The sequence below is a fragment of the Lepidochelys kempii genome, chromosome 9 (genome assembly GCF_965140265.1).
Source record: "Lepidochelys kempii isolate rLepKem1 chromosome 9, rLepKem1.hap2, whole genome shotgun sequence".
In the NCBI taxonomy this organism is placed as follows: Eukaryota; Metazoa; Chordata; order Testudines; family Cheloniidae; genus Lepidochelys; species Lepidochelys kempii.
In genome coordinates, this window is record NC_133264.1 from 53,894,167 (window position 1) to 54,038,345 (window position 144,179).

General features: G+C 48.2%; 1 protein-coding gene across 1 annotated transcript; it reads right to left on the reverse strand.

Annotated features, from left to right (window-relative positions):
• Positions 1-771: 771 nt before the first annotated feature.
• LOC140916805 (ovotransferrin-like) lies at positions 772-75,413 on the reverse strand. Its single transcript, XM_073358691.1, has 25 exons — positions 75,237-75,413; positions 70,849-71,012; positions 70,481-70,589; positions 62,278-62,463; positions 61,549-61,678; positions 59,336-59,391; positions 58,072-58,244; positions 57,757-57,928; positions 55,359-55,519; positions 54,860-54,953; positions 53,966-54,004; positions 51,659-51,817; positions 50,473-50,623; positions 48,816-48,880; positions 47,494-47,678; positions 45,101-45,287; positions 44,087-44,110; positions 42,132-42,199; positions 37,798-37,957; positions 36,657-36,751; positions 35,203-35,280; positions 34,187-34,269; positions 23,368-23,504; positions 21,918-21,972; positions 772-10,976 (listed from the first exon to the last, which is right to left on the reverse strand). Exons 1-25 carry the CDS (start codon positions 75,277-75,279, stop codon positions 10,760-10,762), a joined length of 2,991 nt encoding a protein of 996 aa, XP_073214792.1. The 5' UTR covers positions 75,280-75,413; the 3' UTR covers positions 772-10,759.
• Between the last annotated feature and the right edge of the window lie 68,766 nt (positions 75,414-144,179).

Here is a 144,179-nt window from a genome sequence, read left to right on the forward strand (position 1 = left end):
ATCCAGAAGGGTAAAATCAGAAGGAGAAGTGTGTTCCATCATCCCAGGGTAAGAGGTGCCTGTAACAAGTAGCTGCTCTATCACTTTCTCTCTGCTCCGAACTGGCTCCAGGTTAGAACCCACAGTGTGCAGCCTTTTAGATGAAAAGGTGTAAGAAACGCACAAAGGCCTTTGTCTGGAATAGCCGTAGGTCTACAATCAGTGTAGCTGCACCAGTGTTGACTCCTACCTGTAGACGTGTGCAAGAGGGGTTTGAGCTAGGAGTAGTCACAGCTCTTTCAGACACTCTAGGATGGTATCTACCTGTGTGTTCCCATGCAGGACAGAGAAGTAACTATTACTCATGCTGGATACCAGGGTGCTCTCCACTAAGAACTCAATTCCTAGACCAAGTAAAGAAACAGCCAGCCCTCAAAACATCTCTGAGAGCAGGGGACCTTGTAGTTTACCCAGTTTCTCAGCATTTGTAAAATACTGCTGGGCTCCACAGAGACAGGGAAAGCCCCCAGGGCATACTGCATGACATCCCACTAGCTGCACAAATGCATGCCCAGCCCAGGCAGTAACGAAGCAGTACAACTGACACCACTAACAGTGCTGAAGACTTAGTAGCTAGTTAAATACTTGAGCATGAAACATTTGTCTGGAACCAATGGTCAAGCCAAGAGGAGATGGCTCTTGGACAGCCACTAGTCCCCAGTCTGGTCTTCACCAGAGGACAGATTGGAGGGCTCAGATGTGGGCTGTGAGCTTAGCTGAATGGGTGGGGTGTTGAATATTACTAATGATTTATTTCTGTTCAGGCATTTGAATTACATAAGTTGTAACAAACACAACCGAGACACTTTAAGACAGATCTTCAGCCATTTCTAATTGGCGCAGCTCCATTTACAGTCAAACTCATTTACACCAGCTGAGGATCTGGCCCAAAATGTTTTAAAGTCTAAATAAAAAATCAGTCCCTGTCTCCGTTAATAAAATCGTACTAACACAGCTTTGGAACATCACATTTGTGCCAAGTTCAGCTCTGGGCCTGATCCCACCCACGCCTACACACAGGAGTAACTTTATGCACATGAGCAGGTCCACTGAACTCAGAACCTGCCCTTTCAGTTAAAGATTGAGCCAGTTCACCAGCCACATCTCTAAGACCTCCAACCAAACACCCAGCAGAATACACCAATGTGTGTGGAACTCAAAGCATTTGCAAGCCGGGGGTCTTTGCACATGCTCAGTCTTAGTCATGGGCCCCTCATCTGCCTTGTGGCAGAAGGTGCCGCCCAGCCAAACCACTGTCATTTGGTAGTGATTTATTGCCATCACCGCAGAGCACATTCTCCTTTATCCCTCAGCACTTGGCCTTCTGGGAGAACTGGATGTTGCTTTCTTGGGCAGCGTTGCAGGAGCATAGCTAAGCTGTCAAGAGAGTCCATTTCCCCACCTTCTGACCACACAAGGTGGCTTTCATTCCACTCCCAACCTTCCAGACACATTTGGTGTCTCCTTACATTCATAGATGCTGATTATTTACATCAGATAGATTCAGGGGAGAGTTATTTCCATGAATAGAAAGGATCCCACCGCATTTTAAGGCTCTGGTATGAATATCTGTGTCCCATCCCGTCCCCCCACCATTTGGGTCATTGTCACACACTAAGAGTATGTCTGCACGACGAAATTAGGTCAATTTTATAGAAGTTGATTTTTAGAAATCATAGAATCATAGAATATCAGGGTTGGAAGGGACCGCAGGAGGTCATCTAGTCCAACCCCCTGCTCAAAGCAGGACCAATCCCCAATTAAATCATCCCAGCCAGGGCTTTGTCAAGCCTAGCCTTAAAAACTTCTAAGGAAGGAGATTCTACCACCTCCCTAGGTAACGCATTCCAGTGTTTCACCACCCTCCTAGTGAAAAAGTTTTTCCTAATATCCAACCTAAACCTCCCCCACTGCAACTTGAGACCATTACTCCTTGTCCTGTCATCTTCTACCACTGAGAATAGTCTAGAACCATCCTCTTTGGAACCACCCCTCAGGTAGTTGAAAGCAGCTATCAAATCCCCCTTCATTCTTCTCTTCTGCAGACTAAACAATCCCAGTTCCCTCAATCCCTAAATCCCTAAATCGATTTTATACAGTCGATTGCATATGTCCACACTAAGTGCATTAAGTTGGTGGAGTACGTCCTCACTACCATGGCTAGCATCGACTTATGGAGCGGTGCACTGTGGGTAGCTATCCCACAGTTACGGCAGTCTCCGCCACCCATTGGAATTCTAGGTTAAGCTCCCAATGCCTGATGGGGCAAAAACATTGTCGCGGGTGGTTTTGGGTACATGTTCTCAGTCGCCCCTCCCTCCGTGAAAGCAACGGCAGACAATCATTTCGTGCCTTTTTTCCGCACAGATGCCATACCACAGCAAGCGTGCAGCCCACTCAGCTCAGCTCACCGACACCGCCGCTGTTGTGTCCTGGGTGCTGCTGGCAGCAGACGGTGCAGTAGGACTGCTAACCATTGTCATACAACGCTTCTGCTGCAACTCTGCTCTGCTGCTATTGTCTCAATAGCGAATTTCTCCATGTTGTCTGTCATGGGCTCCCGGGTACATGTGTTCTTCCTTGGGAAATGTGTGCGGTGCTAGACATCCTCCTCCTCCGCTTCCGCTGCAACTCTGCTGTCCTGCTGTCATGAATCCACCTCGCAGGTCCTCTCGTCATTCTCTATAAATATCTATTCTCATGGCATGCGTCGTCAGCCACCACTTCCGCTGCAACTCTGCTCTCCTGCTGTCCTGCAGATGCCATACCACGGCAAGCATGGAGCCCACTCAGATCACTGCGGCAGTTATGAGCATTGTAAACACCTCATGTATTATCCTGCAGTATGTGCAGAACCAGAACCTGCAAAAGCAGGTGAGGAGGCAACGGCAGCACAATGACAAGAGTGATGAGGACATGGACACAGACTTCTCTCAAAGTACGGGCCCCGGCAATTTGGCCATCCTGGTGGCAATGGGGCAGGCTCATGCCGTGGAACGCCAATTCTGGGCCTGGGAAACAAGCACAGACTGGTGGGACCACATAGTGTTGCAGGTCTGGGATGATTCCCAGTGGCTCCAAAACTTTCACATGCGTAAGGGCACTTTCATGGAACTTTGTAACTTGCTTTCCCCTGCCCTAAAGCACAAGAATACCAAGATGAGAGCGCCCTCAGTGTTCACAAGCAAGTGGCAATAGCCTTCTGGAAGCTTGCAATGCCAGACAGCTACCAGTCAGTCGGGAATCAATTTGGAGTGGGCAAATCTACTGTGGGGGCTGCTGTGATCCAAGCAGCCAATGCGATCACTGAGCTGCTGCTATCAAGGGTAGTGACTCTGGGAAATGTGCAGGTTATAGTGGATGGCTTTGCTGCAATGGGATTCCCTAATTGTGGTGAGGTGATAGTCTGACCGCATATCCCTATCTTGGGACCAGACCACCAAACAGCCAGTACATAAACCGCAAGGAGTACTTTTCAATGGTGCTGCAAGCACTGATGGATCACAAGTGACATTTCACCGACATCAGCATGGGATGGCCGGGAAAGGTACATGATGCTCACATCTTCAGGAACTCTGGTCTGTTTGAACAGCTGCAGGAAGAGCCTTACTTCCCAGACCAGAAAATAACTGTTGGGGATGTTGAAATGCCGATAGTTATCCTTGGGGACCCAGCTTACCCCTTAATGCCATGGCTCATGAAGTCATACGCAGGCACCCTGGACAGTAGTCAGGAGCTGTTCAATTATAGGCTGAGCAAATGCAGAATGGTGGTAGAATGTGCATTTGGACATTTAAAAGTGCACTGGTGCAGTTTACTGACTTGGTTAGACCTCAGCAAAACCAATATTCTCATTGTTATTGCTGTTTGCTGTGTGCTCCACAATATCTGTGAGAGTAAGGGGGAGACATTTATGGCAGGGTGGGAGGTTGAGGCAAATTGCCTGGTCACTGATTGCATGCAGCCAGACACCAGGACGGTTAGAAGAGCACAGCAGGGCGCGCTGCGCATCAGAGAAGCTTTGAAAACCAGTTTCATGACTTGCCAGGCTACGGTGTGATAGTTCTGTTTGTTTCTCCTTGCTGAAAACCCGCCCCCTTGGTTCACTCTACTTCCCTGTAAGCCAACCGCCCTCCCGCCTTTGATCACCGCTTGCAGAGCCAATAAAGTCACTGTTGTTTCAAAATCATGCATTCTTTATTAATTCGTCACACAAATAGGGGGATAACTGCCAAGGTAGCCCGGGAGGGGTGGGAGAGAAGGGAAGCACCGGGTGGGGTGGTGGATGAGGGGAGGAGGGAAGGACAAGGCCCCACTGCACTTCAAAACTTGTTGAATGCCAGCCTTCTGTTGCTTGGGCAGTCCTCTGGGAGTGGTTGGGTGCCCAGAGGGCCCCCCCCACACACGTTCTTGGGCATCTGGGTGAGGAGGCTATGGGATTTGGGGAGGAGGACGGGTGGTTAAACAGGGGCTGCAGCACCTGCTGCCTTTCCTGCAACTCCACCAGACACCGGAGAATCATAGAATCATAGAATATCAGGGTTGGAAGGGACCCCAGAAGGTCATCTAGTCCAACCCCCTGCTCGAAGCAGGACCAATTCCGAGTTAAATCATCCCAGCCAGGGCTTTGTCAAGCCTGACCTTAAAAACCTCTAACGAAGGAGATTCTACCACCTCCCTAGGTAACGCATTCCAGTGTTTCACCAACCTCTTAGTGAAAAAGTTTTTCCTAATATCCAATCTAAACCTCCCCCACTGCAACTTGAGACCATTACTCCTCGTTCTGTCATCTGCTACCATTGAGAACAGTCTAGAGCCATCCTCTTTGGAACCCCCTTTCAGGTAGTTGAAAGCAGCTATCAAATCCCCCCTCATTCTTCTCTTCTGCAGGCTAAACAATCCCAGCTCCCTCAGCCTCTCCTCATAAGTCATGTGTTCCAGTCCCCTAATCATTTTTGTTGCCCTTCGCTGGACTCTCTCCAATTTATCCACATCCTTCTTGAAGTGTGGGGCCCAAAACTGGACACAGTACTCCAGATGAGGCCTCACCAATGTCAAATAGAGGGGAACGATCACGTCCCTCGATCTGCTCGCTATGCCCCTACTTATACAGTATACAATATCAGTTTGATCCTCCAGTTGCCTCAGCATTGCATCCTGCTTCCTCTCATCTTGCTCCCACCACCTCTCGTCTCGCTCATCCCTCCTGTCCTCGTGTTCATTTTCTGTTTTCCTGGACTCTGCCATTGTTCACCTCCACACATTCTGCTGAGCTCTTTCAGTGCGGGAGGCCTGCATGAGCTCAGAGAACACTTTATAGAGAGTGCATTTTTTTCGCCTTCTTATCTGCGCTAGCCTCTGGGACGGAGATGATAGGGTGAGCGTTAAAACATTTGCAGCTACGGGAGGAAAAAAAGGGAGGGTAGTATTTTAAAAGACACATTTTAGAGAACAATGGGTAGACTCTTTCACGGTGAACCGAGCTGTTAACATTACGTATCACATGTGCTTTCGGTACAAGATCGCATTTTGCCTCTTATATTGAGGGCCTGGCGGTTTGGTGTGAGAGATCACACACACAGGGCAGGGCAACAGAATTCAGCTTGCAGGCAGCCATGGTAAGCCACAGTCTTTCGGTTTCTTCAACCTTCATAACATGTGGGAATGGTTTCAAACAGCAGTGCCCTCCTTTACCATACCAAACACCCGTTGAGTTGGCCATTTAAAAGGAGGGGCTGTGGTTTTCGGGTTAAACACAGCAAACCCCCCCCCCCCAATTCTCTGGGATGCTCGCTCTCGTGAGGATAACACAGAGAGATAAAAACGGATGTTGCTTGAATGCCAGCACACACCGGGATCATACGCTGCCGAGCATTGTTATGCAATGATTCCAGACTACATGCTGCTGACGTGCTGTGGTAAAGTGTCCTACCATGGAGGATGGAATAAGGCTGCCCTCCCCAGAAACCTTTTGCAAAGGCTTTGGGAGTACCTCCAGGAGAGCTTCACAGAGATGTCCCTGGAGGATTTCCATTCTATCCCCAGACATGTTAACAGACTTTTCCAGTAGCTGTACTAGCCGCAAATGCATCCCAAGTCTTCAGGGCAAATTCCATCATTAAACACGGTTGCTTTTAAACCATGTATTATATTTACAAAAGTACACTCACCAGAGGTGCCTTTTCCATCTTCATGGTCCAGGAGCCTGCCTTGGGAGAGTTGGGACGGTATTGGCTCCAGGGTGATAAACAGTTCCTGGCTGTCGGGGAGAACGGTTTCTCCACTTGCCTGCTGTGTGCTATCCTCCTCCTCCTCATCTTCCTCGTCCCCAAAATCCTCATCCTTATTGCATGAGACTCCCCCCTTGCAGGTGACCACAGACAGGGATGGGGTAGTGGTAGGGGCCACTTCCCAGAATTGCATGCAGCTCATCATAGAAGTATATCCGGGGCTGTGACCCAGAGTAGCTGTTTGCCTCTGGTTTTTTGGTAGGCTTGCCTGAGCTCCTTAATTTTCACACAGCACTGCTGCAGGTCCCAGTTGTAGCCTCTGTCCATCATGCCCTTGGAGATTTTTGCAAATATTTTGGCATTTTGTCTTTTGGAACGGAGTTCTGATAGCATGGATTTGTCTCCCCATACAGCAATCAGATCCAGTACCTCCTGTTCGGTTTGCGATTCTGGGACTGCATGGTCACCTGTGCTGCTGAGCTTGCCACACTGACCAAACAGGAAATGAAATTCAAAATTTTCCCGGGGCTTTTCCTGTGTACCTGGCTAGTGCATCGGAGTTGAAAGTGCTGTCCAGAGCAGTCACATTGGAGCACTCTGGGATAGCTCCCGCAGGCCAATTCTGTCGACTTGTGTCCACACTACCCCAAATTCGACCTGGCGATGTCGATTTCAGCGCTAATCCCCTCGTACAGAAATCGATTTTAAGAGCCCTTTAAGTCGACAAAAATGGCTTCGTCGTTTGGATGGGTGCAGGGTTAAATCGATCTAACGCTGCTAAATTCCACCTAAACTCGTAGTGTAGACCAGAGCTAGGCACGACTTCACAGGCAACATTAAAGCGCTGCCCACCTCCACGAGGGGCGTAGCTACCAGTGCTAGGAGCATGGGTCACTGCGCTGGTGCACTGTCTATATTGGCACGTTACTGCACTGAAACTTGCAGCGTTCAGGGGGGTGTTTTTTCACACCCCCGAGCAAGAAAGTTGCAGTGCTGTAAAGGGCCAGTGTAGACAAGCCCCATGTCCTGTGTAGAACCTTAGCACATGGAGGAATATGTTCATTTATTGCTCAGATAGCTCTTTTAGAAGAGGCTTCCTTTTAGAAACCCGCACGTGAGCACCTGTGTAGCTGATAGACAAGCATGGCTCCATTCAGAGCTTTTCCACTTGCTTGGATAAAAGATTTGCTTTGTAATCTTCTATAAAAGTGTCTTTGCCTAAAGGAATGTGCTGTCAGATGGATAAATATTACTCCACTTTATTCCTTTTAAAAAAAGTTGTTACTGCAAACAGAAAGCAAAGAATGGAGGTTATCATTTTCCAATTCAGGTGCCTGTCTGGAAGATGCTTTAGTTAAACACAACTTATTGGGCTCAGTGCAGGAGGAACTGGGTTACATTCTATGACCTTTGTTATATAGGAGGTCTGACTAGATGATCTAAAACTGTCCCTTTTGGACCAAAAATCTCTGATTCTAACACTAGGCACCTGAATAAGAATGGCCTGATGCTTTAGTATACGCTATCTTCTAGCTAGCTACAGCATTCAGAAGAATCCTTCTTGATGGGCAAGTTATTCCACAAGTTTCATTTGCATTTTCTTTTTTAAAACAAGTTCCTTGATCTTCTGTAGCTTAAACTGGTCTGAAAATGATCATTCTCCCCCACATGCAAAATTCAAAAGAAATTAAACCCTTTTGTCTTTGAAATATTTTTTCCCACTTAAATGGAAAATATCTAAAGAAACCTTTTCCCTGGGGAAAAAAAAGTTTGAATGAAACTTGTTAACTGGTTTCTCCTATTGCTGTATAAAAGACTCATACAAACAACCGAGGAAATTGACTGTTCGTGGGAGGCAGCAGCATGCTCTGTGCCAACTGCTCTCAAATTCAACAGTAACTATTCCTTCTCTCATCTCTTTCATGTCTAGGACTTTAAGAGGAGACTTGTAACCATAGTAAGGAAGGGGGAGGGGGGAAATCAGACAGCAGCGTGATTATTAAGTTCTGTCCCTTTAACTGTAGTTCTGTCATCATCAGTTTCACATTTTCCAACGGAGACAGTTCCACCAGGAAGTTTCGGCTCTTGGCACTGAAGAATTAACATTGAAGTTCCTGGCTTTTGTCAGTTTGTGTAACATTATTTAGCCATCCATTTAGCATCTCCCTCCATTCCCTGCCTCCCACCATAACCCTCAATGCAGATGACAGCCTGGGTGTTGTAATTGATATATAGCTATGGCATTTTGTAGATTTCCATGCTGTCTAGGTATGTGCAGTTATCCTCCTGTGCTGCTGCAGTTGTTTTTTACAATGGATGTTAATGTTGGGGAAAGGTTTGACTTCCTGTGGAGCAGCCTCAACACAACCTAAGAGGCTTGGGGCAGTGGAGGGGGTGGGGTGGGGTGGGGAGAAAGGGAGCGCTGGAGGCATTTGGAAGAAAACTCATTGTCCAAAATGAGTAATAAACAGTCTTGTACTGGCCTGCTGGGTGACTTCGGGCTGGTCACTTGACCTCCCTGGGCTCCTATTTCTCCTCCCATTTTTTGTCTGTTTCAGTTGTAAGATCAACGGGCTGGTCCACACTGAAAACTTACATCAGCATGGCTGTGTCTCTCGGGGATGTGAAAGATCCGCACCTCAAGAGACCAAAGTAAGGTGCCCTAACCCCACTGGAAGATTTCTTCCATCACCCTAGCTAGATTACAACACACATATGATTGTCAACCCCTACCTCTCTCTTTTTATGGCCTTGTCCAACTGAAGTGACAACACAATTCATTCTAGGACAATCCTGATGTCAAACTCTGCTTACGACATCACTGAGTCAGAGGGGCATGTAGATCCCACATAGGGACAGTTCTGTTCTTCAGACCTCTTACTAATGTGCTGAACTGAGTGAGCCCACTCGGGCACGTTTGCAAGAAGAGGGCCTAACCGAAAGACTGGGAGACAAAACACAGGCGAAACATGCACCTGAATGGGGTTTTAATACATATTCGTTGTGCGAGACCGCTGCAATTCTAGACCCTGCCCCAGTTAAAGATCAAGGGTGAACTCCTGGCCCATGAAGTCAATGGCAAAGCTCCCACTGACTTCAAAAGGAGCCAGGATTTCACCAGGAGATTAGGGCACCATCACATAAGATAGGCAGCCAAGGCTCTATATGAGACACACCATCTAGCTAGTCAGGTTCACTTCCAATTGCTCTGGTTTCCGTTCCCTCAGTATGGGTGCTGCACTCCTGATGCTAAAGGCACAGGTGGCTCCAGAGCACAACCTAAGCACCAGCAAGCTGCTGTTCTGTCTCAAGAAAAAACAGAGCTGAAGCTGGGGCATGTCTACGTGGAGAGAGGTGAATCCAGCACTCAGGCTGGAGCCCCACGGGGGAAGGAGAACTGGGTTATATTCAGACCCAGGCATACAGGCCTCCCAGAAGTTTAACCTCGACTGACCATTTGTGTTACAAATACTATTGTGTGCATTTATGAAGATCACATTATAGAACGGTACACCACTGAGAAGTCATGTACAGGAATGCATGAGTTTTCTTAGCATTGTGCACTCTGCAGAAGCGAATCAGCACCAAAGACTGGGCGAGAGCCAAACAGAACAGCAGCCCCCATTTACACAACGATCATCAACCACCTTTACTATCCGGGCCAGATTTTCCAAGAGTTCAGCACCCACTTAGGCATCCAGATGAAAGTGGCCAGATCATGAGACGTGCTCAGCACCCTCCAGCCCCTACTATGCATATCTGACAATCTGGTCACTTCCATATCGGTGCTTAGGGATGCTGAGCACATCTGACAATCTGGCTGTGTGTTCCTTTTGAAAAGGAGGTGGGAAGGGGGGAAATAGCGGGATGCTGGCCAACACCCATGAAAGCAGCTTTAGTACATTCCATAGCAGGCAGGGATTTCCCAGTAGCATGTGCAATTGGACATTTTAGCTGTGGCAGCACAAAGATCACAAACTCACTGTGCCCAAATCACAGAGGACAGGAATGGGAGAAGAAATCAGATGCCATGAGTAGGGAGGTTAGTAACGACCATGGGCACGAGGGCCGAGATGCCAAGGTAAAGCAGGAGCAGCTGCACAGTCCAATCTTGAAATAATTTCTGCTATCCAAACATAACCTTCCCATCTTTTGGAGGCTGCCTGGGACAACCAGAGGCTCCTTACCCCAACTCTCTGCAGCTCAAGCACTAGGGGCAGCCTCCCAGAAGGGGAGCATGGGATAGGAATAGGAAGGACTGCAACTGACTGAAATCACAGTGGCAAATATGTTCATAGGTTGATTAAAACCCAGCCCAGTGCAGGTAACAGTGGATTTACTGCCAGCGCATACCTGAAGTTCTTTCCACAGCAAGATTACATTTTGGGCCCCACCCCTTCCCATTGGTACTTTCCCATCAGATGCTAAGTGCCTTTACCATTAGTTTCCCCTTTGCTAGTTTCTGCGTCCACCCCTAACACCCCCTGCTTTCAGGCAATCCTGGCCAGCCATTTCTCCAAGTCATCAATGTCAGCACCGCCTTCCTCTGCCTTGCTGCCCCTGGCGCTGCATTCCACCAGCTCCACCTTCATGGGCAGCTGTGAGAAGTCAAACTCCTTGCCCTTCTTCCCCAGCTGAGCAGTCCCACTGGAGGTCGAGCCGTCCAAGGTGCTGGGGGCAGCTGAGCGAGTCACTCGCAAGGTGTTGCTGTTTTGCAGGAGAGAAAATAGAAAACATTATAAACTGGGGAGAGACCGAGCCTCCTTCATGCAACGGGTCTACCAGTGGAACAGTAAACACCAGCGCTGACAAACCTTCCTCACCCAACAATGCAGCTTGGGGAGTGGTGCATTTAGTACTGAGCTACCAGCTAGTCTGGTGAACAAGAAAACCCCCACATGTGCACGGGTTTAACAAGAAGTCAAAAGGAGCAGGTAGGCAGGGAGACTGTGTGTCTAGCATCCAGCTACTCTGCCCACCTGTTATGATGCTCATGCCACAGAATAGTCTCTTCAGGGCACTGGGGGTCTACAGGGGTGTGAAAATGGGACATGGAGCTTTTAAGCTGATGCTACTGGCTAACCTCCAGCCTAGGCTGGCAGGGACCAAAAGGTCCCGTTTAATGGCTGTTCAGCAAGTGCAATGAACTATTGGGCTCTAGCTAGTTCCTAGCTGGCCTGATGAGGCCTGAGAAATGGCCTGCCCATTGATTGGCAGAGGGGATCCCTCCAAAGCAGCGTGGAGCTTCATGGAGGAGCACTGCCGGGGAGCTTGCCATACCCGCCGTGTGGACTGATTCCCTTCACACGACTATCACATTGCATGAACATTATGGTTCCTTTTAAAGCCAGTGACAAAGTCGGGGAAAGTAATCTCTCAGGCAGCACATACTAGTGAACAGTAGGCCATTCACACGCCAGCTGCCCCCATCAGGGATTCTGGGTGAAACTTGTACAGTTTCAATTTGCAAAGTCCCCAATTCCTGAAATTACCTCCCTCTCTTCTGTGCAAATCTGCCCTTCAGCAGAGTATGTCTTGCTGCACCCTTCCCAGTCTGTGTACAGAGCATTATTCTGATGTGGGAGTCCTTCGCCTGCAGCCGAGGAGAAAGCCTGGCCCCTTGTTATAATTATCAAATTCAAAATTTACCGCAGCCAGTATTTGGCAACCTTTGTTTGAAAGCGTGAGATTCAAAAGGAAGCTGAATTTAAACTTCCCCCCATAAACTGGGATTCTCCTACAGGAGATGGGGAGTGAACAAGAAAAAGCCTGATGCGATTTCACATTTAGACAGCCCCGGGCAAAGTGTCGAGAATGGACAGGGGTTAATAATTTATGTGCCCGTAGACTTCGGCTCCGACAGCATCAGCCAGGTTCATACTATTTCCCTTCCCCCTCACGCTACAAGCGCCTGGAGAAAACGAAGGTTTTTAAAGTATATTTGAACAAAGGAATTGCACTTAGCTCCCCAGATCCTGCCTGGCCCAAGAATTCAGCGGCCTTGGCAAAAACCCTGACACCTGCTGACACCAGTGTGCTTCGGGGCCACAGGCAACGCTGCCTTTAGAACACAGCAATAGCACCAGGCTGGATCTAAATGACCTACCCGTTCCAACTCCAGAAACTGGCAACACCTTCTAAAGCACCTTCTCCTGGGAAGCCATGATTTCCTCACTAGCCTTGCTCCATGCTTCAGTGCACCTCCCCATCCTTCTGGTAGAAGCGATATCGCTTTAAAAAGCCCCGCTGCCAGCCCCGTGTAACACAAATCTCGTTATCCAGCAATGCAATTAGCCTGCCAAGAGCAGAGCCTGATACTAACTAAGAAGATTACCAAGGGATAATTAGGGGAGTGGAATTACCCCTGCCCTTATTCAGATGTGGATTAGCAGAGTCAGCCATTCAGAGGTCTGATCATTCCTCAGCAAAAATATGCTAATCTAATGCAAATAAGGAACCTAGTGAGTTCTGCAGATGGCGCTGGATTTAATTCCAGCGCTAAAAAAAATAAAATCCAGAGACTCACATGAAAAGCTGGAGAGAGGGGAAGGATGGACAGAGAGAGAAATACAAAGACGACACCAGAGTAGGGCAGAAAGACAGTGCACCTGGCCAAAACAGAGTAGAGCACCACAACCACACTGCTTGACATGCTGGATATCTGGGACTCTCTGAAAAATTACTGCAGCAACACTGTAAAAAAAATGGATGAGCTAAGGGCTGGAGGGTGTTGTTCCTGGCTCTGACACAGTCTGCCTGGGTGACCTTGGGCTATCACTTAACCACCCCATGCCTCAGTTCCCCACCTGTAACACTGAGAGGACAATCCTTCTTTCCTCTGACCTGGTGTGCCTGCATTGCCTACTTAGGCTATAATCTCTTTGGAGCAGGGACTGTCTCTTGCTTCATGCGGGTACGGCACCTGGCACAAAAGACCTTTTCCGTAACTGGTGTTCGAGATGCGTTGTTCATGTCTATTCCACAATAGGTGTGCGTGCTCGCCACGTGCACCGGTGCCAGAAGTTTTCCCCCTAGCAGTACCTGTGCGGGGGGGGTGTGGGGGGGGGGAGCGCCTCCCACAACCCCTGGAGTGATGCCTGCCTGGCGCAGTATAAGGGGAGCTGCCCGCTCCCCCCACCCTCAGTTCCTTCTTGCCGGACAACTCCGACAGAGGCGACGAAGGGTGGGATGTGGAATAGACATGAGCAACATATCTCAAAGAACACCAGTTATGGAAAAGGTAATTGTCTTTTCTACGAGTGATTGCTCACGTGTATTCCACAATAGGTGATTCCAAGCTATATCTGTTGGAGGTGGGTTGGCATCACAAGTTCCCAGGATGGAGGACAGCCCTGCCAAACCCGGCATCATCCCTGGTTTGGGGGATGATAGCATAGTGCGAGGTAAACGTGCGAACCGAAGACCATGTGGTGGCCCTACAAATGTCCTAGATGGGGATGTGGGCCACGAAGGCAGCCGACGAGGCCTGCGCCCAAGTCAAGTGTGCCCTCACAATCGGTGGCGGGTGTCTCCCCCGCCAGCTCATAACAGGAACGGATGCACAAAGTGATCCGATTGGAAAGCCGTTAAGTGGAAATCGGCTGGCCCCTTGCGCACTCAGCCAAGGCAACGAACAGCTGCAAGAACCTTCTGAATGGCTTGGTCTGCTCGAGGTAGAAAACCAGAGCCCACCGCACACAGAGCGTGTGGAGATGGCGCTCCTCACTGGGCGCGTGAGGCTTGGGGCAGAGGATGGGTAGAAAAAATGTCCCGACCCATGTGGTAGGTGGAGACCACCTTCGGGAGGAACGCAGGGTGTGGGCGGAGCTGGACCTTGTCCTCATAGAAGACAGTGTACGGTGGCTTGGAGGTCAGGGCCCTGAGCTCCGAGACTCGCTTGACCGACGTGATTGCAACCAGGAAGGCCACCTTCCATGAGAGGTGAGACCAGGAGCACGTGGCCAGTGGTTCAAATGGGGGCCCCCGTGAGACGAGCCAATGCCAGGTTTAGGTCCCACTGTGGGACCGGGGGGGCAGGGGGGGTCTAGAATATGGAAAAAGACAGTCCAAACCCTTAAGGAACCGGCCAGTCATCGCATGGGAAAATACCGTGTGCCTTTGCACCGGCGGATGGAAGGAAGATATGGCTGCCAGGTGCACCTTGACTGACGAGGGCACCAGGCCCTGGGCCCTCAGGAGGAGAAGGTAATCAAGGATAAACTGGATCGGGGCGGCCACAGGGGAGGCACCCTGGTCCGCCACCCACCTAGAAAACCGGGACTACTTCGCCAAATAAGCGCAGCGAGGAGAGCCGTCTACTTTCGAGGAGGACGCGCTGAACCTGTTCTGAGCATGACCTTTCCTCTCCACCTAACCAGTGAGCAGCCACAGCCATGAGGTGAAGAGCTGCTAGGTTGGGATGGAGGAGGCAGCCCTGGTCCTGAGAGAGCAGGCAAGCGGCAACGGCCACGGCGGAGCTACCGCCAGGGCCTTGAGGGTCCCATACCAATGCTGCCTGGGTCATGCCGGGGCAATCAGAAGGACCCGGGCCTTGTCCGTCTTTATCTTCTCCAGGACTCTGCTGACTGGAGGGAATGGGGGAAAGGTGCAGAGAAGCCAGCCTGACAAGGACAGGATAAAGGCATTGGAGATAGCACCCCTCCCCAGGCACCCCCTGGAGCAGAACTGGGGGCATCACTGGTTCTGCCGAGTCACAAATAGGTCCACCTGGGGAGTTCCCCACCTTCGGCAGAGCCGGTGAGCCATTTCCGGGTGGAGGGACCACTTGTGCTGAGAGCAAAAGTCCCTGCTCAAGCGATTCGCCCTCTTGTTCTGGGCGCCTGGTAGGTGGAAGACCTTCAGGTGGATGTCGTGGGCTACACAGAAGTCCCATAGCTTGAGGTCTTCGTGGCAGAGGATTGGGCCCCGCCTCGCCTGTTGATATAGAACATAGAGGCCGTGCTGTCCGTGAGGACCCTGACTATCTTGACCTCTAGGTGCAAGCGGAAGGCCTTGCATGCCAGCCGTACTGCCCTGAGCTCCTCAACGTTTATATGTAGGGTCAGATCTTGAGCCGACCACAGGCATTCAGTCTGAAAGTTCCCCACATGGGCCCTCCAACCCAGGTCTGATGCATCGGACACCAGCTCCAATGACGGGGCCCTGTCCCTGAACGGGACCCCTTGGAGCATGTTGTTTGGGGCAGATCACGACCGTAGGGAGGTGATCACAGAGTCTGGCATGGTGAGGACCCTGTCCATCCTGTCTGTGGCCTGGGAGAACTTTGAGGCCAACCAGAGCTGGAGGGGCCTCATCCTGAGTCTGGCATGACGGACCACATGCGTGCATGCCAACATGTGACCCAAGAGCTGCAGGCAAACCCTGGCTGTCGTCACCAGGAACCTTGTGACCGAGTTGATGAGACCTTTCAGGGTCTCTAATCTGTCTGGCAGGAGAGAGGCCCTGGCCAACGCTGCATCCAGGAGTGCCTGATAAACTCTATGCGTTGGACCAGAACTAACGTGGACTTGGTGTTGTTTATCAACAGGCCCAAGGCGGTGCATGTGGACAGGAGGAGTGCCATGTGATCCCTCACCTGCGACAGGAAGGTGCCTTTAACAAGCCTATCGTCCAAATAGGGAAATATCTGGACTCCCCGCCGTCTGAGGTAGGCTGCTACCACCGACAAACATTTTGTAAACACCCTGGGGGCAGTGGACAGACCAAACGGGAGGACTGTGAATTGGTAGTGATTCTGTTCCACCATGAAACGGAGGAAGCGCCTGTGCCCCTCGAATATGTGGATGTGGAAGTATGCGTCCTGTAGATCGAGGGCAGCGTACCAGTCCCCGGGATCCAGGGAGCAGGTCAGGGAGACCATACGGAACTTGAGTTTCACCATGTACTGGTTCAGACCTCGCAGGTCCAGGATGGGCCTGAGCCCCCTTTGGCCTTTGGAATAAGGGGAGTAATACCCCTTGCCCATGAACTCCTCAGGCACCACCTCTATCGCTCCTAGTCCTAGGAGCTGCCCCACCTCCTGCTCGAGCAGAGCTTCGTGCGAGGGGTCCCCCAAGAGGGAGAGGGGTGGTTGGGCAGGGAGGAAGTAAACTGGAGGGTCTAACCCAGGGAGATGGTGTTGAGGACCCATCGGTCCGAGGTTAGCTGCGACCATTCTGGGAGGAAAGCACACAAATCGGTTGGAGAAGGGGAGCTTTATTTGGGGTGGATCCCTGATAAGGACTGGCGGGGTGCCCCCGAGCATCCCATCAAAAATGCCTTTTCCCTGCCTGCTTGCCCTTGGAGGACCCAGGCTGGGGGGCAGGCCGAGACTGCCTCTGAAGGCATCTTTTATAGTCCCGGTGCTTCTTATGGGCAGCCTCATACTACGGGAGGGCGGCCTGGGTGGGAGTCCGCTGCGGCTTGAACTTAGGTTTTGCCGGAGACAGGACATAGAGGCCCAGAGTCTGTAGGGTAGTGCAGGAGTCTTTCACGCCATGCAGCCTTGTGTCTGTTTCCTCCGCAAACAGAGCTTTCTGGTCAAACGGGAGATCCTGCGTGGAAGACTGTGCCTTGCTGGACAGCCCAGAGAGCAGGAGCCATGACGCCTGTCTCATGGACACCGCGGAGGCCATGGATCATTTGGCCGTGTCCAAAGCATCCAAGGCTGCCTGCAAGGATGCCTGAGCAGCTGCTGCCCCTTCCTCCACTAGCGCCTTGAACTCCTTATTGTGCTCCTGGGGGGAGTCCTCAAACTTGGGCAGGGAGCCCCACAGACTGAATTTGTACCAGCCCAGGAGAGCCTGATGGTTTGCCACTCGTGACTGGAAGCTCAAAGACTAATAAATTTTCCTTCCGAAAGAGCCAGTCTCTGAGAGTCTTTGTTCTTTGGGGTCCGGGTGGGCTGACTCTACCGTTCCCTGTGGTTGACCAACCCGACCACCAGGGAGTTGGGCGCCGGGTGGGCATACAAGTACTCATGCCCCTTAGTGGGTATAAAGTACTTGCATTCTGCAACTTAGAGATGGAGGCCGAGGCCGGTGTTTGCCACAGGGCATTTGAAATCTTAGCCACCCCTTCATGGAGGGGCAAGGCCACCCTACCTGGTGCCAACAGGGACAGCATGTTTCACAGGGAGTTAGAGGGTTCCTCCTTCTCCTCTGCCTGGAGGTGGAGGCTTGCTGCCACCCTCTTTAAGAGTTTCTGATGGACCCTGAAGTCCTCCTGTGGGGCGGAGGGGGCAGGGCCGCAATTGCCTCCTTCAGGGAGGAGTGGGGGCGAAGAGGCCAGTGCGGTGCTCTGGGTATCGGCCGGCACCGGCGGGTCCACCACCTGGTTGGACTCCGGGCATGGTTCCGAGGATGTACGTCCCACCGACTCCTTTCTTGGGGCGTCTGGAGAGGGAGGCCGACTGTGTTTCTGAAGCTCTGGCCACCGAGCGAGCTCCCACTGGGGGCTGCGCGGGAGGCCACGGTGCCCACTGGTACCATAGGGCCAGCCGCAACCCTCGGTGCCACTGCACCTGCTGTGGTACCGGCAGGGCCGGCTGTTCGGGTGGACTGGCCTAGCTCATCGAAGGATGGCTACGAATGGAGGCCAGGCTGGGGTAAGATCTGCTGCTGTCTCTGGACCGGGAGGAGTGGCGGTGCCGAGATCTAAGTCAGCCACAGGACCGCGATCTCAATGTGGAGGACCGGTACCAATGGTAACAGCTGCTCCTCAACGGGCAGACCCACGACAGCGAGACGCCAGCGATCGACGCCTGGGACTGCAATGTCTTGGCAGAGACTTGGAGCTGGAGTCCAAGTGGGAACGGCGTCGACGACCATGCCGTGACCAACTGCAGTACCGCCTCCGAGATGAGGACCATTGGCGATGCCTGCTGCGGTCCCGTCGATATTCGCTCCTTGAGGACGAGCGGTGCCAAGAGTCCTGGCCGGACAGAACCCAGCCAGACAGTCTGGTCGGTGTCGAGGACGATCCACATGGACTCTGCCCTGAACGGTGGCTGGGCAGCGAACGGTGTCGGGAATGTTCCCTCGACCGAGACCGGTACTGGGCTGGAGGTGACTGTGGAGATCCCAGCGGAGGCTTGCCTCTGGAGCATGGGGCCATCGGCGGCGCTCCGGGCACCAGCATGGACATAACGTCCCGGGCCGCCTGGAGGGTTTCAGGTGTGGACGGCCTCCAGACATCCAGAGAGGCCTGTTCCGAAGGGGCTGGGCTCATCCGCTCAACATGAGTTGGAGGCCTGGGGCCCAGTGGGGATCGAGGACTGCCCGACATGGGCCTAGCCTCTGTCCCAGACTTGCCTCGGTGCCACTGTGAAGAGAGAGACTTTCTGGATGGGGAGCGGTGCCGACTGGTCGATGGAACCGGAGGGTTGCCACGTACTGACGCTGCGGTGCCGGGTACCGGTTCGGAGCAGTGTGCCCGAGTCAGGGTCAGCATTCATCAGGATGGCCCGGAGCCTAATGTCCCTTTCTCTTTTGGTCCGAGGCTTAAATGACTTGCAAATCTTGCACCTTTTGCTGATATGGGTATTTCCCAAACAGCACAAACATTCTGCACGAGGGTCACTTCTTGGCATAGAACGCCTAGAAGAGCCGCATGACTTAAACCCCGGGGCGCGGGGCATGCCCCGGCCTGGGATCACTGACTAACGAAACAGCTAACTACAGGTACTAACGGTGACCGAACGAACAGTTCTGGGGACGAGCTACAGCAAAGCTGGAGCAGAGCAGTTCCAACGCACCTTCACTGGCGGCAAGAAGGAACTGAGGGTGGGGGAGTGGGCAGCTCCCCACATACTGCACCAGGCAGGCGCCACTCCAGGGGTCACAGGGGGCGCTCCCCCCCCCCATGGGTGCTGCTAGGGGAAATACTTCCGGCACCGGTGCACGTGATGAGCAAAAACACCTATTGTGGAATACACATGAGCAATCACTTGCAAAAGAACAGGGCTTTACCTCATTGGGGATGCTAGGTGCTGTGGTTTAAAGCAAAATGAGGGAACTTGGAGCAGCCAGCCAAGATTTCTGAAGCACTGTGGTCTGGTCCCTGAGGTATACCTGCCCATGGCATACTGGGATCTCCACCTGCAGACACTTCTGAAGCAGAAGAAAACTCAGACCAACAATGGAGTCGATTAATTCTAAACTGGACAGTTGCCACATTACTTTTTCATCGATGGAATCCGAATGTGTCAGTAGAGAACATTACTTAGCACCTACACTGCACTTGTCACCTACAGAGCACAAGGTATTCTACATTCTGCAGAGGAAAGACTGACACAGAAAGGGTAAGTGACTTGCCCAAGACCATAGAGTATGGGTCAGTGGCAGAGCTGAGAAGAAAACCCTCCATCGCCCAACTCCTGGCCCTAGACTCTATCTGCGGGAAGATGCTTCTGCTCACTTCCTAAGGGAGGCGAGACTTCAGAAATCGGGTAACAGTTTGCAAGTGAAAGTGAAAATTTTCAAGGACATTCCCTCCCAACAATCTGCACTGCTTGGAAAATTAATGAAAAGCAATAAAGGTGCAGAACGCCATCTGGAAAGAGTCAGGCCTGGTGCAGGAAAGTGCGGGCATGAGGAGTCCTGGCTAATACAGGGACAAACTGAACGTTTATGGTTAGGATATCCCATCATAGAGCTCAAATTAGAGGGGAAACCTGACCTAGCATACATCAAACCATACAGAATTCCACATTACAAAAGCAGCTAGACCAGTGTCAGGGTTCCCTCCCCACTCTGAACTCTAGGGTACAGATGTGGAGACCCGCATGGAAGACCCCCTAAGCTTATTTCTACCAGCTTAGGTTAAAAGCTTCCCCAAGGTACAAATCCTTCCTTGTCCTTGAATGAGTATTGCTGCCACCACCAAGTGAGTTAGACAAAGATTCAGGAAAAGGACCACTTGGAGTTCCTGTTTCCCCAAAATATTCCAAGCCCCTTCACCAGCCCGCGCTGCTTCCCGCAGCCCCCATTGGCCTGGAGCGGCGAACCGCAGCCAGTGGGAGCCGCAATCGGCCGAACCTGTGGACGCGGCAGGTAAACAAACTGGTCCAGCGCGCCAGGGGCTTTCCCCGCACAAGCGGCGGACTGGCTTTGAGAACCACTGCTCTAGGGGACACACACATGAATGAAATCAATGTGTCAGAGATTTCTGTTGCCCTGTTTCTCCCCCTTAATCACAGTCCCCCGTCTCTCCGCACTGCCCTGGAGTGAGGGGAACCCTCCTTGTTAGACTTTGATTTTGTTTATCCCCCTTCTCCTTCCTCTGCCACACCAGGGGGCCTGAAGTTAACAGAAAGGGGGACAGGTGGGAGGGAAGCGCTCCAAGAAAGCCTACACTGTGTGCTTGAGTTGCCTCTGAAAGGCCGAAGAGGAGAGCAGAGCTGGTCCTAAGGGAGTTTAGGCTGTCAGGCCCAAGCCGGGCTCTGATGCAAATAGTAACTGAGGCCTCTGGGCATCTAGAAAGCCGGCAGGATGAGACTGTTGAATCATTTCATTCCATTATTGTTACAAATCCACAGCCCTTCTTATGCCTGAACTATTTGCCCAAGTCCTCTCTCTCTCAGCCAGGCCTAGCAGCTTTTGTTATTTGAACCCACCAACGCAGCAGAGACCTCGTTTTATGGACAACATAGTGGATCCGTTGCCGGTCAGGCTTGGCTGGAAAAGAACCTGCCATGCCAAGAAGAGCCAGTGTAGTGTTTTGAGGGGACTGTATAGCAGGAGGCAAACACCATGGGAATCGCAAGGCCCTGTTCAGTGCTGGCACGCTAGCCAGTGAGTTCTAAGCAGAAACCCAGTCTCAGGACACAAACAACTTGCAAACACCTAACATTAGAACAGCAGAAAATTACCCTTCAGCCTCTTTCCCCTCTGAGCTCCATAATGCGGATCTAATTCTGTTTATTAAAGGGAGGGGCATGCATTCAGGCTGGAACAGGCTCCATTTAAATAACACCACCGCCATCTACTGGACAAAGTGCAGAAGTGATTTAATGGGCCGACCAGAGCAGACTCAGTCTGGTGACAATCATGGGGAGCAAGACCAACTGTATCGAATAGGTTCCGATTTTCATTTCTCCTAGAAATCAGGTGCCACACTGACTGTCCCAGGAAGGGTTAATGAGCTGATGACTTCATGATTGATTAAATCCTCATCACTTTAATCTGAATGTGGTCTTAGCAGACAAGTAGAGAGGTTCCCTCTCCTCTGCCCTCCCACTTTCTATTTTTTTAAACACTTAAAGGGCAGAATTGGATAATACAATCAATAGCAGCTGCATCACCTTCCTTGTAAGTGAACTCTACAGCGTGTTGTGAACACGTAACCCGCTGGAACACAGGAGAGCTCTGTCACTGCTCCTGCCATGTAGTTAAGGTCCGACATTCCCTCCCCAGTAGATTAGGAGCCTGTGTGCACGCCCACTTTTTACATCAGTGTTTTCCTTCAGAAAATCCCCACCTGACAGGGCTGCTATGATTTTACGTATTTATGTATTGGCTCCTTTCTTCACTGTGAAATGGCCACACACATGCACAAAAGGGGACTTTTGCTTGACAAGAGAGGAGATCAGTGAGGGTAAAATAGGGAGAGGGGCACTGAGATGTCTAACAAAATCCACTCCACACTTACAGTTCTTTCTCCAGCTGCTGCTGAATAAGCTTGGCCGATTTTGCCATTGTGATATCTAGAAAAAAAGTGGTTTAAAAAAATTACACTTGGATCATCATCATTTTCTTTCCAAGACATGGAAAAGTGGGCTCCGTGTGGGGATGAACGCTCAGTGACGAGACCCCATCGCTATATTATCATCACCTGGTATTTTAACCAGGGCCCCACGTGAATTAAGGCTGGCTGGAGTTACAGTCAACAGCAAGACCCCCTACTTTCTGTGGCAGTCCAGTGTGGCAAACTGGGAATTCTGCAGCTGCCTCAGGTAGATTACAGAATGGAAGTGTTTGTCTGAATTACATATGAAAGTGAACACCACAGCCAGGACAGATTCCCTTGTGTTATTTTGATATTAAATTACACTGACTTCACATTGCCTGAGCTTTCAGTGTGCTGCAGGCGTCTGTCTATTGGAGACATAACTTTGCAGCATAGCTAATGCTGACATTCAAATTGCTTCTCGGTTTCAGAGGCAACACTGCAAAATGCACACAGGCAGCTGACCCTGTTCTCGGGGCTACTGTATTATGCTGATTGCAGATTCAGGAAGACAACTCTGCAGGGTGCACTCTGTTCACTTTTGGAAAATTATCTTCTCTACCTCAATGGCTCACTAATAAGCTGCCTCTCCCCGGGTAACTCCTGTGCAGCTGGAATCATCGAAGCACCAGAGCCCCTACATAACCTGGAGAAGCAGGGCTGGTGGTAGCGTTCTTGCCTAGAGCTCTTTGACTCTGGAATTAGTTTCCCCCCTTACTTTGGTGGGGCCCAGACTTGGACAGGACACACCAGGTTTTTCTATGTGGTCCTGTCAAAGGGCATGCCTGCCCTTTCACGCTCCCACTGAGGCCTGCCTCAGTTTCCCCTTCACTCAAGGCTCCTTAAAACATCCACACAAGGCAGATATTCAAAACATTCCTGTCCTAGGTTCCAATTTATTAAGTCCGGCACAAAGGTCTTTCAATAAAGAACTCAAACTTACACAGCCTTTGCCCTAGTCCAAAGTTGGGCCCAGCCTCCCCTCCCTGAGGGTCTGTCTTCCTGCTCTCCCAGCACCTCTTGCCTGGAGTTTGGCCTTTTCCAGAAGCCTTCTGTTCTAACTCAGGAGCCTTCTTACTCCCTGCACTGTTTGCAGACACCTGCCAACCCATCTGCTGCTATTTCCCCCTTTATAAGGCCCAGGTGCCTTCTCTTAGCTCAACTGGGCAGCAGAGGCAGTGGACCCAGTCCCACTTAAAGAGCCAGTCGTCTTTTGACAGGTCCCCTAACCTCTTTTTGCCCACCCAACACCCATGTCAGCCAAGAAAAGAGGTTGCAGAACACCACAGACTCTGTGAGCTAACCCAGAAAGACCTGGCCTATTCAACATCCAGCCCCCAGGGGCTGTAGTTTCCCGATCAATGAACAGTACCTTGCTTGTTGCAGGCTATCACCAGTGGCAGAGCGTTTTTCAGCACGGTGCAGTCAGTCAGGACCTGGTACAGGAACTCTGCCACGTCCTTCACCTCCCGCTGGAACGCTACGCTGTCCACGACAAACACGATCGCTCTGTGCAAAAGGGAGTGAACACAACATAGCCAAGTGGCTGGCAGGCTCAGATTGCCATGCAGCCCACACCTCAAGTCCTCATCCCCAGGGGGGTTTTCCCCCAGTGGATTGTCACATGATCACTCAGCACGCTTTTATTTTGGAGTCGTTCAGAGCGCTCCTGACGAAGGAAGGGGCCAGCACAGGCCAAGCCTTCCCACGCAGTTCTGTCAATTCACTCGAGCCCTGACCAGGGCTGGGTGATCAACGGACTTTTCTGTTCACTGGCAATGCAGGAAAAGTTTTTAAAAAAATCACTTCAGCTGGAACAAAGCCTCTCAGCTGGCTCAGTTCACATTATGAGGTTCTAAACATAAAGTGAAAGAAAACTGCAAACTGGAACAAAACCAGAATAGTTTTTTTAGTTCAAATCACATGATTTCATTTAGATCCCCCACCTCCTGATTGAAACAATTGGGCGCACTGGACCCAGACTGTCACCGCACCCCGGGGCTGCTGAATCTGCAATTTTTGCCAGAAAAATTTCCATCAAAAAGTTGCGCCCAGCTCTAGTCCTGACCTGCAGCATCGTCACTGTGATGGGTTTGGTCACAGAGACCCACTTGGGTCTGTTACCTGATGTGCTGAAACTATCTCTGAGCCCATTTTCCCTGTCAGCTTGGGACTCCAGAACCCTGTCTTGTTGAGCCAGACACACTAGTCTGTTGCAACACAGACCCAGGTCTGGTCCATGCCTCCAAAGCTGCAGACTTTCACCAAAAACTGCTCAGCAAGTTACCTATCTCCAGCACCCAAAGGCATCCAAGCCCCAAATAAATCCATTTTACTCTGTATAAAGCTTATAAAGGGTAAACTCAAATTGTCAGGCCTCTATAACACTGATAGAGAGATATGCACAGCTGTTTGCTCCCTCAAGTATTAATCACTTACTCTGGGTTAATTAAAAAACAAAAGTATAAAAAGTAGGATTTAAGTGGTTTCAAGTAATAGACAGAACAAAGTAAGTTACCAAGCAAAATAAAACACACACAAGTCTAAGCCTAATACATTAAGAAACTGATTACAGATAAAATCTTACCCTTAGAGATGTTCCAATAAGCTTCTTTTACAGACTTGACTCCTTCCTAGTCTGGGCCCAATCCTTTCCCTGGTTCAGCTCTTGGCAGCCCCCTTTGTTCTATTCCACCCCCTTTTATAGCTTTGGCACAAGACGGGAATCCTTTGTCTCTCTCTGAGTTCCCATCCCTCCTTCTAAGTGGAAAAGCACCAGATTTAAGATGGATTCCAATAACAGGTGACATGGTCACATGTCCTGTGAGTCCCCAAGCCTCTATTCTTCCTGGCCTGACTCACAGGAAGGCTTACAAGTAAACAGAGCTGTTTACAACCAATTGTCCTAGTTAATGGAAGCCATCAAGATTCTAAATCACCATTAATGGCCCACATTTTGCATAATTACCGTCCCGATCCCCCCTGCAGCCCTTGTCCCAAAACTCTTTCCCTTGTGCCCCCATGTCCCCTCCAACCCACTTTCCCCACCATCTGGGTTCTTACCGCCACCAGCTACCTCCAACACCTGTAGTTTCACCACCTAGCCCTGAAAACTATGACCCTTACCCACTGCACTCAACCCCCATTACCATGCAGTACAGCCATCCTGAAGTGCAGCACTCATTGCACAGCACTCCAGACACGAAGGCTGAGTATGATAACAGGACATACGCAAATCTGTGATTGTACGTTCCCCACCCCACCCCCTTGCCCTGTTTCCCAAGCAGTTGTGTTTCTTTTCAATAAATGAATTTTTTGGCTTTGAAAAAATTCTTTATTATTACATAAAGTAAAAGATACCTTAGCCCAGGAAAGAAACAGGCACTGCAAGTGAGCTTAGCAAACACAGATTCCTACTAACATTGGAACCACTGCACTTTACTCCCGTGCAGGGCACCAGACATTACTGGTGGCTTTCAGCCTCAAATTGCTCCCTCAAGGCATCCCTAATTCTTGCAGCCCCACGCTGGGCCCCTCTAATAGCTCTGCTCTCTGGCTGTTCAAATTCAGCCTCCAGGTGTTGAGCCTCCGAGTTCCATACCTGAGTGGATCATTCAGCCTTCCCTTCACAAATGATATGGATGGTACAGCACGCGGATATAACTGCTGAAATGCTGTTACCGGCCAGGTCCAGCTTCCCATACAGAGAGCGCCAGTAGCCCTTTGAACGGCCAAAAGCACACTCCACAGTCATTCTGCACTGGCTCAGCCTGTTGTTGAACTGCTCCTTACTGCTGTCAAGGCTCCCTTTGTAGGGTTTCATGAGCAATGGCATTAAAGGGTAAGAGGAGTATCCAAGGATCACAATGGGTATTTCCACTTCCCATATGGTGATCTTCTGGTCTGGGAAAAAAGTTCCGGCTTGCAGCTTCCTGAACAGGCCAGTGTTCCAAAAGATGCGTGCATCATGCACCTTTCTGGACCAGCCTGAGTTAATATCAATGAAATGCCCATGGTGATCCACAAGCGCCTGGAGAACCATCAAGAAATACCCCTTCCGATTAATGTACTCGGAGGCTAGGTGGGCTGGTGCCAGAATTGGAATATGCGTCCCATCTATCACCCCTCTGCAGTTAGGAAAACCCATTTGTGCAAAGCCATCCACAATGTCATGCACGTTACCCGGAGTCACGGTTCTTCTGAGCAGGATGAGATTAATGGCCCTGCAAACTTCCATCAACACGATTCCAACGATCGACTTCCCCACTCCAAACTGCTTAGCGACCTATTGATAGCTGTCTGGAGTTCCCAGCTTTCAGATTGCAATAGCCACCCACTTCTCCACACAGTCAGGGCAGCTCTCAAGCTTGTGTCTTTGCGCCGCAGGTGGGGGCGAGCTCCTCACATAGTCCCATGGAAGTGGCTTTTCTCATCCGAAAGTTCTGCAGCCACTGCTCGTCATCCCAGACTTGCATGATGATGTGATCCCACCACTCGGTACTTGTGTCCTGAGCCCAAAAGCGGCATTCCACGGTGGTGAGCATGTCCATGAATGCCACAAGCAAACTCATGTCATATGCATTACTCGAGTCAATATCATCGTCAGAACCCTCACTGTCACTTTGGATCATAAGGAATAACTCGACTGCCAAATGTGACGTGCTGGCAAGACTCGTCAGCATACTCCTCAGCAGTTCGGACTCCATTCCCGCAGACTGAAAGGGAAGACAGAACACGCAGTACAAAAAAAATGTTGAAAGACGGCGCCAAATATGGATGGAAGCACAGGGATTGCTGGGATGCGAGCACGGGGCATTGGGACAGGACCCAGAATACCCCACCCCCTTCCCACAAGCCACAGCGCCAGAATGGGAAGAGGTGCTCTGTGGGATAGCTGCCCATAATGCACCGCTCCCAATGCCGCTGCAAGTGCTGCAAATGTGGCCATGCCAGTACACTTGTTCCTGTCAGTGTGGACAGACTGCAGCACTTCCCCTACTGCACGCTCCAAAGGCGGGTTTAACTCAAAACGCTCTACATCTGCAAGTGTGGCCATGCCCTTAGTCTCTCTCCGAGTTCCCATCCCTCATTCTAAATGGAAAAGCACCAGATTTAAGATGGATTCCAGTACCAGGTGACATGGTTACATGCCCTGTGGGTCCCCAAGCCTTCATTCTTCCAGACCTGACTCACAGGAACATAGGAAGGCTTATAAGTAAACAGAGCCATTTACAACCAATTGTCCTTGTTAATGGGAGCCATCAAGATTCCAAACCACCATTAATGGCCCACACTTTGCATAGTTACAATAGGACTTCAGAGTAATACTTCATATTTCTAGCTTCAGATACCAGAATGATACATTCATACAAATAGGATGAACACACTCAGTAGATTATAAGCTTTGTAATGATACCTTACAAGAGACCTTTTGCAAAAGGCATATTCCAGTTACATTATATTTATACTCATAAGCATATTTCCATAAACATATGGAGTGCAATGTCACAGTCACTTCCATGGGGGCCCACACAGGATGCACCCAAATCCGGACTGAGGCGTCCTTCTTGAGCTGTGCTGGATGCTCTCCTGGAAAAGTCCTCAAGCCAGAGATGGAGAGAGGCACCAAGGTAAATTCACCTCCCTTACTCTCCAGAATAGTCCCCTGTAATACTTTCCGACCATTCGATCTAGCCCACTTCGCAGCAGAAGCTGCCTACTGTGCTAGCAGGTACGAGAATAAGATTATCAAATGTGTTTTCACTCCTGACCATGCCACAGTTGAACCCAGGACCAGGTGAAAGGCTGCTGCATCAACTGACCACCCCATCTTCCCCCTCAGGCTGGAGCCAGGCCCATACAGCTGGGCAGACATGAGCGCATTCCTGTTACCACCCGCAGAAAGTTGCTGCAAACAGAGAGCATGACAGGGCCTCTCTGACTGGGCCTCTCTGCACCACAAGGGCAATGATGGGGTTCAGGAGAGCCTGTGGATCCACTGGACTTCACCCCGCTCTACCTGCGGCCAATGTCAGATGGGGAGAGGGGAATTAAAATGGGGAAACCCAGCCCAACTCGGGGCTCTGCTTCTTCCTGGACGAGGGATGCCTGACTCCAGCCAAAAGCATAAGGCAGCTTGCTGCCTGGACGAGCCATGCGGTGGGTGGGACTGACAAGGGGACTAGCCCCCCCCGAGACAAGCCCAGAGCAGAAAAGCAGGATGCTCCCAACACACCCATTCTGAAGTCTTATGTTTTCCTTTTTGTTCTGAACACTGACACCCCCGAAAGGGGATAGAACTTGAACATGTCATAGCCTGAGGGCTAAGGCACCATGACCCCATAGCTGCGAGGACCTGAAGTATGGCAAGCTTTGCCCAGAGAGTCCACAAGGGGGCACCATCCAGACAACCTAGTTACAGAGAGCAACCATCTAATTTGCATTTCAGTACATGCAAGTTAGCTCTTCGCCTTGCTGAGCTGTGGGGCTCTGTGGCTAAAGGTTATCCTGAGTGCTGACATCACCACGTCCCCTTCACTGAATAAGAAGGGTCAAATGAGAAAACAACTTCCTTTTTGGACTTGTGACCTTCCTGAGTCATTAAGGTCTTGAGTTCTTGGTATCTTTCTCCATCAGAATCTACAAGGGTGGTTTCAGAAGATAAAACTGCAACAAGTGGTCTATGGGTTTCCCAGTCTCACAGTCCCAGCAAAAGCTTGTATTTCTCTAAATAAGCATTATCCCACTCTTGACCACAAACTCAGACTTGGATAACTAAAACACATCCCACCCAGCAAGAAGCCATTAGCCGTTAACTCAGTATCTTGTCTTTGAGAGCAGGTTTCCCAGAGGATTGATAGAAAAAAAATGCTCCCTTACTAGGACAGTCTCTGTACTATGCACAATGGGAAACACGAGCCCCTCATAGAAGAGGAGGTAGGAGGCCTGGACACTTTAATAAAAATTTTAACCAAAGTTACAAACAAGCAACTATGCCATTCACGTCAGCCACAGAACTAGTAATATACATTCATTAAGGGCTTCTCCTAGCTACTGCTGGGGATCAGGGCTCGAGAAGAAGTGGGCCTGCAGGCTGGCTGTGGAGCACCAGAAAGAATGAGATTTCTTTCTTGGTAGCACTGTTTAGGATTACAATTACCCCCACCACCACGTCTCATGTCTGAGCAAGCTTGCATTTAACACCAGGGAGCCAAGAGGGTAAGAATACATTTTGACAGGCTGAGGTGACAGACTAGTAGAATTCCTTATCTGAATGGCTGCAACAGACAGTACTGTTAGAATATAGATATTCAGGCCTGCCTGCAAAGGCCTATACTTTAAGAACTTAGGTGTACGTTTATCCCTTAGCTAGTTACAGGGATATAAAAACAAAGGATCAAAATCACAGTCCTCCTATGTAAGGGCCTTCTCTCACTAGGCTAGTCTGAGGCCTTGCTCTCAGGCTAAGGCCTTTGGCTAAGCAGCAGGGGCAACCTTAAAAGCTGGGAAGCATACAGTCACATCCCAAACCTTTCACATTGAATAAGGTGGTATCGGGCTATTAGGAAGACGATCCTGTCCTGACAGTGCCCATCACCACCAGATGAAGAAACAGTAAAGAAAACTGTTTGATAGCATCCTGTCTCGCAATAAATCATATATCAATGGCTGTGGCTGTGAAACAATCATTTCCGTAGGGTTTTCTCTTTATGGCCCCCTCTTTTCTATTGTTAATCTGTCTGGTTCTCTAATTGTTTCTGTCTGCTGTATAATTAATTTTGCTAGGTGTAAGTTAATTAGGGTAGTGGGATATATTTGGTAAGAGAATTATGTTACAATATGTTAGGATTGGTTAGTTAAATTTCAGTAAAATGATTGGTTAAGGTATAGCTGAGAATATTACTATATAAACTGGGGTCAAACAGGAAGTGGAGGGGAAATTGGAATCATGTTTGCTAAGGTGGGGGAATGGGAACAGGGACACAGGAAAGGCTCTGCAGCGTCCGAGCTGGGAAGGAGGACATAGAATATCAGGGTTGGAAGGGACCTCAGGAGGTCATCTAGTCCAGCCCCCTGCTCAAAAGCAGGACCAATCCCCAATTAAATCATCCCAGCCAGGGCTTTGTCAAGCCTGACCTTAAAAACTTCTAAGGAAGGAGATTCCACCACCTCCTTAGGCAACGCATTCCAGTGTTTCACCACCCTCCTAGTGAAAAAGTTTTTCCTAATATCCAACCTAAACCTCCCCCACTGCAACTTGAGACCATTACTCCTTGTCCTGTCCTCTTCTACCACTGAGAATAGTCTAGAACCATCCTCTCTGGAACCACCTCTCAGGTAGTTGAAAGCAGCTATCAAATCCCCCTTCATTCTTCTCTTCTGCAGACTAAACAATCCCAGTTCCCTCAGCCTCTCCTCATAAGTCATGTGTTCCAGACCCCTAATCATTTTTGTTGCCCTTTGCTGGACTCTCTCCAATTTATCCACATCCTTCTTGTAGTGTGGGGCCCAAAACTGGACACAGTACTCCAGATGAGGCCTCACCAATGTCGAATAGAGGGGAACGATCACGTCCCTCGATCTGCTCGCTATGCCCCTACTTATACATCCCAAAACGCCATTGGCCTTCTTGGCAACAAGGGCACACTGCTGACTCGTATCCAGCTTCTCGTCCACTGTCACCCCTAGGTCCTTTTCCGCAGAGCTGCTGCCTAGCCATTCGGTGCCTAGGCTGTAGCTGTGTATTGGGTTCTTCCGTCCTAAGTGCAGGACCCTGCACTTATCCTTATTGAACCTCATCAGATTTCTTTTGGCCCAATCCTCCAATTTGTCTAGGTCCCTCTGTATCCTATCCCTGCCCTCCAGCGTATCTACCACTCCTCCCAGTTTAGTATCATCCACAAATTTGCTGAGAGTGCAATCCACACCATCCTCCAGATCATTTATGAAGATATTGAACAAAACCGGCCCCAGGACCGACCCCTGGGGCACTCCACTTGACACCGGCTGCCAACTAGACATGGAGCCATTGATCACTATCCGTTGAGCCCGACAATCTAGCCAACTTTCTACCCACCTTATAGTGCATTCATCCAGCCCACGCTTCTTTAACCTGCTGACAAGAATACTGTGGGAGACAGTGTCAAAAGCTTTGCTAAAGTCAAGAAACAATACATCCACTGCTTTCCCTTCATCCACAGAACCAGTAATCTCATCATAGAAGGCGATTAGTCAGGCATGACCTTCTCTTGGTGAATCCATGCTGACTGTTCCTGATCACTTTCCTCTCATGTAAGTGCTTCAGGATTGATTCTTTGAGGACCTGCTCCATGATTTTTCCGGGGAATGAAGTGAGGCTGACTGGCCTGTAGTTCCCAGGATCCTCCTTCTTCCCTTTTTTAAAGATTGGCACTACATTAGCCTTTTTCCAGTCATCCGGGACTTCCCCCGTTCGCCATGAGTTTTCAAAGATAATGGCCAATGGCTCTGCAATCACAGCCGCCAATTCCTTTAGCACTCTCGGATGCAACTCGTCCGGCTCCATGGACTTGTGTACGACCAGCTTTTCTAAATAGTCCCTAACCACCTCTTTCTCCAGAGGGCTGGCCATCTATTCCCCATGTTATGATGCCCAGCGCAGCAGTCTGGGAGCTGACCTTGTTAGTGAAGACAGAGGCAAAAAAAGCATTGAGTACATTAGCTTTTTCCACATCCTCTGTCACTAGGTTGCCTCCCTCATTCATTAAGGGGCCCACACTTTCCTTGGCTTTCTTCTTGTTGCCAACATACCTGAAGAAACTCTTCTTGTTACTCTTAACATCTCTCGCTAGCTGCAGCTCCAGGTGCGATTTGGCCCTCCTGATTTCATTCCTACATGCCCGAGCAATATTTTTATACTCTTCCCTGGTCATATGTCCAGCCTTCCACTTCTTGTAAGCTTCTTTTTTATGTTTAAGATCCGCTATGTTTAAGATTTACATGGGGTAAATGCTCTGTGGCATCAGTGCTGGGAATGGAACACTGGGGAACAGACTATCAGAGACACACCCGACTGGTGTGAAGGGCTTTGGAATATGCTTGCTTGGAAACTAACCCCACTAAACATTGTATTGTCTGCATTTCAGACTTCTGGTCTTTTGCTGCTTGCCATCTGTCATGGAGCGTGGGGGAGTTGGGGCCCGGCACCCCCCACTTCCTGCGATTCACTGTGACTCTCAGCCAGCCAGTAAAACAGAAGGTTTATTAGATGACAGGAGCACAGTCCAAAACAGAGCTTGTAGGTACAGAAAACAGGACCCCTCCGTCAGGTCCATCTTGGGAGGGTAGGGAGCCCAGACCCCAGTGCTGGGCCTCCCTCCATTTCCACAGCCAGCTCCAAACTGAGACTCCCTCCAGCCCCTTCTCTGGCCTTGGTCTCTTTCCCAGGGCCAGGAGGCCACCTGATCTCTTTGTTCTCCAACACCTTTAGTTGGCACCTTGCAGGGGAGGGGCCCAGGCCATCAGTTGCCAGGAGACAGGGTGTTGGCCATTCTCTGTGCAGACCGCATCACCCCTGCCCTCTAGGGCTCTGCAACAATCACACACCCTTATCCCACCACCTAGATCCTTAAGAAATGCATAGGGGAAACTGAGGTACCTACACAGTATTCAGAGAAAACATTAAGAACAGTCCCACTTCGTCACACCGTCTGCATGACAAGAACCAGGGAAGTGGGAGGGTGAAGGGAAAGCCCTCTAAGAAATACCATCAAGGGCAGAGGGTTTAATGCATCAGCAATTGGTTCTTGTGTTCCGAACACATCCCAAGTCAAAGCCACTTTTTGGCCTGACCTCTGGAGGCCCTTTGTTTACAACAGCAAACCACTTCCTACATCTGATGATCTGCAACTTTCCAGTTCTGGTTAATTTCTGAGCAGATCATGATTGAGGGGCACTGGCAGAAGCTCAGGTCTGGAACACCTGGGGCAGATTAGCAACGTGAATGCAGCATAGGCAAGCTCTCTTCCCCTGTGCATAGCCAACCTCCTGCTAACACTATGGTATGGATGGCTCAGCAACTCCCACCAGTTATCAGCTGATATCAACCCCACCAAAGAGAACCCGACAACCCTCCCAGTGACTGACATTAATTCTGAAATGTAAAAGAGTAAGTCATTTCCCAACGCACCCTTAGTCTGAACCCAGGCCACTACCTGAGGCTGTGGAGCAGGACACAGGGAGAAGTACAGGATTTAACTAGCATGGAAAAGATTTTAAAAAAGGAGAGAAGTCCCAAGGAGCACGGATTGTACTAACTTGGGGTGCTGAAGATCCACTCTTAAAGCTCAATTGTGCCCCCTCCCCTAAAAAGAAAAAAGAAAAAAAAAAAACACATCTTGATGGGTTCACTTTCCTGGTGCTATTTCAGAAAGCTGGTATCAAAAATCCAGCAAAAAACTGCCTTCAGCTCTCTCTATGCTGCCCTCTGGGGCAAGTCCCCTGAACTATGATTTGCTCCATTACATAGAAGCTTGGACTATATTGAATAAAATGTTGGGAATGCAATTCTGCTAAATGCTACCTGCATGCTCTGCCTGTACAATGGGGGCCAGGCAGCTATGCTATCCTGGCTGCCACATTGTAAGCTTTGCAGGGTTTGACACGAACAGCACTGTGGGAGGCCTCCAAGGAAAGTCTAGGCGCTGCACAAGCAACCTTGTTGATTTAGTATCAAAGATGACTTTCTGCTCAAAGGCAGCACTGAACCCCTGTCCAAATCAGCATGGGTCAGTGTGCTGGACAGGTGGGGGTGCTGTCTTACCAGGGATGCCAGTATGATGTTTGCGTATCATGGTATGAAGCAACACCTGCCACGTGCAGAGTTGAGAGAAACCTCCTGCTACTCTCTCCAGAAATGCACACACCAGTTCCATGCACATTTCCTACTGCCTACTATCACCCTCTTCCTGTGCCCTACCCCCACCCTGACATGGCAGAGCAGTTCCGGGAGATGGAAGGGCGGAGGAAACGAAGGAGGCTGCACGTTGTTTTTTGACCTTATAACACAGGGCACAAGAGAACAGCTTTATAGGGGCTCTAGATTTGCTCGAATCTCTCTGAACTCACGCCTCAACCCAGCCTTCGTATCATAATTTTGCCTCTCTCCATTTACAGACTGAAGCATCCATCTCCTCCATTCTTCAACCACTTACCTAGCTGCAGCTTTGAACTTCTCCAAGAACTGAAGTCGCAAGCTCTCATGGCCTGGGAGGTCAATCAGCGTCACACTAGAGCCCTGTAAATGGACCAGAAGCAGTAACAGTTCCATCAATATTTAATCCACAAATATGCATGATCATGCAGGCCTGGGTAATAAAATATGTAAACACAAGACACACGACAGTTCATCTTCTACAGCCAGACATGGCCTGCATGGCAAACAAGACTGCTTTGTAGTTCCCCAGCCCCTTTTGGTATCATCATTTCTCCTACAGCATATGTGTCCCAAATCTCCCACTTATTTGCTGTTGATAGGCAGCCTCTATACATGAGTGTAAGAGGCCCCCATACCACCATCACAACTATCTCTCTCCTAGGCCAAGCTCCAGGCTGATTTAAACTGCTAGTTGAACCTTTCCCCACACACTTCATACGTTCTCAAGCATGGTCATGTTTTGTGTTGCTACAACTAGTTACAAGTAAGGCTAAGAGTACGCAAAAAGAAAAGGAGGACTTGTGGCACCTTAGAGACTAACAAATTTATTTGAGCATGAGCTTTCGTGAGCTACAGCTCACTTCATCGGATGCCACAAGTACTCCTTTTCTTTTTGCGAATACAGACTAACACGGCTGCTACTCTGAAGATACGATGAGCCAAAGAAACTAAAAATATAAACTGACAATGGAATGAAACCCACTTGAGCTTCTCACACCTCCATTCCCTCTTTGCCCTTCCATCACGGATTTGTCCCAGCCCCTCTAGAAAGATTCTACTCCAGGTTAAGACCAACCGAGTGAAATTTTCGGCAGACTGGTTCCAGTTTTGGCAAAACTTGGAGGAGGAGATACCAAATCAGATTGATAGCTTCCGCTTAACTACTGCGGAGACTAGTGCCTCTCTCTGCAGAATCTGACTGTAATCAGCTGTAAATTCTAAGGCCACCAACTCACAACCAAACTCATCACATCCCAAGACTTTTATGCAAAATCCAAACCAGTGTCTGCTTACCTTGTCATTACTGACTCTGTAAACAGCAGAGCTATCAGTTATGGAGGTCTGGGTGTTTCGGTAAGTGCCTGTTAACAGCTATTAAAAATAAAACAAGACAGAGGAAAATCAATCCTATTTCCAGGCTTCAGAGAAAATGGTTTTTCTACTCAGTGAAATTTCAGCAAAATGATGGAATTGTCTGTTTTAGGAAATGTTACACTGATTGTTTCCTATCATTCCAGGAACCGCCCAATCAATTAACATTGGCTGGCTTCATCTCCATGGAACACTTCCATCCCCCCAAATGAATGGCTCCAACACCAAGCCTAATTCAAAGCTGCCATTAATGCTTAATCACAGTCCAGAATGACATGCAATTACAATGCTGTAGGCAGTTTCTTCTCAAGAAAACACTAAACATTCTTTGCTCTGTATCCCAGCAGCCTTACTGGAAACAGAATAGGGACACTGAAGACTACCCAAGCAAACAAAAAGCAGCGTGTTGAGCTATAATTAACTTTTACTTATGTATGAACCAGTTGTTTAATCAGCCTGATTTCTAAAATCAGGGATGAAACAACATTTAGAACAAGGTAATGGAAATACAGGAATATATAAAGAGATTAACTTAGTTTTGAAACTTCTTTTAACAAAAGAATAAAATATCATAGGTCTGATATTTGGCCCACTTTATAATCAAACTGATTGGGAAAGTGTGACAGATTTAAATACATGTTTTAAAAAGGCATTTACAAAGTCATCATCATTTCCAGTTCTTTTCAAAACTGAATAAATAATGTACCAATTAGATAAAAAATAGGTTTTCTAATCTTCATGTTTCAAGGAGCATTTTGCAAACAAGAGGGAATAAAACAAAGTGCACCAGATCCTGCTTATTAGCAACCCCTCAGTAGCATGCAAAAAGTTGCCATTATACAGCAGTTGCCAGTAAGTGGAAGGCACGTTTGCAGGGCTGCAACCAGGGTAGGAAACGCTGGCCTGCGACTTGTAGGGCTGCAGCCAAGGAAATGTACCTGCAGGCAGCAGGGCTGCAGCCCAGATGCTGGGACTTCTACAGTGAGTAGAGGCAGTGGGAATCCACAGAGCAGCACAGTACCTCAACTCTCCAGGGATTGCCAGTGCTTTCTTCCCTGAAGCCTTCCTCCTAAAAAACTGTCCTTAATAAATGGCATGCCATTGCCAATATCTGAATCCCAGTAACCTTAAAGTCAATGCAACAGGGCTGATTCCCAACAAAATGATGTTATTAACTGGAAGTTAACATCCAGGTTTCTATTAAGCAGAATCTACTATACTTGCAAGTTTTAATTTAAAGAGAATTCTCCCCTTCCACAAATGCACCCAAACAGCCCATTAAAGGTTTGAAATGAAGAGAACGAGCCACTCAGCTTTCATTCGCCTTGAAAATCTCAGTGGCAGAAGTACTATAAAACACACAAGACCTTACTTACTCGGACAAACAGCAGTGTTTTTCCTGAATCACAAAGGCCTACCAGAAGCACCGTCCTCCGGCTGCTCTTCCTGCCCTGAATAAGTTTCCAAACCACTGTGGAAAGAGAAAAAATTATAGGATACCAGCATATGGCCAAGCATGCATCCGTACAAACAAATTTTGGATCTGTAATTCATCATTGGTGGAAGTACTAGTCTAGATACAGCTCAGATATCTTACCCCTTTTCATCTAACCTTGCTCTGAGCATTATGGAGGTGCCATAGCATCTTCACAGGTAAGCTGGCTTTGAATTTCTTACTGACGAGGTTTAATACTACCTGTTATAGATGAACAATTAATTAGCTAGAGTTAAAATTAAATAATACTCCCTTTAATTTCGCAAGTCCCACCATTTTTTCTCTAAATCTCTCTAGCTAACAAATGGTTCATACTAGCTTTTCTAAATTTTCCATATAGCCAAACTTCACTGAAAACTCATGGACCACATCCGAGAATATTCAGCTGCAACAGAGCAAAGTTGACCAGGGATCCTAGTTTTCCATGATACAAAACCCCAAATTCTCCAATAATAAAAACAACAAAAATCTGCGTTTTTCCACAATTAAAATGAAACGCTGAACTTTAGTTTCCTGAGCCGATATATATACACGTATCAGTTTGAACACGTTTTATTGATATACAATAGAACCCCTTTTATCCACGCCTCCTTTATCTGGCTCTTCATATTAAGCGAGCCATCACTCACCAGGGGCTGACTGCCTGAACTCCCACCTCATCTTAAAATAAGGGATAGAAAGCTCTTTGCCAATTCTCCCGATTAGCCCAATTTCTGATTATCTGATCTGGCCCCAGTCCTAATTAGATCGGATAAATGGGGTTCCGCTGTAAATTAAAAGCGCATTCAAAAACAAACCACAGGAGGGGGTGGTTGTGCGCACTGAATTTGTGACGCTGGTACTTTCAGTAAGTTAGGGGGCTGGGGTACCGGGCCGGGGAGGTAGGCCGGCCAGGCGGCCTGTCGGGGCGGCAGGGGGAAGGCAGGCCGGGCCGCGCAGGACGTCCGGGGTACCGGCAGGGGAAGGCGGGCCGGGTAGGGAGTCGGGGAACCGGGCCGGGGTATCAGGCCGCGGTCACTCACGCAGGGTCAGGGCCACGGCCAGCAGCGCCAGTAGCACCGAGAGCAGGGTCGCGTCCGGCCCCCGCAGCTCCCGCCGCAGCGAGTCCAGGTAGGGCTGCAGCCCGCTTCGCTGGTCGCCCTCCAGCGCCATCCCCTGCCCCGCGCTGAGAGCCACGTGTCCCTAGTCATGGCCTGCGCCGTGCAGATGCATCATGGAAAACGTAGTTTCCGGGTCGCAACCGCCGACAGTCTCGCCACAAGGGCTCTCGGGAATTGTGGTCCTTTAGGGCCTTCTCTGGAGAGCCTCCGGGGAGTTCTCTTTTTAGCCCTCTCCTGGCCTGGAGGGCGGTGCCCTGAGCCGGGGCCCCACAGAGTGTTGGTCCCTTCTACGGTTGCCTGGCCTGACCCAGTTTACCTCCCCACATTCCCCTGTGCAGGTCACAGGCAGAGAGGGTATCTTTCCAGGCCACTTCCACTCCTCTGAGCAGCCCAGGGCCCGTGTCGGGAGCCTCACTGTAGCGCCCATGGTGCCAGGGTTACCAGACGTCCGGGTTTCCCTGCACACGGCCTCTCCTCTGATCTCTGTCCTAGTGGATTTTTGAAATATACACGTCTGTGATTTTTCCTTTCTCCTCCTTTTTCCAACCTCAGTACTGGTAGAACTGCAAATCCCAGCATGCGTGTTTACCGGAGGCCGCCCTTACTTCTGCGCTGCTGCTGGCGGCAGCACTGCCTTCAGAACTGGGCGGCTGGAGAGCAGCGGCTGTGGGCCGGGATTGACTGCCTGAGAAAAGGTACATTTAAATTTGATTTTCATTTGTTTTTGAGGTCATCACACTTGTTATTTATAAATATTCGATATTCAAATTAGAAAGGAACTACTGTAGAAACTATACTCCCCCTCCACCCAGCAGTGTCCTCTATTTGGGAACTTAAAATATGGTAATCCTACATGGCGTGAGGGCCCAGCCCTCCTCCCATGGAGCTCGTTGCACTGTGGGCCGTAGTCCGACTCTGCCAGGAGCCCAGCGCCATAGGTGGCTTTGCTAAGTGCAGTCACTCAGCAGTCTGCAAGCAATTGCTGCCAGACAGTCTGTAAAACTTTTAACAGCGACTTCTCTTTTTGTACCAGGGTCACTGGCAGTCATGCCTACCTCCTGCTCCCATGTAGGACAACCAGCATCGCCACCACATCAGGATTTTTCAATTTATAACGCCAAATAGTTCCAGACCATAGTGGGCCATTTCCCAAAGGCTTGACAAGATAGCAGTTCATGGATCACCACCAGAGTGACGTGCATGAGTTCCACAGCTAAACAGGCAGTTATATGGAGCACCATGGGAGAAAGGAATCCGCCTGCTGCTGTGTTCTTGAATTCTACATATTACATAGTATATTCCGTACAAAAAATGGCATTAAGAGAAAATTATTAGCGTTGCAAAGTCAAGTACTCAAAGGTTAGGAAAGGTCAGGATTAAGGCTGCTTGGCAACTTGAATTGTGCCCCCTTGCGTATGTACATTATATTGTCTCTAATTACATGAGTATATACAGTAATATATTTTCCACAGGGCCACTACTAAATTGCCAGATATGTAATGAATTTTTGGATATAAATAATCCATTTGAAATTACTCACATTTGATGGTACTGTTTTTTACACATAGGGCTTGCTCCTCTAAAAATAACAACTCAGCAAGCTGCTGCTAATAGAAGCTAAAATCATTAAGTACGGCTAAGATGTAAATTAGCAAAGCAGAGGCTACTCCCCATGTTTGCTCTCCAGCTCACTAACCCCTGTTCTCTCCATATTCAAACCAATAGTTTTCTTAATAAATATGTACATGGAGAGCTACAGCAAACAAGGGGTCCAAGTTACAAGCCTACTTCTGTTTCCAGTCAAGCAACTGCTGTACTCGAGTCAAGTGAGAGAGGTCCACGCAGTTAAAGCAGGGGTGGGCAAACTTTTTGGCCCGAGGGCCACAATGGGGTGCGAAACTGTGTGGAGGGCTGGGTAGGGAAGGCTGTGCCTCCCCAAACAGCCTGGCCCCCACCCACTTCCCGCCTCCTGACTGCCCCCCTCAGAATCCCCGACCCATCCAACCCCCGCTACTCCCTGTCCCCTGACTGCCCCGACCTCTATCCACACCACTGCCCACTGACAGGCCCCCCGGGACTCCCACGCCCTATCCAACGCCTATTCCCCATCCCGTGACCGCCCCCACCCCGAACCTCTGCCCCATCCAACCACCCCCTGCTCCCTGTCCCCTGACTGTTCCCCAGGACTCTCTGCTCCTTATCCAACCCCCCTCCTCCCCGTTCCCTTACCAGGCCACTCAGAGCAGCAGGAGCTCACAGCCCCGCCGCCCAGACGGAGCCAGCCACACTCCCCGCACAGCGGCGTAGCTACAGGGGACAGCAGGGGAGGGGCCGGGGGCTAGCCTCCCCAGCCAGGAGCTCAAGGGCCAGGCAGGACGGTCCCTTGGACCAGATGTGGCCCGCGGGCTGTAGTTTGCCCACCTCTGAGTTAAAGCATCACGCGCTACTAATAAGATAAAAAGTGCCTGTCTGAGAATACACAGAGGCCTGAAAACATGCTGTCACTCTGCAAAGTAAAAACTGGCCACTTATGGTCTGATTTCAGTATTACTGACCTCAAAGCTTTCAAAAATGATGAGGCAGGGCCCTCCAAAAATCATGGAATGGGCTTAAAAATCTTGAGGTTTTTTTAAATAATAAATTATGGATTCTTTTTCTATGCCTTCTTTTGCACAGGCTTTAAAAGGCACACCTAAGCTTTTTCAAGTTTTTCTCTGCAAACATCAGACCTATACATTTTCTTTTTTTGTTAATGAAAGTTGAGGTTACTCTTCACACAGTCTCTTGACTGCAGCGGTTTGGGCTTTGGGGAAAACTCCAGCCAATCACAAGCGTTAGCAACACTGGCCCAGATCAGTGGAGACAACCAGGACATAAGATCCCTAAAAAAATCCCAAACTAGTGTTTAAATAATCCAAAGGGAACTCTGAAACTGAAGCCCCTGAATCAAATATCCTGTACTTTAAGAGCACTGCTATAAATTACAGATCAGCATCCTTGCTCAGCAAGTTAGCTTAACCTGACTGCACTTTGTAAGCCCCTTCAGGATTCAGCCTGAAGCAAGCTGGGCTGCACTAGAAATAACAAGTGTGCCACCCAGGGCAGGTGGAGGGTCCAGGGCTCCCCACAGTGGCCCAGTCTCCCTGGGTGGCTCTTACCATGGCCCCACTCTAGCTTCTGGCCTGGCCAGTGGGTGGGGCCTATGGGGAAGAGGAGGAGCAGGGGTGAGACTGGTGCTGCCTCTGAGCCTTAGACAGGTGCAGAGCTGGGACAAATACTGTCCTGGAGTCATTCAGACCAGGACTTGAACTCTGGATTTTGAGACTGTCCCACCCAATTCGGGTCACCCTAAGCAGGTATGACCCTTAAATTTAATGGCTGTAAGCTGACTGGCCAATAGATATGCTAAGCAGGTTGGCTGGAGCTGGGAGAAGATACTTCCTCCTACTTGTCTGCAGTGTTACTACCTCACACAACTTTTCACAAGTGAACCAGATTTTGGGAGGGCTTGGGCCCAGTCTGATGCTAAGAAGCCACAGCACCCTAGCAAATCTTAGCCCTGTGATTGGTGCCTGCCCCACTTGCCCATGCATCAGAACAACCAATCAGAGCTGCTGCAAGAAGGGGTTGGCTAATGTTCTCCTAGATTGGGGTGGGCAAACTTTTTGGCCCTAGGGCCACATTGGGTACAGAAATTGTGTGGAGGGCTGGGTAGAGAAGCCTGGGGGAGGCTATGCCTCCCTAAACAGTGAGGCATAGCCTGGCCCCTGCCCCCTATCCAGCCCCCCGGAACCCCCCCCATCCAGCCCCCCCGACTGCTCCCCGGGACTCCCACATCCTATCCAAACAGCCCTGCTCTCTGCCTCCTGACCATCCCCCCAGGACACCCATCCCCTATCCAATCCCCCCTGCTCCCTACCCCCTGACCACCCCGTGGGCCCTCCCTGTCCCCTATCCAACCCTCCCTGCTCTCTCCACCACACGTTACCTGTGGGGTGGCGGAACAGGGGGCTCAGTCCTTTCCCCATGTGTTTCCCCTGTTCGTTCGGCTGCTCTCCCTGGCAGTTCAGCAGGCCTCGCTCCCTGTCTGGGCTTGGCTGCTGGGGACAGGGGCCAAGAATGCTGGGGGTGGAGGGGGGCCCTGGCTTGCTCTGACCCTGTCCCCGGCAGCGGGGCCCAGGCCCCTTGACCGCCCCCCTGCAACCGCCCCTGCTCCCCTCCCCTTGACCACGCCACCCAGGAGCACCATGTCTGACGGCGCGATAGCCATGCCGTGCAGCTGGAGCTGCAGCCACACTGCCCAGGCGCTGGGGCAACTGTGACTCTGAGGGAGGCAGGGAGGGAGGGAGCAGCAGGGGAGGGGCCAGAGGGAAGGGTCCTGTGGGCCGGATCGCGGGCTGTAGTTTGCCCCCCTCTTTCCTAGATGGAGCCTTCTCCCCACAGCTCGACTCTGACTTGGGTCAGTTTATCCCCTTGCTCTCTCCTCTGTGTCTCCCCCACTCTTCCTCCACTGTGAGTCCTTTTAAAACTCCTGCTTTGCATCTCTGTCATAGTCTGGTTGGGGAATTTTCCACTCTCTCCACTTCGCTGCCACCCTGTAAGCACAGTTCTGCCAGTGCCAACCTCAAGAGATCAAAAATCATGTCAGACCCTCCTCCCCAAAGTCACCAGACTGGCCCCCAAATCATGAGATTTCTTTTACAAGATGATTTTGGGTTTTGGTCTGTCTTTTGGTTTGTGAATTTCTCCCACCCATCCCCAGGGTGGGCTGCCCCATCTCCTATCTGCATTGGGTGAAGGGAGTCTGGGCTCTGCTGCAGATGCTCTCGCCCCACATCTGCCCAACAATTAACCTTGCCCACAACCTCCAAATCAATCTTGTCCTCCAAGTCCCCCAGGGGGTAGGGAGGAGGGAGTGGCCCTAACGGGCTGGGTTCTTTCTGTTCCCTTCTTCCCCCCTACCCCCGAGAATAGTGTCAGCTCCTGGGGTGGAGAAGTGCACTGCAGCAGAAGGATCCTGGACGGCCGTGGTGGGCTCTGATTCTAGCTCCCAGCTCTGGAGTGATGAGAAAACTGAGGTAGGGAAATGTGTGTAGGCTTTACTTTGTATAGATCTCTGTATTTCTTGTATGATTGAGTAAGGAGCAAAGAGTCCTGTCTGTGTGTTTCATGCATTGCACTATTCACGTAGCCCCTTGAAGAAGTAAACTGTAATCCAGAAGGCTCATACCATTGGATGGAGTTCTGGGAGAGAGCGGGTTGAAGCTGTTGAGGAGCCTGAGGGGTCAGTACCCACCGGGCAGTTGGACTGTGCAGTCTCAGCCCTCAGGAGGGGGTGCTAGATAGAGGATCGGCATCTCAAGAGTGTGCCTAGGGACCTGAAGATAGGGGCAGTGCCTGGGCTCTGTTCCAACTCTGGAGGCTGAAAGCACTCAGGGATTCGGTTGCTAGATCCCCACACAGCAGTCTGGGAGTAGCCAAGAGGGGCACTTGACTGGAGCTATGAGAGGCTGGTCAGACCATGCATTCTCTGAGAGAGTTGGTATGTCAATACTTTGGAGATTTTAGCTGGTTGGATACAATTGACCTTCTGGAAAAGCACACAATCAAAATTTTCCATGCAGTGAACTATGTTTATTTGCTGCTTACAGGTGCCAACCTATTGCATCAGAAATGCTGGTCATGAAGCATTAATGGAAATTGCAGCTCAACATTTCTGACTGGTTCCACTTGGTATCTAAGGTTTAGTGCTGAATAAGCTCTATTGGTTTGGGTTATTCTGGGTATGTATTATTTGTTACCAGAGCAGCTGTATAGATGCCTTGTTCATGCTATCAAAGAAATATGATAGCACACCACACACTCTGAAAAATAAATATGTACATTTCTGTGAGGCCGTGTTTGTATTTGAAAGCATTCTGTAATAGTTGAGATTCTGCAAATGCAAAGAAGAACTTCAAACTAAATCACAGCAAGCCCAATGTTAGACTCTGAGATTTTATTTCTTGCTCTGGTGACATCAGGGAGTCATAAATGTCATGAAAACAGGCTAGACACCTCTTTGGTGGTGAGTTAAAAGGGGGGAAAGAAACAGCAGCAGTGGGACCCCAGCTAGCTAGAGGTCAGTGCTGAGAATGCTGCAAGGAATGAAGCTTCCAGATTTTTCCTCCCATGGTGAGGAGCTCCCGTTAATCTGATCAGTTCAAGTCACTGAAGCTGCAGACCTGGAGGAGTTCTGTAAGGGGAAGAGAACAGGCAGATTCAGATATTGCTGGCAGCTTGCTTAAACAGAAAATAAATACATCTCACATCCTACCAGCACAGATAACACTACAGTAACAATCTCTCATGTGGAAAACATACCCTAGGTTTACATGCACAAAGTGCTACAAAGAGCTCTCCCAACCCAGTCCCGACAGGAGTTCACTGTTGGGAATGGATCAGGGGCAGGCTGCTCAGAGCTACTCTGGCCATGTGTTCTCCAAGCACGAAGCACCATAGGAAATGGGGCAGGAGCACTGGCTGGCTGGAGAGCTCACAGCAATATATTGTTTCCAGCTCTCTCTGGAAAACCGTTCCAGTTGGGGAATAAACTTTTTCATAATAAGTGGCCAGTGGACTGGACGGGCTCAAGGGACTTGTAAGAGGATTCTTGGGCACTGGTTCAAATCTGTGCCAGGTCAGCAGGGGCCAAGAGTCGCTACCATTCACTGAGCGGACAGTGGACTGTGTGAAACGAACTGGTGATCTCAGGCTAGATTCTTAGTGGACACGAGTCCACATCACAAAAGCTACCTTCCTTTCTTGGCTTCTCCTCTAATTTCCCTTTTTGTTGGCAATCTCAGAGGAGAGGCCAAGTACTGAATGGACGTGAAAAAGGAACTCGTCCTCTCTTCTCCTAAGACATAGTTTCTACAGAACAGGATTGAGCACATTGGCAGGGCAGGGAAGGTTGCATCACCACTTCTCATACTGTACCTATACTAGAGATAAATAACAGACCTTGGTGTCTGGTGATACCAATCCAGCATGGTTCAACTAAACATTTTTACACGAAAAAAGATCTATTGATATCTTCATAAGTTGTTGCTTTCATTTTGCTTGGAAAACTGGACTGGGCAGTGACAGACATAACTCCCTCGAGCCCCAACTCCCCATGATCTTCATGTCTGTGTAGCAGAGAGATGCAGTTCATCTATTTCTCATCTGAGTTTGTTACAGTTACCTGATGGTGAGCACTGATTGAGACTAGAGACAGAATCAAAGTATTCTTTTCCCAGGTACTGCTCATAGGTTATTCCACTGGGGAGTTGAATCAGGCACGTGGTGGAATCCTTGAATAAAAGGTCCTTGGTTTCAGACTGAAACATCTGGAAGATATCTGTCTGAGATCCATTGCTTCCATACAATGCCTGAAATACAGGAGTGAATGGGTAAATGGACATAGATGAAAGCAAAGACTCAGCCTCATGCAAAGTCAGATCATCTGTAGGGTGCAAAGCTGGAGAAAAAGTTCTCTCACCATCAACAGAACAATGTAAAAAAAAAATGTTTGCATACACTCCCAAAAGAACTTCCTTCTACAAGGATGGGAGGAGAGCAGAAGAATCCACAAAATCCAGTAGGGGCTTCACCATGCAGATTTACCTGGAAAGAGCTCAGATACCACAGTGTTGGGCAAGGTAGAAAACCCGAATACAGAGAGCAGGGACTGCAGTATGAAGCAGTGTACCACTACATGACTGATCTTAATCAGTTTTGGTCCTATAGAAATAGTGAAAGATCTCAAAATACATATTTTCCTCATGCAGAGGGTTGGATTCTCCGGTCTCACAAGTTCACTTTGAGGCTCAGCTTAAGGTGGCCAGAGCTTCCCATAGGACAATTTCTCTTGTATACCAGGTGTGACGTTGCACCCCATAATGCTTTATAGAAATATGCTTATGAGTGTAAATATGACATAACAGGAATATGTTTTATGCTAGATATGCCATGTAACATATCTTTGCAAAGGTTATGTTCTACTGAATGTATTCATCCTATTTGTATGCATGTATCATTTTTATATCTGAAGTTATAAGTGTTGGCTCTGTGCTTGTATTTAAAGTGTTTGCTGTAGGACGCACATAAGGCAGATTTGGTCAACATAGTGTGAAGGGGTTGCTCAAGTAATTGGGAGTACTTAGCTAACAATGGACCTGGAGAGACATCAGTCCACATCTGAGCTTTCCTGGGAATGTTCAAATTAACGTGTAAACAATGGCGTCGGCCTGTAAAGAACTGAGTTGTGCATGGACATGTGACTTGCCCATGTGACTCCAAAACGCCATCTTGTAGCTGTGATTCTTCACAGGAGAACACTAGGGGTTTCCATCCACAAGAGAGAGACTATATAAGGCCCTGGGAAACCCCTCCATTTTGTCTTCAGCTGGCTCAATGGATAGCCTCTCCACCCCAAAGAGATGCCTAAAAGAAACTGGAACATAGGACAGTAACTACAGGGTTGTGAGTGATTGCTGGACCCAGACTAGGAGCAAGTCTGTTAAAGAAGCTTATTGGAACATCTCTGAGGATGAGATTTACCTGCATTTATTTTCCTACCGTATTAGGCTTAGACTTGCATGTTTTTGTTTTATTTTGCTTGGTAATTTACTTCGTTCTGTCTGTTATTACTTGGAACCACGTAAATCCTACTTTTTATATTTAATAAAATCACATTTTACTTATTAATTAACCCAGAGCAAGTATTAATACCTGGGGGAGCAAACAGCTGTGCATATCTCTCTATCAGTGTTATAGAGGGCGAGCAATTTAGTAGTTTACCCTCTATAAGCTTTATACAGAGTAAAATGGATTTATTTGGGGTTTGGACCCCATTGAGAGCTGGGTATCTGGATGCTGGAGACAGGAGCACTTCTTAAGCTGTTTTCAGTTAAGCCTGCAGTTTTTAGGGGACGTGGTTCAGACCTGGGTCTGTGTTTGTAGCAGGCTAGCGTGTACCGAAGCCGGGCAGTGTACCGAAACTAGGCAGTGTACCGAAGTCCCAAGCTGCCAGGGGAAATAGGCTCGGGGTAGTCTCAACACATCAGGTGGCAGTCCTAAGGTGGTTTCTATGACCCAACCCGTCACAGCAGGAATCTCTGCCAGCAAAAGAGGAAGGTCCTGATCGCCTCTACTTTTCTTGCAATGGTATGAAAACTATTTGTGCATTTAGATTTCCAGTAGATGAGACAGAATATGGAAACAAGCTGCAACTGCGTGAAAAGTTTATATGGTTTGTGATGCCATAAAATATCTGACTTATGGCATCCTATGGGACTGGCACCAATGCCCACCAAAGTCAATGGGAGACCTTTCATTAAATGCAGTGGGCTGTTTGGATGAAAAAATTCAGTGTGATAGACTGCCCCTCTTCTATTTAATTTGTAGCAGGACGGTCATCCACTCTCATGAATCCAAACACTGATACAGCCAACTGTCTGGATTTGAACAGGGAGTTGGACGTGCTGATAAGAGTTTCTAACACTGGTTTGTGTCACTTAGAGTGAACCAATAACAGGTCATGCATAAGAGTGGAATATAAAAACAAGCTAAATAGATTTCTGCCCCAGTACTGACCTGTTGGGTTATCAGCATCTGACGGACAGCAGCTGCTCTGTCTGGCCGTGTGACCACAGCATGGGCAGGAACTAAAGCCAGGTGGCATTTCTTGTATTCAGTAGGAGAGGCGCGACTTCCATCCAGGCACAGCAACTCGAATTGATTGCTTTTCAGCCCCTTTGCCCACTCAGCAGCATTATGTCCTTGAAAGAGAATTAGATGGAGGCTCTAGAGCTGTTTGACAGCACCAGGCTTTACTCTGAGTGTGGCTGCCCACGGGGGGTATCACTGGGAATGTCTGTGTGTGCTTGTACTTGGATACATGCACGTGTCTAGGAGATGTACTGACTAGAGCTCAGCAGGGAGCGGCTGGTGTGGGGGAGACTGTCAGGGAAATCTGGAGGATTTATTCAGACGTCTTCTATTAATATTCATTCTACTAGAGGATGTGTCTAAATCCCCTAGGCTGGCTTGAAGACCATAGCCAGGACTTGTGAAAATGGGTATTGAACTCTCAGGTGTAGAGACAGTGACTGGCAGACTCTTTGACAGGCTGGCAGGAGCAAGAACCCTGCATGAAGCTGTTGAGTGGGAGTTGAGCTGACTGGGGCAGGGGTGGCTTTTTAATTCCACAAGGAACGAAGAGAAGGGGGATGAGCCTGTGGTCAGAGAACTAGGGACAGAGACAGCCTGTCCCTGCAGGAAGCCCTGGGACCAAACACTCTTGGGGAGAAAGCCTGGACTGGGGTTTCTGTTCTATGGTTGTTGTTTGAGTTACCAGTAAAGTCATACCCCAGGAAAGGGGTAAGACTGAACTCAGACAGAACAGGCAGGCTTTATCTGGAGCAGGGTGAGCATGCCATCTGCTCCCTGACACCAGAGTAAGGTGAGCAGGACTTGGGCCATAGACTGCAGTGACCAGCCACTGGAGTCTGAAGCTAGCACTAGTGTGCGTGCCCACCCAAATCTGCAAATTTCTATCCCGGAGCAGATAATGAGGCTTTGCCCTTCTATGACCTGATCCGAAGCCCATTGAAGGTGATGGAAAGACTCCTATTGACTTCAGCTGGCTTTGGCACAAGCCCTGAGAGCACAGTGGGATGGCGATGAGGGGAAGCAACGCTACTAGACCATGTGCTTCAGCAGCAGCTAAGTCAGCATGGGGTATTCCCATCAGCATGATGAAATGCTCCCCTTCTCCACAGCCCTTTCTATTCTCTGTGCTTACTGACAGATCTAGTGCCTAGACCTTTACAGCCATCCTGCCTGTACCATAGGTTTCATGAATATCCAGTCTAGTCATTTATGGAGTTTAATGTCAAGGTGAAATAATTGCATACCATCGGTGTTCTCACTGACAGTTGTGTGCTTAACAAAGGCCACGTCTCCCTTCTCAACCAGACACCTAACAAATACCGAGAGAGAAGACAATCAGGAGTTACAGGTGTTTGTGAATCGTTGCCTTCCCTGCACATCTGCTGTTGATACTTGTCATCTTTTGTAACCTGAATCTGTGAGCATTTTTAGCTCTGTTAGAACTGACACAGAATTGACAAGGACAGTTAAAATGTAACCTTTTACCACCAGCAATGTGCAGAGTCCAGTGTGCATTTCACCACTGACCCTTTTTAATTTAACAGAAAATGTAAGCTTATTCAATGAATAAGAAGCTTGTGTGCTGTTGTCATGGGCGGCGAGTTCTATGGGCCTATGGTGCCTGGGCCCCAGGCATATTCCTCCTTCCCAGGCACCACAGGCCCAGCTCCAGCACTGGTCTCTCCCTCGGCCCTGCCTTCTGCCCCTGGGCCCCCCCCCCCGCCCCAGCGCATCCCCCAGGTGATTTAAAACAGCCCGGGGCCCCCACTCACCATTGGCAGCGCAGCGGAGCTGAGCAGCTTCCTACCTGCTCGCTCCATGTGGCTGCTGGCCCCTCCCTGCGGCCCCTGGGCAGGGTGGGTCTGTGTTCTGCCCCAAGCACCACTGCAGCCAAACTCCCTCCCAGAGCCTGCACCCCCACCCCCAGCCCAGAGGCTGCACCCAAACTCCGTCCCAGAGCCTGCACCCCCACCCCCTTCCCACACACCCCTCCTGCCCCCAAACTCCCTCCCAGAACCTGCACCCCAGACCCCCTCCCCCACCCAAACTCACTCCCAGAGCTCAACCTCTCACCCGTCCTGCACCCCAATCCTCTGCTCCAGCCCAGGGCCTGCACCCCAGACCTCCTCCCCCCCATCCAAACTCCCTCCCAGAGCCTTAGGCAGATGGGGGGCAGAGTTTGGGAGGGGCGGGCTCTGGGCATTCTGGGCACCACCAAAATTTCTACAAACCTGCTGTCCCTGGCTGTTGTTAATTATTATTATTTATTTTATTTATTTTCTTGTTGCATGACTCAATTTGCTACCCTCAAAATCCTTGTAATTTCTGTCAGCGAGGATCCTGGCTGTACATTTCAATAGCGATAGCCTGTGAAAGGTGGATCTTACACCAAAACTACTGCGAGCCGTGAAGCACTGCTGCATTGGGTCATTTCTTTACCAGTAGGGAGTGAAACACCATTAATTGCCCAGCAAGGCTCATATCAGCACAAGCTACTTAGTCCTGAGCTGTTGGAGGGGTCAAGGAGCTGTTGGAGGGCCAAGGAGCTGGCCCCCTAGGTTCTCCTTTGGGATCATTCAACAGAGTTCAAGGGAAGATTTTACAGATGCGTTCCTGTTCTCCCTTTCAGTTAAAGGGTAAGATCTAGTGACCCTGCCCTGTGGGAAGTCTAAAGTTCCAGCCCCATCCATTATCGCTCCTCCTGCTCCTGAAGGAGCAGCACTGATGGGCTTTGCAGAGAGTTATGAGGAGAAAGATGGTGTCTGCATTGAGGGGCCTGGAGGGAAGAGGAAATTAGAGTGAGGGGAAAGAGGTAGGATTCTCAGGGCTCTGTCAGCAGGGGCAGGGCTCTCAGTCCATCACCGCCCAAGGAGCACCTAGTATTATATTGGAGTCACCTACCGGAAGGCCCCGCTGTATCCATAGTATCTCTCATTGCTGTTGGCGGCACACTTGTAATTTGGTGGGAGGCTGCTGCCTGAGCCCGCACACAAGTTGCAGAGTGGTGAGGTAAGTGGAGATCCAGGAGCACAGCCTTCACTGAAGAACTTATCTGCCAGGAGAAATACAGAACACCTGTTGTATATTTCCTCTCTGGCTCTTGCTTTTCTCTATCCCTCAGTGAGAATCTTCATATGATTCATCATTATTAGGCCTTGAAGTAATTTAAATTAGTTGAAAAGAAAACTAAAACCTCTTTAAAAGACTGAGGAGGCATTTCCTTAGAAACCATCAGTTCCTGTGCTGCACGTGTACAAAGTGAAGTTATGGACAGAGAAACTCACAATAAGAAACAGGCACATCTCTGCTGTGGGCAGCAAATCGTGTGCACCAGTTTTTCAGCATGAGACTCAAAGCCAATGACAGGAAATTTGGAAATAAGTATTATTTGTTTTGCAGTCGTGGCCCAGGACCCCACTGATCTAGGTGCTGTACAGACACTGAGCAAAAAGACAGTCCCTGCCCCCAAAGAGTTTACAATATAGGCAATATCTTCAACCTAAGAAATGGCAGAGGCTGCATAAGGGAAACATTGTGAACTGGGATCACTGTCAATATGGGTCAGGGTTTGATCCAACAACCTTCACAGCAGGAAGACAGATTTTGCTACTTTGGTCCAGACCGGGGCTCTATCTAGTCCAGCAGCCTGTCTCCAACCATAGCTGGTACCAGCTGTTCTAGAAGAAAGTGCAAGAAACCCAATTTCTGCCCAAGCCCTTGTCTTTTTCATCCTGGCTATTAGAACTCTAGATGGGCTTGTTATCCCTACAAATGACCATTGCTTGTTTCATGTTCAATAACATCTGCTAAAGAAACAGACTGACATGCCACGTCCAACTGCTGCTCCATCAGGGTAAGAAATACTCAAGTCCATCTCAGGGAAATGTGGCTCCTTGAAACCTTTAACAAAGCAGCATTTCCCATGTGCTAGTGGCCAGCCAGCATCTGGGAGCCACCAGAGACTCGAAGGCCAGACAAGAGCTGTGGGATGAGGCTCTTGCTCTCCAGCACTGGCCTACCTGATGTCTGTACTGGGGACATGGATACACACAGTCGCTGTGAGAAGTTGATACACAAGTTGACTCACCAAAGTCACAGCTCCCGGTTTTACTGTGAATCAAGCCCATGGGGACGTTCCAGCCGGCAGTTCTCCCAACAGCTGTATGACAGGACTTCTTACCACGCAGGGTCTTCCAGGTGATATTGGAGTTGGATTTCTTCACCACAGCCACGGCGTAATATGTTACTGTCACAGAGCAGAAGGAAAAGGAAGTGAATCAGGAGAGTCAAACCTGAACCAGAATGGACATCCAAGGTTCCAGAATTCTTTTCATCCTTCCTATTCATAGAGAGGATCTACAAATGGGAACAACAAGAATACTGTGTCCTCCTACAGCCTATCCACCCCAGGATACAGAGGGCTTTGCATGTGTGATGCATTTAGCCCCACAATTCCCCTCTGGTAGTATCCCCATTATTTTTCTTCCCACAGAAATTGAGGCACTAGGTCATTAAATGATTTGCCCACAGTCACACAGGAAGTCTGTGTCAGGGCCAGGGATATAGCATATGCCTTCTGATTTCCAATCCTGCCCCTTGACTACAAGACCATCCTGCCTCTCTGTTTGGGGGAATATTTCGACTAAACCTATTTTCTAGTACTGTATCCCAGGCCTTCTGTCCCTGTGGTAGATCCTGGTGTAATGTGTTGGCATATTGGTGCTTCACATAGACTGTCTCTCTGACACTCTTCCACACTTTGCAGTGGGATCAGCTGGTGGATCCATGTAGTCACAGATCCAGCTGGCCACACATCCACCATTCTGCTAACAATGAAGATCCAGCTGAGTACAACTCAGCAATATACTGGAGCAGACAGACTCCAATAGGGTGACCAGACAGCAAGTGTGAAAAATCGGGATGGGGTGGGGGGTAATAGGAGCCTATATAAGAAAAAGACCCCAAAATCGGGACTGTCCCTATAAAATTGGGACATCTCGTCACCCTAGACTCCAATACCTGAGCTCTCCGAGGGCTGAACACCCCAATTTCCCACTACAGAGCCTTCTATTTCTGATCCCTTTCAGGCCACCTGCTCCCATGGGGGGAAGGGTTCAGGAACTGGCCGTGATGTGTCTGTGTTGAGGAGACCCCAGAAACTGGTATTTGAGTGGGGGCTCCCCTCCCTTTCCAGGTTCGAAGCCTGTGGAAAAGGTTTTTCCTCTCCTGCTCCCTTAAGGACAAATGGCCCATGGTCCACAATAAGACAGAGGAAAGGTTGATGTGTTCCTTAAAAGCCAACATCATGTTTATTCAGTGCTCCTGACAGCTCTGGATCTAAAGTCCCTGCTTATCCTGAGAAATGGCACCGCACAAGCTGCTGTGGTGAATGCTTCCCTGCCAGGCCACTAGGAACTGGTCTGAACCTGGCAAACCCATGTCATGTAGGTCAGTGAACAGGCAGCAGACATAACACCATCTGTGCTACTGATGTGATTTGATCAGTGACCTAGTGGTAGCAAGCACTATATCCCATTAGCAATTCCTGGAGATATTCAGTTCCCCTAGAGGGGTTTTTGTTGAATAACATGAAATCAGACTTTCTAGATATCATAAGAGAACTTGGGTTGCTTTCTGTACATGAGGCTCCTCTAAAGATTTCCCCCTCATTCACCCCTCCTTGGGCCAGCAGCAAGGTTTGAACCCAAGACCTTCAGTGTTAAAAGTCTGAACCTCTACAACTCGAGCTAATGGACTACCCAGATGTAGATTCAAAACCCCCTATGGATCAGCCAGTGTGGGGAGGGGGGTGCGGGGATGTGTAATACACTCTGAACAGTGGTTACCACAAATGTTCATTTGAACACAGGAATTGCCATCCTAGAACAGATCATCTAGTCTGCTCTAGTCTGTGATCCAGGCTAGTACAAGATGTTTCAGAGGAAGACAACAAAAATCCTGCATAATCCACCTGGCCAGATTGGGCAATATTATATCAAGGGGTAAATCTCTTCCTGACCCCATTTCTTTACATTCTTTGGATAATTTAATTTGTTCCCTTCAGTATGTACTACCTTGACCTTGCTTTTCTTTTGTATTTTATCTGAGATCATGTTGTCAAATTGATTAGTTTGGGTAGGTCCTTATGTCGTTCCTCTCTGTGCTCCTTAATCTAAATAATTGAGGGCCATTAGCAAACTTTCCCCTTTACTACTGGATCTGCATACCAGATCATTACTAAATACACTGGACACAAAGGTCCCCATAGCCATCTTTGTGGTGAACGTTGGCCATTTATTCCTAACCCTTAGCTTTCTGTTTCTTGACCAATTTATTTTTCCAGTTTACTCTAGGTCAGGATTTTATCTTCTGCCCCTCTGTTACCAGTAGTTACCTCTGGGTGTTCCTTCTTTCTGGCATTGTTTAATGTCACCTGAAATGGGAAAGAGGAGGAGATTTCAGATAGAGAGCTCTTGAAAAGCAAGTGTGCACTTAATGCTAAAAATAGGTTGTCCTGGCACTGTGTATATACCTAGCTCTGTAAGGATTCTGTTCACAGCAGTGGTTTCTCTGTGGGGCTGCTGGCAAGTTACTTTCTGAAGAAGCCTTAATACAGAAGGGGACAGGAGTAGCTGGTCTAACATCTAGCACATTAGCAGAACAAAGCATTGCCCTACTCCCCTTCTGGGGCAACAACTCAGTAGACGAGACTGGAGCTGGAGGCTAGAAGACAATAACTTAATGACTGTTAGGAATTCTGTGAATAAGGGTTGTTCAAGACAGGCAAAACCAGCTGTCATTGACCTTTCTTGTAGATCCCAGACAGCCTCTCCACATTTGGATTGCTGGCAGGGAGGGACCCTGCGTCATCTGGAACTGGCCACCTAGGAATACCTTGATACAGGGCGGATGTTCCCTGAGGGATAGAGCCAATGGAGCAGCCCCATGCCATCCCCTCCGCACAGCCCCCAAGGCTGGGGTTTTCCAGGGGATGGAGGGGCGTGTCAGAAGCAGGAAGGGTGCGGCTAGAGAACCCTGCTCCAGCCATTAAGGGAATGCTCTAGCTTATGCCCAGAACCACTCCTGTCCAAATCTGCCTTCGGCATCCAAGTGGTGCAGTGATTTAAAGCCCTTTTGCCCCCACACCTCCACTCGTTTCCTGGATCAAGCTAATTGTGACCAGAATCAGGACCACTGACTTATCATAGTTCAATGTAAAATAAAGTCTTCTGTTATCAATTAATTCCCCATCAAGAACAAGCTAAAAGGCAGATTGCACCTCACTCACCCTCGTAGTATTCTCCCATGACTGGCACCAAACCACATTTACCAGCCGTGTAGACGTAACCTCCATCCAAGCTTATGGCATCAGCATCACCTTTCTGCAATGAAAGTAACTCATCAAATATGAAGTGAAGCTACTTCTCATGCAGCCTCCCCCTGCCAGAGATGAAGCCTTTAAAAAAATTGCTGTCACGAAAGAGACGGGTAGTATAAGTAGCTTACATTTTACAATGAAGATTGACGTTGACTCGGAAAATGAAAAGTTAGAAAATATCAAAATGTTCTGACAATTTGTAAACTTTAAAAAAAAATCAAGTTCAGAAATTCGTCAGAACTGACCCTTTCCAGGAAAAGGTTTCAGTTTCAACAAATTGGCCTTTTCCAATGAAAAATTGTTTCATTGAAACATTCCTGACCAGTGCAGCTCAAAGACAGAGAGAGGAAATTGTTCTCTGAGCTGGCAGGGGCATGGAGAGAACAGTGGGAAAACGAAAAGCCCATACTGTTATCTTGGCAATGCAGTCCTCTGTGGTTTCTCCCACCGCACAGTCCAGGCTGCCTTCGCTCACTGCACTCCATTCATCACACTTGGCCTTCTCATCCTTACTTATTGTGCACCACTTCACCTTTTTCGAAGGGGCTTCAGGAGTTTCTAGGGAAGAAACTGACGTAGAAAGAATAAGCCAAAAGCTTATCTAAAATGTAAAGCCACCAACTGACTGACTGCAGGAAGAGCAGGGCTGCTGACAGCAGGTCATTGTGCACACAAGCTCCCTACAGCTCCATTCAAAATAGTCTTGTTGTTTGACAAATGCTGGACTAGTGGAGTGCAGAATATGCAGGAAAGGGAGGTCAGTTGGCTGGGTCTGGTTCTCACTGGACAGGGGATGCTTCAAAATCAACAGAGAGGCTTAGATTTTAAGGCCAGAAGGGACCATTAGGTCATCTCGTCTGACCTCCTGTGTAGCTGTGGCCAGAGAATTTCACCCAGTTACCCCTGTCTTGAGGCCAATAATGTGTGTTGGACCAAAGCATCTTCCAGAGAGGCCACCAGTCTTGGTCTGAAGACAGCAAGAGATGGACACTCCACCACTTGCCTTAGCTTCACTTAGCTCTACTGATTTGTGCCAGCTCAGAATCTGGTCCCAGGCTTCATGACCTCAGGGTCACTTAGCATTGGTGGTGCTGTGCATTGCTATGTGAGAGACCAATGTTCTTCTCAGCACAGCCCCAGCCTCTCACTCCCCAGCCCAGCCAGGTTGGGAGTTGAGCTGGGCGAAGTTTCTTGGCTGAGTAGTTTATTTGCTTTAAAAAAAAAAAAAAAACAGTTTTGGGTGGACAGAAAGCATTTGTGAACATGGGTCGAATTTGGTTAATTGTTTTACCTCCTGCACCAAAATAATATAAATAAGTGTCAGAGAAGTCTAAATATTTTGTTTGGCATTTTTAAAACTAAATGTTCAAAGACTACATTTAATTTGAATTGAAATGGTTTGTTTCAATCTGAAATGATTTCTTTTGGTTTGATTTTTGATTTTCCCTAAAAAAATGTTAGCCCCATGTGATCCAGACATCCAGTCAAAATGGCCCAATATTTTACTATGAGATATTCCCCATGAGCTGTCCCTGAACGAACAACAGAGCAGGAACAATTGACAGCAAACATCTGACAAATAATTCTGGATTGCAAATAAATGTGAGAAAATTGCCTCATTCCCCCAAACAGATTTACTCTTCGACTCTCCAAATGTTTCCGTGACTGATTCTTGGTGTGTCCCTAGTTCAGGAGCAGGTCATGGGAACCATCACCTGCCCATTGCACAAAGTGCCCCAGAGGTGACGCTCCTGAATCTGTGCAGAATGGTTCTCCCAGCCGCGGTGCAGAGGCAGGGTGGCCAGCCCCAGGGAGATCTCATGTCACTCTACGGCAGCCCCACTGACTGGTGAGGGAGCGTCGTTAACAGGGGCGGAAGGGAGACCCAGTGTGGTGGGAAAGGTGATGTAGGCAAAGCAAAGCCAAAGGGCAGTGGGTGTCCCCACGATACAGGTGACCCCAGGAACAAATGGCTGGGCTGGTAGTTAGGACATTGATCCCCACCACCCTCACCCCATTGCTGGAGCGTCAGGGATCCCTGTGCTCAGTGTGCCCTGTGTTACACGGCACTTATGGCCCAGCGCACACAGCAGCACAGGAGCCTGAGGGGGAGAACCCCCCACCCCCATGTTGCTGAGCAGCATCCTGCCCCTTCGGGAGACAAAGGGCTGTGTTCCTGGACCCCATTGCTGGGCTGCTAGCAGGAGAGGGATGAGAAATGGGCGACGCCAAGGCTCCCCCCTGTCCCCACCCCACCCCACCAAGTCGCGCAGCTGAGCTGCCCGGGGAAGGGGGTTGGGAGGTGCCTGCTTGGTCAGGGCCCATAGCCAGTGAATAGCCCCTGGAACAAGCGGGAGAGGACAGAGAAAGAAATGTGTCTCCCTGCTGCCTGATTCTTCCTCTTGGTGTTTCTGGGGCTGTGTGCTATATTCCGAGTGGGGCGTTTTGTGCTGGACCCAGAATGCTGCGAGAGCAGAGAGACACCAAACTACTGCTCGTTAATGACAATGCAGCTCAATGGCACCTGGGAGTCTGATCCCTGGGCCACAAGAATTTGCATTCAAACAGATCCAGTCGTGGCAATGCCAATTGTATATTGAACTCGCACTGCAGAGCACAACCCATGCAGCTCGATCCAGCTCTCATTTACACCCTGATACAGCTCAGAGCTGTGTTAATTTCAAAGTGAATGAAGTCAATGTAGTTGCTTTGCTTTATGAGCAGGATCTAGGCCATGGCTTCCTTATGGACCCTCCCGCAGCTTAAAATTTCATGACCACCTGCCATGGAGCCCAATCTCTGCTTACCTGGCCTGAGACTCTGAATAGCAGCCCAGTACTGGTAGCCCAGGTAGAACTGGGAATCCATCAGTCGAGGGACACGCTTAAAATTGGAAGCAGTGTCCTTAAAAAGCAGATCCTTCCCATGAGGAGAGCTGAAGAGTTTGAAGCTCTCTTTTGTGTTCTTGCCATACTTTGCCTGTCACAGAGGAGAAATGATCAGGTGTATACCAAGAGCAGGAGATAGTTCTGAAAAAGTGGAGAGAACAAACAAAAGAGGGATAATAGCAAAAGAAAGGCTGGAACAGAGAGAAAGATAGAGAATGGGAAGGAAAGCAATACCTCCGCCTGAGAGAGGAAGCTCCAGATCTCATCAGCCCGGCCATCAACACTTCGAGCCACAACAGCATGAGCAGCAACTCTGGCCCAGTGACACTCATGATACTTATCTACAGGCTTCCGGGAACCATCTTCACACAGCAGCTCATACTTGTCTTTCCCACTTGGGTCATTTTCTGGGAGGAATGGAAGTCCACAGGTTACAGCAACACCAATATTTAAAAGGGCTTTGAATACCCCACTTCAGGAAACTCCCCAATGATTTTTGACCCTGAATGAGAACCAGAAGCATGACAACTTCCATGAGACAAACTTCCCTCCCTGCAGGAAGTATTATTATCATCCCAATTTCACAGCTAGAGATCTGAAGCCAAGAGAGATGAAGGTCCAGATCCACAAAGGGACTTAGACATCTAGAAATCCACAAAGCCTGAGAGCCGTGGCTAGGCTCCCTGTACAGTGTGTGGGGAGACACAGGCACCTAAGAATGGGATTCACAAAGCCAGCATGCTGAGCGGGGAGACAGCTAAGCTAGCCAATTGGAGAAGTCGACAAGACACGTGTGCCCTAAGCTAGCCAATGGCAGATACCGACAAGAGGGATGTGTCCTAAACTCTGCCCCTCTCCTGAAATTGGGGGCAGGCCTCTGCTTGCGATCCACCACCAGGCCCCCTGCTTCTGGAGTCAGAGGCCTTAGGCATCGAATCCATTCTTGCAATTCCACACAAAACAGTGGGGGAAGGGAAAGGGCGCCCAAGACCTTTTGTGAATGTGGCACAAAATGACTTGCCTAAGTAGTCAGTGGTAAAGCTGGAAACAGAATCCAGGTCTCCTGAGTCCCAGTGCTTTACCACAGGACCATCCTTTCTCTTATGCTGGCGTCATGTTAGTAGATTCCAGTCATGATGTTGGTGGAGGTGAAGCCCATTCCCAAATTTAATCTTTCAGAGAACAATGTGCTGGTGTGATTTCACTGTGCACATCAAAGAAGCAACATACAAACTGGTCCCCACTCTGGTAGCCTTGTTCAGCCACAAGGAAGAGCCATTAGACTAAGAGGTGAAATCTAATCTCTCTCTGCTGATTATTTAGCAGTCAGGAACACAGCATACAAATCATATTTCCTCCCAGAGACAAAGAGAAAAGAGGCTTAGGATAAACGGGGAGAGAAATGAAGGCAGGTGCAATATAGACAGAATTCAAGGATAGAGTCCCAGTGAAAGGCCTGACCAGAAAGTGGTGAAATGGAATGATCCCCCATGCCTACCTAGAACAGTTGTGTGTTTGACAAAAGCTACATCTCCACCTCCATCTTTCAGACACCTGGAGGGGGAAAGAAAGCAGAAAGAAAAGGAGGACACTGAAATACTGTGTTTGTTGCTAATCTCATACCATCCCTCTACATTTCAGACAACTACCTTTGAAACAAGCCTTAGATACGTGACAGTTTGTCTTCACAAAAAGCCATGCGGGCTGCAGAAAGAAATGCAATGGCAGGGAAGAATTTTATAATGCAAATCATCAGGAGTAGCCCAATGATAATGCTCTGTACTGCCATGTGCAATTTATAGCTCAATTTCCGGTCACTCACTAACTGCTTGTAGAGGCTAGGAGCTATCGTAGGCCACATACTCAACCCTGGAGTAGGGGTGCTTCTTCCATAAGAACATAAAAATGGCCCTACTGGGTCAGAGCAAAGGTCCATCTAGCCCAATATCCTGTCTTCTGACAGTGGCCAGTGCCAGGTGCCCCAGAGGGAATGAACAGAACAGGTAATCATCAAGTGATACATTCCCTGTCGCTCATTCCCAGCTTCTGGCAAACAGAAGCTAGGGACACCATTCCTGCCCATCTTGGCTAATAGCCATTGATGGACCTATCCTTCATGAATTTATCTAGTTCTTTTCTTAACCCTGTTATGGTCTTGGCCTTCACAACATCCTCTGGCAAGGAGTTCCACAGGTTGACTGTGCATTGTGGGAAGAAATACTTCCTTTTATTTGTTTTAAACCTGCTGCCTATTGATTTATTTGGTAACCCTGAGTTCTTGTGTTATGAGAAGTAGTAAACAACACTTCCTTATCTACTTTCTCTACACCAGTCATGATTTTATGGACCTAAATCATATCTCCCCTTAGCCATCTCTTTTCCAAGCTGAAAAGTCCCAGTCTTATTAATAAAAAGAAAAGGAGTACTTGTGGCACCTTAGAGACTAACAAATTTATATGAGCATAAGCTTTCGTGAGCTACAGCTGTAAAGGTGCCACAAGTACTCCTTTTCTTTTTGCGAATACAGACTAACACGGCTGCTACTCTGAAACCAGTCTTATTAATCTCTCCTCATACGTAAGCCATTCCATACCCCTAATCATTTTTGTTGCCCTTTTCTGAACCTTTTCCAATTCCAATATATATTTTTTGAGATGGGGCGACCACATCTGCACACAGTATTCAAGATGTGGGCATACCATAGATTTATATAGAGGCAACATGATATTTTCTATCCTATTATCTATCCCTTTCTTAATTATTCCCTGCATTCTGTTCATTTTTTTGACTGCCACGGCACACTGAGTGGATGTTTTCAGAGAACTATCCACAATGACTCCAAGATCTCTTTCTTGAGTGATAACAGCCAATTTAGACCCCAACATTTTATATGTATAGTTGGGATTATGCTTTCCAATGTGCATTACTTTGCATTTATCAACATTAAATTTCATCTGCCATTTTGTTGCCCAGTCACCCAGTTTTGAGAGGTCCTTTTGTAGCTCTTCGCAGTCTGCCTGGGTCTTAACTATCTTTAGTAATTTTGTACCATTGGCAAATTTTGCCACCTCACTGTTTATCCCTTTTTCCAGATCATTTATGAATATGTTGAATAGGACTGGTTCCAGAACAGACCCCTGGGGAACACTATTGTTTACCTCTCTCCATTCTGAAAACTGACCATTTATACCTACCCTTTGTTTCCTATCTTTTAACCAGTTACCAGTCCATGAGAGCACCTTCCTCTTATCCCATGGCAGCTTACTTTGCATAAGAGCCTTTGGTGAGGGCCCTTGTCAAAGGCTTTCTGAAAATCTAAGTACACTATATCCACTGGATGCCCTTGGTCCACATGCTCATTGACCCCTCAAAGAATTCTAGTAGATTGGTGAGGCATGATTTCCCTTTACTAAAACCATGTTGACTTCCTCAACAAATTATGTTCCTCTACATGTCTGACAATATTGTTCTTTATTATAGTTTCAACCAGTTTGCCCAGTACTGAAGTCAGGCTTACAGGTCTGTAATTGCTGGGATCACCTCTGGAGCCCTTTTTAATTCCATTGAGGCCCATTACTCAACAGAAACCAATGAGACAATTAGGTCCCAACTACTCTACAAGTGTAGCCATGTCAGGAGACCCAGTTATAGTGCAGCTGAAAACATGTGTGTGGAACAGATAGTTACCAGATAAAAATAACTTTCACTTACTTAAAGGCTCCAGAATAGCCAGAATAAGGCCCAGTACGGGAACATTTCGGATCAAGGCATAAGCGGCACAGATTTGGTTCATTTGCGGGGGCACCAGGGACGCAGCTGGCTGAGAAAAACTGAGCCACAGCTATGGAAAAACACATGCAGTAGTTAATAGCAAACTCACCCTTTAGCAAACTGTCTTCTCCCAGCTGTGGATGCTTGGTATAGTAGTATGGGGTGTTTGGAGGAGGTAGTGGGGGGAGAGTGTCTGTAACCTGATGCCTTTGGAAGGGGTGGTTTGGTAAAGGGGATGCTGGAAGGATGGCATCTCCAGCTGGGCAGAGTGAAGGTTCTGGCATGTGGTCTGCTGTGCGTGGCAGTGGTGCATGGTGTTTGTGTGTGGAGGAGTAGAGGTGCCTTAAACTTTCCAGTTCCTTGGGTTTGTGTCAGGATGGCGTATTACATCGGTAGCAACTTTAACCATTGCACAACAGAGTTTTTGGAGTGTGACTGAGTAGAAGATAATGGATTCCAAAGCAAGGAAGCTGTTGCTGTCATGGAAATGCCCTGATTGATGGAAGAAGAGAAATTTAGGAAATGTGGATGGTTCCGTTGGTTTGCTGGTTTCCCCAAAAGTTCCTCAGAAAATCTACTTCCTTCTCCCTAACACTGATCAATCCCAGTTCTCCTCAACCCCAGCTTAATGTTAGCACTCCCTACTCACCTAGCTCTTTCCCAGCTTACCGTGGGTTATGGGAGTGGCTCTATCCCAGGTTAGGATTTTATGGTACAAGAGGGTCCCAATGGGAGTGAACCAGCCAGCAGACCTGTCCAACCCGGTGTGGCAGGATTTCTTCCTTTCAAGTTCCGTTATTGTGAAGTCAGTTCCTTTCTTCACCACAGCCACAGCATAGTAGCTGGTGACCGAATCTGTAAGGGAGGGAGGAGGGAAAGCAAGCAAGCATTGGAACAAAGGAACACAAAAACAGAAATGGAAGTCGCTTACCATCCCTTCCAGTTCACACAATTGTTTTCTCCCATGTCACACAAATCCTGGGCACAGGAAGCAAAGTGCAACATTTTCAACCCCATAATAATGTAGCAAGACACCCTACCCCTTTCTCCTGTTTAGTATTAGTGGGTTGCCATGCCAATATCAATCTGATTATAATCGTTGTAATAGACATAATGTTAAATGTTCTACTAATTAGTAAAAAGAAACTGAGTACTTGTGGCACCTTAGAGACTAACAAATTTATTTGAGCATAAGCTTTCGTGAGCTACAGCTCACTTGCATCCGATGAAGTGAGCTGTAGCTCACGAAAGCTTATGCTCAAATAAATTTGTTAGTCTCTAAGGTGCCACAAGTACTCCATTTCTTTTTGCGGATACAGACTAACACGGCTGCTACTCTGAAACCTACTAATTAGTATTACTAGCATTTGTTAAACGGTCTTGTCTTTGCATTTATTTGATATGTGTGCTGTTGTTAATAGCTCTTACCCTCGTGATAAGTCTTTTTGAGGGCAGTAGAGCTTCTCACATGAGTAAAGATGATTTGTGTAAGTAACGCTTGCAGGACTGGACTCTAAACTGGGTCTGTTAAAATTCTCTCCATAGACTGTCTGGCAAATATTACATCTATGCAAACGGACTGAGTTCTGGAGGCAGCAGAAACCCACTACTTTGAATTTCCTGACTTTGGTACCTTTTAATTCTCAGCCATAACACTGAGAATTACTCTGTAATGTTGCCTTCAGCCCAAACTCTCTACACAGTATCAGACAGCTGTAGCAGCACAGGAGCCAGCAAAGAGAGCTGTAAACGGGAGTTTCAGTGGGAGTTTGAAAGCGGAGTTTGGTTTGTGGTGCTTGTTTGGGGTTTGTGTTTGCTGTGGGTGGTGGTGTTTTGGTGTGGTTTGTGTTTCCCAGATGAACAGGATTTAGGTGGGAAGGCTATGACAGATACAGAGGCAGCAGTGGGGGTGACCCATGTAGTGGAAGACACAATGAAGATGACTGGATGTGGAAGCTGCGGTATGTACATGATCCTGGAGGGGGCACCTGGTAAGAGTTTTGTCTGCATGAAATGCCATCTGATAGAGCTGATGGAGGAAAAGATCGGAGGTTTGGAGATGCAGGTGGAAAGTCTGGTTGAGTTTAGAAAGGGGTTCGAGCAGATTATGGAGCAAAGACATGAGGTATCTGAAGGGAAAAGCTCAGACTTGCAGATGGAAGCAGGACTGAGGAATTCTGAGGGGAGACTGCTGGGTGAGGAAAGTGATCAGTGGAAGCATATGACTAAAAGAACTAGGCAGAGGAAAAGACGGGCTAGTGAAGGAGAAATAGAGCTCAAGAATAGGTTTGAGGAGTTGGAAAATGAAGAAGGGGCTCAGCCGCTAGTCACTGAAGGTGAAAGGGCAAGGAAGAAGAGAAGAGCGGCTAGTCCTATAGGAAAAGGGGAAGAGTCAATGGAGACTACACCAAATATGAGCCCCAGGAGGATACAGGATGGGTTGAAGAGAATTACAAGGGAGAATAGGAATGGAAACAACTTGCAGCCAGAGGGAACAGGGGATAGACTGGAGAATAGCACAGTCACCAGGAAAAGGCAGGTCTATGTGATCAGGGACTCTTTATTGAGAAGAATAGACAGGCCTGTAACCAGAGCTGATCCAGAGAATAGAAGGGTGTGCTGTCTTCCAGGTGCTAAGATATGGGATGTAGACCTGAGGTTGAAAAGGATCTGAAAGGGAGCGGGAAAGAATCCCCTAATTATCCTTCATGTGGGAACAAATGATACGGCTAGGTTCTCTCTGGAAAGTATTAAGGGAGACTATGCTAGGCTTGGGAAGACGCTTAAGGAAATCGAGGCTCAGGTGATCTTTAGTGGGATTCTGCCTCTTCCTAGAGAAGGGCAACAAAGGTGTGACAAGATTATGACTATCAACAGATGGCTTAGGCAGTGGTGCTATAAGGAGGGCTTTGGGATGTATGGCCACTGGGAGGCATTCATGGACAGAGGACAGTTCTCTCGGGATGGACTTCATCTGAGTAGGGAAGGAAATAGACTTCTAGAATGGAGGCTGGCACAACTGATTAAGAGAGCTTTAAACTAGGAATTTGGGGGAGATGGTTGGGAGATGTCCAGGTAATCTCCACACCAGATTTTAGCAGGATTTGAGACAGAAGAAAACAACATAAGAAAGGATACAGCCGTGGGTAGGAGAATGGATATAAGGAGGAAGGGCAGTGTGGATACCAGTCTAATAGGTCATACTGGCTGTAGAATGACGGTGCCTAATCAGGTAAAGAATGTGAGCGAGGCCAAACAGCAAAAATTAAGATGTTTCTACACCAATGTGAGGAGCCTCGGTAACAAAATGGAGGAACTAGAGCTACTGGTGCAGGAAGTGAAACCAGATATTATAGGGATAACAGAAACCTGGTAGAATATTAGTCATGACTGGAGTACGGGTATTGAAGGGTACGTGCTGTTTAGAAAAGACAGAAATAAAGGTAAAGGTGGTGGAGTAACGTATATCAATGATGAGATGGAATGTAAAGAAATAAGAAGCGATGAAATGGATAAGACAGAGTCCGTCTGGGCAAAAATTACATCGGGGAAGAAAACTACTAGAGCCTCCCCTGGGATAGTGTTTGGGGTGTGCTATAGACCGCCGGGATCTAATCTGGATATGAATAGAGCCCTTTTTAAATGTTTTTAATGAAGTAAATACTAATGGAAACTGCGTGATCATGGGAGACTTTAACTTCCCAGGTATAGACTGGACGACAAGTGTTAGTAATAATAATGACAGGTTTCAGAGTAACAGCCGAGTTAGTCTGTATTCGCAAAAAGAAAAGGAGTACTTGTGAGCATGAGCTTTCGTGTCACGAAAGCTCATGCTCAAATAAATTGGTTAGTCTCTATGGTGCCACAAGTACTCCTTTTCTTTTTAGTAATAATAATAGGGCTCAGATTTTCCTAGATGCGATAGCTGATGGATTCTTTCAACAAGTAGTTGCTGAACTGACTAGAGGGGATGCCATTTTAGATTTGGTTTTGGTGAGTAGTGTGGACTTCATAGAAGAAATGGTTGTAGGGCACAATCTTGGTTCAAGTGATCATGAGCTAATTCAGTTCAAACTGAATGGAAGGATTAACAAAAATAAATCTGCAACTAGGGTTTTTGATGTCAAAAGGGCTGACTTTCAAAATTAAGGAAATTAGTTAGGGAAGTGGATTGGACTAAAGAACTTATGGATCTAAAGGCAGAGGAGGCCTGGGATTACTTTTAAATCAAAGCTGCAGAAGCTATCGGAAGCCTGCATCCCAAGAAAGGGGAAAAAATTCATAGGCAGGAGTTGTAGACCAAGCTGGATGAGCAAGCATCTCAGAGAGGTGATTAAGAAAAAGCAGAAAGCATACAGGGAGTGAAAGATGGGAGGGATCAGCAAGGAAAGCTACCTTATCGAGGTCAGAACATGTAGGGATAAAGTGAGACAGGCTAAAAGTCAAGTAGAGTTGGACCTTGCAAAGGGAATTAAAACCAATAGTAAAAGGGTCTATAGCCGTATAAAGAAGAAGAAAACAAAGAAAGAAAGAAGTGGGACTGTTAAACACTGAGGATGGAATGGAGGTCAAGGATAATCTAGGCATGGCCCAATATTTAAACAAATACTTTGCCTCAGTCTTTAATAAGGCTAATGAGGATCTTAGGGATAATAGTAGCATGACAAATGGGAATGAGGATATGGAGGTAGATATTACCATATCTGAGGTAGAAGCGAAACTCGAACAGCTTAATGGGACTAAATCTGGGGGCCCAGATAATCTTCATCCAAGAATATTAAAGGAATTGGCACATGAAATTGCAAGCCCATTAGCAAGAATTTTTAATGAATCTGTAAACTCGGGGGTTGTACCATATGACGGGAGAATTGCTAACATAGTTCCTATTTTTAAGAAAAGGGGGAAAAAGTAACTACAGACCTGTTAGTTTGACATCTGTAATATGCAAGGTCTTGGAAAAAATGTTGAAGGAGAAAGTAGTTAAGGACACTGAGGTCAATGGTAAATGGGACAAAATACAACATGGTTTTACAAAAGGTAGATCGTGCCAAACCAACCTGATCTCCTTCTTTGGGAAAGTAACAAATTTTTTAGACAAAGGAAACGCAGTGGATCTAATTTACCTAGATTTCAGTAAGGCGTTTGATACCGTGCCACATGGGGAATTATTAGTTAAATTAGAAAAGATGGGAATCAATATGAAAAGTGAAAGGTGGATAAGGAAATGGTTAACAGGGAGACTACAAAAAGAAAAGGAGTACTTGTGGCACCTTAGAGACTAACAAATTTATTTGAGCATAAGCTTTCGTGAGCTACAGCTCACTTCATCAGCTGCATTCAGGGAGACTACAGCGGGTCCTACTGAAAGGTGAACTGTCAAGCTGGAGGGAAGTTACCAGTGGAGTTCCTCAAGGATCAGTTTTGGGACCAATCTTATTTAATCTTTTTATTACTGACCTCGGCACAAAAAGTGGGAGACTAATAAAGTCTGCGGATGATACAAAGCTGGGAGGTATTGCCAATTTAGAGAGAGACCGGGATATCATACAGGAAGATTTGGATGACCTTGTAAACTGGAGTAATAGTAATAGGATGAAATTTAATAGTGAGAAGTGTAAGGTCATGTATTTAGGGATTAATAACAAGAATTTTATTTATAAGCTGGGGATGCATCAATTAGAAGTAATGGAGGAGGAGAAGGACCTTGGAGTATTGGTTGACCATAGGATGACTATGAGCCGCCAATGTGATATGGCCGTGAGAAAAGCTAATGCGGTCTTGGGATGCATCAAGTGAGGTATTTCCAGTAGAGATAAGGAGGTTTTAGTACTGTTATACAAGGCACTGGTGAGACCTCACCTGGAATATTGTGTGCAGTTTGGCCTCCCATGTTTAAGAAGGATGAATTCAAAGTGGAACAGGTACAGAGAAGGGCTACTAGGATGATCCGAGGAATGGAAAACCTGTCTTTTGAAAGGAGACTCAAGGAGCTTGGCTTGTTTAGCCTAACTAAAAGAAGGTTGAGGGGAGATATGATTGCTCTCTATAAATGTATCAGAGGGATAAATACCGGAGAGGTAGAGGAATTATTTAAGCTCAGTACCAATGTGGACACAAGAACAAATGGATATAAACTAGTCATTGGAAAGTTTAGACTTGAAATTAGACAAAGGTTTCTAACGATCAGAGGACTGAAGTTTTGGAATAGCCTTCCAAGGGAAGCAGTGGGGGCAAAAGACCTATCTGGCTTTAAGATTAAACTCAATAAGTTTATGGAGGAGATGGTATGATGGGATAATGTGATTTTGGCAATTAATTGATCTTTAACTATTCATGGTAAATAGGTGCAATGGCCTGTGATGGGATGTTAGATGGGGTGGGATCTGAGTTACTACAGATATTTCTTTCCTGGGTATCTGGCTGGTGAATCTTGCCCATATACTCAGGGTTCAGCTGATCGCCATATTTGGGTTCGGGAAGGAATTTTCTTCCAGGGCAGATTGGAAGAGGCCCTGGGTTTTTTTTGCCTTCCTCTGTAGCATGGGGCATGGGTCACTTGCTTGAGGATTCTCTGCTCCTTTAAGTCTTTAAACCACGATTTAAGGACTTCAATAGCTCAGACATAGGTGAGAGGTTTTTTCGCAGGAGTGGGTGGGTGAGATTCTGTGGCTTGCATTGTGCAGGAGGTCAGACTAGATGATCATAATGGTCCCTTCTGACCTTAATATCTATGGAAAAAAAAACAAACAGCCTGACTTTCCGAACAGAGACCTGTATTATAATAGAAAGAGAAGGCTGGGAGTTTGGGTGGGATCTGGAAAGCAGGAGCCGATGGAGACAGGAATGGAGAAGTACTGTCATTTTCCTTCAAGAATCATCAGTAATGCAGTAGACAGAACTACAGACTGGGGATGCAGACTGAGCGATAGACTTCATTCTGAACAGAATGGGTTTGTATCACAGCTTCCACTGAGGCCCAGCAACTCTGATAGCAGCAGCTTTAATGTTTAGCTTTCTTTTCTGTTTCTTTCCCTCTTCACTGGGCTTGTTCATCCACTGCCCCATCTGTGTGCTCAGTTCAGCCTGGTCCTCCAAGAAACAATTGACCCTCATGTTGCTAGAGAGACAAGGCAGGTGAGGTAATATCTTTTATTGGACCAACTTCTGTTGGGGGAAGGGACAAGCTTTTGAGCTACACACACCTGAAGAATAGCTCTGCGTAGCTCGAAAGCTTGTCTCTCTCACCAACAGAAATTGGTCCAATAAAAGATATTCCCTCACTCACCTTGGGTGTCTAATATCTTTGGACCACCATGACTACTCCAACACTACAAAGTTTGTGTTGTTGCCATTCTTTAACCTCTGTTACTGCAGCTGACTCGTAGCTTGGGTCTCACGTGCCTGGATTAGCCCAGTTATTTTCCAGTTTTGTACAAGGTCCCTGAAAGCGGAAAACCTTTGAGGTTTGCTCAGCTTAGTCCCCCTGCTGTGTTTTGTCAGGGGCCGTTAGTTACTGAGGCAAATTAACCTTACAAAACTCTTCAGACACTCTATTGCATTAGCCTTCCCCAGCCATTGCAACACCACTGTAGTGAGCAGTAAACTTCCACTGAGGGAACAGCAATAGCAGCACACTGGATTTACTCCAGTTCTGTTGAGAAAGAGTTACTGCCCTTGTGATCATAGAATATCCAGGTTGGAAGGGACCTCAGGAGGTCATCTAGTCCAACCCCCTGCTCAAAGCAGGATCAATCCCCAACTAAATCACCCCAGCCAGGGCTTTGGCAAGCCTGACCTTAAAAACTTTAAAGGAAGGAAATTCAATCACCTCCCTAGATACTGCCACATGCAGTGGGAGTAAGAACTGTTTCTATAGACTGGTCTGCTCCTCCTCTGTGATCCGGCAGGGAGCCAAATTTCAGCTGCCCAATGTAAATGATATAGAGGAGCTGTGTGGAGAGGAAAGGTTGCTCCGGGATAGAAACCCCACCACTACCTCCTGTAGCCTGCTCTATCCCCTTCAGGGTAGCAACGCACGAGCTAAGCTCTGCATGAACAGCCATGGAGAGAGACGTCAGGGAAAAGCTACTGTTCACAGCACACTTCCCGCATACAGCCAAGTGCATCATAGGTTGCTGCTGCTCAGAGCTTTCAGGTACCACAAAGGGGGCTTGTGAGTATGGCTGGTGAGGGGAAATGCCATGCCGGCTCAGCAGCGATAGTCACCTCACTTGCTGGTGGTGTGGAGGACATGTGAAAATGACAATGTCACCTGTAATAACATGTAACTGGTTGCTTTAGCATTGCTCCCCAGTCTGCAGGTAAAATTACCCTAGCACCTTGGGTCACTGGGAAGGAATGAAGCAAGAACCAGAAGGTTCATGGAAGTGGAAAAACCCCTCAAACCAATCAGAAATCAAGAGGATTAGGAAAGGCCTGGTCTGGTTGTGGGGGAAGGGGAGGAGATCAGGGTGAGTGGAGTGATAGAACTAAAGCTGATGGCTCCAAAGGAGAGTTTGATCACCTGGACAGCTAGGAAAATAAGGCAGGGAGCAGGAGTACAGATCATTGCTGCTTTCCACCAGGACACTTTGGTCCCGATTCTCAGCTTGTGTAAATGGGCACAGCTGTGTTGAGGTCACTGGCTGTGGATCAGTCCTCATGCATACCAGCTAAGGCCCTGGTCCTTGGTCTGTGGCCAGCTCTGAAGAAGTACATAATCTCAGAGTTAGCACACTGACTTGCCCAGGGGTTTGTGCCTTCCCAGTTTGCCTTAGTAGTATGGTGTTACTAATGTGCTGACAGCTAGCACCGGGGTGGTCAAAGTTCCACAACTTTTTGGTCAATAACAGTGTCCTCCATGCAAATGTACCGTTTCCTGTGCCATAGACCTCAGCCACAACAGGCTTCAGATTATATGGGGCAAGGTGTGCTTCGAAAATGTGTCCACCATCCAGACTAATGGCATCTGCTTCATTCACCTGAAACACAAAAGGGTTACATCAGATGTGGGCACATGCATCAGCAGGGCTAGAAAACACTGAGCGTTAATTAACAGAGCCTCTCTTTGGGGTCCTTCCTGGCTGGGGTGCTGCTGTAGCAATGGAGCCAGGCAATGACGGAAGGAAATCAATGACTTAAAGAGGATAGTGAAGCTTTCATCCCAGATTAGGCAAATGGAACCCATCAGGGCAAGTTGTTTCTCCCAGCCCCAGGCCTGATACATTGCTGGCAACCTACCGCAATGGCTTTTATGCAGTCAAGGTGAGTTGTTTTCTTCACACAGTCTAATGAAGGGGTTGAGGACATTTTCGTCTTCAGTTCCATACATTTTCTCTGCTCTGCATCAGATATTGTGCACCATCGGATGGGACTTTGGGCTGGGCGGTCAGCAAGACAGAGCACTGTGGAGAGAGCAAAAGAGGACTAAGAGGTTGTTTCATGAACCTCAGACCTAGATGAAAGAACTAGCATCCCTCCCTACAGACATAGGTCTCCCATGAGACCCATGGGTCTCTCCTTCCCTGCCCGCTCCCAATAGCGGGACCCCAGTGCCTAGGGGCACTGTTTACTGGTTTCTTAGATCTAGATTCAAGTGGATACAAAGGGCTAAATTCACCCCTGGTGTAACCACAGTGACCTTAGTGGAGTTACTGCACAGATGGATTTGGCCCAAAGTGTAGGGGGTGTGATATTTTTATATTCCAGCTCTCACTAATTGGCCGCCTGAGATTCAAATCACCAGGAGATTTCTACTAAAGCTCCTTGCCCTAGTCCAAATGCAGGATGATTCCTAGGGTTTGTGCTCCTAGGGGACAGTCATTCCTCTTTCGAGGAAGATGAAGAAATAAGAGCAAATGCAACCTTCTGTTACGCTGTTGTAATTCCAGCGTAACTGACCTCTGTGGAGTCACTCCAGATTTGTGGTGTAACTGAGAGCAGGACTTGGCCCACAAACTGAAATCAGGGTGAGCAGGGTAAACGTCAGGGCTTGAATAAACACCTTATTCCAGGTTCCTCCTCTATGTCAGAGAGCTCTCCAAATTTACATGTGTTTCTCTGCCAGGGAACTACTCTCCCACTTTTCCTTCATTCCTTAGGAGACATGCTCTACCCTAATGTCCTGAGGTCACTCCTGAAGAGATGTGCAGAAGGGGAGCTCCTACCATGCAGACTTTAAGGTATATAGCCGGGCAGCTCCACTGTCATGGACTTCCTGGTCTGCGGGGTGGGAGCTGCTCTCCTGCACAGGCTCTCCAGTCTGCCTGTCCTGTGCACCTTAGGGAGTGTCCAGGAGGAGGATTCCTACCCTGCAGACCCCAAAGAAGTGCGCACAATGAGAGCTCTGCAGCTGCAGGCCTCTCATGCTGCAAGGGCAAACTGCAGTGGAAGGCTGACCAACTTGAGTTCCTGACAGTGTCAATGGAAGTGGAAACACAGCATGTTCTCTGTTACAGACTCACCACAAACCTGCAAGTTCCCAGACAAAACAGTTTGTGAGAGGGAAGTGAAGGCTGTTGCCATCACTTCTCTGGAACGCCCCCAGAAGACACCCTCACAAAAGACAACACACAGGAACACATTCTCTGACCTGGCCAAACTGCACTCAGTACAGGACCGGACATGGGGGTGAGAAAAGGTGACTTGATGTCTCTTTTCCCCAGCTGATCCTGGGGCTGACCAGGGTCCAGTCCTTGGTGTAAGCTAGAGAAGCCCAAAGGGCTATTCCCACGGGTGGGGATTGCTGGAGCTCAGACACACCCTAGTTACACCCATGTCCCTTGGCATGCCCCTTGCCCCAGATATGGGGAGAGGTGGAATCACCCAAAGCATCTCCTCACATCAGGAGGATTCTCTGGTGGCCAGCTAAGTCAGCTTTCCTCTGCTGTGTGTGTCACTGGAGCTAAACCAAGCAGCTGTAGTGAGGCTCAAGATCTGCCCAGCACTTCCACCAGCCTACACACTGGAGAATTTGGAAATTGGCTGTTAAGATATGCAGCCAGTCTCCCTCTGCCATCCCTCCCTACGCAATCACTCACAAGCCCACCAGCCCACATCACCCACCTATTGGTAACTCTGTCCACCCTTGGGAATCAGTGGTAAATACAAATCTGCTGTGTAAAGTTTAGTTCCAATTTCACGGGCCAGGTAGGATTTTTGTGCCATTGGAGAAGGAAGACAGGTTGAAGATACAGCAGTGCACTGAATAGTTTAACTGTTAGTAAAGATTGAATTGTTGGGAAAAGCCAAGAAAGCGGTTACATGCAGGGTGACATTACAGGCTTGTGTAGGATAATGGAATATGCTGAGCCTGTGCATTGTGGAATCTAAGGTAATGTTTGAAAGCACGTGGCTATTACTTACTGAATAGTTGTGTATTAGGTACCATCATCACCATGTAGGAATGCAGGGCTCTGAATGCAGGTGTTGGTGTGTAGTCATGCTTTTCTGCTTGTTTACATTATCATGGGCAAAAATGAGGTTGAATGAGGGTGGAAGCTGGTTGGGGTATAAAAGGGGCTCATCTAAACCTCATTAAAGCCAATGGAAAGAATCCCTCTGACTTCACAGAGCTTTGCATTAGGTCCCACATGAAGAGTATTGAACTGCTAAAGTCTAGGCTTTCTGTTTCGGAAAATGCATGTGGTTTCTTTTCCACAAGGTTTCTTTCAGTGGCTTGTTACAGAGGGGTAAAAATACCTTTGCACTCTTATCTCTTATTCACCATGTTTTTTGTTTGGGAATATATGAATAGATATAAGATATAAGGATAGATAACTTAAGCCCCAGTACTGCAAACGTGTCCTTGCTTCACTGCATGCACGAGTTGTTCCATTGACAACTATTCATATACATAAAGTTACACATGCACTTAAGCATTTGTAGGATCAGGGCCTTAAGAAGGGCGGACAGAACATTATAAACAGATGCTCTTCTTCTGCTGATGGAGAGTTTGGATCAGTCGCAGTGTTGTGGGTGGTGATTATTTAGCTAACATTAGTGTCCAGAGGCCCGAATTGGGATTGGGGGGTCCCAATTATGATAGATTCATAGGAGAAGAGGACACTTCATTTAAGACGAGAAGCATTAAGGGAACGTAACAAACACCAGGTGGGAAGAGGACAAGGGTAACAGTAATAAGATTATGTGGTCACACAGGCCAGCAATGTGTGCACAACTTGCCTGTGCCAAATTACTGCAAAATAGAATGTTTGTATAAATAATCAGTGCCTGCTTCCATTTGTTTTACCTGTAAAACTCTGCCATTGTCTGTGTGCTTTTTCTGTTTGTTTCTAATTGTTGTCCCGCTCCCAGCTTCTATTTTCAAATCTCTACTTTTACTGATTGGTTTAAAAAAATCTCTGCCTGTTTTTCTTTTTATAGTTCTATTTCTAAAATGTCTTCCCCCTGCTGCCTCCCATTTAAGTCAAGGGTCCCACGATCAGGCTAAGAGAGTAATGCTGCCAGGGAGGTGGCCTCATTATCAGCACATAGAGGGGTCTGGGCAGGAGAGGAGAGAGACAGAGAGACTGATTTGTCATGAGCGCAGCCAGCCTTTTGCACAAAGGAATCCAGGAGCCTGAAAGAGCAGGGGCTCCAAAGGCAGAGTACAGACACATCTAGTGGAAGGAGACTTGTGGGCCTTTCTGGGCCCAGGAGAAGAAAGAGAGGTGCTCCTCACAGCCTCATCTTGCTGAGCAGGGCTGGGGTAGAAGAGAAGGGGTACAGTCATTGGTGGCACTAGACCATTGGGGAAGCTTCTTTGAGATAATCCCAAGCAATGCAGGGTATTGTGGGGAGAGCCAAGCCCTGGACTCTCAGGCAAGGTCGGGGGTGGGGGGGGTTGAAGGGGCATGTCCCTTTACAAGAAGGGCGTCCAAAGTTGAGCTGCAGGGACCACCCCCCCCCGCCCCCAGAGAAGAATATGGGACAGGTTAGAAAGACAGTGAGCTGTAGCTCACGAAAGCTTATGCTCTAATAAATTGGTTAGTCTCTAAGTGCCACAAGTACTCCTTTTCTTTTTGTGAATACAGACTAACACGGCTGTTACTCTGAAACCAGTAATTTTTTTGTAACTTTCACCTTAAAGATTCTTTGCTTAATATTATTTTAAGAAGCTTCTCTAAATACATGTACATCCTCTGTAGGGAAGGCTTTCAGTGACTCTCTCCTACACCAGTGCTCCACCGGGGGGACATACCTCCACCCATACCTGCAGCAGGAGCTCCGTATAAGGAGCAAACCTGAAACCGCAGCCTGTCCCTTCAGACTGTTTTAGGGCCTGATCCAAAGCTCATTGAAGTCAATGGAAAAACTCCTGTGGTTGTCACTGGGCTTTGGATCAGGCCCTTAGCAAAATAGGAATGGTGGTAGTTACTGTAATTAGTATTAAATTGCTATCTCCGGGCTGCAAGATCCGTGGCAAACGAGTGACACAGTCCAGCACCCAGCAGCTGTTTTCCCTTTGGTTTCTGTCCTGCACAGTTCAGTGACTGTTGGCGTTTACTGTGCACTGCAATTAAACTGGCTCCCTTATGCAACGTCCTCTCAGTCTCTGGCTAGTGCGGGGGCTGCTGAGAATGTCAGTGACACCCACACCTCGAAACTGCTGCTCTGAAGGCACTTACCCAATATCCCCAAGGACAGCGTGGCATGGAGAGCGAACTTCATCCTTCCCTCCTGGGCTTGGCAGCCAGGTCTTGCAGGAGCTTTACTCAGAGACTGTCCCCTCTGAGTCTGTGATGGCTCCTAGGCTACTCTTTGCCTTTTTATAGAGGGACAGGGCTCGCTGTGTTAGCAGAAGCAATGACTGGCAGTGTTTGTCCTTGTTTCCCAATAGCTCCTCAATTTCCTCACCCCGCCCCCCTGCCCCATTCCAGTCAGACCATTTTCAGGCAGCATTTCACTTTGGCACTGAATCACATGCAGGCATGAGTGAGAGCAAGGCAGGTGCATGTTGTTCACTCAAGGGATTTAAAATGGGAAAGTCCCACTTTGTGTCATTTCAATTTCTGCTTGGCTGAAATACAGTGGGAAGGGCTATTTTTTTTGTTCCAGCCACCCCCTGCCTTACAAAGGCTAATCTCAGAGAGCCACTGTGAGAATCAAATCCAATCTAGACTATTTAGTCTTCTTTCCCATTAACTATTGCCTTTCCTTCTCACCGAGGAGTCTTTGCCCGTCCTGTATGCCAGGCCTTGGCAATTGGGACATTAGTCAATGGCTCCCAGAACACCTGATACCATAACTGTAATGCAGGGAGAGGAGTCAGTAAGAGGAACCTTGCAATCACAGAGCATGTTCCATCCAGAAGGAATGAATCCAAAATGCTTTACTATCCCGCTGAGTGACTCACTTCCTTTGGGACATCCCTGAGCTTTCCTCGCTACACCCCTCCCTCATCAGGGCCACCTGCTCTGGTGGCAATGCTGGCTCTGCGTTCTCCTGAAAGCCCCTTGTGCCTTTTAAAAGGACTTTTGCTCTGCAGTTGGGATTCTCCAGCGGGAAGCTGACAGAGCGCGGAGTGAACTGACCAGAGTATATCGAGGAACACAGCCTCTGGAGCGAAGCGTTGGAGCTAACAGTGCACAGCCACAGTGGTCTCACCACATCCTCTCCCTGCTCCCTCTAACAACTGCTCCTTCCTGTGCCTCCTCTGCCGGGCCACCGGTTCAGGTGGTTGAGACCACTCATAGCTCTTACAGTCACTGAGTCTCCTCTCCGGCCCACCTGGCTCTCACCTCTCCAAACTACACAAGCGGCAGCTAAAGTGTTCTTCCCCCACCACCCCTCCAGTGGTGCCAGCTCCACCACCCCCACCCTCAGATTCCTCCATGGGCTGCCTGGGTCTTTCCGCGTTAAGGCCCAGATTCAGCACAGCACTTAAGCACATCCTTGACTTTAAGGATGTTCTTGACACCCATTGAAATCAGCTCATTCTTCTCCTGGAGGAGCTATTCCATTGCCCAGAGCCCTCTGCCTAGGCCACGGGATTCAATCTAGCAATAGCCACAGGTTCCAGAAGTTGGGAACATTCCATTCTGAGCAGGTGGTTTTGGCAAATTTTAATCTACAGCCTCTCGACTCTCCCAAAAGAACCCGCCATCCTCTATACACAGCGTTCCTTCCCCAGCCCAATGCACCAGATAGCCACTTTCTCCATCCAAATCCCTCCTGCTCACTCCATTCTTCCACGAGGCCCACAGACACTAACCCACTTCAGTATACTGCCGTCCCACCCTAATGCATAGAAAACAAGAGCAAGGACTGGAGCATAACTATGCTGAGGTATCACTGTTCTTTAGGCCTCCCAGTACATTCCTGTCCAGTCTTCGATTGGCCCTTGGATGCTCACGCATTTCTTTATTTGTGTATCAAGCAGCACCCAGCACTCGGTCTGGGATTAAAAAATAAGGATGAAATTCTCCCCTGTGCTAAACCAGGCCTAGCCACCACTAGAACCCCTCAGTGATGCTTTGTGCTGGCCTTCTGTACAGGGGTGAATTTCACCCTAAGGGAATTAGTAAAGTACAGTGAAAATTCAGTCAGGGACCGCCAAGAGGGAGGGGTTCAGGAGCTGCCACAATCTGCAGCAACCACCATTCTCCCCAGGCCAGCCCAGTTCCCCAGAGGTTACTGTCCAAGATGCTGGCATTCCAAGCCTGGAGTTCCTAACACCGCCAATATCTGGCTACATCAGAAATTACTTTAAATTCTCCCACTTGTAGGCATGGCATGGGACAAGGACGTGTATTTCAGAGGGGTTCCCCCATCACCCCACCAGCATGGGATTGTTACATTGCATGGCCTTTAACAACTTCTTTTGGAACAGGCATCTGAACATAGACTAAAGGGGCTGGTTGAGCAAATAAAGGGTGGAAGTATGTGGACTTGTTACATTCCAGAAGGTGAGAGGTTTAGCATGAGAGGATAACCACTGCAGACGAGTTATTTACCACTTACTGGCTGAATCAGAAGAAGCTGGTGAGAAGCTCCTGTCTGGAAATAATCAGGGGCTATTGAGATCCCATGACCTAGCAAAACTGGTGATTGTGCCATCTCTCATTCCACAGGTTTCAGAGTAACAGCCGTGTTAGTCTGTATTCGCAAAAAGAAAAGGAGTACTTGTGGCACCTTAGAGACTAACCAATTTATTTGAGCATGAGCTTTCGTGAGCTACAGCTCACTTCATCGGATGCACTCATTCCACAGTGACCGTATCCTAATGTGCTCAAATGGGACCTTATATATTCCTCATTTAAAGAACTCCAGATCCTCAAGGCTCGCTTTTTCATAATGCTTTAAAGCAACGAGAGACGTTCATCCAGTCATTTCCTCTGGCTTCACATCAACAGTTGCCAAGTGTCTTATTGCAGTTAGATTGTGGGGGTTGCAAATATCCTTTCTGCTGCAACTGATTTCTTCTTCTTTCCACTGAGCAAGTATTGCTTTCTCGCTCTGTAGTTCTGATGAACCTTGAGATGAACATGGCATTGTGTGCTCCAGACTTGGAGACAATGTCAGCACAGATCAGGAAAGCAGTGTTTGTTGTTCCCTGGTAGAGGGAGAACAAAACTTTTGCTCCTATAAAAATAATGCCCCTGGAATTCTTGGTGATGAGATAGTTGATTTAAAAAGAGACCCAGATGTTCAGATTCTGGAGAACTTTCCCCACCAAATGGAAAAAACATTTTACAGTGGGCCACATTTGAAGTGTTAAGAATGCCCTAGTCAATGGAGCTGACAGAACCCAAGGGAAAAGCCCTAGATGCTGGGGCAGGGTATTGCCGATTGCGGGGCGTTCACCTGGGAAACATCTTCCCCTGGAACTCAGGATGAGCATGTGTCTTGCCTCTTTTGCAGGTCAGTGCAAGCCATACCATGCTGCAGAGGCCTTGCCCAAATGAAGATACATACAGAGGGGCTTAGCTAGGGTGACCAAATGTCCTGATTTTATAGGGACAGTCCCAATTTGGGGGGCTTTTTCTTATATAGACACCTATTACCCCCCACCCCCTGTCCCGATTTTTCATACTTGCCCTCTGGTGAGCCTAGACTTAGCATCTCCCAAATCCCCTTGAGATCTCCCACCTCACATGCTCCTGAGAAATACAACCCTGTGGAAGTAGAGATGGGCCATACTCACTGACAGGATATCTTTTAATGTGTGATACTACAGCAACAAGCACCTTAGGCCTGGGGGAGGGGAAGAAGGTGTAGGCTAAATTAAATGGACAGAGATAGCTAGATTAGATGAAAGACAGAAAGAAGTAGTGACTGAGCAAGGAAAGGGTTAGCTAGCTGATGCCAACCTCTTTTTAAAAAACAATTGATAAAGGGACTACTCTCTTCAAACAGTTTCATCCAACTGAACATCTATGCTTCTCAAGTGGATTAAGGCATCTGGTGTTCTTCTTCATGCCATACAATGTGCTAGAGTGTGTGAGAACCTGATGTAAGCTATGCATTTTCTGTGGTGGTTGTTTTTGTTTTACATACAGCATCCGCACTACTCCAAAAGGAACCCTGAAGCAGGGATTTGTCTTGATGACTGCTGGGCAGTCAGCAGGGCTGTAAATCTACTTTGCACTAGCCATATGGACCCTCCTAATTCCCTAGTAGTGCACTTTGATCTATTCCCATTTCAAAGTGGAGTAGATCAAAGTACACTAATGAACTTGTAGTGTGCCATTTTCCTTTTTTTTTTTTTAATTTCCCAGGAATTTATCAATATTTCTCAAAAAAATTAAAAATGGGTGAAAATCAGTGTAAAAAATTAACTTCACAGCTTCCCAGGTATACATCAGGATTAATAGGGGGAATGGGACAGAAAAAAAGCAACAAATAGAGAAAAAAGAAAGCTTGTTGAAATCATTATCTCTAATCCCCATTACAAAACAAACAAAAATCAGTTTCCTCTTGGCGACTTGGGCAGTTGCGCTTCCTATCACGGGGTTCAGTGTGAATTCCCAAAGGCCTGTGCAGCACAAGCTCACAGCGGTCCTTGAAAAGTGTCTTTTCTATGCTGGCTCAGAAAAGGCTTCCTCCAGCAACCAGAAAATGGGTTTCTAGCCCCTGAAGGATGCCAAAGAGTAAACAAGAACCAGCACTTCAACAGTACCCCCCATCCTAAAATCATCATGTCTCCTGTCACAGAGAGGGGACACAGGGACTGGTGCCAGGAGAGAGCAGATCCGGTCACAGAGATGCAGACCCGCCAGCAGCAGGTCCTGTTCCTGGCCTGGGGGCAGGAAGGGGCTCTGTCTGGTGGGAGAAGCAGATGGAGCTCAGTGCCATGGGACGCTGCTCCAGACAGTGACAGAAGCCCTGGCCCAGCTACTCACAGGGGGAGGGGTACATGGCACTCATGGCAGGGGCAGGAAGAGGAGGTGCCCCATGGGGGGAAAGGGGCAGGGGGTACCTGGCACTGGAGAGGACAGTGGGAAGCAGATGGGCTTGCATGCCCCAAGGCAGAGCTGAAGGGATGGAGTTGGGGGGGGCCCAGTGCCCCTGCTCCCTGCATTCTGTCACTGCAGTGGTCTCAGCAGGTTCCTTGCCCAGCTCACTCCCCCACTGCACAGCTGCAGCAACCAGGGCCAATCAGAGCTGGGGCCAGGAGGGCCATTCGGCCTGGGCCTCAAGCTCAAAGGGGGCCTCAGATTTAGACACTTGTTAAATTTTTTGGCTTTTGATAAGTTTCACAATTTGTTTTTATGCGCATCCCTATCAGACCAAAATGAGACACACTCTTTCAGCTTAGAGCTGCAAATTTAAGCAAGTAAGAGATGTGATTTGGCAAAAGACATAATTTTTTTGTAAACTGATATAGATTTTGTCATATTAAAGAGTTAAAAATGTTCCAAAAATATTAATTAAAATATATTGGTTCTGATGGCACAAGATTAGACCGTGATGAACATGTCCTCTCAGATCAGCTGATTATATAAACAAACCACTGCTAGTGGCTGGTGCTGGATCAAGTGCATGTTGAAAGGTAGAGAATTTTTACATTTTAGTGTCTTCGTAGTTTTACGTCTAGTTGACTAAGAAATTATTTGTGTGTGATAATTCATCATTATTATCTTTATATGGTCGCTAAAAGAGGTGAGTGGTTGGTTGGTTGAGCCCTAGCTTGGTAGCTTAGCCATCATCATAGGCTTTCATAGTCTATAGGCCCAGATTCAAGGTGAAAATTTGTGACGACCATCTTGTACAGTGAATGTCGCGTGATCACACGTTTGAAATTTTTGGACATTATCCCTCTGTCTGTATCAGTGTCTGTGTTTACTATATATATGTCATCCCTTTGTCTTCAGCTCAGCCTGTTATATTATACCTTGCGTGCTTGAGTTTTGATTCAGTGATAAGGATAATAACCTGTCTGACTATTTCATTTTGTGTTCTTAATTAGTATTCCTTTGTTTTAAGTCTTTTCAGCATTTGTGTACATGTTTATAGTAGAAGATTTCAAGTGTAGATAAGCTACTTATTTACAGCAGAATATTTCAAGTGTGGATAGGCTACATATTTACTTTAGAACATTTCAGGTGTAAATAGGCTACTTATTAATAGTAGAGCATTTCAAGTGTGGATAAGTTACTTATTTATAGCAGAACAGTTCAAGTTGTAAAGGCTACTTATTAACACTAGAACATTTGAAACATTTAAAATTTCCGACAAAGGTGGGAAATTCTGAAGCAATATCTTCCTGTTTCACTGCATGGGATGTCCAAAACTAGATGGTCTGCATGTATTGATGATGTTCAACCAGTTGCGCAGCATTTAAATTCAGTGAGAAAGGCTTTAAATGAGCTTGAATCTCTCAGTCTCACTGCACAGGCTCAAACTGAACTTCAATCTATTCAGAAGCATATGTCCAAATTTGAATGCATTCTGATGTCATCTTTGTGGGTGACACTACTTACAATGATCCACCAAACTAATCTGGTCATTGAAGCACGCAATGCTACACTTGATGTTGAGAGAAATAACACTGAAAGTCTTATCAATGATATTCAACAGATTCGTGAACAATGGGACACAATCCTGACTGAGTCCAAATTAGTAGCACAGAATAGAATCATAGAATCATAGAATATCAGGGTTGGAAGGGACCTCAGGAGGTCATCTAGTCCAACCCCCTGCTCAAAAGCAGGACCAATCCCCAATTAAATCATCCCAGCCAGGGCTTTGTCAAGCCTGACCTTAAAAACTTCTAAGGAAGGAGATTCCACCACCTCCCTAGGCAACACATTCCAGTGTTTCACCACCCTCCTAGTGAAAAAGTTTTTCCTAATATCCAACCTAAACCTCCCCCACTGCAACTTGAGACCATTACTCCTTGTCCTGTCCTCTTCTACCACTGAGAATAGTCTAGAACCATCCTCTCTGGAACCACCTCTCAGGTAGTTGAAAGCAGCTATCAAATCCCCCCTCATTCTTCTCTTCTGCAGACTAAACAATCCCAGTTTCCTCAGCCTCTCCTCATAAGTCATGTGTTCCAGACCCCTAATCATTTTTGTTGCCAAATACTGGCATTTCATCTGAGTTCTCCACCAATCACAATTTACCTACTGAATCCGATGCCAAGCAGCATTACAGGGTCAATGTCTTCCTTCTCATCATTGACTCTATTCAATCAGGTCTTACACATCGATTTGAGTCACCAACTAATTTGTACCCTTTTTTGGGTTTCTTTGGCAGTTCAACAGACTGAGTAATGAAGATCTACTTTCTGCAGCCTGAATAATTTCAGCAACAGTACAACAAAGAAATCTCAAAAGATCTGTGATGAGGTTATCTTCCTCAAATGAATATATTCCATGAACTTTCAATTGGATTGCAAGCCAAAGGAATTGCTCAAGAAATACTCACACTTGGACTCTCTGGGGTGTTTCCTAATATCACAATGGCATTGAGTATTTTTGTCAGTTTGCCTGCATCAATGGCTTCAGCTGAATGCACCGTCAATATGTTGAAGCAGGTAAAGAACTATCACTGTTCAACTATGGGACAAGAGAGTTTGAATGGGCTCACCATGCTTAATATCAACAGTGACATTGCACAAAAGCTAGATTTTTCCTCAATAATTAGTGCATTTGCACAGAAAAAGGCTAGAAAAGCATTTGTTAAATATAAACGTATTCAAATTATGTCTCAACTCTTTTTTTGGTGCCTTATTTTGTTTTCATGTGTCATCATTTTTTATTTTCATTATGGCTAAGGGCTTCAAAAGGTGGAAGTGGCCTGGGCTTCTCTGGACCTCTGAGAGGGCTTGGCAGCAGCCCCCAACTGACAGTCACCCACCCCTACACAAGCACACTGTGCCATCGCCAGAGTGTCTCTGAGCAGGGAGCTGGGTCAGGGAGTTCAAGCCAGTACAAAACCCAGGTAGAAATCAGACACAATCCGAATACTGGATTTTTCAAAACTTGGGAATTTTTCAGAGGTTTTCGATAAAAATGCTGAAGCCAGAAGGCTGTAAATATGGCTCATTAATCAAGAAGCAGAATCAATTTTTCAGCTGCTAGTTTAGTTAGGACTGAGCTTTTAAACTTTACCTGCAAAAATGCATGTATGTTGGTGCACCTAATTTGCACACACACAGTTACCGAGGTTGCATGTGCAAGTCAAGTAACTGTGCACAAGTAGCTAGTTAGACACATAACTCACTATTTGCATGCACAAAAATGAAGGCTACAAAGGTGCTTACATGTTCGCACATGCATTGGAGTGGCTTCACTTTATACAGGAAGGGGCTGATTACCTAAACATGAGAGTTCTTTTGATTGTTTTTTAAAACATTGGGCCAGATTTTCAGGTGATGTAAATAGAAATTAATGGATCTCTGCCAATGTAAACCAGCTGAGAATTGGGCCTTCTCCTTGTACTGCAACTGAGCATGACTCAGTAAGTCGGTCATAAATAAGATGAAATATTACACATCATGAGTTCGTTGCATTACACCACCTTGCTGGTAGGTGTTCAGAAAGAGGATGGGACTGCAAAATTACAGAAATCATGAGGAAATACAAATTAACAAATCTTCCTGACCAACCACAGGCCATCAGCACAGCATAAACATTTCTGGCCCCAAAAAAGGAACACGACTTGCCTTCAGAATGAAGAAGTCAGTCAACAACCTGTTTCTTCATTTGCGAGTGGGAATAGTTTATTAACTATGTGTGTGTTTGGGGCTGGGGGAGAAGATTACGGGGGGGAGGAAGTTAGTGTCCATGTGATGATTCAGTGTTATTCAAATGTTAGCACTCACTGAGAGGGAATTCATGCTCTGCAGAGAACTAGCTCAAGGCCTATGCAACAGTTAAGTCCTATGGGCTGAATTGACGCTGAATTGGAGCTTTGTTCTTGTGCTAGTTATTTGCACAGAGATGAATTGTACCCTGTGAGAGACGACTCCGAATAGAGATACCGAAACAGCGACGGGTATTTCAACCAAACCTTTGGAGCATTGATTTCAATAGTGATATTCTTATTAGGAAATACTTATCTAACCAAAGAATTATGACAGATTGTGACCATTTCCTTGACATCAAGTAAAATGCTCCTCACCAGCCCAAGCTATCATCTTCATGAGTGCCAGCAAAAGCTGGGCGAAGTTTCTTCTGCTAATTGGAAATTCAGAGAAAAAAAGTGCAGTTTCTGGGACACCAAAGCTATTCATGGGTTTGGAACAACTTCAGCAAATGGGAGGGGGGAGAGGGGGAAAAATAAATTCTGAAAAGTCTAAATATTTCACTGCTGCCTTTTCTAAACAGAAAGTTTCGCCTGTCTTTGAAATGGCATTTTTGTTATGAAAATTTCCCCCCCCCCATTGTAAAAGGTTAAAAAAATGTTTTTTTTCATTTTCTCTCAAACAAAATATTTAAATTTGACCCCAATGTATTGGGGGGAAGGAGTTAATCTGACTGAAAAAACTGAAACAGTTCATTTAAGGTTGACCTGAAATGAACTTTTTGTTTGGTCTGGTTCAGGCATGGAACCAAAAAATCAAGAATTCGCCCTGCTCTAATCCCAAGTTCACCTATAAGATCTTAGGGGGAAAAAATAGAAAAAAAATCACCCCAAACAGAAGCAAAAAGCCAAAACAGGCCAGATCCTCATTGTAAATCAGCAAAGTTCTATTGACTTCATTGCTTAATTTACATAGAATCATAGGCTATCAGGGTTGGAAGGGACCTCAGGAGATCATCTAGTCCTACCCCCTGCTCAAAGCAGGACCAATCCCCAATTAAATCATCCCAGCTAGGGCTTTATCAAGCCTGACCTTAAAAACCTCTAAGGAAGGAGATTCCACCACCTCCCTAGGCAGCCCATTCCAGTGCTTCCCCACCCGCCTAGTGAAAAAAGTTTTTTCTAATATCCAATCTAAACCTCCCCCACTGTAACTTGAGACCATTACTCCTTGTTCTGTCATCTGCTACTACTGAGAAAGTCTAGATCCATCCTCTTTGGAACCTCCTTTCAGGTAGTTGAAAGCAGCTATCAAATCCCCCCTCATTCTTCTTTTCTGCAGACTAAATAATCCCAGTTCTCTCAGCCTCTCCTCATAAGTCATGAGCTCTAGCCCCCTAATCATTTTTATTGCCCTCCACTGGATTCTTTCCAATTTTTGGCATCCTTCTTGTAGTGTGGGGCCCAAAACTGGACACAGTACTCCAGATGAGGCCTCACCAATGTCGAATACAGGTGAATGATCATGTCCCTCAATCTGCTGGCAATGCCCCTACTTATACAGCCCAACATGCCGTTAGCCTTCTTGGCAACAAGGGCACACTGTTGGCTCATATCCAGCTTCTCGTCCACTGTAACCCCTAGGTCCTTTTCTGCAGAACTGCTTCCTAGCCGCTTGGTCCCTATTCTGTAGTAGTGCATGGGATTCTTCCGTCCTAAGTGCAGGACTCTGCAGTTGTCCTTGTTGAACCTCATCAGATTTCTTTTGGCCCAATCCTCTAATTTGTCTAGGTCCATCTGTATCCTATCCTTACCCTGCACATATCTACCACTCCTCCCAGTTTAGTGTCATCTGCAAACTTGCTGAGGGTGCAATCCACGCCATCCTCCAAATCATTAATGAAGATATTGAACAAAACTGGCCACAGGACCAACCCTTGGGGCACTCCGCTTGATACCTGCTGCCAACTAGACATGGAACCATTGATCACTACCCGTTGAGCCCAATGATCTAGACAGCTTTCTGTCCACCTTATAGTTCATTCATCCAGCCCATACTTCTTTAACTTGCTGGCAAGAATACTGTAGGAGACTGTATCAAAAGCTTTGCTAAAATCAAGGAATAACATGTCCACTGCTTTACCCTCATCCACAGAGCTAGTTATCTCATCACAGAAGGCAATTAGGTTAGTCAGCCATGACTTGCCCTTGGTGAATCCATGCTGTCTGTTCCTGATCACTTTCCTCTCCTCTAAATGCTTCAAAATTGATTCCTTGAGGACCTGCTCCATGATTTTTCCAGGGACTGAGGTGAGGGTGGCTGGCCTGTGGTTCCCTGGATCCTCCTCCTTCCCTTTTTTAAAGATGGGCACTACATTAGCCTTTTTCCAGTCATCAGGGACTTCCCCCAATCGCCATGAGTTTTCAAAGATAATGGCCAATGGCTTTGCAATCACATCTTCCAACTCCTTTAGCACCCTTGGGTGCAGTGCATCCAGTCCAATGGACTTGTGCTCATCCAGCTTTTCTAAATAGTCCTGAACCACTTCTTTCTCCACAGAGGGCTGGTCACCTCCTCCCCATGCTGTGCTGCCCAGTGCAGTAGTCTGGGAGCTGACCTTGTTCGTGAAGACAGAGGCAAAAAAAGCATTGTGTACATTAGCTTTTTCCACATCCTCTGTCACTAGGTTGCCTCCCCCATTCAGTAAGGGGCCCACACTTTCCCTGAGCTTCTTCTTGTTGCTAACATACCTATAGAAACCCTTCTTGTTACTCTTAACATCCCTTGCTAGCTGCAACTCCAAGTGTGATTTGGCCTTCCTGATTTCACTCCTGCATGCCTGAGCAATATTTTTATACTCCTCCCTGGTCATTTGTCCAATTTTCCACTTCTTGTAAGTTTCTTTTTTGTGTTTAAGATCAGCAAGGATTTCACTGTTAAGCCAAGCTGGTCGCCTGCCATATTTACTATTCTTTCTACACATTGGGATGGTTTGTTCCTGCAACCTCAATAAAGCTTCTTTAAAACACAGCCAGCTCTCCTGGACTCCTTTTCCCCCTCATGGTATTCTCCCAGGAGATCCTGCCCACTGGGGATCTGTCCTGTGGACTTGAAAGGTGCGCTGGTGATTAACACAACCCGGCAGTCTGATCTGCCGTCTGTCTCTAGATTCCCAGCACCGCCCAGCTTGTTGTTCTGAGCAGAACCAGTATCTGTCGAGGGCTGAAGATTTTATGCAAGATTCAGCCAGGTACAAAGCAGAGCGAGATTAACAAAGCAAAGAGAGTGGTTACCTTTATACCAGGGGAAACAAGACTCAGCCCGCGAGGTGACTTAGTGCATGCTCATGGCATTATCCCGCACACCTGTGAGTCTCATGACGGTAGAATGGAGTCCCAGTGAGAAGGCCAACTGCCAGCAGATCGAGGGACGTGATCATTCGACATTGGTGAGGCCTCATCTGGAGTACTGTGTCCAGTTTTGGGCCCCACACTACAAGAAGGATGTGGATAAATTGGAAAGAGTCCAGCGAAGGGTGACAAAAATGATTAGGGGCCTGGAACACATGACTTATGAGGAGAGGCTGAGGGAGCTGGGATTGTTTAGTCTGCAGAAGAGAAGAATGAGGGGGGATTTGATAGCTGCTTTCAACTACCTGAAAGGGGGTTCCAAAGAGGATGGATCTGGACTGTTCTCAGTGGTAGCAGATGGCAGAACAAGGAGCAATGGTCTCAAGTTGCAGTGGGGGAGGTTTAGGTTGGATATTAGGAAAAACTTTTTCATTAGGATGGTGGTGAAGCACTGGAATGAGTTACCTAGGGAGGTGGTGGAATCTCCTTCCTTAGAGGTTTTTAAGGTCAGGCTTGACAAAGCCCTGGCTGGGATAATTTAGTTAGGGACTGGTCCTGCTTTGAGCAGGGGATTGGACTAGATGACCTCCTGAGGTCCCTTCCAACCCTGATATTCTATGATTCTCTGCTTCTATGCCCTCCATTTTATTTGCTCGCTTGCTCTCTGGAGGCCAGTTCAGGGAACAAGCTTGGAAAGTGCCTCCCTCTCCTACACTCCTAGGAGAAAATATCCGTAAGGAGAGGTAGGTAGGACAGTGTCCAGGTAACGGATGCAGAGAAAGAGGGAGCACTGGTGGCCCCAGAATGGGGCGGTCTGTGGACTTCATCAGGACTGACCTTTGCTTGGATCCCATGTGCAGAGGGGACAGTGGGAGCATGGTGAGGGATCCCCTGGACATGGAACTGGTTTGCTTTCTCTGCACACAGGCAGGTCAGGATCTGGGAGCAGGCTCTGCACCCCTGCACAGAGGGGAGCCCAGTGCCACCACACTGGTCAGGAGGGGAAAAGTGCACGGCTGGTGGATCCATAGCTACACGGCCACTCAGGCATTTTACATGCACGGTGCAAGAGGCACATTAGAGCTATGGGGCCCACTCCGTGGCTCTCTCCGGCTACTCAGAGCTTTGGTGCGCTGTGGGAACATTTCCAGAAAGGTGCTTGAGGTCTACACGGTTTGGGGGACCTCACTTAAGCTCCTGATTTGTGGCTTGCGGTTATTTGATTTGAAAGCAATGCCATCAGCTGATTCCCCAACCCGATCTGAGTAACACTCTGTGACAAATTATTCAAGTGTTGCAATACATTGTTTGCTCCTTGACGGAATGAGTCAAACTGGCTGGCCGAGTGGGAGGAGCTAGTGGTCTCTGAATCAATATTTGTTGCTAAATATTGCCCAATTGATAAATCGCATACAGCAAACAAAGGAGCCTGTGTCTGAATCAGCTCCTTCCTGCACTCAGCACTAACCCCTGCTACAGGCTGTGGCCTTGTCTGAAGTTGCTTAATCTGTTGGATCTGGCATGTTGCTGGAACTGACATCTGAAGCTTTGGATTGTCTGGTACCTGGGACCCACTATTTAGCCTGATACCAATAATTCAACTGTCCTGCGTACCCTCTGCAGCTGTGAAAAAATGGCCATTTCCCCTACTTCCGAGATGTACACTGTACCTTTACCAGCTGGTAATATGCAAGTGGAGTGAGCGAGATTGTTGTGAATGAGAAACAGTGCTGTCTTTCATTTCATCTTGTGTGTGGCTCTGAACATCCCTGCTAAATTTCCAGTCCCACAGCTAAAGTCAGTGATTCACAGAATCATAGAATATCAGGGTTGGAAGGAACCTCAGGAGGTCATCTAGTCCAACCCCCCCTGCTCAAAGATTCATTTCTGCTTGGTCACAGTCAGAGGTTAATGTGAAATTCCCTAACTCCTCTGGATATTTAATTAGTGAAATGCCTTTTAATGATGTATACAGGTTGGATAATTAACACAAAATTAACAGGATTATTGGGTAAACGTAACCCCAGCTAGTACAGGATTTCTATATTCTCAAAGGGTGCAATGGATATTTCTGGAGGAGAGCACTGAAAAATATTTTCAGTGCTGAGGAAAGGTATTTACGAACACAACCACTAAATCTGACTCCAGATTCCATGTAGCTGCAGCTGGACTTTGTTTTGCTGCATTTCCCAAGCACCTCTTTTCATTTGCACAGATGTCTGGGGAGCTGTTTGTGAGCATATCGGCGAATAGGAGTTGTTTTGTGAGCACCAGTGTACTTGCATATGAATAATAAGAATATTCACCACAAAATGCTCACCCACCTGGCCATGCTAAACTGTGTTTGGAGCAAGGCAGTCCGGGGAAAAGGAGATCAGGGGCTTGAGGAAATGACCGATTTTCAAATGAACAATTGAGTGCTGACTCCCAATAGGCAGAGGGGAGGTGTCCACACAGCCACAGGACCCTTGCCGGTCAGAGCTGTATTTACCCCAGTCCTTGGAGCCAGGTGTGTAAGTATCCAAAGGTGGAGGATCCTCTTGACCTGCTGCTTACAAACAGGGAAGAATTGGTAGGGGAAGCAGAAGTGGGTGGTAACCTGGGCAGCAGTGACCATGGGTTCGTTGAGTTCAGGATCCTCACAAAAGGAAGAAAAGAGAGTAGCAAAATATGGACCCTGAACTTCAGAAAAGCAGACTTTGACTCCCTTAGGGAACTGATGAGCGATTCCCTGGGAGGCTAATATGAGGGGGAAAGGAGTCCAGGAAAGCTGGCTGTATTTTAAAGGAGCCTTATTGAGGGCGCAGGAACAAACCATCCTGATGTGCAGAAAGAATAGCAAATATGGCAGGTGACCCAGCTTGGCTTAACAGTGAAATCTTCGGTGAGCTTAAACTCAAAAAGGAACTTCCTAACTGTCAGAGTGATTAAGCACTGGAATAAATTGCCTAGAGAGGTAGTGGAATCTCCATCATTGGGGATTTTTAAGAGCAGGTTGGACAAATACCTGTCAGGGATGGTCTCGCTAATACTTAGTCCTGCCTTGAATGCAGTGGACTGGACTAGATGACCTCTCGAGGTCCCTTCCAGTTCTATGATTCTATGATTCACTACATTGATATTTGATTTGATATGTTAAAGTTTGGTTGATTGAAATAAAAAAGCATTGCCAGGAATCTTATTTTATTTCAGATAAAGGTCATTGCGCACAATATTTATAGGACAGAGTAAGTATAAAGAACTGCCGGGTGTTTAGGACCTGGATGTGTGTGTTAAAATCTGATTGCTACACACAAACAGACACACACAATGCCAGTGACACTGTTATAACAGGGACAACATCATACCATTATGACAAGTGACAACATATTGTGTTAGAAAAATCAACCCAAATTCTGTGTGTTTCATTAATTGCCCATAGGAAATTAAGGTGCACAGTTCACCATGGAGCAGCCTGGATACTGCTGGTTGCAGATATATCCCACAATTTGGCACAGACAGTGGGAAAGGTCTCAACTATTTGCCTAATCCGTGGAATTATCTGAAAATATCAGTAGCATTTAAATAATTTCAAAGTGAAATTTCCTGTGCCCTTCCGAGGGAGCAGAAGAGGGCATTAGAGCAGCAGGGGCTGTCAGGGTAAGAAATGTACCTTATCCTTGCTGGAGCAATTATCAGCATTTAGGAAGAAGGATCCAACAGAGTAAGGCTGAGCCTGTTAGAGTTTGAAAGAAAAGAACTGGCAGTTCTTAAAGCCCACCTGTTGGCGTTGAAGCGCAAGGCTCTTTACCAGCTATGAGAGATGACAGCTATGGTCAGTCAGTTATAGGACAACAAGTAGTAATCACCATCCCCCCAAGGATTTGATCTGAAACCTAATAAGGGTGGGGAAGGCTGTCCCAATCTCTCTGTTTATACACTGAACATCAAACTGCTTTATTTCAGCAAGGGGATCTGCCTTTGCTGTCAATTTGAGTGAGGCCCCAGTGAGGCTGAGTCTCATCTCTAGCTATTTTCCACTAGCTGTACCATGTATAAGGCACCTGTCACCTTGGTACCCAAGGGCTTGTCTTCTCTGCAGAATTAATTCGAGTGTTGTCCCTAAATCAAGTCCCATCAAAACACAAAAACCCTAAATGGGAGTGTAACGATGCTTTTAACTCAAGATGGCTGGCCCAAGAGAGGGTATGCACTAAAACTCAAGTGAGCACAACTCATCAGCTGCTAGTGTGATCACTCTGAAGAGCAGATGCAGGTTAGCTCCACTCAAACGCAGTCAGTCCTCCAGTGCCTCCCTACAGCTCCCTGCTTGTGCCCAGAAAAGACAGACAAGTTCTTCTACAATTCACTGGGAAAGAATTCATGTGGTTCAACTCTCTGCACTGCTAAGAACTTGGGATCTGCTCCCAGAAGCCTTACCGCCACACACAAGTGGAATGCAGCACCCATGTGGACCAGGAACTCGAGTGTTATGGTAATTTCACAAAGTGGCCACTCTCACTTGAGCTAGTCTAACTTGAGAGGAGTAACCAGAGTGTAGACAATTCGAGTTAACTCTGCAGTGAAGACAGACCCAAAGCACCATAGGGTTCAGAGAAGGGAGTGTTTTAACAGGGATTTTAACTCTCAAAAACAGCTTTACAGTTGCATTCAAAGAAAAGATGCCACTAGAAGTACCTTCTCTGCTTGCTGTTCGGTGGGCAGATAGAGAATGCAATGTTCAAAGATACGTCATTGACTTATGACATACTGGCATTGACAAATCCAGAAGCCTGGGGTTCTGCCTTGAAGAAGTTAAAAACATAGACAGTACCTGTGATTAGTGACTGTTTTACACCTATAATGACCAAAGTAATGGATACCAAACTAGTCCATGGCTCACTTGCTCCTGTGAAGGCCCCTTCCACCTTTCTGCCCCAGGCAATCATATCTCTTGAGTACTCAAAGACAGGGAGTCCTGGTCCCCAGTGAAATGAATCAGTATTTGAATAGTCATTCATTCATAGAAGAAAAAATGAGAGAACCAAAAAGGATGTTTACAAAGAGAGACATAATGGGTACATGCCAGGAGTAGCAATATAACCCTGCCATACCAGGGACAGAAAGAAGAGAAACAATTCTCCATCCTCAGCAGAATGGTCCAAATGACAGGCACCTGCTGATAAGTTAATGGGGCACATTTCCTGGAACTCACAGCCAGCTTTAGCGAAAAGGTCTGCCTTTGGGACAACCAAAGCACCAGTCAGCTAATAACTCCTAGCTGTCTTAGGCCAGCTGATCCTGCAGCATAGAGTGACCCTCAAAGATGTTGCATGGAGAAGTACCAAATAGCACAGACACTTATAAATGGAGGAGCTTTGACTTCCTCCTTGGACACTGACTCCTAGAGCTCTTACTATTTCCAGTATAATTGCTGGGCTGGTTGACTCTTCTCTTCTCTTCCCAAAGCCTGCCAGTGGTCATGTTGTGCCAGGGAGCCCTCTTTTGGAGGCAATCTCTGGATTCTTTTCCCCTGAATATGGTAGTCAACTGATGGATAGTCTCCAAGATGTCCAATTAATATCAAACATCCCTGGTCCTAGTGTAGAACCTTGTGGCATCTGTCTGTTAAGCTACAGTAGAATCTCAGAGTTATGAACACCAGAGTTAAGAATTTACCAGTCAACCACACACCTCATTTGGAACGGGAAGTATGCAGTCAGACAGCAGCAGAGACACACACACACAAAAAATATAGAACAATACTGAGTTAAACATAAATTACTAAAACAATAGAGGGAAAGCAGCATTTTTCTTCTGCATAGTAAAGTTTCAAAGCTGTATTAAGTCAATGTTCAGTTGTAAACTTTCGAAAGAACAACCATAATATTTTTTTCAGAGTTACGAACATTTCAGAGTTACGAACAACTTCCATTTCCAAAGTGTCTGTAATTCTGAGGTTCTACTGTATTGCTATGACAAAAAATTGGCTAGATATTTTAACTCTTTGTTTTCCATCTTTTAGACACTTTCTGATCCATGAGAGCACTTCACCTCTGGCCCCACAACTATGTAATTTCCTTTGTGATGGATAAAGTCTTTATGATAGTTCAAATCAGTTATCTCAATTGGGCCTCTTTTATCCAGGATTTTTGTCACACTCAGAATATTGAGAAAATAGAATCATTCTAGCATATTAGTAGAAAATGACCTTCATAGAATACCAGGGTTGGAAGGGACCTCAGGAGGTCATCTAGTCCAACCCCCTGCTCAAAGCAGGACCAATCCCCAATTTTTGTCCCAGATCCCAAATGGCTCCCTCAAGGATTGAACTCACAATGGGTCACAGGATCTAAAAAACATCCATCTTATTTTTTTATATCCACAGATGAATTGTTGGGTCATGTGTGGCATTATTTAGTTTATATAAAATGCCTCAATTCACTGAACACACACTGTAGAACATTATGAAAAGGGAGTTTAGAGTTTTTCTAGGACTCTGACATATAACAGCAGCCCTTGAGGGAACTCATTGTACAATTAAAACTGTCTACCACCCAAGACGTCCTGAAAATCGAGGCATGTGAGCAAATGCCTAGTTATTATTATAATTGGTTACGGGAATTGGCATGGACAGACACAGATTATAGTATGGCATTCCATAGAGTCATAGAATCATAGAATAACAGAGTTGGAAGGGACCTCTGGAGGCCATCTAGTCCAATCCCCTGCCCAGAGCAGGACCAATCCCAACTAAATCATCCCAGCCAGGGCTTTGTCAAGCCTGACCTTAAAAACTTCTAAGGAAGGGGATTCCACCACCTCACTAGGTAACGCATTCCAGTGTTTCACCACCCTCCTAGTGAAAAAGCTTTTCCTAATATCCAACCTAAACCTCTCCCACTGTAACTTGAGACCATTACTCCTTGTCCTGTCATCTGCTATCACTGAGAATAGTCTAGATCCATCCTCTTTGGATCCACCTTTCAGGTAGTTAAAAGCAGCTATCAAATCCCCTCTCATTCTTCTCTTCCGTAGACTAAACAATCCCAGTTCCCTCAGCCTCTCCTCATAACTCATGTGTTCCAGTCCCCTAATCATTTTTGTTGCCCTTCGCTGGACTCTCTCCAATTTATCCACATCCTTCTTGTAGTGTGGGGCCCAAAACTGGACAGAGTACTCCAGATGAGGCCTCACCAATGTCGAACAGAGGGGAACGATCACATCCCTCGATTTGCTGGCAATGCCCCTACTTATACACCCCAAAATGCCATTGGCTTTCTTGGCAACAAGGGCACACTGTCGACTCATATCCAGCTTCTCGTCCACTGTCACCCCTAGGTCTTTCTCTGCCTAGCCATTCGGTCCCTAGTCTGTAGCGGTGCATTGGATTCTTCCATCCTAAGTGCAGGACTCTGCAGTTGTCCTGTTGAACCTCATCAGATTTCTTTTGGCCCAATCCTCCAATTTGTCTAGGTCCCTCTGTATCCCAGTGTATCTACCACTCCTCCCAGTTTAGTGTCATCTGCAAACTTGCTGAGGGTGCAATCCACACCATCCTCCAGATCATTAATGAAGATATTGAACAAAACTGGCCCAAGGACCAACCCTTGGGGCACTCTGCTAGATACCGGCTGCCAACTAGACATGGCGCCATTGATCACTACCCGTTGAGCGCGACAATCTAGCCAACTTTCTACCCACCTTGTAGTGCATCCATCCAGCCCATACTTCTTTAACTTGCTGACAAGAATACTGTGGGAGATGTGTCAAAAGCTTTGCTAAAGTTGAGGAATAACACGTCCAATGCTTTCCCTTCATCCACAGAACCAATTATCTCATCATAGAAGGCAATTAGATTAGTCAGGCATGACTTTCCCTTGGTGAATCCATGCTGACTGTTCCTGATCACTTTCCTCTCATCTAAGTGCTTCAAAATTGATTCCTTGAGGACATGCTCCATGATTTTTCAGGGGACTGAGGTGAGGCTGACCGGCCTGTAGTTCCCAGGATCATCCTTCTTCCCTTTTTTAAAGATGGGCACCACATTAGCCTTTTTCCAGTCTTCTGGGACTTCCCCCGATCGCCATGAGTTTTCAAAGATAATGGCCAATGGCTCTGCAATCACATCCGCCAATTCCTTTAGCACTCTCGGATACAACGCATCCGGCCCCATGGACTTGTGTATGTCCAGTTTTTCTAAATAGTCCCGAACCACTTCTTCCTTCACAGAGGGCTGGCCATCTCCTCCCCATGCTGTGCTGCCCAGTGCAGTAGTCTGGGAGCTGACCTTGTTCGTGAAGACAGAGGCAAAAAAAGCATTGAGTACATTAGCTTTTTCCACATCCTCTGTCACTAGGTTGCCTCCCTCATTTAGTAAGGGGCCCACACTTTCCTTGGCTTTCTTCTTATTGCCAACATACCTATAGAAACCCTTCTTGTTACTCTTAACATCCCTCGCTAGCTGCAACTCCAGGTGTGATTTAGCCTTCCTGATTCCATTCCTACATGCCCGAGCAATATTTATATACTCATCCGTGGTCATTTGTCCAATCTTCCACTTCTTGTAAGCCTCTTTTTTGTGTTTAAGATCAGCAAGGATTTCACTGTTAAGCCAAGCTGGTCGCCTGCCATATTTACTATTCTTTCTACACATCGGGATGGCTTATCCCTGTAACCTCAATAAGGATTCTTTAAAATACAGCCAGCTCTCCTGGACTCCTTTCCCCCTCATGTTATTCTCCCAGGGGATCTTGCCCATCAGTTCGCTGAGGGAGTCAAATGATCTTTTACATTATTTGCAAACAATGCATGTATTCATCAGCCAAAAATATCTTTTGCACACACCTCCATGGAGGTCTTCCTCTCTCACAGTGGCCTGATTCCAGTTACAACACGTGAAGCCATGGTGGAAAGCCAGCAGCCATTTGCTATTTGGCTGTACACTTTTCCAACAAATCGGCATGTTACTCACCATTGCCACTAATCAATCCAAATTGCAACCCCTCCTGCTTTGTGAAGAGAAAGAAGAGCAGAGGAGAGAATTTAGTTTTCCTTGGCACCATTGTATACACATTTCCAAATGAATGAGCTAGAATATCCTGGGGCAGTGACTGTGCAGGTAAACATGGCAGCTACATTCAGTCATAGCTGAAACATAGCTGTGGCCATTAATTATATTGTGACAGGGAATGTTGGCCGGTCACCATGTTCCCCTGAATTCTATTGAAAGAGTGCCAGGAGAGTTTTAGGTTTCAGAGTAACAGCCGTGTTAGTCTGTATTCGCAAAAAGAAAAGGAGTACTTGTGGCACCTTAGAGACTAACCAATTTATTTGAGCATGAGCTTTCGTGAGGTACAGCTCACTTCATCGGATGCATACGATGAAGTGAGCTGTAGCTCACGAAAGCTCATGCTCAAATAAATTGGTTAGTCTCTACGGTGCCACAAGTACTCCTTTTCTTTTCAGGAGAGTTTTACCGTCCACTCAGCCAGCAGTCTCTGGGCGTTCAGCAGGAGAAACTGTGTTTTAATATCTCAGCTGAAGGAGAGAGATTGGTGTCTCACTGTTTTGTCCATGTGCTGAGGGCTGGATTCCACCACTCTTACTCCCATTGAGTTGGACCCATTGGAATGAAATTGCTTAGTAGAGTACTCATCCAACGGAAGCAAAGGTGGCAAAACTGAGCCCAGGGCAACTGAGAAACAGCATGTGCTGCACCTTGTGGACCATCTTCTGCCTCCCTCTCTCATGCTGAGCAGTGCCTTACTCTGTGAATGGTCCCACCTATCTCCCATGGATCAGAGCAACTTCCCTATGAGTTAGCATTAATTAATATTCTTTTGTTGAAGTGGCTGCTTGCAGACAAGATTGATGCGAAGGGATTGAAGAGGGGGGTGCCTAGATAGTCCACCTGACCTACAGGAAAGGGGTGAATGGGTGAAATCCTGACCCCACTGAAGTCATTGGCAAAACTCCTGCTGCACTAAATGGGGCAGGATTGCACCCAGTGCTTTTCACAGGAGCTCGGTGTGATATGCAGTGGGACCCTGTGGAACAGGAAACACGTTCAGTTGGCAGGACTTCCTGTGCAGTGGCACTGGTACCATAAAGTACGCTGCATTACCTAGCACAGGCTCACAGACTTTAAGGCCAGAAGGGACCGTCATGATCACCTAGTCTGACCTCCTGCACATCCCAGGCCACAAAACCTCCCACCCACTCCTGTGATAGACCCCTAACCTCTGGCTGGAGTCCTCAAATCTTGATTTAAAGACTTCAAGTTACAGAGAATCCACCATTTACACTAACTTAAACCTGCAAGTGAACCATGCCCCAGGCGCAGAGGAAGGCGAAAAACCCCTAGGGTCTCTGCGAATCTGACCTGGGGAGAAATTCTCCTTCCCAACCCCAAATATGGTGATCACCTAGACCCTGAGCATGTGGGTGAGACCCACCAGCCAGACACCAGGGAAAGAATTCTCTGTAGTAAGTCAGAGTCCTCCCCATCTACTGTCCCATCACCACCCGTTGGAGCTATTTGCTGCTAGCAGTCACAGATCAGCGACATGCCATGGTAGGCATTCCCATCTTACCATCCCCTTCATAAACTTATCAGGCTCAGTCTTGAAGCCAGTTTGGGTTTTTACCCCCATTGCTCCCCTCGGACTTCCAAAACTTCACTCCTCTGATGATTAGAAACCTTCACCTAATTTTGAGCCTAAACTTGTTGCTGGCCAGTTTATAGCCATTTGTTCTTGTGTCCACATTGGCTCTTAACTTAAATAATCCATCTCCCTCCCTGGTATTTATCTCTCCGATGTGAGTATAGAGTGCAGTCATATCTCCCCTCAGCCTTTGTTTCGTTAGGCTAAACAAGCCAAACTCTGAGGTAGGTTTTCCATTCCTCAGACTATCCTAATAGCCTTTCTCTGCACTTGTTCCAGTTTGAATTCATCTTTCTTAAACATGGGAGAGCAGAATTGCACACAGTATTCCATATGAGGTCTCACCAGTACCTTGTACAATGGTACTAACAGTTCCCTGTCTGCTGGAAATACCTCACCGGATGCATCCTAAGACTGCATTAGCCTTTTTTGCAGCTGCATCACATTGGTGGTTCATAGTCATCCTTTGATCAACCAATACACCGAGGTCTTTCACCTCTTTTGTTACTTCCAACTGATAAGTCCCCAGTTTATAGCAAAAATTCTTCTGGTTAGTCCCTGAATGCATGACCTTGCACTTTGCGCTATTTGATTTCATCCCATTTCTGTTACTCCAGTTTACAAGGTCCTGGTGAGTGTGTGTTACAGGTCCCCCTCTATGCCCAGCCTGCAGAGGATGAGACTGTTACAGTTTTAGCTACAGAAGCTGGCCCTTTAGCTGTACCAGCTCACGCATTTCACTGGTGTGTCAGCCCAGATGGCAACTCTCACAGGGGCTCTGCCATGAAAATGTTTGGTCACTGGTAAATCTAATATCTAAAAAACCAAAACACAGCCTTACATGTGACCATTATTTTAAAGAGTTAGTAGGTTAGTCCTATGTAACTGGTGCATCACTCACTACATATGTGGGCCCGGAACTTTTCATTAGGCAGGGCAGAGAACGTGGGATTCTTTCATTTGCCATTTAATATGTTGATTCGTGGTACCGGTTTATTTGTAGAAGGCTGTGGAGCCCCCTCTGCACAGAACAAACACAGCGCTGGCAGCAGCAGGACAAGAGTCCCATAAACAATCAGGAATTCACTTTCCAGGGCTGTCAATCAGACTTCACCCACACAGAGATGACAAACCCTAATGCCTGCAGGATGCAAGGAAGGAAAGAAAACAAATCCCCACATTTGGCTCACTCTTGCCCTCTTGTGCGCACCAGTTTGATCATAGAATATCAGGGTTGGAAGGGACCTCAGGAGGTCATCTAGTCCAACCCCCTGCTCAAAGCAGGACCAATCCCCAATTTTTGCTCCAGATCCCTAAATGGCCCCCTTAAGGATTGAACTCACAACCATGGGTTTAGCAGGCTAATGCTCAAACCACTGAGCTATCCCTCCTCTGCAGCTGCTGCTGGCACTGCCTGTAAAATTTCCTCCTGCCTTCCAGTAACTGCTGTTTTGCAATGGAGGAAATAAGTCTCAGCCATCAGATAACATTCATGGCCCAAGGGGTGCTAACAAAGGACAGAAGATCCCTGCCTGAGGCTTTCATTTTTCCATATCTTTTTAATCTTCTTGACGATTCCCTCTGTAAGGATGACTAAGCAGAAATAATAAATGAAAAGGGTGTGCATTATGCAGGCCAAGCAGCCATCTAGGGTTCAGCACAACACACCAAGATTCCATTAGAACATTGATTCGAAGGCGTTGTGGAAAACACACTTTAATTCAGCTTCTGGGAGAAATTCTATGGCCTGTGTGGGCACGGGGCCAGGATGGATCGTCCTGGTGGTCCCTTCTGGCCTTGGAATCAGTGAATCTATGAATTCCTCTGTTCAGCCCCTTCTTTCCTGGGCCATGGGGAAAACAGGAAGCTCTTCATTGCCCTCAGCATGCTCTTAACACTTGCAGCTCTGCATTCAAACAATGACTATAATCAAATCTCATGCTTCAGGGCTTCAGCCAGCTGCCTCCACGGGTCAGGAAGGAATTCTTTTCCCCTGATGTACAATTGGCCAGATGTAGTCTAAGGTCTTTTTTGTCTTCCTCTGATACATCAGAGATTGACTGCAACTGGAGACAGGATACCAGACAGAGTGGACCAATGCTCTGAGGTGGTCCAGAGAATCCTCTTAGCTGTTGGGTTGGTGTCTCTTGTTCACATGTTGAGGGTCAAATTCATTGCCAGATTTGGGGTTAAGGAGGAATTTTTCCCCATGTCTGATTGGCAGGGACTGGGGGAGTATGGGGGAGCTCACCTTTCTCTGCAGCGTGGATCACCAGGGAGGATAATCTGGGTATGTCCCCCTAACAATTCCCTGCTCTTGCAGAGGCCTCGGGCATGGGTAGTACTTTAGTCCTGCCTGTCCTCTGCAAGTGACACAGAACAGCTTAGTTCCCTGAGGGCTGAAATGCTTTAGTCTCTGTAGAGTGGTTGGGCTCCACACAGGGCTAAAGTTTAATGGCCTGTGATATGCAGGAGGTCAGTCTAGCTGATTAATTGTCACTTTAAAAAAGTCTGTGAGGGCTGACCTGGCTCCCACTGGAGGCAGTGGGAATTGGCTGGGGCCCTTCTTCCCAGCTGCTCTCTCCTTAGCTGGGCCAAGCCCCAAGTTCAGTTGGTGGGAGCTGTTGCTCGAACAAAGAGCGCTGAGCCGGGCCAGCACCATGTTCCCCTCCCTGAGGCAGCCCTGCTCAGCACAGCTGCAGTGGCACCGGCTATCCCCCTACAGCAATGGATCCGTTCATGGAGGAAGACTGACCTTGAAGCTGACTGGGGCCCAAGACGCACAGCCCCAGGAGGGAGCTCTAAGCATGCACTGGCTTTGCATGGGGAGCAAGGGAAAGAAAGGAGATTCTAGGGGAAGGGCAGCATTTGCTGAAGGTTTTGAATTCCAGCGAAGGGTGAGGCTCTGGGAGTGGTATATCCTGTCCCCTACAGTGGTGTGACCCACTGACCACCTCTGAGAGCATTCCCATGGCCCTCCCTTCTCTCTCTTTTATTTTTAATCTTCCCACCTCTGCTCAGATGACTAGACACTGCCCACTGGCACTGCTGTGCTTTACGTTGGGCCCTTCCTGGCTGGGGGTCTGTCGACACAGCAAGCTGGAGGTGTGACTGCAGCCTGGGTAGTCACACCCAAGCTGGCTGTGATCTGGCTAGCCCAAGCAACAAGAGCACTAAACCCATGGCAGCATCAATGTGACAATGAAAAATAGTGCTTAGATTCAATTCAAAACAACAAAAATCAGTTCAATTCCATTTGAATTAAAAAACATAGTAGAAACTATTTGATTTGAATCAAAATGCATTTTTGTTTGTCCCTCCCTTTCTCTTTAAGTGGCGGGGCAGAAGGGGGACAAACCAAAACAAAATTCATTTTGATTTGAATCAAAATAGCCATTTTTGCTTTGAAGAAAAATTCAGCAAAAATTTTAAAATGAAACAAAAATTGTTTCTTTTCCTTTGGTTTTCTTTTGCAGAAAACGGCTGCCATTTTCAACCACATAGTTCTGTAGCACATCTTGCAACAAGGGAAGCCATGTGCTTTGCTTCTCAGCATGAGAGAGAGATATAAAGAAAGCTCCGGTATCATCTGACATGGCCTGAACTAGCTTCTGAAAACAAGTTGTGTCATACAAATAAGGAAGGAACAAAAGAGTTTCTTGCCTCAGATACCTTACAAAAAATGATGCAAGGAGAGTGAGCTTGTTTTCGTCCTGTGTGTGGTGTAATTGGAGCATGTCACAGAGGGAAAATTGTATTCTTGGTGGAGAGAAAATGGCTCTATACCACTCATCTTCTAACTGCACCGGCCTCATTTGTGTTCTAGTGGATACTGAGGAGCCTTGTTTGTTTGTATTGCATTTGTATTGCAAGTAAGCAGGCATTGTTCTAATGGCTCATTAGGGATCCAGTCTCCTCCATCTTTCATTTGATTATTTCTTTTGCAACAGAAGTCCAAATGGTACCAGGGACTGTGCCTTTAAGGGCTGAGCTTCCTAGACATAGGATCTGGCTAACACTGCAGTCATGGGGTGTGATTGCTGCTCATGTAGACGTACCTAAGCTAGCTTTAATCTAGCTAGCTCAGGTACCTGAGCAGTGAATAAAAGCCTCTGAAAAGCTGGGTGATCCCTGAACACACAGTCTGCAGGATTTCCCATCCCCGACCGAGGTTCTGCTCACTAAATTTGCACAGTACTGTCCCTTGATCTGAGGGCTTTAAAATTCAGTTGATCACCCCTATCAACTGTACCTCATTACCAGGAGCACCCATCATTTTAAACCAAACTTACTAGCACCTGAGACGAGCCTTGCTGTTAGCTCATTTTCCAGTGCTGTAAATTACAGATATCCGGAAATGCCAAGTGGTATGTAGCAATGCTGAGTGTTGTCTAGTAATTAGAACAGGTACCAGGAGACTGCCACTGACTCACTCGTGGGCCATGGGTAAAACACCTGAATCTGGTCACAGCTCAGTTTACTCCTCTGTATAGTATATTACATGGAGCAATAAATACCTCCCTTGTAATTGGTACAACATGTCTCTATTGTGGTGCCTTATGAGAGCTCACTCTTAAAAGAACTCCACCATGTTGCCCTGCAGCACAGCGTGGGCCCCATTACCACAGCCAATAAACTTGCTATATATAGATAGGTATGCAAGAGGTGATGGGAAGGATGTATTTTAGATCCAGTACATCTTAATACAAACAGAACATCTCTCCTTTAGTACATTCCGTTTGAATGGGAAATCTACAGCAACAGAACAGTTTTGCCCTCCAGCCAGCAGTGTACGATTTGTGTGATGATAAAGAGCTCTCGTGGTCAGTAGGGAGAAACTGCAAGAATCATAGTGCAAACATCTCTCTTTGGCCAAAGCACATCTCCGGTCCTGGCTCCATCATCTGGGATGGGAGAGATGTGTTGGATACAGAGATAAGCACCTTTAGGCATATGCAAGAATCTTAGCAATCATCAGTTACATGTTTCAATCCAGAACAGAGCTCATTAAACTCATTTTTCAGAGATACACATAAAATATGAATGATTGTTGGTATTTCAGTAGCACCTAGAGGACCCAACAGAGACTGAAGAATTCACAATCAAATCACACAAAATATTGCAGTCCCTATTTTACACACTGAGAACTGAAACAGGCAGAGATTCAGATCACACAGAATGTACGTGGCAGAGTCTGAATGCATGAATTCTAGTCCAATGCAAGAGCTTACTCGAAGGAAGGAGCAGAGTGAGTCTGAATTGTGTTGACCCTGGGAGCGGTTTCTGAAGCTCTGAGATGCAGAGTGATGGGTTCCTGAGACTGGGGGAGGACCCTGGAAATTGTACCTATCAAAGCTGTCAGAATCTATCAGTCATGTTCATGCATTGGCGACTCAGTGTAGGATGCTGAAATCAGAAGGTGGGACACCGAACCAGGTCCCTCACTTACTTGTGCTGTTAACCTCCCCTCCCATTGGCCATCTTGCTCCAGACTCTCTGGTGCTGTGACAATACCTAAGCAGCAGCCCATTGCCATGTTGTAGATTGGCACTATTATTATTATTATTTGTGTTCGTGTAGGGCCCAGGAGCCCTAGCTACAGACCAGGACTCTGTTGTTTCACAGATTCATAGGCCAGAAGGGGCCATTGTGATCATCTAGTCTGACATCCTGTATAACACAGGCCAGATAACTGCCCCAAAATAATTCATAAAGCAGAGCTTTCAGAAAAACATCCAACCTAAATTAAAAGTTGTCAGTGATGGAGAATCCCCCACGACCCTTGGTAAGTTGTTCCAGTGGTTAACCACTCTCACTGTTAAAATCGTACACCTTATTCCCAGTCTGAATGTGTCTAGCTTCAACTTCCAGCCCTTGGGTCATGTTAGCCCTTTCTCTGCTAGATAGAAGATTCCATTATTAAATATTTGTTCTCCATGTAGCTACTTACAGATCATGTCATCCCTTAAGCTTCTCTTTGTTAAGTTAAATAGTTTGAGCTCTTAGAGTCTATCACTATAAAAGTCTATCACTTATTGTGTTAGGTGCTGTACAAACAGAGCACAAAAAGATGGTAGCTAGCAGCCATCCTTTTGAAGGCCCAGCATTATTGATTCCATCTCCTAAACGAAGGTACAACACAGCTCCATTCCACTCAGTTAAGATATGATTCAGACCACAACCCATGGCTGCGGCAAAATCCAGAAGAGACTTCACTTCTCTGGGGCAGCTTTATGTTAAACCAGTCCTGGAATCAGTCAGTCAACAGGAGGATTGATCTGATTTCTTCAGTGCAAGTTACACAAGTAAATTAGCTTCTTAATGAAGGGCCTGCTGAGTTATAAACTATGTCCTCAGGAGAGGAGTTCCGGTTAGCAGCTTTGGACTATTTCTCATTTCAGTATGTATTTATTCTAGTCTAATCAGAGAGGTGGGTATTGTGACTGTGGGGAATCTAAAGAACTGGGCTCCATTTTATATAAAGCACTCCATGAAATCTGGGGAGAGGGAGCCTGTGTCCCCTTTGAGCTGCTTCTGCTGTGGAGAGGAATTTCCATGTTATTTTAAGTTGAGTTTGGGATGAATTTCTGTGCTCATGACACAGAGGGACTGGCAGTGTTGCCTAAAACCAGGAGAGCTGGCATAGGGGCTGTGAGCCTGTATCAAACAGCTCTTACGGTACAACACATTCCTGACCTGCACCAGCTTCTGCTGCTACATCTATGGTTCACTTACAGCCTTCCTATGACGGATAAACACATCTGCCACTATTTTTCTCACCCTCAGTGTCACCTTTGATTCTTCTCACTCTCTCCCCCCACCCCTTCCATCCAGTCTCTCATTAAGGCACCAGTCCTGCTGTGGGCTCCAGGAGAGATGGACCCTTAAGCCTGCATGGGAGGCTCACCTATGAGGAGCCCACTGCAGGACTGGGACCTCCATCCTTAACCTTTCTCCCCTATAGCATCTCCCAAACTTGCCCTTTTCTTCCAGTCCCCACAGCTAGAGCCCTTGACCACCCCTCAGTCCTCTTTTGTCTTGGCTTTAGTAGTGTTCTCCTCTGAGAGCTGCAGGTGATTTAAATATTTATTATACTATTCATTATTATTATTTATTATTTTCTGGCCTACCTGCTTCTCACTTCCATGAAGTTAAAGACTGAGTTCTTAGTCCTCCATTTCCTGGAGAGGAGCAGGCTGCTCTACGGGTTGGGGGAAGAAGGAGAACCGTCATAAACTGAGGGACTTCTGGGTCAGAGGTCCTTCTCTAGATTTTTGCTGAAGCACATTGTGTGCATCTGTTCTCCCTCTGCTCCCACAACTACTCCTTCCCTGACAGCCTGTCCAAATGCGGCCTCTGATCTCATCTTCTCCCAGTGCTCTGAGCACGGCCCTGTGCCCCACACCAGAAATTCCTTCATTGGCTGCCCATCTCTCACCACGTGAAATGAAAGCTCCACATGGCCCTATGTTATCTTTCCCCACCCACCTCTCTGCCTTCGTTTCCTCCTGCCGTGCTCCCCTTCTCACTACCTCTGATCTTCCCAACCCTCTCACCTTACTGCTTCTTTCGTCCCTTCCACTCTCAGCTTCACTCATGCTGTCCCCCATGCCAGAAAGCCAATTGCATAAGGAGAACACCTGGGTGGTGCAGGTCCAACATAGCTACACCTACACCATCATACCACCCTGCCCCACCTGAATGCCTGGCCACAGCACCCCTGCAATCCTCAGCTTCAGGATTAGGCCATGAGCAACCACATGCAATTTAGAGCCTCCCCAGAGGCTCTAGATAAGACCCAGAGACTGATCCAGCAGTGAGATGGGCTAAGATTGAAGGGTGTGTAAAAGTGGCTTAAAGTGACCTGTGCATTGACACCCTCCACAGCTGTGAAGAGAAGAGCTCAGGCAGGGCCCAGGAGCTGCCCCGGTGAGTTCTCATCTATAAATAAAAACATATGTATCAATAGTCCATCCTTGTGCAACAGGCTGTTGTTGGCGCAGTGCAACTTCCTAGTTCTGTGTTTACCAAGGCATTCCAAGTCACCTGGCTGCAATGAAGACTGAACGCTCTGGCAAGCAGCGCAAAGGCTGGGTGCCTTGACACAGTCTTGTGAAATAAAGTCTTCTGCCTTCACCAGGCCGGGCTGTACAGAGAAGGGAATGCAGACAGGGTCATGGGGCCCTTGTGATGCAGCAAAGCTAGATGAGAGGGCAGCATGATGGCCGATGACGTTCAGCACTGAGAAATGCAAGTTCTGCACCTAAGAAGGAATAATTAGAACTACTTGGGCACCTTCCTGGATTCCATGATCACTTCATCTGCTCCGGGGAAAGACTTGAGCAGCTGCCTCATCTCGCAGCTGCCTCATCTCGCAGCTATGGTGAAGAAGCTTATGTCAAAGGGAATGTGTGATGTATGTCTGGAGCTAGGTAGTCAGCAGATGTAAACAGCTCCACTGATGTCAATGGAGCTATGTTGCTTTACACCAGCTGAGGTTCTGGCCCTGAATGCCTGAGCTCCCTCCTATGAATGGCCAATTCTGCTAGCTGGCTATGGGTGCAGGGCCACAGCTTGCCTTTCTCCTTATCCCTGCCTGCTGCCTTTGTGATGGGTTAGCCATGGGAGAGCCAGCACTGCGACTGAGTTCAGCCTGTGCAAGGGGATGGGGTGGGGGAGGGGGAAGGCATAATTTATCCTTGTACCACCTCACCCCATTTGCTGTATGTGTACAGTAAATGTCACAGACAACGCCGCGTTGCCCATGCATGCATCCCTCTGAAGTTCCTCACAGGCTTCTCTAGTTTTTGACCAACCTAAACATTGTTTTCTACAAGTTTAGCACCTCACTGATCACCATTTCTCCTCCCCAAAATTGATTAGTTAAATCCTGGTCCTGGTATGGAACTTCGGGGCACCCTGCTGTTAAACCTTTGCCGTGCTGAACACAGACGACTTACTCCTCCCCCTTGTTTCTCTCTCTTGCCCAGGTCCTGATCCATGGCAGCAATTTGTGTAACACCTGAGCTATTCAGTTTCCTTTAACAGCATCTTAAGAGGAACTTTATCCAAAGCTCTCTGAAAGTACAAATGTGTTATATGCTTTAGGAGTTTGGTAATTCCAGTGCTAATTACTGCTTCAGCAGCTGGTCTAAGCACCTCTGACGGCCAGGTACAATATTTGCTACCCTCTGGTCCTCTTCATGTTCTTTCTTACCCTTCATAACTTCCAGCTTTCACTTCCCATGCCCTATCCTATGTGCTTTTTCTATTGACTTTACTCTCTGTTGACTGGATTTCCATTTCTGGAGTATACATATTTGGCTTCTTGAGCTTTGCCATTTAACCATACTCTCACCACCACCTTCTTCCTGCTTCATTTCCTCTGTGGCTATGGATAGGGGCATGAGGTTGGGCCCTCACAGAGTTCTGCCTTCACATCAGTTCTCCAGAAAGGCAGAGGCAAGTGAGGAAGAAATGTCAGGGGCCAGCGTTCTGACATCAGACAGGGAAAGTTGAGAGAATCACGCACATTGTGGATAACAGTCTATCCAGAGTTGCAGAATAGGATCAGCTAAGGCAGGAAATAGACACTAGCTCAGAAGGAAGCAACTCTCAGAAACTTATAGCATGACCTCTGCCTTGCAGTACCTTAGGGGTGCGTGGGACATAGAGCTCACAGAGGCCTGTACCTCAACATCAACACTGGTTTGAGCCCCCATGTTACCCTCAGAAAGGCCTGAGTCCTGACAGTCCTACAGTGCAGAGAAGTCCTGTGTCCTTACACCCCTGTCAGACGGTTGAGGGTTATGTGCTGACATCAGCCCTGTACCCAGGTAGGGCTGGAGTGAGCCAGGGACATCTGAACCTTGTGCCCTGACCTCAACAGAAGGGGTTGTGAGCTAAGAACATCAGAGACCTGACTCCTCACACTACCCTGTGAGGAGAACATATGCTGGGTAAGGCATAGTTCGCCCAGAGTCCTGTGTCCGGCCAACAGCCCAGGGGCTGGACAGACATAGAAGAGGCAAGAAGAGATTTGTATCCCAGTGGAAGAGGCAAAACCAGGAAATGGTAAGGAGTGGGACTGGTTGATTTAACACATAGACCCCTGCACAGAAAGGATTCTGAGGCAGATGTAGCAGGAGGATGAATTACACTGCAAATTCCCGAGAGCAAAGGTCAACTAAAATGCAACTGAATCAATCCCCCGCTCTGCAAACAGCTGGCTGCTTGCTAAGCAAACACAGCTGCCATGGCCCTGGGCTTCCCACAGCCCTGGGCATACTTTGGTAACCCTAAAAGGAGGTGGGCTGCTGAAGCAGCTGTGCAGAGCTGCAATTTGGGCAAGTTTAGGTGAGTTGTGGGGTTTGGGGTTGCTGTCACCTGCATCTATAGAACCATAGAAATATCTAATCCAGAGCTTTGGGCTCTGAGTCTAGGGTCACAACGCTGGAGGCCAAACAGGGACTGTACACACTGCAGCTGGGAGCTGCCTGCCAGCTGGGGTAGACAGACATGCTAACTTCTCCTGAGCTAGCAAGCTAAAAGTAGCAGTGTGGCTATTGCAGCCTGGGTGGCGGCTCGGGCCAGCCACTCGAGCTCGAACCCATGGGGTTGGGTGGGCTTGGCCATGCCTCAGCATTCACACTGCTATTTTTAGCATGCTAAGCTAGTGTGAGTCTGCCTACCTGGGCAGAGAGGTTCACTGATTTGCTCCAAGCACTCTCATTGGTTGTGATAATTGTTTTTCCAGGGGGAGCATCCAATTAACAGCTGCTATTTTGGGCCAGATTTCTGAGTGTTGCTTGGGCAGATTTTTGTCAACACATCCTGGAAAAAATTGGAGTCAATGGGCCAGATCCCCAGCTGCTATAAGTCACCATGGCACCATTGGAGTCAGGGTTTGACGTGCAGGGTTTTGGCTAGCTCACTCTCCTTCCTCAGTGAGGCACCTGAGAGCCTACTTCACCCTCTGCCAGTCCCATCCCTCTGGTCCAGCCTCATGCTCTCCCTGCTTAGCACTGGCCCTGGGGCCTTTATGTTCCCAGCCTGCCAGAAGTCCTGGTGTGCACCTCAGAGATAGCTGGTGTGCACGTACTTTGGACCTCAGTCCTGTTTCCTTCTGAACTGCTGACCTGCTGCACTCAGTAGGCTGAAATCCCAGCCTTGACCCAGGATTTAGTGCCATTTGCACAGTCCTTGATCAAACACCATGGCCGGAGCTTGTTCTGTCGCGTGCGCGGCACTCTGCAAAGGAAGCAAAAGATCTCATTTGCAAAATGCTCTGTTGCTTTGTGTGCCTGCAGACCCTGGGATGGCACCCAGGAACTCACCCATGCAGCATTGTTCATTGTTTCATGACAGAGGGCTACAGTCATTCATTTTGCAACCAATTCTCTCTGCCTCTCCCGGTGCCCTCCAGAACAAGACCAGTTGTTAGCTTTTCTCCCCTAGTGAATCATCAACGCAGGGAAGTGATAAGTGAGGGGTCAACATGAAACTCAAGAAAATTAATGCAATCAGATGGGGTAGGTAGGTCTGACAAATAATCATTACTGGGACTAGTATCCTCGCCCAGATCCACAAAGGTATTTGGGCTCCTGTCATCCATTGAAATCAGAACCTGCTTCAGAAAAGAAAACCCCCCAGTGACTGCACACCCTAGCTGTCACCTATCCCCCCAACTGTCACCCCTACAGGGTAACATCAAACCCATACTTCATGGGGATCACATCCTGAAAGGAATCTTTCCTGAACTCCCACTTCTGGCATTCAAACAACCCCCCAACCTCGCTGAACTCATCATCAGAAGCAAGTTCCCACAGACCAGGACACACCAATTCAAAGCGGCACCAGACCCTTCCAGAAAAACCTGCAGACATATCTCCACTGCTACAATGATTGGTACCCTCACAACACACCTTTCAAGATCCATGGGGCCTACACATGCCTATCACAACATGTCCCAACAACAACTATGTAGGTGAAAGCAGACAATCACTATGCTCTCGAATGCACTCACACAGAACAAAAGACAAAAACACCCTGTCACCTGTGGGTGAAAACTTCTCACAATGCAATCATTCCTTATCTAACTTATCAGTCCTTGTCCTCAAAGGAAACCTGCACAACACCTTCAGAAGATGAGCCTGGGAGCTTAAATTCATAATTCTGCTAAAGACTAAAACCCATGGATTAAACAGAGGCACTGGTCTTACAGCCCATTACAACATTTGTAACACATCCTGCTGCCTCCTACAGCATAGAATCATAGAAGATTAGAGTTGGAAGAGACCTCAGGAGGTCATCTAGTCCAATCCCCTGCTCAAAGCAGGACCAACCTCAACTAAATCATCCCAGCCAGGGCTTTGTCAAGCCGGGCCTTAAAAACCTCTAAGGATGGAGATTCCATCACATCTCCAGGTAACCCATTCCAGTTCTTCACCACCCTCCTAGTGAAATAGTTATTCCTAATGTGTTAACCCCTTATGTCCCAACTTATATTTAGCTCAGACACCTTTCCCAGACCTGAAGAAGAGCTCCTTGATTCTTGAAAGCTTGTCCCTTACAGCAACAGAAGGTGGTCCAATAAAAGATATTGCCTCACCCACCTTGTCTTTATTGAAATCCATGGAAATTAGGAGCCTAAAGACCTTTGTGGATCTGGGTCTTGAGGCCTGTGGGCAACTATGAGTAACTCAGCTGGTGCTTTGGCCCCTAATCACCTCTAACCAGCACTGCAAAACTTCACTGAATGTTGGTGAAATATGACCCTGATTCATCCACAAAATAGATAGTAGCTGAACCCAAGGTATCAGGGCAGAGAGCTCAGCAGGTGTCGCTCAGCCTACTCCCAATGATTTAGAAAGAGGGCATTCACTGGCACTCCAGTAGGAGGCGCTACCTCTAGGGATAGGGCAGGTGACTCTAAAGCTGTGTGCTGGGCCCTTTGTGACATTTCTGGACTCTGGGAGTGTTTGCACCACTTTGTGCTTGGTTTAACATGGCAGATTTCTCTTGTATTTCAGCTGAGCAGACCAGTGACCGTTTGGGACTAGCCTCCACTAAGATCATTGTGGGAATAATGGATTTTTTCATTTCAGGTTGACCTAAAACTGGATTGTTTTGAACTTTTTGGTGAACCAAAAAAATTTTTTAAAAAAGGTTTCCTTTCAGGTCTCATAAACTCTAAGGCCAAAAGGGACCAACATGATCATCTAGTCTGACCTTCTGCACATCGCAGGCCACGGAACCTCACCCACCCACTCCTGTAATAGACCCCCTAACCTCTGGCTGAGTTTCTGAAGTCCTCAAATCTTCATTTAAAGACTTCACGTTACAGAGAATCCACCATTTACACCTGCAAGTGACCTGTGCCCCAAGCTGGAGAGGAAAATGAAAAACCTACAGGGTCTCTGCCAATCCAACCCCAAAGATGGCAGTCAATTGAACCCTGAGCATTTCAGGAAGACCCATCAGCCAGACACCTGGGAACGAATTCTCTGTAATAACTCAGAGTCCTCCCCATCTAGTGTCCCATCTCCCACCATTGGCGATATTTGTTAAAAGCAGTCGTGGATGGGCCATATGCCATTTCCCCTCCATAAACTTATCAAATTCAGTCTTGAGCCAAGTTAGGGTTTTGTCCCCTCTGCTCTCCTTGGAAAGCTGTTCCAGAACTTCACTCCTCTGATGCTTAGAAAGCTTCATCTCATTTCAAGTCTAAACTTGTGGGTGGCCAGTTTATATCCATTTGTTCTTGTGTCAACATTGGCACTTAATTGCTCTCCCTCCCTGGTATTTATTCTTCTGATGGATTTATAGAGAGCAATCATATCTCCCCTCAGCCTTCTTTTGGCTAGGCTAAACAAGCCATGCTTTTTGAGTCTCCTCTCGTAAGGTAGGTTTTCCATTCCTCGGATCATCCTAGTAGCCCTTCTCTGCACCTGTTCCATTTTGAATTAATCTTTCTTACACATGGGTGACCAGAATTGCACACAGTATTCTAGATGAGGTCTCACCAGTGCCTTATATAATGGTACTAACACTTCCCTGCCTCTACTGGAAATATCTTTCCAGATATATTCTATGTCTGCATTAGCCTTTTTCACTTCTGCATCAAATTGGCTGCTCATAGTCATCCTTTGATCAACCAATAAACCCAGGTCTTTCTCCTCGTCTGTTCCTCCCAACTGATAAGCTTACAACAGAAATTCTTGTTGTCAGTCGCTAAATGCATGACCTTGCACTTTGCACTGTTAAATTTCATTCCATTTCTATTACTCCAATTTACAAGGTCATTCATATCTTCTTGTGTGATATTCCGGTCCTCCTCTGTATTTGGCAATAACTCCTAACTTTGTGTCATCCACCAATTTTATTACCACACTCACTTTTTGTGCCAAGATCCATAATAAAAATATTAAATAAGATTGGTCCCCAGATCAATCCTTGAGGAACTCCACTAATAACCTCCCTCCAGCCTGACAGTTCACCTTTCAGTATGCCTCATTGTAGTCTTCCCTTTAACCAGTTCCTTATCCATGTTTCAATTCTCCTATTAATCCCCATCTTCTTCAATTTAACTAATAGTTTCCCAGGTGGAACTGTATCAAATGCCTTACTGAAATCCAGGCAGATTAATTCTACTGCATTTCCTTTGTTTAAAAATCAGTTATCTTCTCAAAGAAGAAGAATATCAGGTTGGTTTGGTGCGATCTACTTTTTGCAAAACCTTGTATTTTATCCCAGTTATCATTTACCTCTTACCTACTTTCTCTTTCAAAATTTGTTCAAAGACCTTACATACAACTGAGGTCCGACTAACAGGCCTGCAGTTTCCCAGATCACTTTCCCCCCATTTCTTAAAAATGGGAACTATATTATCAATTCTCCAGTCATAGGGTATGACCCTTGAGTTTACAGATTCATTAAAAATCCTTTTGGGCTTGCAATTTCATGTGCCAGTCCCTTGAATATTCTTGGATGGAGATTATCTGGACCCCCCGCTTTAGTCCCATTGAATTTTTGGGTTTGACTTCCACTTTGGATGTGGTCATTTCTACCTCCATAATCCTCATTTCCATTAGCCACCCTGCCACTACCTCTTAGCTCCTTATTATAAACCAACGGAAAGTATTTATTTAGGTGTTGGGCCATGCCTAGATTATCTTTAATCTCCACCCCATCCTCAGTGCTTAATGGTCCCACTTCTTTCCTTGTTTTCTCTTTATTTGTATGACTAAAGACCCTTTTACTATTGGTTTTTAATTCCCTTTGCAAGGTACAACTCTGGGGTCATCCAATGAATGTTTGCATGGACAACTTTTGACAATTGGTGTGAGGCTTTTATCCTATTTGGCTTTTGGAGAATTATATTTTGGATTTGTTTGTTCTTGTTCTGTAACTCGCATGTCCCAGCCCTGCAGAACAGGAGACTTTGGTCTCTGGCTCCCTCCATCCATGTTAATAAGAAGTGAAGTCATGGCTCCCTAGGGTGGTCACCACTGAGCGATGCTTCAGTCAGGAAAAATCTGGGCTTTAAACTGAGCTCTTCTTTTTTATGGTTCTCCTGGAAAATCCTTTGGGGCAGAAGACTGATGAAGGGGGTCTGAATGTGGGAGGAGCAAGGCCTGGACACACCAGTGTGTACATAGGAAAAGGGAGTGTCTTCTGTCTGCATTAGAACCGGAGGGAGCTATTGGCATGTCCCAAAAAGTGACTCCAGCTCCTCTGCTGGCTTCCAGGGCTGGAGCTGGGCAGCAAACAGTTTTCCTGTCCTGTAAAAGTTCTCAAGACAAAAAGCCAAAGCCTCAAAAATTTTCATAAACCAATATTTCTAACTACTTTTTAGTTGGGTCAATCTAAATATTTCATTTTAATTCTGAACATTTTTTATTTATTTTTTACTATAATTAACTTAACTCTTAAACAAAAAGTTGTTTTGAAATAGAAAACCAGAATTTTTCATTGAGAAAGTGTCACAAGAAAACATAGCCTATTTCTACATTTTCTCAAAACTTTTGGAGTAGGAAAAAATAATCAAAACCCTTCTTTTCCCACAAAAAGAAATGGTCACTCACCCTGTGCAGTAACTGTGGGTCTTTGAGATGTATGTCCCTATTGGTGCTATGCTAGTGCACCTAGGGGACAGTCTATTTCTTGATGAAGCAAGCTCTCATGAGAGGGGTCCCTTAAGAGGGATGAAGAAGGTGAGGCTGGTCAATAAAAGAGTAGTAAAGCAGATGGAGTACCCTATGGAGATAATTACAAAAACCCCACCTGTCTGTAGTAATCGACTCCCAAGGGGTAAAGTCTGTCACCGACAGGAGGAAGGCAGGTGAACTGGTGCAGCTGGTAAGGATGAGGATGGTAATTCAAGCCTTCAGCCAGCCTGTCAAAATTGCTGCTTGAAGGTAGAAGGCTGAGAGGTGGATGGTTTCCTTCTCTGGAATTTCTGTCTCTTTTGATACAACTCATGTGGTCCCTGTGAGGTCAGGAATTGAACAGGACAAGATCTCTGAGCCATCTGGGGTGTGCTAAACTTTCTATTGTAGGCAGGCATATAGATCCCAAGAATACACAAAGTAGCTCTGGAGTCTGTGCTATCCACAAGCAGTTTGGACCCATCAGATGGGGAAGGACATCAAGCAGCATATAATGAGGTTCTTTAACCTCCTTGAGAAGGATCTGCAAGGAATCAGCAATTCTCTTGACCAGATCCTAGAACTGCTTTTTTCACCCTACCTAGTGAACTTGGGGCACGGTCACTGGAGGACTTATGAGATGAATCTTGCATATTCCTCTTAGATCCCCTAAAGGAAAGCAGCAGATTTGCTCAGACTGGTGTATAAAGGGGCTTCCTTTGACCTGGGTCAGAAGCCAGGCATAGTTTGATCTGCCTGTTTTTTTCTGGCTCTAGATTTCAGCCCCAGACAGAAGTTACACTTCTGTGCAATGTGCGATTCCCCAAGGCAACGGATGCAGTGGGAGTGCCTGTCATTTACCAGGATTGCCCCCCGGCACGAGATACACTGTTTGAAACCGGGAGAACTGGGCATAACCTCCCCATGAACAAGAACTCACCTATGTACTAACTAATATCTGTCTAAATATAAGATATCAGACTTTTTAAAATGCATTTTATTTTTTAAACTAGGAAGCTAAAGTTACTGTTACTTCCTAACTAATTACTCGAATACTAAGAAACCAGGACACAGCTGAGATAATCTCCAGGGGACAGCTGCCTCAGGCCAAGGCGGCTGAGAGGGAACTGAAGAACAACAGCATGGGGCCTGAGGCTGACTAGAACACATGCGCTGTCTGAACAGACACCGTTATGAGAAATCTCTGCTCAAATGTGCAGGGGGTGCTAATGCACCCAGAGTGGAGTTCCAGTGTCAACACATCTACATTTCTCCTCCTGCATTTCCCCCTTAGGTGGCTCTTCATCCTCCCTGCTCCTCCTCTGGGTCCCTCCAGGCTCTGTCCTTGGTCCCTTTATTGTCTCCCTCTCTGGGGGGTTCCATTTTCCAACATACTCCAGCCAGAGAAGTTTGCTGTACATATCAGCAACACCTGTACACCAAACCATTAAGCAGTGAGGGACCTGAGGAAGGGGCCAGCTCTGCTGAGTTTGTCTCTCACCTGCCACTCGGACAGGGCCATGAGCAGGTTTCAAGGTGTCCCCCAAACATGGCCAGCATTAGACTTGCTGGGGCCCAGGGCAGAAAGCCAAAGCCCCACTGCCTGGGGCTGAAGCCCAGGGCCCTGAGCCCCACCACCCTGGGCTGAAGCTGAAGCCTGAGCAACTTAGCTACATAGGGCCCTCTGTGGCGTGGGGCCCCAGGCAGTTGCCCAGCTTGCTACCTCCAATGCTGGCCCTGGCTTTTATATGCAGAAAAACAGTTGTTATGGCACAAAGGGCTGCGGAGTTTTTATAGGGTGTTGGGCGGGGCCTCAGAAAGAAAAAGATTGAGAACGCCTGCCTTAAAACAAGCATAAGCAGAGTCTGAATGAGCTCTTCCCTGACATCTAGTGATGAGCTGTGGAAGAGGACTTCAGGAGCTGATCTCGTTTGCCTGGGCACACCCACCCTGCCTACATGCTCAGCATGATAGGATTGCTTGCACAAATGATCACTTCTGGCTGGTGTTGGATTCCCAGTCTCCTTGTTGTTGGGCGGGAGTAGTGAATGGTTGTTGTTCTTGCTGTGTGAATCGATGGCAGCGGAACTGTGCCTGGCATACCCCGATGGAGGGACTCGCCCTCAGGTAGGTGACACTCACTAGTCAGGGCACATGGGTTCCAGAGGCCTAGTGGGCTGAGATAGGGTGGGGGAATAGGTATCTTGGCTCTGTGGGCTAAGAGCAAGTGTAAGTAGTCTCTTGGTCTATCCAAGGCCGTGATCAAGTGTTTTGGCCTTGAGATGAAAACCTTGTCTGTGTCTTTTAGACCTTGAAGTGAAAAAATTATCTAGTTTACATCTGGTTGTGTGGGCTCTGTTTAAGGGCTGTAAATACTGTTTGATCCTTTATCTTGTTCACCACCAGTGTAATAAAAGAGCTAATTTAGCCTTGGTCTACGCAATGAGTTAAGGTTGGATTTAGCAGTGTTAGATTGGTTTAGCCCTGCACGCGTCCACACTATGAAGCCATTTTTTCTGACTTTAAGGGCTCTAAAAACTGGTTTCTGTACTCCTCCCCAACAAGTGGATTAGCACTGAAATCGACCTCACTAGGTCAAATTTGTAGTAGTGTGGACGCAATTCGACGGTATTGGCCTCTGGGAGCTATCCCAGAGTGCTCCATTATGACTGCTCTGGACAGCACTCTCAACTCAGATGCATTGGTCAGGTAGACAGGAAAAGCCCTGTGAACTTTTGAATTTCATTTCCTGTTTGGCTACCATGGTGAGCTGATCAGCACAGGTGACCATGCAGAGCTCATCAGCGGAGTGACCATGCAGTCCCAGAATCACAAAAAAGCTCCAGCATGGACCGAACGGGAGGTACTGGATCTAATCGCTGAATGGGAAGGTGAATCTGTGCTGTCAGAACTCCATTCCAAAAGACGAAATGCCAAAATATTTGAAAAAATCTCCAAGGGCATGAAGGACAGAGGCTATAACAGGGACTCGCAGCAGTGCTGCATGAAACTTAAGGAGCTCAAGCAAGCCTACCAAAAAACCAGAGAGGCAAATGACTGCTCCAAGTCAGAGCTCCAGACATGCTGCTTCTGTGATGAGCTGCATGCCATTCTAGGGGGTGCCCCTACAACTACCATCATGGACTCTCACGCAGCAGGACTGCGGATTTTGGGGACGAGGAAGAGGAGGAGGAGGTTGAAGCACAGCAAGCAAGCGGAGAAAGCGTTTTCCCCAACAGAGAGGAACTGTTTCTCACCCTGGATCTAGTACCCTCCCAACCCACCGAAGATGGGCTCCTGGACCTAGAAGGCGGAGAAGGGACTTCTGGTGAGTGTACCTTTGTAAATATAATACACAGTTTAAAAGCAAGTGTGTTTAATGATTAATTAGCCCTGAAGACTTGGGATGCATTCGCGGCCAGTACAGCTACTGGAAAAGTCTGTTAACGTGTCTGGGGATGGAGCGGAAATCCTCCAGGGACATCTCAGTGAAGCTCTTCTGGATGTACTCCCAAAGCCTTTGCAAAAGGTTTCTGGGGAGGGCAGCCTTATTCCGTCCTCCATGGTAGGACACTTTACTGCGGCAGGCTAGCAGCACATAGTCTGGAATCATTGCATAACAAAGCATGGCAGCGTATGGTCCCAGTGTTTGCTGGCATTCAAGCAACACCCATTCTTTATCTCTCTGTATTATCCTCAAGAGAGTGATATCATTCATGATCACCTGGTTGAAATAGGGGAATTTTTTTAAGGGGACAATCAGAGGTGGCCGTTCCTGCTGGGCTGTTTGCCTGTGGCTGAACAGAAATCTTCCCTGCTGTTACCCATGTGGTGGGGGAAGGGGTGAAGCGATCATCCCAGAGAATTGGGTGTGTGTGAGCGGGGAGGTTAGTTGGGTTTGTGCTGATGAGTTCTTGTGTCTACATTAATACAGTAGTGGGGTTCGTGATGATGTGGTGATATGTCCCAGTTGTGCAACCCGGCTGTGTCAAGAATACATCTTGATATTGGGCGATCATCTCAGTTACCTCTTTCTTCTGGGCTGTCGTTAGATAAGGAGACACCCTCTGCTCTAGTTTTCGACGTCCCAGTTGTCGCACCTTGTAATTTACTTCCCCTACGGGTTCGACTATTTTGTACCATTACTCGGTCACCGGGTTGAAACTGACAAACCTTGGCTTGATGGTTGTAATAGGTTCTCTGGGACTCTTGGGCCTTCTCTAGGTGCTCCCTCACTATGGGAGTGACCCGGGCTATCCGGTCCCTCATCCATAGCACATGATCTATTACGTTCTTCCCCTCACTGGGTTCCTCCTCCCAAATTTCCTTGGCTATGTCCAGGATGCCTCAGGGGTTGCGTCCATACACAGCTCAAAGGGGGAGAATCCGGTGGAAGCTTGGGGGAACCTCACGGATGGCGAACACGAGATACAGTAGTAGGTTGTCCCAATCTTTCCCATCCTTGCTTACCACCTTTCTTATCATGGTCTTGAGGGTCCGGTTAAATCTTTCCACCAGACCATCGGTTTCTGGATGGTAAACCGAGGTCCGCAGGGTCTGGACATGGAGCAGGGAACACAGGTCCTTTATCAACTTGGACGTGAATGGTGTTCCCTGGTCTGTGAGGATTTCTTTTGGTAGCCCTACCCGGGCAAAGATTGCCACTAATTCTTTGGCAATGCTCTTGGAAGCTGTGTTTCTTAAGGGGACAGCTTCTGGGTACCAGGTTGCATAGTCTAGGATGACAAGCACATACTGGTGGCCTCAGAATGTTTTCTCTAGCGGCCCCACAAGATCCATGGCAATCCATTCAAACGGAACTTTGATGACTGGCAAGGGTACCAAAGGAGCTCTTAGATATGGACGAGGACTGTGCAGTTGGCATTCAGGGCAAGAGGCACAGTACAGCCGGACATCTTCATGTACCTCCGGCCAGAAGAACCTGCATAAGATTTGCACCTGGGTTTTCTCCAGTCCCAGGTGCCCTCTAAAAAGGTGACTGTGAGCGAGGCTTAATATTGTCTTCTGGTGTTTCCGGGGTACTAGGAGCTGGTGTACCTCTTCCTCCTGCATTTGCACGACCCGGTATAGGAGATTCCTCTTGATCACAAAATAAGGCCCTGGGCCCCAGGCCTTTCCCTCTATAGGTACCCCATCTATCTCAGCCACCTCCTTCCTGGCATTCTCGTACCTTGGGTCTTCCACCTGGTCCCATCCAAAAGTCTCTCTCCCGGGGCTTATCAGTCCGAACTCTGAGGGATCCGTCTCTGCCCTCTCAGCTGGCTCCGTGAGATTGGGGATTGGAAGCGGCCTCTGACCCCTCCTCCGTCTCGGGGCCCTCCCCTTCGGTTGCCCGTGTACGTCTGCCTACACAGGTGGCCCCTGTCCTTGTATCAGGATTCGTGTACCCAAGGCCTTGGCTTCCCTTCTTTCTCTCTTGGTCTTCCTGCCTTTCCCCGGGACAGGAAATAGCTCCTGGGACATTTCCGCGAAAAATGGGAGGTGACATTCTGCTGCGGAAGCCTCCTGAAGTTCAGGGAGCTCCTCTCCCTCCAATTCCTCCAGTGGGAGCAAGTTTCCAAACACAGGGAAATCTCTACCTATGAGCACAGGGTCTGGGAGGTTTGGGACTACCCCTGCTTTCACCCCAGTGACATTTCCCTGAATTTCAATTTTCACTGGTATGATGGGGAAGTAACTAACAGTCCCATGGACACAGGTTACCCCCATATGCTTAGTCTGCATTAATTGGCTACTCTTCACTAATTTACCCAAAATTAGGGTGATAGCACTCCCCGAGTCTACAAGTGCCATGGTTTCTACCCCATTCAACTTTACGTGCCTTGTATATTTATGTGGGGTAACTGCAACCCTACAATATTGAGTACACTGCATGGGTCTGCCCTGTCCCCAAGATTACACTGCATGGACTCTACGACATTGGGGCACTGGGCCACTATGTGCCCCAACTCCCCGCACCCGTAACACTTATAATAACTTCTAGTCACTCCCTTATCACATGGGTTAGGAGGTTTAGTCCCAGGTTCCCCCCCACTCAGGCCTTTTCCTTCCTTCTGGGTTCCCTGCTGGTTTTCGGTCCCCCTCTTCTTCCACCTAGGACTCCCTGGGGATTTAGCCGCCCAACCCTCCAGGGTCAGGGTCGAGTGTCTGCTTCATGAGGGGCCTTCCTTGGGGAGTTGGGTCAATTCCCTGGCTGTCATCCGTCTTTCCACCAATGTGATCATTTCATTGTAAGTGGATGGATCATTCTGGCATACCCATTTGCGGAGATCTGGAGGCAGTCCCCGCATGTAATGGTCCATTACCAAAGTCTCCAAAATCTCCTCTGGGCTGCATGCCTCGGGCCGTAGCCACTTCCAAACGAGGTGTATGAGGTCGAATAGTTGGGACCTCAGAGATTTATTCTCCCTGTATTTCCACTCCTTTAACCTCTGGGCCCATACCACTGCCGTCACCCCTGATCATGCTAGGATCTCTGCCCTCAGCCGGGAATAGTCAGCGGCATCCTCGGTGGGCAGATCAAAGTAGGCTTTCTGGGTCTCTCCTCACAAAAAAGGGGCAAGAATGCTGGTCCACTGCTCCTGGGGCCATGCCTCACGCTGAGCAGACCTTTCAAATTAGAGGAGATATGCCTCTACATCATCCTCTGCTGTCATCTTTGGCAGACAACTGGTGGCCCTCAGGGTTCGGTCCCATAGGCTCCCTGGCCTGGGTGGTGAGGATCTTCAGCTGGTCCATTACCTCACGCAGGAGGGCTCGATCTTGGGTCGCCTGGCTCATTAATAATTGGTTGGTTTCCTGCTGTAGCCTCATGCACTCCCGTTGCGCCATCTCCTGAGCCCGGGTTGCCTCCTGCTGGGCTGCCATGGCTTGCACCAGCGCTCTCACCACCTCCTCCATTGTGGTACAAACAAAAACTCAACACCAAAAACCTTAGTGCACTTTTTTTAAAAAACCTCTTTGTTCCGCCACGCTGTGAACAATCATGCTGACTGCTGACACCAGTTGTGGCAGAGCTCTGACCTTGTCCCCATGGGTCCCGCACTTCCAGGCGGTTTATGCTAGCTTCAGAGGCTCACTGCAACCCTCCTAACCCTCCACCTAGCCCTTCTCTGTCTAAGGGCAGGGATACAGTCTACTGAGCCCTTTTCATCATAAGCCAGCAATGGAGGTTGCTGAGAGAATTCCCACAGTCTCTGGGTATGTCTACACTATGAAATTAGGTCAAATTTATAGAAGTCGGTTTTGTAGAAAGCGGTTTTATACCGTTGATTGTGTGTGTCCCCACACAAGTGCTCTAAGTGCATGTAGTCGGCGGAGTGTGTCCACAGTACCGAGGCAACCGTCGACTTCTGGAGCGTTGCACTGTGGGTGGCTATCCCACAGTTCCCGCAGTCTCCGCCGCCTATCTGAATTCTGGGTAGAAATCCCAGTGCCTGATGGGGCTAAAACATTGTCGCGGGTGGTTCTGGGTACATATCGTCAGGCCCTCCTTCCCTCCCTCCTTCCATGAAAGCAAGGGCAGAAAATCGTTTTGTGCCTTTTTTCTTGAGTTACCTGTGCAGACACCATACCACGGCAAACATGGAGCCCGCTCAGCAAACCATCACCGTATGTCTCCTGGGTGCTGGCAGACGTGGTACTGCATTGCTACACAGCAGCAGTTAATTGCCTTTTGGCAGCAGACAGTGCAGTATGACTGGTAACCATCATCGACGTAGTCCTGGGTGCTCTTTTAATCGGGCACCTGGGCAAACATGGGAGTGACTCAGCCAGGTCATTTCCCTTTTAAGTTTCGTCTCGTGGCAATTCAGTCCTACTGGCAGTGCACTGTTTTTTAACCTCCAGCCAGCAGAAGAAGATGGCTAGTCGTCATACTACACCATCTTCTGCCGAGCACCCAGGAGATGATGACGGCTAGCAGTCGTACTGCACAGTCTGCTGCCAGCAAGATGTATAGAGGTAGATGAAGTGGCTCAAAACAAGAAATAGACCAGATTTGTTTTGTATTCATTTTCTCCTCCCTCCCTCCTTCCCTCTGTGAAATCAACGGCCTGCCAAACCCAGTTTTGAGTTCTATCCTTGAGGTTTTGAGGTCTATCCTTGAGGGGGACATTCAGTTTCTCACAAAGCCACCCCCTTTGTTGATTTTAATTCCCTGTAAGCCAACCTGGTAAGCCATGTCGTCAGTCATAGAATCATAGAATCATAGAATATCAGGGTTGGAAGGGACCCCAGAAGGTCATCTAGTCCAACCCCCTGCTCAAAGCAGGACCAATTCCCAGTTAAATCATCCCAGCCAGGGCTTTGTCAAGCCTGACCTTAAAAACCTCTAAGGAAGGAGATTCTACCACCTCCCTAGGTAACGCATTCCAGTGTTTCACCACCCTCTTAGTGAAAAAGTTTTTCCTAATATCCAATCTAAACCTCCCCCACTGCAACTTGAGACCATTACTCCTCGTTCTGTCATCTGCTACCATTGAGAACAGTCTAGAGCCATCCTCTTTGGAACCCCCTTTCAGGTAGTTGAAAGCAGCTATCAAATCCCCCCTCATTCTTCTCTTCTGCAGGCTAAACAATCCCAGCTCCCTCAGCCTCTCCTCATAACTCATGTGTTCCAGTCCCCTAATCATTTTTGTTGCCCTTCGCTGGACTCTCTCCAATTTATCCACATCCTTCTTGAAGTGTGGGGCCCAAAACTGGACACAGTACTCCAGATGAGGCCTCACCAATGTCGAATAGAGGGGAACGATCACGTCCCTCGATCTGCTCGCTATGCCCCTACTTATACAGGGGCCGTCAGGGCAACGGCAGACAATCGTTCCGCGCCTTTTTTCTGTGCAGACGCCATACCACAGCAAGCATGGAGCTGGCTCAGATCACTTTGACATTTAGGAGCACATTAAACACCACGCGCATTATCCAACAGTATATGCAGCACTGGAACCTGGCAAAGCAATACCAGGAAAGTAGGCAACGGCAGCGTGGTAATGTGAGTGATGAGGACATGGACACAGACTTCTCTCAAAGCACGGGCCCTGGCAATGTGGGCATCATGGTGCTAATGGGCCAGGTTCATGCGGTGGAACGCCGATTCTGGGCTCGGGAAACAAGCACAGACTGGTGGGACCGCAAAGTGTTGCAGGTCTGGGATGATTCCCAGTGGTTGCAAAACTTTTGCATGCTTAAGGGCACTTTCATGGAACTTTGTGACTTGCTTTCCCCTGCCCTGAGGCGCAAGAATACCAAGATGAGAGCAGCCCTCACAGTTGAGAAGCGAGTGGCAATAGCCCAGACGAGCGGGAGAGCCCCGCCTCTGCTGCCTACAATCCGGCGGGGCCCCTAGAGGAGGGTGTGGCAGGGATATCGCAGAGCATGGGAGAGGGCCCGCTCCAGGGGGAATCTTCCCTCCCTCATTCCGTCCCACCACTACCTCCCACGGTCCCTGAGCCATCGTCCTTGCCCCCTGACCCAACCCCTGTTAGCCGGCCCCCCGATGATGCCATGGAGAGCTGGGCCCTAGTTCAGGGGAAGCGGGGCAAGTGGAGGGCTCGAGCTCCACTCCTTTCCACCGATGCGGAAGCCCCCCAGAAGACCAGAAAGGGGGGCACTGATGACGAGCCCTCTGCCTTGCCCGCAGGCGCGTGCCACCCCTGGTGCTGGCTGGGGAAAACGTGGCAGCACGGGAGGGCAGTACCGTCCCTCCGTTGGAGTCCCTTCCCTCCAAGGCCCCCGATGGAGACCCCCACCTTCCCTGTTACCATCCGGAACCCCCATGAGCCCCGGGGCGAGCGTCGCTTCGGCACTGGCAGGGAGACCTCCGGGGTGGCGGAAGGAGAGCTCCGCTTCATTTACAAGGAGATCAAGGCCCTGGGTCTGACCCCAGTCACCCAGGGGGAGGATGACCCTCTGCTAGCAGGCCTCGATCTGAGAGACCTCACCCCGGCCCCGCCTTCCCCATGCTCCTTCCCCCTAACCGCTGTTTCTGCTCCCGCCTCCGAGGGTTCCCCGGGCTCCTCCATCTACCCGGCCGCAGGTGGCACTGTGCTGTTGGCCGCCGAGCCCAGCGAGGCGACCACCGGTGCTGTGTGGCTGGGACCTGAGCCCCACAGGCTGCCCCTCAAGGGCATGGGGCGATCGGCCTCCTTCCCGGGTGGGGACCCCACTGAAGATGCTGTGGCTATTACGCCGGCCGTGGTGCCAGAGCCCAGCGTCACGGAGGGCCCCCTGCCCTGCCCTGCCCCCAGCTCCCTGAGCCCGATCGAGAGGGGCCATTTCCCAACGGCTTGGCTCCTGGGGCCCAGGATCCTGCCTTTGCCCTTCTCCCTGACTCTGCACCCAACCCCTGCCTTACTCCTACTCTGGGTGCCTGCCCTGCCCCTGATGTCAACCCTGCCCCTGCCCCCTCCACCTCCCGTGATATCATTGCTGCCCCTGGGGCTGTCATCTCCTCGTTCTTAGAGGATAGCCCCCAGGGAGTGGCTTCTGTATTTCCCAGTCCCGACTCACTAGGAGCTGCTACCTTCCCTCCGCCGCCCCCAATCAAGCCAGGGTTTGCGGGGGGCTGCATGGTGCCAGCCCATCAGGCTCCACGGTGCCAGCCCATCGGGCTCCACGTCGGGGGTCTGCCCCTTGCCTGCCTGTTTCGGTGGCCATGGGGCTGTGTCAGTGGTCCCTCAGGAGGTAAGCCTGGGGCTAGTGACCCCAGCCCCGCATACGCTGCAAGAGGAGCTGCGGGAGTTCCTTGAGGATGTCTAGGGTTCCTGTAACAAGGTGCAGCTTGCCCTGCAGTGACGGGGGGACTTCCATCAAATCCTCCGGGCCATGAGGGCCCTCATAGGGGAGGGTAAAAGGACCGGGAAGCAGGCCACCGCGGCCTAGCAGCGGGTCCACCTCTTCCGTGTCTCCCTACTTACCTACGGGGTAGGTCACAGATTGTTGCGCGGCCCGTTGTGAACCGCGAGCATCCCTGCAGGCGAGGATCCCCCCCAGCCCTCCTCATGGCACGTCTCACCATCACCACGTTAAACACCCGGGGCTGTTGGATGGGTCTCCGCAGGTGCCAGGTGCTCTGCTTCCTTCGGGAGGGGGGGTACTCTGTGGTTTTCCTGCAGGAGACCCATACGGATCCGGCCACCAAAGATAGCTGGCAGCTGGAACAGGGGGACAGGGTCTACTTTAGCCACCTTACAGTTCGTACGGCTGGAGTGGCGACCCTGTTCTCCCCCGACCTACGGCCCGAGGTGCTGGGGGTCGCCGAGGCTGTGCCAGGCTGCCTGCTGCACCTCCGGATCCGTATGGAGGGGCTCATGGTCAATCTCATCAATGTCTATGCCCCAACATTGGGCCTGGAGCAGCTGTGTTTCTTTCAGCAGACGTCCGCCTTCCTCGGCACCTTGGATCCTCGCGAGTGCCTGGTCCTGGGCAGGGACTTTAATACAACCCTCGAGGAGCAGGACCGCTCGGGGACCGAGCAGTGCCCGGCCGCCACAGACATCCTCCAGGAGATAGTCGACCATCACTCCCTGGTGGACGTCTGGCATGACCACCACCCGGATGACGTCTCGATGTTCACTTTTGTCCGGGTGGAGGCCCATCGGTCGTGCCACTCCCGGTTGGACCGCATCTATTTATCATGTTTCCATCTTTCACAGGCCCACTACTCCAGCATCTGGCTGGCCCCATTCTCTGATCATCACTTAGCCACCGTGACGGTCTCTCTCTGCGCAGAGAGGCCAGGGCCGGCCTATTGGCATTTTAATAACAGCTTGTTGGAGGATGTGGGCTTCATGGCGTCCTTCCGGGAGTTCTGGCTGGCCTGGCGAGGGCAGCGGCGTACCTTTCCCTCGGTGCGGTGATGGTGGGACCTGGGGAAGGTGCGCACCCGGCTCTTCTGCCATGACTACACCCGGGGCGCGAGCCGACGGAGGGATGTGGCGATAGGGCAGTTGGAACGGGAGGTCTTAGAGCTGGAGAGGTGTCTGGCTGCCAGCCCTGAGGATCCATCCCTCTGCGGGGTGTGCCGGGAGAAGCGGGAGGAGCTCCGGGCCCTCGAGGACCATCGGGCCCAGGGTGCTTTTGTTCGATCCCGCGTCTGCCTCCTTCGGGAGATGGATTGCGGCTCCTGCTTCTTCTATGCCCTGGAGATAAAGAGGGGGGCCAAGAAGCACATCACCTGCCTCCTCGCAGAGGATGGCACCCCCCTCATGGATCCGGTGGAGATGTGCGGGAGGGCCAGGGCCTTCTACGCAGGCCTTTTCTCCCCAGATCCGACCGATCCTAACGCTTGCAGAGTGCTCTGGGATGAACTCCCGACGATCAGCATGAGCGACCAAGACCGGCTAGAGCTGCCTCTCACTCTGGCCGAGTTCTTGGAAGCCCTCTGCCGCATACCCACCAATAAATCTCCGGGCATGGACGGGCTGACCGTGGAGTTCTACCACGTGTTCTGGGACGTCCTCAGCCCAGACCTAGTCACCGTCTGGGTCGAGTCTTTGCAGGGCGGGGTCCTCCCTCTTTCGTGCAGGTGAGCCGTGCTCGCCTTATTGCCAAAGAAGGGGGACCTCCGCGATTTACGAAATTGGCATCCCGACTTGCTCCTCAGCACGGACTAAAAGGTTGTAGCAAAAGCCATCTTGCTGCGGCTAGGGTCCGTGCTGGCGGATGTGATCCACCCAGACCAGACCTATACCGTCCCGGGCCGCACCATATTCAACAACCTATATCTAGTCCGGGACCTCTTGGAACTCAGGTGTAGGGACGGTCTGTCATTCGCCTTCCTGTCCCTGGATCAGGAGAGGGCGTTCGACAGGGTGGATCACGGGTATCTCCTGAACACTCTGTGAGCGTTTGGCTTCGGACCCCAGTTTGTGGATTTTGTCCAGGTGCTGTACACCTCCGCAGAGTGTCTGGTCAGGCTCAACTGGACCCTGACTGAACCGGTCAGTTTTGGGTGAGGAGTACAGCAGGGGTATCCCCTCTCGGGCCAGCTATACGCTCTGGCAATCGAGCCCTTCCTCTGTCTCCTAAGCAGGAGGTTGACAGGGTTGGCGCTACGGGAGCTGGAGCTGTGGCTGGTCCTGTCGGCATACTCCGACGATGTGCTCCTCGTGGTCCAGGACCCAGGCGACTTGGCACGGGTGGAGGCTTGCCGGGCCGTTTACTCGGCAGCCTCCTCCACCCGGGTCAACTGGGTCAAAAGCTCTGGCTTGGTGGTAGGGGACTGGCGGCAGGCGAGCTCCCTCCCACCCATGCTTCAAGCCATCCGGTGGAGCGCGGGTCCGCTGCTCCATCTCGGCGTTTACCTTTCTGCCACGGATCCGTCTCCGCCGGAGAAATGGCATGGTTTAGAGGGCAGGGTGGTAGAGTGGCTCCGGAGATGGACAGGACTACTCCAGTGTCTCTCCCTTCGAGGGGGGGCACTGGTGCTTAATCAGCTAGTCCTGTCCATGCTCTGGTACCGGCTCAACACCCTGGTCCCGGTCCCGGATTTCCTGGCCAACCTCCGGACGTTGATTCTGGACTTCTTCTGGTCAGGACTGCACTGGGTCTCTGCAGGGGTTCTCCGTCTACCCCTGGAGGAGGGAGGGTAGGGCCTGAAGTGTCTCTGCATTCAGGTCCATGTCTTCCGCCTCCAGGACCTGCAGAGGCTCCTTTATGGTGCAGGTAGTCCGGCGTGGAGCATACTGGCACACGCCTTCCTGCACCGCTTCCGAGGGCTCCGATATGACCGGCAGCTCCTTTACCTCCATCTGAGAGGTCTTCTGCGAGACCTCTCCGGGCTGCCGGTCTTCTACCAGGACCTCCTCCAGACCTGGAAACTGTTCACAGCCACCAGGTCTGTGGTGGCCTCCGTGGGAGAAGATCTCCTTGCAGAGCCCCTGCTACACAACCCCCAGCTTCGTGTGCAGGTGGCAGAGTCCCCCTCGGTGCGCCAGAGGTTGGTCCTGGCAGAAGTTACCAGAGTCAGAGACCTCCTGGACTACGATGGGGTAGACTGGCTGGATCCCCTGACACTCGCTCAGCGCATGGGGCTCGCCAGACCTCGTACTCCCCTGCGCGTACTTCAGGAGGTGAGGGCCGCTTTGCCACCCGCTGCTTGGGTTTACCTCGACCGGGTCCTAAGAGAGGGCATGCCCCGCCCACCCTCCACCCCAGGCCCTCCGGACCTTTTCATCGGTCCCCTACCCCGTGAACCCAACTGACCCCCCCGCCCCTTCACCGTGAGCCGGCTACACGAGCTGCAGCCGGTCCGGTTCCAGACCGCGCCAAGGAAACATCTCTACACACTCGTGCTCCACACCCTTCATGTCCTCACCCTCACACCCCACCCTGACACAAAGTGGCAGGACCTTCTGCCACCTCTAGAGGGTGCGGAATCCCGGTGGGCCAGCCTATATTCCACCTTAGTCCCGAGGCCCGCCGGGCATATCAGTTGGCGGCTCCTTCATGGGGCCGTGAGCACAGGCGTGTACTTGGCACAGTTCACCCCAATCCCGGACACCTGCCCCTTTTGCGGTGTGAGGGAAACCCTGACGCACGTCTACCTGGAGTGTGCCAGGTTGCAGCCCCTATTCCGGCTCCTCACGAATATTTTGTTAAGGTTTTGGTTGCACTTTTCCCCTCACCTCCTTATCTATGCACTCACTGTCTGTGGCCCCACTAAGTCGCAGGACCTCCTGGTCAACCTCCTCCTGGCCCTGGCTAAAGTGGCCATCTATAAAACCAGGGTGAGGAGGTTGGCCGATGGAGTCTCCAGTGACTGTGGGGCCTATTTCCAATCCGCCGTCCATTCACGTCTCTGGGCAGAGTTCCTCTGGGCGGCATCCACTGACTCCCTTGACGCCGTTGAGGAGCAGTGGGCGCTGTCTGGGTTTCTCTGCTCAGTGTCCCCCGTCCGGTTCCCTTCGTTTGACCCTTTGACCGCACTCCTGTCCCTGTTATTCATTAGTTGTCCCCCTTAATTATTTGGTTTTCCATGTCCTGTGGACACCCCCCCCCTTAGGCTGGGGAGGGATCCTTTAGCAGTGGTCCACTTCCTGGATCCCAATATGGCTACTCTGCTGTACCCAACTGGCCTGGGTCTATCACATAGGTTAAAGAAGCCAAAAGACTGTGGCTTACCATGTCTGCCTGTAAGCCGAATTCTGTTGCCCGCCAGCCCTGCGTGTATGATCTCTCACACCATACCTCGATATAAGAGGCAAAATGCGAATTTTTAAAGAAACCACACGTGCTATGTAATGTTAACAGCTTGGTTCACCATGAAAGAGTCTACCCATTGTTCTCTAAAATGTCTCTTTTTAAAGACAAATCTCCTTTTTTTCCATCCCGCAGCTGCAAATGTTTCAACGCTCCCCCTATCATCTCCGTCCCAGGGGCTATCAAAGATTAGAAGCCGAAAAAAATGCACTTGCGGTGAAAGTTCTCTGAGCTCATGCAGGCCTCCTACCCTGAAAGAGCCCAGCACAATGTGTGGAGGGAGACAATGTCAGAGTCCAGGAAAGCACAAAATGACACGAGGACAGGAGGGAGGAGCGAGAGGAGTGGAGGGATGAGCGAGAGGAGAGGGGACGTCAGCGTGATTAGAAGGAGGCAGGATGCAATGCTGAGCCTACTGGAGGATCAAACTGATATGCTCCGGCTTATGGTTGAGGTGCAGGAAAGGCAGCAGGAGCACAGCCCGCCGCTACAACCTCTGTGTAACCAACCGCCCTCCTCCCCAAGTTCCATAGCCTCCTCACCCAGATGCCCAAGAATGTGGGGGGGGGCCTCCGGGCACTCAACCACTCCACCCCAGAGGACTGCCCAAGCAACAGAAAGCTGGCATTCAATAAGTTTTGAAGTGTAGTGTGCTTCTTTGGTTCTTGTCCTTCTTTCCTCCCCTCCTCCCCCACCCCACCCAGTGCTTCCCTCTTCCCCCTCCCCTCCTGGGCTACCTTGGCAGTTATCCCCCCATTTTTGTGTGATGAATTAATAAAGAATGCATGAATTTGAAATAACAATGACTTTATTGCCTCTGCAAGAGGTGATCAAAGGCGGGACGGAAGGGCGGTTGGCTTACAGGGAAATAGAGTGAACCAAGGGGGGGTTTTCATCAAGAAACAAACAGAACTTTCACACTGGCCAGTCATGAAACTGGTTTTCAAAGCTTCTCTGATGTGCAGCGTGCCCTGCTGTGCTCTTCTAACTGCCCTGGCATTAAGGGGTAGGCTGGGTCCCCAAGGATAACTATAGGCATTTCAACATCCCCAACGGTTATTTTCTGGTCTGGGAAGAAAGTCGATTGCTGCAGCTGTTCCTGCAGACCAGAGTTCCTAAAGATGCGAGCGTCATGTACCTTTCCCGGCCATCCCACGTTGATGTTGGTGAAACGTCCCTTGTGATCCACCATTGCTTACAGCATGATTGAAAAGTAGCCCTTTCGGTTTATGTACTGGCGGCCTTGGTGGTCCGGTCCCAAGGTAAGGATATGCGTTCCGTCTGTCGCCCCACCACAGTTAGGGAATCCCATTGCAGCAAAGCCATCCACTATGACCTGCACATTTCCCAGAGTCACTACCCTTGATAGCAGCAGCTCAGTGACTGTGTCGGCTACTTGGATCACAGCAGCCGCCACAGTATATTTGCCCACTCCAAATTGATTCCCAACTGACCGGTAGCTGTCTGGCGTTGCAAGCTTCCACAGGGCTATCGCCACTCGCTTGTGAACTGTGAGGGCTGCTCTCATCTTGGTATTCTTGTGCTTCAAAGCAGGTGAAAGCAAGTCACAAAGTTCCATGAAAGTGCCCTTACGCATATGAAAGTTTCGCAGCCAATGGGAATTGTCCCAGACCTGCAACACTATGTGGTCCCACCAGTCTGTGCTTGTTTCCTGGGCCCAGAATCGGCGTTCCACAGCATGAGCCTGCCCCATTGCCACCAGGATGGCCAAATTGCTGGGGCCCATGCTTTGAGAGAAGTCTGTGTCCATGTCCTCATCACTCTCCTCACCGCACTGCCATCGCCTCCTCGCCTGCTTTTGCAGGTTCTGGCTCTGCATATACTGCATGATAATGCACGTGATATCTAGAACAGTCACAACTGCCGCAGTGATCTGAGAGAGCTCCATGCTTGCCGTGGTATGGCGTGAGCAGGAGAGCAGAGTGGCAGTGGAAGCGGCGGGTGGATGATGATGCTGACAGCAATATGGCACCCACATGGAAAAAGGCATGAAATGATTGTTGCCCATTGCTATCACAGAGGGAGGGCAGGGAGGCTGGTAGCAGATGGTGCTGCTGGCTGGGAAAGCTATTCCTCTGCCAATATTCCAGGCAGGACTGAATCTCCATTAGACAAAGCTTAAAGAAGAGAATGACCTGAGTCACTCCCATTTATGTGCAGGCGCCCCTGACAGACTTTACCGAGGTCTGCCAGGAGCACCCATGTCCGACCAGGCACCCCAACCGACCTGACCAAGGCCGGTTAGAGCACCCAGGAGACGATGAGGACAGATACCTGTCATACTGCACCATCTGCTGCCACAGAGCAATGACCTGCTGCTGTGTAGCAACGCAGTCTCACGTCTGCCAGCAACCAGGAGACGTACGGTGATGGTGAGCTGAGCGGGCTCCATGCTCCCCGTGGTATGGTGTCTGCACGGGTAACCCAGGAAAAAAGGCGCGAAACGATCGTCTGCCGTTGCTTTCACGGAGGGAGGGAGGGAATGGGGGCCTGATGACATATACCCAGAACCACCCACAACAATATTTTCTGCCCCATCAGGTATTGGGATCTCAACCCAGAATTCCAATGGGCGGCGGAGACGGCGGGAACTGTGGGATAGCTACCCACCGTACAATGCTCCAGAAGTCAACCCTAGCCTCGGTACTGTGGACGCGCTCCGCCGACTTAATGGTCTTAATGGTTTTAAGTGGGGACACACACAATCAGGGGTATAAAATCGCTTTCTAAAAATTTAACTTCTATAAATTCGACCTAAATTTCATAGTGTAGACATACCCTTAGACTCTATTGAGAGTCTTGTTAAATGCTGCAGAGCTGAAGTCACTGATACCTAGGTCTAAGTATTAGATTTACTTTAGAACCATGTCTCTGATGCAAGAGACTGCCCAGTCTGCACTAGCAGCAAAGCTTTTCCACTAACAGCTGAAATCATTGAGAGCTGTGTTAAGTGGTGGAACCTGAAGACATCTTTGCACGCTGGTGGAGAGGTGCAGCCAGCAGGGTAGCTGGCGGAAAGATGTGGGGAGCGGCCAGTAGATTGGCTGGTGGAGAGGGCCAGAGCAGAGCCCTGTAGGGAGGCTAGCAGAGAGGGGCAGTGAGTGAGTGCCTGAACAGCGGACTGAGTAAGGTGCCTCCTTACCACCCCCTCCACCCAGGGTGGGAGGTGACCTCTGTAGGTGCACCTCTGAACTCTGGGGCTGCACTGACCAAGGACAGCAACTGTGAGTGGGTTGCAGGGATGGGCACATTAAAGGGACTTTTGGGTTGCTGGACTTAAGAACCTGAGGGGAAAAGGGCACTGCCCAACTTACTTGGGAGTGGGTCTTTTGCTCATGGTTTATGTTTATGAACCCTGTTTGCGGTGTTTTCCCAAATTAATGCCAAGTTACTTCCTTCCTTTTATTAAAAGTTTTTTGCTATGCTCAGACTCTGTGCTTGCGAGAGGGGAAGTATTGCCTCTTTAGAAGCGCCTAGGGGCTGGTGTGTAATTGTCCCAGGTCCCTGGATGGGGGTGCTCAAGCCGGTTTTGTGTTGTATTGTTGAAAAAGAACCCCTAGATAGTGAACCCAGCCCTTGTTGCTGCCAACTCTGACTGGGAGAAGGGTTACACAAGTTACATTTAGAATTGCTGGCCTCTACACTGCTCTATGCTCATCTTCTTGAAACTCTGGACCTCAACATGACTCTTCCTTCCCCAAGAGTCTGCACCATGCTGCACCTGGAGTCTCTCCCCAGGAGCTCTTACAGCTCAACTTCTGGTGCTCTACCCACACTCCCTTCCCCTCCTGCAGAGGGTCTCCCTGGTGCACCTTGCAGAGACCTCCATCACTTGTAACACTTTTCTGACTGATCTTGTCCCTTCTTGGTTCCAGAAGCAGAGGGTAAAGCCTGTTCTTGGAAAGCCACGATGCTGGGTGAACTGCAAAAGTGGGCTTGCTGGGAACAGGGCCAAGTGGAGAGGCACTCCAACGGCATTGCAATGCTTTGGTATCATTCAGCACCCCCACTTTGTTAACATGGCGCTGGTTTCAGTACATCACTGACTGCATCACACTTTATGCCGATCCTAAGGATCTGAGCTAGAGTCCATGGAAGTCAAAAATAAATCTTCCCACTCAGTACAGTGGGCTTTGGTGCTAGTGGCTACCTGGGCTCTCTTCAGGTCTAGCTGGCACTCAGAGCAATAAGCTCACCTGGCAGGAAAGAGAAGCTACACAAAGACCTCAGGCTAGGCTGCTGACAGGAGGCATGTGAGGACTTTACCAGTAAGGAACTTTGGGTTCCTCCAGTCCCCACTGAGAGGCCAGGTATCTAGACCTGACGGGAGAGGTCTCGCTCATTTATCCAGAAATTACATCTTGGCATTTTTTGTTTGTTACACTGACATTCCTTGGCCAGTTGAGTGTTTTCAGTGTGACGTTTCATGACAGTGAATAAACAGCTGGCAACACACAGATCTCGCTACACTTTACAAAGGGAGAAGTTGAATTTTTAGGGTTTTTTACATTTGAAAAAGCACAGTAATGACCCCCACTAGGTGGCGCTATAGCACAACAGCCATGGCAGGGCCCTCTGTATAGTGCCTGGACAGGGCATTCAGAATGCAGCAGCCTAGCCCGTCACTTTGCCCACATCACCTTCTCTCTGCATCCCTCCACTGGCTCCCCCCTCTCTAGCACATCAAATGTACGCTACTTGTCTTCACTTGCAAGGCCCGTCCCAGTCAATTCCCACCCTGCCTCTCGTCTCTCACTGCCTGTGCTTAGCTTCAATTGGCCTGCCGTGCCAACCTGTCCTGCTGCTGAATAGTCTCATTGTATCCTTGTACTCCCCTGTCTGTATCCAACTGTTGTGTCTTGTCTTAGATTGTAAGCTCCTTGGGGCAAGAACTGTCCTTTTGGTCTGTGTATGTACAGCACCCAGCACAGTGGGGTCCTGGGCCAGGCCTAGGCTCTATGATAACAATAAAAATAATCAGTGTATGCTCTTGTTTCAGAGAGGAGCTGGTTTGCATTTCTGCAATCTGTGTCCACCTGAGCTGAAGGTTTAAAAGCAGCCAGCCTGGGAGAATGGGAACCTCTGTCACCACTAGCCAGTGCAGTGAAGTGTAGGATTAACTACATGAAGGTCAGAGATTTACTACCATTTTTAATGGGTAGATATTTTAGATGGAGCAGGGCCAGCCCTTGAGTTTACAGGGCTCTGGGCCAAAATAAGATGTGTAGGAAAGCACCATTTGCAGATTTCTGCACACTTGAGAAAGGGAGAGGGGCTGATGCCCACTGGAGTGCCTGGGGCAGGGCCCTAAGGCACTTGCTCGGGAGGGGTCAGGTTGATTCTCAGGAGCTGGTGGGGTCTCCACACCTTGAAGGATGGAGTTGTGTTGTGTGAGAAGAGGAGGGGCTGTGGGGTGGGATTATGGCAAGCGGGTGGCCTTGTGGTTAAGGCACTCAATTAGTACTCAGGAGGCCTAGATTCAATTCCTAGCTCTGCCACAGACTGTGTGTGACCTTGGGCAAGCCCCACTCTCTCTGTGCCTTAGTTCCCTGCCTGTAAAAGGGAGGATGATACCTCCTTGCCTCACAGGAGTGACATGAAGGCATTTCTGAAGTACTCACATGCTATGGTGGTGAAGGCCATGTAAGTAGCCTCAGTCATTGCTGCTGAAATTTGCTATTTTTTTCCACACCAGAAGCTCATGTCCACCTTGTCCTTCTTACTGCCCTTTGATGGTCCCACACCTGGTTCCACCCCCAAACGCTATTCACGTGTCTGCCCCCTCTCCCTTGCAGCGCTCCTAGAGTGTAATGATACATGCAGATAGAACTTCACACAGTAGGGGGCGCTGTACCATAAAATTATCACCAACCCGTAGCCATGTGTGCACACTGCTGTTTAGCCAGCTGAACACAAAATGGAGGGGTCTCCCAGGGGCTTAAATAGACTTTATCTTGTGGGTGGAGACCCCCCCCCCCCTCTCTCCTATGCAAAGTCCAGCTCCAAGATGGAGTTTTGGAGTCACATGGGCAAGTCACAAGTCCACGCATGACTCAGAACTTAGAGGTGGCAGCCATGGTTCACATGCTTCCTTGAATGTCCTCAGGTAGACTTCTTATGTGGATTACAGCCTTACAAGATTCATTGTCCTTCAAGTGTTTCTTGATTGGGTGCCTAATTTGCACATTCCTTTCTCAAGGAACTGACCAACTGCTCTACTAAGGTTATTCAGAAATCAAGCCAGTACACAGCCAATATTCATAACTTTGAATACAAAAATGATACATGCATACAAATAGGATTAATAGATTCAATAGATCATAACCTTTACATAGATATGTTATAGGGCATATGTAGCAATAAACATATTCCATTTATATCAGATATATATTAATAAGCATATTTCCATAAAGCCTGGTGGAGGCACCATCACAGAGATGTCATCATAATCATGGGTGACTTTAATGCTTAGATAGGAAAGGACAATACTACATAGGCAATCACAATTGGGAAGTTTGGTATCAAGCCAAAAAACAGGAATGTGGAGCAACTGCTGGAATTTGTGGCTGCCAATGAGATGGAGGTCACTGATTCACATTTCTGTCACCCAGGATTTCACAACGAGATCTGGTACAGCCCAGAACATTTCACAAGGACATGGTCAGGAACAGTCCTAATTAACAGTCATTGGGGGCCAGTGGACATGCATGTACGAGTTTGAAGAAGTGCTGAACTTGACACTGACCATCAGCTTCTGCTGAAAAATCTGCACCTCTGATTTCAGAGACAGTTAATTGGCTGAAATTAGTTCAATTATCAGACTCTGATTATTACCAAGCTATCAGACCTTTTCTGTTTGGAACTGCTTGTGGCAAACAGCAATGGTGTTATTTCATCAGTGCTGACTGCTGTCAGCTCGGTACTGGGGCCTCAGCCCTTCAAACCCCATCCGTAGATCACTGACGAGATGCTCTCAGCAGTTGGAGCCTCAAAGTGAGGCTCCAATTTGAGGCTTCAAAGATGTGTTTGCTGAGAGAAACAGCAAAGGGTAAATGGGTTCAACTTCAATGTGTCATCAAGTCATCATGTAAGGAAGATATGGAATCTTTGTGGTTCAACTCCGGTGGCCGTTTATAACAGCTGCCACCAGATACAACCTCCATAGCCTCTACTCAGCTTCAGGCATTGATTGGGGAAGGTGGCACCCACTTGTCCAGTAAAGAATTGGGATACCAGCATCAGTAGTAGCTATGGGAAGACCATGTCAAGATACTGCTCAGTTGTCTGTCACCAGCAGCCCCTCTTCCGACTGAAGAGGGAGAGGAAGTTGCAGTAGAGCCACCTTCCTTCAACCAAGACAAGACCTGGATAGCAGTCCATAAGCTGAAGTATGGGAAGGCACCAGGGTTTGTAACGTCACCCAGGGATTGCTGAAGACAAGTCAGAGCATTCTTGTACCAAGGCTGCATGGAATCATAGGACTGGAAGGGACCTTGAGAGGTCATTTAGTTCAGTCCTCTGCACTAGTGTCAGGACTAAGTATTATCTAGACCAGAGGGGGGCAAACTATGGCCCACAGGCCACAGCTGGCCCGCAGGACCCTTCCGTCTGGCCCCCGAGCTCCTGCCAGAGAGCGGGGTCAGGACAGGCTTGCAGAGGAGCCAGCCCAACTCCCCGGCAGCGTGGTGAGTGGGGCAGAGGCTAGACCCTGGCCCCTCTCCTTCTGCTCCCCTTCCTCTCTGCCTCCCTCCCTCTCAGTCACAGTTCCCCCAACACCTGGGCAGTGTGGCTACAACTCCGGCCGGGCAACACAGCTATAGTGCTGCCAGACCTGGTGCTCCAGGGTGGCGCAGTCAGGGGGAGTTCTGGGGGGGCGGAGGAGGCAAGGAACGGGGGGGTTGCGGGGCAGTCAAGAGGACTGTGCCCTGCTGCCAGGGACAGGGGCAGAGCAAGCCAGGTCCCCCCTCCACCTCCAGCATGGTTGGCCCCTGTCCCCAGCAGCAAAGCCCAGACAGGGAGTGAGGCCTGCTTGAGTGCCAGGGAGAGCAGCCAAACAAGCAGGGGAAATGCACAGGGAAAGGATTGAGCCCCTTTCCCTCACCCCACAGGTAACGTGGGGCAGGGAGAGCATGGAGGGTTGGATGGGGGCAGCGGTGCCCTAGGAGGGCAGTCAGGGGTGGGGAGCAGGGGAGATTGGATAGGGGACAGGCGTCCCTGCGGGATGGTCAGAGGGCAGAGAGCAGGGGTGTTTGGATCGGATGCAGGAGTCCCAGGGGGCAGTCAGAGGTGTGGAGCAGGGGGGGTTGGATGGGGGTGGGAGTTCTGGGGGGCTGGAATGGGGGTGGGGGCCAGGCCACACCTCACTGTTTTGGGAGGCATAGTCTCCCCCAGCCTTCCCTACCCAGCTCTCTATACAATTTCTATACCCGATGTGGCCCTAGGGCCAAAAAGTTTGCCCACCCCTGATCTAGACCATCCTTGTCAGGTGTTTGTCTAACCAGCTCTTAAAAAATCTCCAGTGATGGAGATTCCACAACCTCCCTGGGCAATTTATTCCAGTGCTTAACCCCCCCAACTGGAAGTGTTTCCTAATGTCCAACCTAAACCACCCTTGCTGCAATTTAATCCCATTGTTTCTTGTCTATCCCCAGAGGTGAAAGAGAACAGTTTTTCTCCCTCCTCCTTGTAACAACATTTTATGTACTTGAAAACTTATGTCCCCTCTGTTTTCTCTTCTCCAGACTAAACAAACCCAGTTTTTTCAATTTTCTCTCATAGGTCATGTTTTCTAGACCTTTAATCATTTTTGTTGCTCTTCTCTGGACTTTCTCCAATTTGTCCACAGCCCTCCTGAAATGTGGCTCCCAGAACGGGCACAATACTCCAGCTGAGTCCTAATCAGCGCAGAGTAGATCAGAAGAATTACTTCTCATGTCTCGCTTACAACACTCCTGCTAATCCATCCCAGAATGATGTCCCCCCCCCGTTTTTTTTTTTTGTAACTGTTGACTCATATTTACCTTGTGATTCACTGTGACCCCTAGATCCCGTTCTGCAGTATTCCTTCCTAGGCAGTCATTTCCCATTTTGAATATGGGCAATTGATTGGTCCTTCCTAAGTGGAGTACTTTGCGTTTGTCCTTATTGAATTTCATCCTACTTACTTCAGATCTTTTCTCCAGTTTGTCCAGATCATTTTGAATTTTAATCCTATCCGCCGAAGCACTTGCAACCCCTCCCAGCTTGGTATCATCTGCAAACTTTATAAGTGTACTCTCTCTGCCATTATCTAAATCATTGATGAAGATATTGAACAGGACTTCACCCAGAACTGATCCCTGTGGGACCCTGCTTGATATGCCCTTCCAGCTTGACTGTGAACCCTCTGTGAAAGGTTTTCCAATCAGTTATGCACCCACCTCATAGTAGCTTCATCTATGTTGTATTTCCCTAGTTTATGAGAAGGTCATGCGAGATAGTATAAAAAGCCTTACTAAAGTCAAGATATACCACATCTACCTCTTCCCCCTGTCCACCAGACTCAGTACCCTGTCAAAGAAAGCTATTGGGTTGGTTTGATGTGATTTGTTCTTGACAAATCCATGCTGACTGTTACTTATCACCTTATCTTCTAGGTGTTTGCAACTTGATTGTGTAATTGTTTGCTCTATTATCTTTCTGGGTACTGAATTTAAGCTGACTGGTCTGTGATTCCCCGGGTTGTCCTTATTTCCCATTTTATAGATTGGCACTGTATTTGGCCTTTTCAAGTCCTCTGGAATCTCTCTCGTCTTCCATGACTTTCCGCAGATAATCGCTAATAACTCAGATATCTCCTCAGTCAGCTCCTTGAGTATTCTAGGATGCACTTCATCAGGTCTTGGTGACTAGAAGACATATAACTGTAACCCTTCTGCCCGTCAGAGTTGGCAGCAACAAGGGCCGGGTTCAATATCTAGGGGATCCATTCCAACAACACAATGCAAACCGGCTCGAGCCCCCACCCAGTGACCTAGGACAAATATATACCACCCCCGCTGGGCGCCTCCAAGAGACAATACTTCCCCTCTCGCAAGCACATAGTCTGAGTGTAGCAAAAGCCTTTTAATAACAGAGAGAAACAATGTGGCATTATGTTGGGGAAACACCACCAACAGGATTCATAACACAACCCATGAGCAAAAAAAAACCCACCCCAAGCAAATTGGGGCATGCCCTTTTCCCTTTGGTTCTTGAGTCCAGCAACCCCAAATCACCCAAAGTCCCAAAAGTCCAATGCCCCAAAAAGTCTCTGTCCCTGGTCAGGGCAGCCCCAGAGTTCGAAAGTTTATCTGCGGAGCTTTACCTCCCAACCTGGGTGGAAATGGGACGGGGGTAAGAGGCACCTTACATGATCTGAAGCTGACCGCTCCGCTCCTCCAGCCGCCCCATGAACTCCTTCGCTCAGCTGCGCTCCGCTCCGCCAGCCGCCCCACGAACTCCTTCGCTCAGCTCCACGGCCCACAAGCAGCTCCTGCCATCCACAAACTGCTCTGCGTCAAACTGCTTCACCAGCCGGTCCGCAAGGCACTCCAGCCATCCCGCAAACTGCTCCACAATATATCTTCAGGCTCCCCCACTACTTAACACAACACTCAGTGATTTCAGCTCTTAGGTAAATTCAGCTTGTGCTGGTGCACTGTCAGGCCAAAGTGAGCTCAGCAGCCTATAACTAGGCTTCTAATGAAATCAAAATTAGCTCTGATATTCCACAGTGGAGAGAGGAGGAAGTGCAATTAGCACGTAAGGCCCTCACCAAGGGGCCCATGCCACCAAGTATTAATACTTGTCCCCAGCCTCTCTCCCTTCACAGAGTTTTGGAACCCATGACCCTTGCCTAGCGAGTGCTACTTAGTTGATGGTGAATCCCTCCATCATAACAAAAGGCCACGTACAGTTCCAAGCACCGTTCCCATAATCAGGGTAATAACAATATATTCTTCCTGCCCCAATAACAGAGACACTGGGGATCCCACAGCAGCCAAAGTGACCATTTGGGCAGCTATGGTCTCATTCTAGGTGTGGTGGGTGTGCCTATGCAAATGAGATTGGCCCCTGAAGTTCTTTTCCACAACTTGCCACACCTCACCACCAGATGTCAGGGTGGAGCTCATCCTGACACTGCTTACATAAACTTTTCTAATTTTAAACTCATTCTTTCCCTATTTTAGTCTCTGATCCTACCTCATTTTCACTGGCATTCACTATGTTAGCAGTCCAATCACTACTAGCCTTTTTGGTGAAAACCAAAACAAAAATCAGTCACTTAGCATTTCTGCCATTTCCACATTTGCTATTATTGTTTTTTCCCCTTGGAGTGATGGACCTACCCTGTCCTTGGACTTCCTCTTGCTTCTAATGTATTTGTAGAGTGTTTTCTTGTTACCCTTTATGTCTCTAGATATTTAATCTCATTTTGTGCCTTGGCCTTTCTAATTTTGTCCCTATATACTTGTGCTATTTGTTTACATTCATCCTTTGTAAATAGACCTAGTTTCCACTTTTTGTGGCACTCTTTTTTGAGCATAGGCTCTTCCAGACAATCTGGTGCACAAATACCATCCAAGATGACTGGAAGAAGGGAGTTACTTTGCCTCTGTTCAAAAGGGGTGGTAAGGCAGAGTAACAACTGCAAAGGTGTTATGCTATTGTCAGTCCCTGGAGAAGCCTTCACTTCCATGCTAATGTCTTAAATCAACTGCCCTTTGTGGCAAAGTCTGGGATGCTCAGTATGGCTTTAGACCTGGTCATCTACTGTTGACCAGATCTTTACCTAGAGACAGTTTTTTGAGAAGATGGTTGATTTAGTTGGGGATCGGTCCTCCTTTGAGCAGGGGGTTGGACTAGATGACCTCCAGAGATCCCTTCCAACCCTGATATTGTATGATTCTGTGATTTGATGCTTTGAGTGGGATCTGATGAGGAGTCCCTGGGAAGATAGGCTCAGTGATGGAAGAGCTCTATAATGGAACAGAAAGCTGTGGTCGAGTATGTGGCAGATACACGGCATGGTTTCCTATCTCCATGAGAGTTTGGCAAGGCTGTGTTCTGTCACCATCGCTGTTCAATACCAGCAGATTGGCTGATGGGTAAGCGTGAGGAGGCAGCTATCAGTAGCATTGAGCTGAACACCATTCTGCTTTGTGATAGCATCATCAGTGCATCTGAGGTCTTTTTGGCTCAGCTTGGTGAATCACTGCAACTGATGGCTGATCTGGTCAGGCAAGAAGCTGAGAGCATCAGTCTGGTTCTTAATCTCAATAAAATGAAGCCCTGACCATCACCATCAAGTAGCCTCCAGCTTCAGATTACAACCAGCTCACCATTAATCTGTCCAGATGGTACGTCAAGCAGCTGGCAGCTGTCAAATATTTGGGTAGGATCATAGACAGTGCTGGAGGACGCTTAAATAGCAGTAGCTGCTGCCATGTTTCAGGCCCTTCAACAGCCTCTGTGGGGACATGAGGACCTCATAGAGGAAATGGTTGTAGGGGATAATCTTGGCTCAAGTGATCATGAGCTAATTCAGTTCAAACTGAATGGAAGGATTAACAAAAATAAATCTGCAACTAGGGTTTTTGATTTCAAAAGGGCTGACTTTCAAAAATTAAGGAAATTAGTTAGGGAAGTGGATTGGACTGAAGAATTTATGGGTTTAAAGGTAGAGGAGGCCTGGGATTATTTTAAATTAAAGCTGCAGAAGCTATCGGAAGCCTGCATCCCAAGAAAGGGGAAAAAATTCATAGGCAGGAGTTGTAGACCAAGCTGGATGAGCAAGCATCTTAGAGAGGTAATTAAGAAAAAGCAGAAAGCATATAGGGAGTGGAAGAAGGGAGGGATCAGTAAGGAAAGCTACCTTATTGAGGTCAGAATATGTAGGGATAAAGTGAGACAGGCTAAAAGTCAAGTAGAGTTGGACCTTGCAAAGGGAATTAAAACCAATAGTAAAAGGTTCTATAGTCATATAAATAGGAAGAAAACAAAGAAAGAAGAAGTGGGACCGCTAAAAACTGAGGATGGAGTGGAGGTCAAGGATAATCTAGGCATGGCCCAATATCTAAACAAATACTTTGCCTCAGTCTTTAATAAGACTAAAGAGGATCTTAGGGATAATGGTAGCATGATAAATGGGAATGAGGATATGGAGGTAGACATCACCATATCTGAGGTAGAAGCGAAACTCAAACAGCTTAATGGGACTAAATCAGGGGGCCCAGATAATCTTCATCCAAGAATATTAAAAGAATTGGCACAAGAAATTGCAAGCCCATTAGCAAGAATTTTTAATGAATCTGTAAACTCAGGGGTTGTACCGTATGATTGGAGAATTGCTAACATAGTTCCTATTTTTAAGAAAGGGAAAAAAAGTGATCCAAGTAATTATAGGCCTGTTAGTTTGACATCTGTAGTATGCAAGGTCTTGGAAAAAATTTTGAAGGAGAAGGTAGTTAAGGACATTGAAGTCAATGGTAAATGGGACAAAATACAACATGGTTTTACAAAAGGTAGATCGTGCCAAACCAACCTGATCTCCTTCTTTGAGAGAGTAACAGATTTTTTAGATAAAGGAAACGCAGTGGATCTAATTTACTTAGATTTTAGTAAGGCGTTTGATACTGTGCCACATGGGGAATTATTAGTTAAATTGGATAAGATGGGCATCAATAGGAAAATTGAAAGGTGGATAGGGAATTGGTTAAAGGGGAGACTACAACGGGTCCTACTGAAAGGTGAACTGTCAAGTTGGAGGGAGGTTACCAGTGGAGTTCCTCAAGGATCAGTTTTGGGACCAATCTTATTTAATCTTTTTATTACTGACCTGGGCACAAAAAGTGGGAGGGTGCTAATAAAGTTTGCAGATGATACAAAGCTGGGAGGTATTGCTAATTTAGAGAAGGACAGGGATACCCTACAGGAGGATCTGGATGACCTTGTAAACTGGAGTAATAGGAATAGGATGAAATTTAATAGTGAGAAGTGTAAGGTCATGCATTTAGGGATTAATAACAAGAATTTTAGTTATAAGCTAGGGACGCATCAACTAGAAGTAACGGAGGAGGAAAAGGACCTTGGAGTATTGGTTGATCATAGGATGACTATGAGCTGCCAATGTGATATGGCTGTGAAAAAAGCTAATGTCGTCTTGGGATGCATCAGGAGAGGTATTTCCAGTAGGGATAAGGAGGTTTTAGTACCGTTATATAAGGCACTGGTGAGACCTCACCTGGAATACTGTGTGCAGTTCTGGTCTCCCATGTTTAAGAAGGATGAATTCAAACTGGAACAGGTACAGAGAAGGGCTACTAGGATGATCCGAGGAATGGAAAACTTGTCTTATGAAAGGAGACTCAGGGAGCTTGGCTTGTTTAGCCTAACTAAAAGAAGGTTGAGGGGAGATATGATTGCTCTCTATAAATATATCAGAGGGATAAATACCAGAGAGGGAGAGGAATTATTTAAACTCAGTACCAATGTGGACACAAGAACAAATGGATATAAACTGGCCACTAGGAAATTTAGATTAGAAATTAGACGAAGGTTTCTAACCATCAGAGGAGTGAAGTTTTGGAATAGCCTTCCGAGGGAAGTAGTGGGGGCAAAAGATCTATCTTGCTTTAAGATTAAACTCGATAAGTTTATGGAGGAGATGGTATGATGGGATAACATGGTTTTGGTAATTAAATATTCATGGTAAATAGGCCCAATGGCCTGTGATGGGTTTTTAGATGGGGTAAGATCCAAGTTACCCGGGAAAGAATTTTCTGTAGTATCTGGCTGATGAATCTTGCCCATATGCTCAGGGTTTAGCTGATCGCCATATTTGGGGTCGGGAAGGAATTTTCCTCCAGGGCAGATTGGAAGGCCCTGGAGGTTTTTCGCCTTCCTCTGTAGCATGGGGCACGGGTCACTTGCTGGAGGATTCTCTGCTCCTTGAGGTCTTCAAACTACA

Coding starts and splice junctions, on each gene's coding strand:
- LOC140916805 (XM_073358691.1), bottom strand. CDS start 75,279: ATGAAGTTCGCTCTCCATGCCACGCTGTCCTTGGGGATATTGG. Junction 59,392..61,548: donor GGCTATTCTGGAGCCTTTAA/GTAAGTGAAAGT, acceptor TTCCCCCTCCAG/GTGTCTGAAAGATGGAGGTG. Junction 51,818..53,965: donor GAAAGAAGGAACACCCAGAG/GTAACTACTGGT, acceptor GCTCTGTGACAG/TAACATATTACGCCGTGGCT.